This window comes from Falco rusticolus, chromosome 7 (genome assembly GCF_015220075.1).
Source record: "Falco rusticolus isolate bFalRus1 chromosome 7, bFalRus1.pri, whole genome shotgun sequence".
Taxonomy (NCBI): domain Eukaryota; kingdom Metazoa; phylum Chordata; class Aves; order Falconiformes; family Falconidae; genus Falco; species Falco rusticolus.
In genome coordinates this window covers 52247482-52352896 of record NC_051193.1, presented here as the reverse complement: position 1 = coordinate 52352896, position 105415 = coordinate 52247482, and the positions used below count along the sequence as shown (strand labels likewise).

At 46.3% G+C, this 105415-nt stretch overlaps 1 protein-coding gene across 1 annotated transcript; it reads left to right on the top strand.

Moving 5' to 3' along the window:
- The first annotated feature begins 13667 nt into the window (after nucleotides 1–13667).
- GALNT16 (polypeptide N-acetylgalactosaminyltransferase 16) lies at nucleotides 13668–90616 on the top strand. The gene is made up of 15 exons (XM_037395649.1): nucleotides 13668–14109; nucleotides 50748–50920; nucleotides 53873–53971; nucleotides 61064–61131; nucleotides 63637–63702; nucleotides 64760–64881; nucleotides 66921–67008; nucleotides 67917–68001; nucleotides 69049–69152; nucleotides 73397–73523; nucleotides 74479–74571; nucleotides 76760–76843; nucleotides 77873–78014; nucleotides 79395–79511; nucleotides 86807–90616. Exons 1-15 carry the CDS (start codon nucleotides 13909–13911, stop codon nucleotides 86942–86944), a joined length of 1707 nt encoding a protein of 568 aa, XP_037251546.1. The 5' UTR covers nucleotides 13668–13908; the 3' UTR covers nucleotides 86945–90616.
- The last annotated feature ends 14799 nt before the right edge of the window (nucleotides 90617–105415 follow it).

Below are 105415 nucleotides of genomic sequence, written 5' to 3'. Positions count from 1 at the left end.
AAAGGGCTGCTGGTCCCCAGTAGCTGAGCTCCTGCTCCTGCAGGCTGCTGGTGGTAGGGCATTGCACCTCAAGCACAGCATAGCTGGAAATGGTGTAATGGTGCTGGAAAAAATGGTTCCCAAATGCAGTTTGGTGGATGTGCAGAAATAGAGTGAGAAAGAGAGGGACATTTTTAGGGCACCAAGCTGCTGAACGGGTTTTTCAGAGCTGCAGCTGATCAGTCTTCAGAGAGGGGAGGAAAGTGCTTTTCTGAAGGTGTGTCTGTCCCAGTTCTGGATTTCTGACCTCCCTGGCATCCATAATATATGTTCTGAATCTCACTCAAAGCTGTGAACTCCTGACTTCAATAAATCCACAGCAAAGCATGACATGTGGGCTGAGGTCGAGAAATGACAAAATCATCCGAGGCACAAAATCAGAAGTACCTGCAAACCCTTCCAAATCTCAGTGTGCTGGCTGTAGCTCATTTATTGACTTCTGCTCAGTCTGGGGGCAAAAAAAAAAAGGGCACCTGGATGAATGTGCACAGTCTGCCTCAGTTCAGTCCATGGAAGGCAGTGCCAGATCACTGATTCCAGTGTTTTATTAGTGAAATAAATGTATCAAAATGAACTGCAAGTTTTGTTATTTATACTGCAGTGGCTGGTGGCCTAACTATGCATGGAAATTTGGGTGAGCCCCAATTCATGATGAATGCATGGTGACCTAATGGTCTGATGCCATCACAAATAATTTCTGTTGCAGCTGATTTAAAACAACTTCGGATTTAGATGGATATGGTGCTAGCTGCACCCCAGATAACAGCCAGATCTTCTGCCATCCTTACTCCTCTCCCATGGTACCCCAGATTTGCCTGCCCTCAGTTTTGTCCTGCCTTATCTGCAGTAGAGGCTATCCACCGTCTGTTCTCCCTCTTCTTGCTTACCATACACCTAATGTTTGCTTGCTCTGGTAATCAGACTCATTCCTCTTTCCAGCAGGCTTGTCCCAAAGCAGCCAGGGCGGTGCTGAGTGTGCCCGTAAGAGGAACAGCCTCCTGGCTTTTCCTTGCAATGCATGGGACACCTGGCTGAGGAGTTCCTGGCTTTCCCAAAAATCACCCTTCTGGTGGTCTCTTTTGGCTCCCCATGAGGCTCCAGGAGCTTGGACTTGAATTTCCAGATACACTGGATATTTTTCAATGTGATTTCCATTTGTCACTCTCAGCTTTACTGGCTCAGGTCTTTCATTTCTCACTCCTCACATCACAGAAGGCTGTCAAACTGTGATATTTAATGACAGGGCTAGTTTTCTGCTAGCAAGCAGAAAACGCTTCTCTTCCTTCACTGTTGATTACACTTTCACATTGCTGTTAGCTTTTTTTCTTGATCCAGACACTACAAAGAACCACAAAGGACGAGGCAAGAGGAGGGAGATGGGAAGAAGTGGGGTGTTTGCTTCTCCTTGCCCATTAAGGATTGGGGGTTTTTTCTTACCCCAGTGTGGTGATTGTCCTCTGTCTTGTTCTGCAAATCTCCATCCTTCTCCATCTGTTTCTTTTTAACTCAGTTCATCTTCCCCTGCTGTGTTTCACTCCCTCCTCACTGCTCTTCTGCCTCTGGTGCACATATAAGCCACTGAAGAAAACCCGTGTGTTTCTGACAGCATCTCACCTCTGCTCTGCAGGGGGATGCACAAGAGGGATTTGTCCCATAGCCGTCATATCATTTTGCACTTCACCACCATGTGAGCTGGTCACAGATTAGCAAAGGACACCTCCAGGTTCAGGTGAACACTAAGGCTGCAAGGGCAAAGGTGAGATCATGGCTGCACATCTGTACTCAATTCAGTCATGGGGCAGCATTTAAGCTGGTTTCATCTGGTGCTTTCAAATCAATTTAAGACATAGGTCAAAGCAAGAGGCTTGAACTCGCTTAAATTATCCTTGAAACTGCTGTGGGAACCACAGCACTCAGCCTAGGTCTGGAGGAACAAAGTCAGATGCCCAGAAGATGACATGGCTGCCCTGGAGCAGGTCACTGGCTGTAGGTAAGGGGCCTCCAGCAGCCATCACCAGCCTGCCCACGCTGCCCTCCAGCTCCAGTGTTCTACTTGGTGGGCCATTTGCAGTGAGGTGTCCTCAGAGACAGGCAGCTGAAGCCAGGGCATTTCTTGGTGCACCGTGCAGGTTCCATCTCCTGAAGGGCCAGCAGGACAGATAAAAACCATTTTGGGATGCTCCTGGTGGAGCACCTAGCTGGGAGCTGCAAAGAAGGCAGCCCTGACCCAGGCCAGGCTGAGAACTGCTGCCCCTGTCCTTCAAAGCAAGCCTTTGCACCATGCCGTGCAAGGCTCACCTTGCCTCAGGTGATGGAGCCCCCGGGCTGCTCGCGGGGGGCTGTTTGTGATAATGAGACAGCTTTCACCTGTAGGTGGCTGGCAGCATCCTTGCAAATAAATCCATTTTATTTATTTATATGTTTATTTATATGTATTTATATATTTATTTAAAGGGAGCATTTGCCTGTTTGAAGGCTGATGTCTTCAGTGAAAAGAAAGAGTGAGGAGGCTGAGGCTGGCCAAGGACCAAGCCTAGATTTTCAAGCTGGCTTTCACCTGCTGTATTGCAGTAATGCATGGTCCTTCCCCGATCCGTCATTGTGCAAGCTTTTCCCATCCCTTTGGATATGTAAAGAGCCATGCCTGAGAGAGTTCGTAATAAACTTGCGTATGGGATGTGATGAATAGACTAAAAGATTGGGATAGGTCTGCTATGGATGAAACACATAGCCCTCCCCAGGTACAGCTGTCTGAGCTTCTCCTTTCCAGTGAATTAAAATCCATGGGAAAGGCGCAGGTACGCTCCCAAGCCAGGGGGACTCGTGGGTGCTGACACCTCACGTTTGACCCATGGACTCCACATCCCTCACATGAAAGAAAGCTTTGACTCTTTGAAATCTCAGTTCTACCCTCACATCTGACCCCTGCTTCTGTACCGAGTGCAACCATACCCTCCTCAGTCCCAAATCCAAACCCCTGCAATGCCCTGGTGAGCTCATACCTAGCAGGCCCAGCTTTAGTGTATTAGCTCCTCTGCAAGAAAAAGAAAAGCTGGCAAAGGAGGGGAGAGTAGGTGACTTTCTGATTTGCAGATGCTTTTGTTGTAAAGCATGTCAAAAATGACAATTTACAAGGGTAGTTTCTGAGAAACAGAACAAGCCTTTCCCATGCACTGGAAACGTCCATGTTTCATTTTTTTACCATCTCTTCCCATTTTCCCTTTTTGACAAACATTGATATTTATATCCTGTAAGAATAAGCAGCAGGTTTTTCCTTACAAATACCAGAAGGGTTTGATCTCAGGCCGTTCCTTGAAAATGATTAGCTGCAGCACGCTGTGCCCCTGCTGAAAGGTATGAAATGTGGCTCCTCTCCTCGGCACCCCTGCGCAGAGCAGAGCCTAATGAAATGGGATCTTTGCTCTTGAACAACAAGCCATCTTAAATCCGGATCTTGGTCTCGCTGTGAACACTGTCAGAGAAAGAAATGCCCTGGGAAATGCTGTAAAGCCTAGATGTGGGAACTGAATTTTGAAGTTATGCTGCAAAGCTGGCTTTGGCAAGAGTGGCCTTGGGTGGGCCAGAGCTGACGCCGAGGTCTGAGCAGCCACCCATCTTGGGACAGAGCAAATCCCAAACAGAATGAGGCTGCTTGTACAACAGCCTTCAAAGATGTGATGTTTGGAGAGCAGAAGAAAGAAAATGAAAAACAAACCAGATAAAATCTATTTAAAATCTATTTTATCCTGGATTATCTTGGAGAGGTTGCAGAAGTCTCTGAAGGTTGGAAACCTGTCCCAGCAAAACTGCCCTTCAGAGACTGGCAGGGACCAGATGTCCCTATGAGACACAGCTGTCCTCCCACGAGAACCTGGTGCCTCCTTCCTTCTGTGCCTGCTGCCCCGGGAGTGCCAGGTAGGGAAAAAGCTGTCTCCCATCACTGGAGGCATAGGTACAGAGACTGCTGCCACCCAGCCAGGGCAGAAGCATGGCATGTGAGAGCCCAGTGCATGTTTGAGATGATGGGGCCTGGGCTTGCTCTGTGCTGGAGCTGGGACAGAGCCTGCCTGCTGAGCCAGCTGCTTGGAGCAGGAAAGGGCAGTATATGCTTACGCATGGTAGCATAACTGTCTGCAGGCTCAGCCTGCACAGAGCCGTACATGGGTCTTGAAAACTTGGGCTTATCAACATCGTCATTTTTGTCTACGCGGATTTCACTGTGCTAAAATAACCTGTAAGTGGTTTTCGGTATGCTATTAAGCGATACGGTGATAATTGTTGCACAGAGCCTTTTTCGTCCTCTTTTTGTGAGGAAAGGTATGTTGCAGCAGACACATTTGTAGAGGAATTGTATGTGCAAGTAGTTGTATATTTGCTAGAGATGGCACCCTCTTTGACCTTGCTGGGACCTTCAAACAGAAATGGTGAGGCTTGTGATGGCTGTCAGCTCCAGTGGGAGATATTTTCTTCATCTTCAGCCAGCACCAGAGAAAGTAATATCAGCTGCAAACTTGAGTTAGACTTGAAAGTAGCCTAAGAGTGTGAAACACATGTGCACACATGTATGTACATGTAACAATATCTCTGCAGCCGAAAAGGCTGCAGTGATGTGCTGAGCATCTCTGCAGACATGCAAGCATTCAAATGAAAGAGCACCACTTCCACTTGCAGTAGCTTAAGCAGTTTCTCTCATTTCTCAGTCCTTTTTCTGGCTGCTGTGCTCCCACAGTGACAGCGCTTCATTGCCAAGCTGTGCCTTCAGGTACTGGTGACAATTACAAGCAAAAACGAGGGGTCATTTTTTAAATAGTGAAATTTCTTACTTCGTAATTCCTATCCCCACTCCTATGTGAAAGTGGCGGAGGTCATTTTGTTCAGCACTTCCAAAGCATTCACACTTAGGGGGGAAAAAGTGTTTGTCCTAAAATATGAATATCTAAAGAATATGAATCTGACCTTCTATATCATTGTTACAAATGTAATCTATTATGCTTCTCTTTATACAGTGCATGTTATAAAAATGGCTTCGTAATGATGAAACAGCTTGCCTTTCAAGGAGGGACAAGAAGCTTGAGACTCCTCTGTTTGGGGAAGGGAAGGCTGGCTGAGAGGGAGCAGAGGCATCATGGAGGCGGTGGATAGGGTGGATAGAGAAGTGCCATGCACAAACCCCACTGTTCAGGGACGAGGGGGCACTTGGTGACATGTGTAGGAGGTTCTTCTACAACATATAAAAGATAAAGTGTTGTTGTGCAAATGGTCCTATCAAATGGTCTCCAGCAGCAGCCGCAAGAGGTGCTGGGAGAGCTCATAAACCTGGCCCCTTCTTGCAGTCCATGCCTCTGATATTCCCCTGGGATACTTGCCCCTCTTGTACGGGATGCAGTCTTGCTATTCCCTATAGTATCCGTTTATGGCAAGAGAGCCTATACATTTACATAATCACCTTCTTAACCTCTTAATAGGAACTGCTTCAACCACCTCCTGTGACTGCTGCTGGAGACCATTTGATAGGGAAAAATGAACCATTGGTTTCACTCAGTAAAGTGTAACTTTATATTCTTGCCAGCTGTGTCCTAACTGCTAAATTTTCTAGCAGTCCTTTGGGATGTTTTGTAATTGATGGCCCCTGGTGCCAGGTGTGTTCATGGAGAGGCTGTCAGCTCGGGCACGCACACTAGGGAATTTTGGAGGAAAATTCTGTCCTCAGGTTTGCACCCCTGAATCTCCTTTCATGCTGCGGGACCCAATCTGCAGATCAGGGAGCTCCGCGTGCCTGCTGCCTCAGGACTGGAAAGGGCCTGCAAGCACGGGGGTACCAAACATGGATGATGTGACAAACATGGATGATGTGAAGTCAGTTCCCTAAAGCAAATACCCTCAAATCCTCATCACCTTCAGCTGAAGCCAAGTGCTCCCAGCACCTCGCAGCATCAGTCTGCCTGGCCTGCTGCCAAGGAGGTTACATGTACCTGCGATGAGATCCCAACTGCCTTCAGCAAGGTGGTTCTTGCCAGTTTTTCTCTCGCCACCCTGACTTTGTCGTACTTCTTGTCCTTCATTAATTTTGGGTTGCGATACAGCACAGGTCAGCCTGGCTTTCTTATCCTCCCGCGCTGCCTTGGTGCTTAACCTCAACCGAGGAGAGAAACAATGAATTCTGATGCTGAGATCCTGACAAAATGAATGAGAAGGGCTGAGCCAGGAGGGGTAAGTATGCTGCACGCAGGCTGCTGACCTGCCCCACTGCTGGCAGAGGCTGGGGGCTGGAGCTGTGCGGGCGTTTCATCGACAAGTTTTGCCAGGCAGAGCTGTCACCGCTGGGGGTTTCTCATCCAAAATGGCAGATCTACATGATCCCAGTGCAAGAGGCTCCCACGCTGGATGACTTTTTAAGTCATAAGAGGTGCTCTGTTTCTGCAAAAGCTTCAAAAGAAGTCAGCGGCACGTTGGTGGAAGCTTAGCCATACCTGGATGGTTGCTTAAAGTGATCGCCACGGAAAGGGATGCTGCCAGGGTCAGGCTGTGTACCTTCTTAAATCAGAAATGGTGTCGTATTGATGGAGCTGTCTGCGTGTTGCCCCGTGGAACGCCCTGGTGTCTTCCAGATTGATGTAACCATTTGCTGGCCTGCTGCAGGTCAGCAGTTTTTATTGGTTGCAATTCCACCAGGGCTATCATTCCAGTAAATATCCTTGCCGTCCTTGAAGTCCCTCTTGCCCACCCCCCTAGGAGTAAAGATGTTCCAAGATAACGCTGATGGAAAAGGTACAAAACCGATAAAGCTTTATCACTGTGTTGATCTGCCTGGATCTTGCTCCTGGCGTTATTGGGATGCCTGATGTCCTCTGAACTCCAGCCGCTTCTCTGGCTTTTTTAGTCTCCAGTTGCCACCTAGAGATGGATCTTGATCTTGGCAGCTCACTGCAGGGGCATTGCTGAGCCTCGGCTTGACTGATCCATGGCTCCTATTTCTGGCCTCTCCTCAGCCTGGTGTTTCTCACGCTTAGTGCCAGGGCTGGAATGTTTTGGAAAGTTTTCCATTAATTATCTAGGCTATTTTGAGTGATAAAGCTTCAAAAATAAATACATTGCTGTGACTTTTAGAGAAGTTAAGCATTTTTCATTGCACTTGGCTCAAACCCAGTCTGCTGTGCAGGGTGCAATCCCCTTTTATGGGATGCATGAGAAACTGGGTAGGATATTTTTCACAGGTTTTCCCAGATTGTCGTGTTTTCACATGGAATTCCTCTGTAGTAGTAGACAGGAGTTTCATCATTTTGCCAGATGAGCATTTCAAGCTGCTTCTGCTTTGCAGCCGAGAGGACTGTTATGAGCACTAACCTGGTAGCTACATTGAGCTGTAAAAGCTTTGAATTTCTATGAGGATTAAATTGCAGTTCAGGTCACAGTCGGTGCTGTGATGGGCTGCCAATAAAGGAGAGCAAATTTTCATCAGATCGTAATAAAAAGATTTTATTGTTAATTAATTCTAAGCACCAGGAAAAGTGCTACGTGCTTTATCATAAAGGTGGGAAATAAATCCGTGTCCTAGAAAATATGCAGCAAGGAAGAGAAGCAAATGATTTGGGGTGAGAAAAGGCGGTAAGAAAAGTGGTAAGAGGGAGAGTGAAAACTTATATTAGGATTATAGAGTGAATCAGGTTGATTATAAGTGGATCTTCTAGTTAATAAGTTGTATTAATATGTAATTATTACTACTTAAATATTTGTTCTATTTCTATACTTTTGAAAGAAAGTATGATGGGTATATGAATTTACAGCATTATTTTGTTGCTGTTGATAGCTCCTGCCTGGTTCTGCCATAATTCCAGTCCCCACTAAGGCTGCATCTAGCCTTGTGGTGGCAGGCAGGTGGGTTATCTGGCTCAGAGAGGGTTAATGGCACCGTCTCCTGGGGGGAGAGGAGGTGTCCTGAATCCCTGCTAACCATCTCTGAAGATTTTCCTGGTTCCTCCACACTGTCAAAGGAGATTCAGCTTGCCACTGTTAGCCTTTCAGCAGATGGCTTTCTCTTTGAAGAGCACAAGTGCAGTGTGGAACTGTTAATTACAGCTTATTGGGAATTCTTCTCTATGCTCTCATTTTCATTAAGAAACATGCTCATGAAAATAATGGTAAGGTTACAGTGACCTTAAATAGCATTTAAGACTATGTTTGACTCTACAGTTTAAAGCAACTGAAATCCTGGTTCCCAGTTAACTATATGCTATTTGCCTTAACTTGGCCCTGAGTCACTCCCCTCCGCTACCTTACTGTTTGCACGCTGGCCAGAAACAATGACCCAGAAGGTATTTCTGTCCTGGTCAGCATGCATGCCATCCTAGGCAGTCTTTCTTCTGCTAAATGCAGGACTAATTGGCATCCACCCTCTGTACCTATTCCAATTGGGCATCAGGATATATTAAGGATGGAGCCACTCCTCAGGGGGTGATTTGTCTGTCTGGCCTTTTTACAGTGCCTGTGGCCATGGCGTTGCTGCCAAGGGGCTGGAGACTGCCCGAATGGTATCTGGCTCTAGGCAGGGCATGATCAAGGCAAGCTGTTGGACTTCTGGTGCACCTTGTAGTTTCCCAGTGGTGACTGAGGCCACGGATGTGGTGGGTGATATATGACCTGCGGCACAGCAACATGGATTTTCAGAGACCCCCACCCTCTGACCAGCGTGAGAAAGCTTCTTCAGACAAGGACAGTATTGCAGGCAGTTTAGGAATTTGGCCAGTGTAGATGAGTAATGCAGATAACACTTCTCTTTTCAACAGTCACATGGTGGAGGATGATGGCACACACTTTGCCATCTTGGTGTTATTGTATGGGTAAACATGTCTCAGACGTTTACAGGGGTACGATTCGGATCTGGATGACGAGCACAGTGAGGTGCTGTGGCCAGACCATTAGAGGGGTCTTTCATCCATTATGGATGAATCTCCTGCAGCTGGAGGGACCTAAGGCATGCGCATGTCCTTGTCCTTTTTGGCTTCAAAATATGTGATTTTCTGGATCTTGAGTCCATAGCACTTGCAGTGAGCAGGCAGGAGCCCAGCAGGGTGCATTGGCACTTTCATGCAAGGTGGAGCTCACCTCCCAGCTGGCTGCAGGCAAGCAGAGCTACATTGCCCTGAGCAAGTCCTCTCATCCCAGCAGGATAACATGGTACTGTCGTTTCTCTCTGGAGCATAACCTGCTCCAGTCCCTGAACCCTAATGCTAATTTTCTTTAACTGTTTTTAGCTAAACTCTGGATGACTTCATTCAAACTGTTTCTAGAGTCTAGACAGACCTTATGTTCGTGTTTCAGATGGCACTTCCGTGCCTGAAGGCCGCAAATAAAGCGGACCTGATTTCTCAGATCAGAGTAGTGCTAAGAAAACCCTTTCAGCATTCTCCAGATGTTTCATAGTTGAAATCTCAGCTACATTTTATGTCAGACAACTGCAAAAACATGCACTATGTCTCACCATAAGTATAAAGCAGCCACCCTTCATCTTTTCTAAGACAAATCTGGATGATGCTTGTCTTTTCCACTGCAACAAAGATCTTCTCAGTTTTATCTGGGCAATTTGGGGCCCCAGACCTGTTCTAGATGTTGTTACCAAGGCTGTCAGCCAAAGCTACAAAAATGGCTTCTCCAGAGCACTTTTTAATATTCATGGTCCTAAGAGATCTCTTTCCATTGAAGGTAATGCTGAATAGGGCCTTACAGATTATAAATAAAAGGAAGTTCTCGGACCCTACATACATGTCCTCTGTGTAGCTGGCCATATTCCTCCCTCCCCATCCTATATCCTAGATTACTCGCCAAATACTTTGTCTATGCTCATGCTAAAGAATCAGCCACCTGGATCGTCAAAGGGGTCCCTTATATTATTCCACTGTACAAAGTTTGTCACAAAATAAGAAAAGACTTACCATGTTTAACATGGAACAGCTGTAGAGGAAACTGAAAAAGAACAAGTGGTAGTAAGGCCCCAGAATTCTGTTGTGAGGTTTGCATAATTTTCATTTGTTTAGTTTATTATGTTTCTCAGGTCACTTCTCTTACAGCATTCGTTGAATTAGCTGATGCTTTTGCAGAGATCAGCGCTGAAGTATTACCACCGTTAATATTCCTCATATGTCTACGTTGCAGGTTGTGTCAAGTAGAAAACTCCATGCCAGACTGCTTCTGGTACTCTTGTTATCTCTGATGGGGCTGGCTCTAATATCTGCATGCAACATTGCAGATTACGGTATAGCTATACTTGAACAACTTTTATTGTCAGAGATCGCTGTAGAAACATCAGGTTAGAAGTGTATCTTTTTTGAAAGGGAGATGAGGTTCTAGAGCAAAGCTCTGCGGTCAGAGGTGAAATCATTGCAAATTCTGGCTGCAGAACATGGGACCTTGGGTACCAATAGCTTGGACCTGGGAGCCAGTCATCCTGCAGTGAGGTATTTGGGCCCTGAAGACGAAACATCACTGTGGAGACACTTTCAAAGCATGTGGAAGCCTGGTGCTGCAGAAGTACATGGCTTTTCTGCTGGAGCTGTGCTGAAGGTCCAGTGTCCTTCAGGTCAGCTGTCTCTAGTGCAACTTGTGTAAGTGGTCAGCAGGCCATGTTACGCAGGTGGTACAAGTAAAATCAGAGTTTCTGGGGTTTCTGTGCTGTTTTCTGAACTGCTGGCAACGCTCTGGGAATAACAGGATGCGATGGGGCCAGAATAGCAAAGAGGGCTTGGCAGCATGTTTTGCAGGCATGAGAAAGTACTGCTGCGAGCTCGGGAGCCTCCTCTCCAGGAGCACGAGCTTGTTAATGGTAAAGAGCACCCACTGGCACGTGGTCGGCTTTCAAGGCTTGTGCTTGGAAGCTTCCAGCGATGAGATGCAGGCGGCTGCCTGCTGACCTCTGTGGCAGGCAGCGCTGCCCTGCCCAGAACAGCCTCTTGCACGTGTGCACAGAGGTGAAGTGCCAACACAGCCCGAGCTCTCCACCGCCACATTCCCCTGGGCAGCGACGGCCACTTTGAAACAGTGGGACCAGATGATTGTGCTCCCTTGCTCATCTGGCAGTGCTTTGCACCCGCTTAGCATAGGGTTTGATGGCTGCTCCAGGCAGGTGGAGGCTTGGGGCCAGCCCTGAGCGTGTGAGCTGGTACTGTGGTATGGACAAGGTGCTGGGACTTACTAGCAGATGGCAAATGTTAGACTTGCAAAAGTGATAATGCCGTGAGAATATAGGGCTCCTCCGGCCCTTGTCCTGCATAGGGAATAAAGTGCAAGGTGTCTTTGCCCAGAAAGTGGTATCTGCTCTAGAAAGGAAAGAGTGCTCAAAACGGTATCTCTGGAGGTTCTGAATCTGAAGATGGGTTTCTTCTGAGCAGAAAAGAGGAGATGCTGGGCTGACCTTGCAGGGGACTCCTAGACTGTTAGAAGCTTGGCTGAGGCTGAGATGCTTATGGGGTGGGAATCATCATCAGGATGATTGGAAGTGGTGAAATGTGGTGTGGGGAGGCAATGGTGACAGTGTGGCAGCTTACAGGGTGTTCTAGCAGGGTGGGCAACCGAAGAAGAAAATGAATGGCTGCAGGGGAAAGGGGAAGCTTGGAAAGGCAGGAGAAGGCGGTCTATTTAGTTCAAGTGTTGGGACAGAGGGTTTCCTCCTGTTTCACACGCATTTCTCCATCACTGTTTGAGTGATTTGTTGTTCTATAGTGAGTCTCACAGGATGGTGAGAAGACTGACTGAGGGAACTGGAGTTGTTTAGTCCAGAGAAAAGGAGTCTCAGGGGAGACATCATTGCTCTCTACAACTACCTGAAAGGAGGCTGTAGTGAGGTGGGGGTCAGTCTCTTCTCCCAGATAACAAGGGACAGGACAAGAGGAAATGGCCTCGGGTTGCACCAGAGGGGCATTTAGATTGGATATTAGGAAAAATTTCTTTACCAAAAAGTTTGTCAAGCGTTGGAACAGGCTGCCCAGGGAAGTGGTTGAGTCACCATTCCTGGAGGCATTTAAAAGGCCTGTAGATGCAATGCTTAGGGACATGGTTTACTGGTGGACTTGGCAGCGTTAGGTTACTAATGGCTGGACTTGATCTCAAAGGTCTTTTCCAACCTGAACAAGCCTATGACTAAGAAGGAATCGAGCAAAGTCTGGTATGATCTGCAGAGTGGTGAAAGAGGAGACAGAGTATGAGACCGGCTCTGCTGTCACAGGGACATGAACACAGCTTTCTCCTGCGCCTTTCCCTTTTCTGAATCGTGGATACAGCTCCGCTGCCTCTCTTCATGTCCCTCTGGAACCCAGGCAGTTGCTGGATCCAAACCCACATAGGAGAGCAGCTGCCCTTTTCCTGTAGGACTGTGAAAGAGACTGAGAGCAGGGAGAGCCCAGCTTGCACAGGTTACTTGTACCACCGGGACAGGTGTGGGCTGGGCAGCTTGGACTGATCATGTTTTTGTTGATCCCTTGGGGGACTTTGGTTTTGCTTTGAATGTCTCAAACTTCCCCTCGCCACAGGCTATGATCAGCTGGCCTGGGAAGCTGCATGTGGTTGATGGGTTATTGGGAAAGGTACCTGGGAGGATGCAAGATGCTTTGTAACACCATTCTACATCAGGAGTGCTGTGTGCTTTGCAGGGAGTTTGGTGTGAAGCCATGCTGCAGCCCCGGGAGGTGGTGGTCCTAGCAATAGCTTTCTACCCCCAGTGCTAGCGCAGTACAGGTCTGGCAGATGAATTTTGCACTGTGCTGTGCTTGAAACAAGTGATGTGCAGGGAAACCTGAAAGGGCCGTTTAGCAGGGCAGGTTGTAATTACATTTAGAGGGATTTGGCTAGGAGGAAGGTGGGCAAAAAGTAATTTAGAAGCCCTGTTGCCATTTTCTGTACTGTAATTCAAATCCTCTAATCCCTTCATCAGGTGCCTTGGAGGCACCCGCCTGCTCTAAGCATGCATCTTCACCGGTAGAGTTTTCTCAGTAGCTCCTCTGCTCTCCCAAACCCTTAAGCCCTCGCTGCACAGCAGCTGCACTGTGCCTAGCTGCAGCTTGCTTGGTTTTACGAGCTGGCTGGTCTGTTGCCTAAGCTGCCCGCAGGGCTGGATTCCGTGAACTTTTTACCACTACAGCTTTGGCAATGCCCTGTAATGTGGGATTGTCATGGTTGCCCCTCCACTGCCAAGCGTCCCCTCCCGCTGGGCCCGAAAGACCTGGTGGCTGCACCGGTGCCCGCATATGCCCGCTGGGATGGGAGCGGGCCCTTGGGCAGCTCCGCTGCCAGCCCCAGAGCCTTGCGCCGGCGGGACGGGCTTCAGTGCGAGATGCTCCCGGCTCCAAGGAGCGGGTGCCTGGATCCCGTGTGTCAGGGGGTGCCAGGGGGCACTCGCCGGCCACCTGCCCTATGACAAAGGGCACCGTGCGGTGCTGGGGCCACCGAGGGCAGGGACGTGGGCTGGCAGCGCAGGAGGGCAGGCTGCTGTCACCCGCGCCCCAGCAGCTGCCCCGCGGGGCTGGGCCCGTGTCACCCGCTCTCCGCCGCGGGGCCCTGCCGCCACACCGGAGCGCCCGTATCTCGGGGCTGCCACCCCCCCTCTTCAGCCGGAGCGCCCAGCGCATCCTCGGCGGCGCCCACGCAGGCACCGGCCAGCGCCCAGCCACGGCCGGCCGCTCCCCGGGCCGGGGGGAGGGGGAGGTGGCGCGGAGCCCTCCGCCCCCTGCGGCGGGGCGGGGGGCCGAGGCGTTAGGACCCGGCGGCGGCTGGGCGGTGCGGGGCCGGAGCGGAGCGGGGGGAGCCGCCGCCTCTCCCCTCCTTCCTCCCGCGGCCGCCCCAGCGCGCCAGGCAGCGCTCCCAGGCTCCCCCGGGGCGCTCGGCATGAGGAGGATCAGGGCCAATGCCATCGCCATCCTGACGGTCGCCTGGATCCTGGGCACTTTCTACTACTTATGGCAGGACAGCAAGCCCCGCTCGGCGGCCGCTGGCAGGTCGGGCGGCAGCGGCGGCGGTAGCGGCGGCGGGCGGAGGGCGGCCGGCAGGCTGGAGCCGCGCCGGGAGCAGCGCACCGTGCCCCGCAGCGTGAGTGAGCCGCGCCGCCCCGCAGCGCCCTGCGGCCGGGGGTCTCGGGGAGCCGGGGGTGCTCAGCGGGCCCGGGGGCTGAGCGGGCCGGGGGGGCTCGGGGAGCCGTGAGCTGAGCGGGCCGGGGGGGCTCGGGGGGCCGGGGGGGCGCGGAGGGCTCCGCGTTGCCTCCGGGTTGCTTTGTGTTTATTTTAGCGTGCGTGCTTGTCGCCATGGCAGCCGGTACGGCCGGGGCGCGGGGTGGGCAGACCCCGGGGACGGGGTAACGCCGTGGGTAAAGTACTTGCGAGCTGCCCCCGCCGGCTCGCCCGGCTGCGCGCCTCCGGCTGCGAGCGGCTGCCCTTGGCCCGGGAAAAGGCGGGGGGGAACAGCTGGAGGGGGCTTGGCTCACCTTCAAGAGGCGCGTAGATAGACGTAACTGTACACACACACGTATGTACGATCACAGTTTTTCCCGATCAGGACGAGATAAGAGCCGTGAGCCCTCACAAGCCCTTCCTCCGCCGGCTGGGCTCTGGGCATCGCGCTGGGGAGGGCTGGGCGGCTGGTACCAGATGGGGGACCTGGGCACAGCTCCTGAGTGTTGCCTGTTTTAAGCCAGAGACGGCAGTCTGCGAGGCAGGCTCCGGCTGGGGTTTGGGCAGGTGGGAGAGGGGGGAGTCCTGGGCTCTCCTTCCTGACCTGAGGGATGGTAGCAGTGCCCTGATGCGCTACTTCAAATCTGCTCTGAAAGCCCCGCACACTGCCCTCCCTGAGTATTTGCGGGCTCAGCAGGGTGATAAAATCGAGCTCCTGGCTTAAGAATGATGAATACTTTTCTGCCCTGCCCATGAAGGAGGTTTGTCCTTCTTCAGCCTGTATAATAGCATCAGTAAAGCTCTCCCAAAGTCTAGGCAGTAGCTTCATAAAAAATAAACCAGCCCCTGGAGCAAAAGTGGCCCAGCAATACCGTTCTCAGGAGTGATCCAGCTGAAGCAGTTCGGGAACTGCACTGCGTGTCACTCTTTGGCTGCAAATCCATATACCAGCCAGTTACGCGCACATGGAAGCTAACAAAAGCAGCTGCCTGATCGGAGTCGGAGCAGGGGCTGGGTGCTGGGGCTCTCCGCTTCCTTCCTTGACTGGCACTGGGATTTTTGGCCTGTCTCTCTTTTCCCCATCTGTAAATTTGGGATAGCGAGCGTGGATGTGGGTGTTTGGAAAGCCTCGTGAATGTTTGGAAAATGCTGTTAGAGCAGCCCCAGCCTTTGGGAAGCAGGGTGGAAGCCCTTCAGCTGAGACCCTCAGCCATTGCTTGCAGCTGCTGAAACTCAAAAGTGAAAACTGAGGCTCCTGGGCAGAGCAAGGATGTTATTTGCTGCTCATTAGGGCCAGTCATCAGGTTGCTCTGCTGTGAGACCCTCTACGGAGCAGGACTGTGGAAATTAATACGGTGCTTCCTGGGGCAAGGAGTTCTGTGCGAGTGCTGTTCTTGCTGTAGCCCTTCATGCGTGCTGGGAAATGCTCTCAGGCTGGCCAGGGCCGAGTTGAACAAACAGAGGATTTAGAGCGCTGCTGCCTGTCAGATTCCACTGTAGTGGTGGGGGAAGCTGCCTCTGAGCCCCTGATTTCTTGCATGTTGTGGGAACATGCTGCTCTGGCAGTTTTCTTTCTCCATTCACCAGTTTATCCCTCCCATTTTTTTATTGCATTTACTTTACTCCCTCTCAGAGGGCTTGTGAGGTTACATGAATCCATATCGTCTGCCAAGCACCTTAAAATCCTCGGGAGAAGGATGCTGTGGCAGTGCCGCACATTGTTATATTGCTGCTGTTTGGAGGGAGGCGGTACGTGCTCGTGGCTAACCACAAAGCTGCTCGTTACAAGCTATAGCGCCGTGCAACAGCAGCTCCAAATCTGGTCCTGCTCACAGAACGACATAAAGCATCCCAGCTCTGCTCCATGCCTGAAATCCCTTAGCAGGGAAAAATGATTACCCTTTGCCTCTCCCGTCCCTCAGCGCCCCTGCCCCTGGGTAAATCCCTGCCCCCCTGGCAGGCAGCAGCTGGGACAAAGGAGAACCCTCTCCAGATGCATCTGACAGTGGGGCACGGTGGAAATACCACATCCTGACCTACCCAAATCGGCTTGCATAGAGAAGGGAAACAGGAGTTAGTGGTGTTTGGGCTTCCCCCTGTGCATGCGGAGCACTTTCCCAAGGGTTTGGTGGGTTGCTGAGGGGCAAGCTGGTAAAACATGATACCTGTGTTGCTGTAACTATGCAGTGGCATGGCTGTTGGAGAGCCTAACGGGCTTCCCTGCAATGGAAGGTGAATAATGAGCTGTCCCAGCCATGGTCTCTGCCTGTGCTGCTGGGGCAGAAGCAGGGAAGCGACTGCAGGTGTGCATGGGGCGGGAAGGTTGGCGAGGGCCTGGGGACAACACCCCTGTGCAGTGGGTGGCATCTAGCTGGGGTCCGAGCAGTTGGTCTCGTGGGCTGAGCCGACCATGTGAGCCCGCGGGGCCGGTTACAGAGGCGCTGTGGCTGAGCAAGCGGTCCTGAGCATGCATCCTTCTCCAGCTCCTGGGTGCACAGTGTGTGGGCTGCAGCACTGCCCACCGCCTTCCCCCAGCCAGCACAGAAAATGTGCCATTTCAGCCACCCCGCTGGAGAAATGATGAATCTAGAGAATCGGCTGTCCTTCTGCAGTGCAGAGCCCTCAACCTCATGAAAATGAGCTCAGGTTCATTTTCCCGGGAAGTCAGATTTCTTGACTTACTATATAGTGGCAGTCTTGCGTAAGAGGGGGCATGCTGGTGCCCCGCCTGCTCCTCGTCCCTTAGCCTTCTGCGGAGCCACTGAAACAAGCTGCCCGTCTTGATCCAGCTGTTGGTTTCCTCTGCTCTGCATGAGTGATGGTGTTGGAGTTCAAGCTGGGGCTCATCCACAAATAAGTGTGACTCATGTGACTTACGGGTCTCTGGAAAACATTTTTTTTTTTTCAGTTTTCTAAAACTGGCTGTTTTTCTGTCTGGGAAAAAGAAAAAAATCTTGGGTTTTGGGTGAGCGAGTCCAAGAGTTCTGCTTTTGCGCCTGTGCTGTGGCATTTCAAATCCTCATCAAATGGAGGTGCATTGCATGGGTCTTAAAAATTGAAGTGCTTTCTGGGCTTATGGTTTTCTTTATTCTCTCCCAATGTGAAGAATAAAAATCACCTCAGGTGAAAACTGTGGTCGATTGCAAGTTTCAGCTTGAAACTGGTTTGTTATTTGTTGACTTCATGTTTATTAACAGAACTTTAAACTTCAAACTCCTGGAGTCAGAAAGGGAAATCTTTGAACATTAAAGTTGGGGGGGGCTGTCAGAGATCAGTGTCCCAGAAATAGCTTGTACATTAATAGCGATCCTCCAGATCCCTGCTTTACATCCAGAAATCTTGGTGTGGGGGCTCTCTGTAATAACCTCTCCCCAAACAGATCCTACAAATGCTTGAAATAAAAATGCAGAAATTGGTAAAGGGCGGGGCTGACTTGGTGGCATGATGAGCCCCTCTGTGTTTCCCCTTCCACCCACCATGGAGGGTGGAAACACAAGTGAGTGCCACAGTCCTAGGAATGTGTTTTTTCTCTGGAGCACAGCATAATTTTGTATCTGTTAGGAGGAGCCCTGGGACCTCTGGCAGCTGGTTTGTGTGTTGGGTGTTTCTGGAGGATGGACATCTTCCCTGGGCTCTTTTCTGTTGTCTCCTGCTCCTTGGAAATTTCCTGGAGGCAGCAGCTGTGCAATGTGCCTTTTGAAAGGGCTTTGGCATCTTTGGAATTATTTCCACACTACATAGGGGCAGTTAATCATTCACCGCATGCTGCTTGTCTGCTTTAGCACAGCGCTGGTGGGCAGAGCCCAGGACTGTTCTCCCACCTCTAAAGATTGCAGCCTGGGAAGCTTGCCCAGCATACCTGTGTCCCACTGAAGGGAGCAAGGCCATTGCTGTCATGTGGGCAAAGCTTGTTAGTCAGAGGGGTGGCGGGTAGGTAGGTTTGAAACAGTTTTGCTGTTGGCTGACTGAGCTGAGGATGCTGCCGTTTCACAGTCAAAACCTGGATGTGAAGCTGCTTGTAGACTTCTCCAGCTTGCTGACTTCTCTGGGGTGGCAGGGAAGCAGCAATGTGCCTGAAAGATGGAGACAGAAGAGTATCATTAGTTAAATGCTCTGAATCATGTTAGGCTGGTGCCCATTTGCTCTCTGGAGCAAGTTTTTTATCTCTAATCTTTGTCCTGCCAACCTGTGACCTGTGTAGCTCCTCTGTGACCCCGCTAGACCCTGTTTGGCAGCTGAGAAAACCCTACATTGTAATAACTGGCTCTGTTGCCTGGCTCAGCTCTCCTGGCTGCCACCTGCCTCTGTGCTCATCCATGTAAAATAACCACCAAGGAGATGAGATCAAGGCATCCTTTTCCCATGTAGCAAAGGGTTTCCAAATGCTTTGCAAATGTTGGTGAACTGGTGTCACCTTCCTGTGGTGAGACAGTGAGCAGGAGACTCCTCTGGGATGCACTGCTGAGAATGGGAGGTGTCTGTAGGTGTTGAGCAAGTTGGTGAGGAAAGATGGCAATTGTTTGATTTCCCTGTCTTGTTTAGCCAGCAGATAGGCAGTGGATGGTGTTTACCTACTTCCCTGAGTAGCCAACTGGCAAGTTTAGCCACGCTTGTATTTGCCACTGTGTAAGACCACCTTGATGGATGCTCTTCAGACCCAGGTAGACTTAACTAACTTGGCCAAACAGTGCACTCTGCTGCATTTGTTTTCTGTTGCCTTTGGCTGTGGGTATCTGGATCCTGTGAAGCAGGTGCTGGCTGATGTTCACTGTTCGTGAATGTTTTTATTCCCATCCCTTCATCACATTCCTTCTGTGTGCATCATTTAGGGGATACTTTCCCTCGTAAGTGGGATAAGCTGCAGCTTTCACAGAATCATAGACTCATTTAGCTTGGAAAAGAACTTTCAGATCATCAAGTCCAACTGTTAACCCAGGACTGCCAAGTCCACCACTAAACCTTGTCCCTAAGCACTGCATCTTGGCACTTTTTAAACACCTCCAGGAATGGTGATTCCACCACCTCCCTGGGCAGCCTGTTCCAATGCTTGACCACCCTTTCAGTGAAGAAATTTTTCCTAATATCCAATGTAAACCTCCCCTGGCACAACTTGAGATGGTTTCTTCTTGTCCTGTTGCTAGTTACCTGGGAGAAGAGTAATGGATCAATAAGTAATACCATTTTTCAGGGACTTGTATACTCTGGGGCTCTGCTCTTCCGAGGTTATTTTGGTGGTGGGGACATGGTGCTTAACACTTGTGGTTTTGTGGCAGCCATTCCTGCTGTGACCAGACCCCTGCAACACTAATTTTTTTTTAATCTGTGGGATCTCTCTTATGGCATATGAGAGGCCTGTGCCAGCTCCCTGGGAAAAGATGACTTGGTAACTCTTTCTTGGGGGGTATTACTGCAAGAGGAAGATTCAATGACAGTTTGACAGCTTCATATTTTTTATTTACTGTGTTTATTTTTTAAGAATGTGGGAATGAATGCTGTTTGCCTAAATGGTAGAAAATTTTTTTATATTTAATTTTTCCCAGTGGCCCATGTGATACATTTAAAAAATAAAACAAAAAGAAGAGAAATGAGTCACAATAATAATATTCATAAAATCCAGTTGGCAGCACGGGCCTTAATTGTTAATGAAGGTGATGAGGTAGCTGCAGTGAAGTAGCTGGGGCTCAGGGAATGTTGGTGGTGGTCTGGGCAGCCTGGGACAGTGTATAGGGGGGGGGTTGTGTGTGTGAAAGTGTAATGGACCTGAAGATGATATTTTTTTACCAGAGCCTTTCCATTAAATTAGTGGGTAAGGCAGCTGCAAGTTGTAGCGAGTGGAAGCGTTCCTTCAGTGTGCAGCTGATTCCCCGGTTAGATTTGTCTTTGCATGTACAAAACTGCCCTAATATTTAAAAGCTAAAAATTTAGCGGTGTTTCTTGGAAAGAGAAGCCTTGGAGAGGCGTCTCAGGTCACTGCCGTGGTGAAACTTGGCCCAGGTGCTTCATCCCGAGGTGGGCAAGTTGGGAGTCCCTTGAAAGGCAAGGGGAGAAGATGTGGTTTTGTTTCAGTGGCACTACCCATGCTGGAGTGCTAAAAATCGACTTAATTTTTCCTGTTAGGAAAACATGCAGCGTAGCACAAAGTCAATGAAATAAGCAGAGGCGAAGGTGCTGGGAATGAAGCCCGTGGGTCAGCAGGGGACTCGGGCTTGCCTGTGTGTCATCTCCCTTCTGCAGGGAAAGCCCCAGGGCAGAGCATGGTGGGGCTCTTGCTCCTCCTCGGCTCTCCCCAGGATGCCTGCTGGTTGTTTCTGTCCCATGGCATTTCAGTGACAGTCCCAGGACCTGGTTCTCTCCTGTTCTGGTGGTGTACTCTGTTCCCTTGTGTTCCTCCAGCTCCTGTAGTAGGGCTGTAGGCTCTTTGGGGTCAGTTGTCAGTTGTCGCTGCTGTTCTGTCTGCGCAGTGCCTAGCACAGAGGCAGTGACCCACAGCATATCCTGTACTATCACATTAAGGTAAAGACATAACTGAAGTGAGACCCGTGGGCTGGGAGTCAAGCTGGCATACTGACTGAGCTGCAAACTCATCCTCTTCAGATTGCTCTGCCTCACAGGCCTTTTGGGAGGCTTAGCTTGCAAGTTGGGTAAAGGGCTGGAGCTAGGTAACAGTAGCAAAACATCTGAGTTGAGTTCACCCTTCGCATACCTTTGAACCAAGAACGCAGATCAGGGATCATCAGCTGCAGGAGGAAGACGTTAAAGGCGCAGCATGAGCTGGCTCTGTGCACTGAGCAACGGGATCTATGAGGAAAGGCTGCTCCTACCTGCTGCTGGCCTTCACTGGATTTTGGTAAGCATGTATTTTTGCAACAAATAAAAGTGATAAAGGACAGGAGGTGGGCTGTCCTCATCAAATTTCCAGGTCCCAGTTGTGCTTGTGGAGACAGTGAGATACATAGGACTACATTAACAAAAAAAAGGTGTGTGTGTGTGTGGTTAAAAAAGAAAAGTGGCCTCTGGGGCCCCGTCTTTGTAGAGAAATTACCTGTGTGGTGATGTGCTTTGAGCATGTGGGTAGTTCCTCGGTGTCGGTAGAGCCTGTGTTTTTGACAGGCAGCTGCATGCTCCCTTTGGAGCTGCCTTCTTTTGGCTACTTCAGGGCCATGGTCTCTGCAGAGACCTGGCTGAGCTCCTCCTGCAGTGGCAATGCGGGTCCTGCAGCACTGCTGGTTTCCAAGCCCTGGGCAGGGGAGCTGTTTTGGCTGGTCAGATGGTGCTTGGATGCTAGTCCTGCCATGATGGAGCTGTAGGGTTGAATTTGCAGTTCAAGCTTCAAGGCTCCACGGTCAGGCTGGGGTAGTGCTCTAACTTCTGACTCTGTTACAGCCTGGGCATGGATGACATTCAGCTAAAGCTGCAGAAAAAGCAGAAAACTTTAACCTCTTGTTTTCATTCTCCCACTTTCCAAATTTTTTGTCTTGTAAGCTGGAACGTGGTCCTTGTGAGGAGGCTTTGTTTCAAAGTAGCAGGGAGAGAGAGAGCAACTGCATTGAAACCTGCATCAGCTATTTTGTGGGGCTGAGAGGGAAAAAAAAAAAAAAGAATATTTTTCTTGCCTTTTTATTTTGAATAGGCTGAATCCTGAAACAGCCAGGGCTCAGCTGGAAAAGTGCTCCTACCCAATGAATTTGTCTTCAGAGGTTCTCTGAAAAAGTCTTCCTGCAGGACAAAATGGAAAACACAGATGCTTTCCATCTGCTCACATGCTGAGAGCCCTGGTATTTGGTGCCAGAGAGCGTCATGTTCAGTAATGCCATGCTGTACCTTTGTGCCTTTTGGTATCAAGTATGCAGTAAAAAGCCTAATAAATAAGGAAGAGCATGTAATTGCTGCAAAAAGCAGTGCAGCTCCTTGTGTTTCAGGTGAGTTAGTCTCCAAGTGTGGGAATGGGGATGCAGTGGCAGTGCAAATGGCAGCCATCACATCCACACAATGAAGTGTGCTCTTGATGTAGTTTCCCAAAGTAATTTTAAATTGTAAATGTTAACAGTAACATCAGAGTAACTAATCAGAGTTAGTAAATGTGCATGTTGCAAGCGCACACTGCAGACTCCTTGTGCTCAGTGATGTGGTCATGCTGTATTCCCAAGTGCTATAGCATGCATGTGATGTTTTATTATTTGTTTTTTCCTTTATACCTTTCTGGGAGATTTTCCAGATTGAGTTGTGTGGTAGGAATTACCAGCTATACCAGGCTGCTGATGGAGTAGGCTGTATGTGTTTCCTAACCTTCTGAGATGTCGCAGTTTGGCTGAAGTACCTGTTTTGTGCCTAAAGGTAGGGCACAGCCTCTCAAAGTGATCTCTGGGGAGGGTTGATAGGGACGGTGGCAAACAGGTTGGGTATAACCCTATCCCCAGCATAGGGACACTGAAGCTGCCACATCCACGCTGGTGCTACACCTACTTTTGTAACGCTAAGGTTCTTGGTTTTGTGTTTGGGAACAGCAGAGCTGGCTGCCCGGCAGTGCAAGGTGTAGGCTGGTGTGAGCACAGTCAATGTTTCTCCCATTGCTCGGAGTGCAATGTGATGTTTGTACTGGACTTGGGTTGGCAGCAGAAGGATGTATGCTCTGCAATGAGGTAACCCTTTCAAAAAAATCTGTTGGAGCAAGTCTGAGCGAACTTGGCAGCTGTTTGCATCCTGTCTGCGTTTGGGTGGTCTAAGTCTGGTTGTGCCATGCCCTGGAATGCTGGATTGCAGTGCTGTGCCCGCTAGCTGTGTGGCCCTGTGGGGCATTGCCAATCTGTGCTGAGAAAACTGGACCACACTGGCTGGGCACTCCCAAAGAAATTTAGGAAGGGCTGGGAAATCAGTGTTCCTTCAGGAGCAGCTGTGGATCCATTGGGTCAGGTGATGAAGAGATGCAGTCAAGTGAGATGTAGCCTTGGAGAGGCTGCCCAAGCACCTATCAAAAGCTCCCTTTGGCTGAGTGTGAAGGGGTGTTAAGGCAGCAGGTGGGCAGCTGGCTCAGGTCAGGTTCTTGAACAGAAACTGCTCTCATGCTACACATTAGGTGAGCCATGAGGAGATGGTTTACAGTGAAAGTAAGCGCTGTCCTTATGGTGCAGGTTACAGATTGAGTCACATTGGTTAGCAGGAAGAATCTGCTTATCTGCTTGCATAACTTAGCTTACACCGTTATTAAAAATAATTATTAATTGTAAATTATTTACTCATTAATTTTTTGGGGCCCACAGCCTCACCTCCAGGAAAAATGTGCTGGAGTTGAAGGGAAACATGATGGAATGATACAAAGGACCTTGTGTGGTTGGTACCACTCTGACCTTCGCTGCTCCTTGTACTTGTGAATCAAGGGGGCTGTCCGAGTGCTTCTGCCACTCCCATGGTTTTGGATGCATTGGTCTTGGCATGGCAATGCCAATGGCAGTGGAGTCCTCTTGCCCACTGCTGGCATCCTGGGGGCAGTGGGTGTCACCAGCTCTTGCCTGCACTGAGGAAATGGCAGGGACAGTGTACTGTGGGAACCTTGTTACAGGCATGTGATGTGTGCAAAGCTGAGCCCTTTAAATCTTGGTGCCCTAGTTAACAGGCATTTAGTCTTCCCAACCTGTCACAGCCCATCTTGTTTTTCCTCCTCTTTCATTTTAGTTAGAGGATTATAATTGTCCCTTTGAGCTTAAAGGGGATTGGAATGCTCTGTATCTTTCTTCTGCTTTTCCCCGATAACTCCTAAGAGATGACATAAAGAAGGGCCAGGAATGGATAAATGGGTGTTAGCATCACTACAAGCGCTGAATGAAGGGTGAGAAGACTCCCCCTAACCTGTTGTGCCTGTGTTCTTGCAGGGTCTGCACAAGATACTCTGTGACCTCTGGAGTTACAGCAGCCCCCCCACACACTGGCATCAGTCCATGGCCCCCAGTTGCCTGGTATGCAGGGGCAGGGACTTCTGGCAGTCAGTTGGGCAGGACCAGCAGCTACAGGAGGGGAGAATGCTGATGGGAACTGAGTGCATGAAGGAATCCCCTTCTTATTCTTCTGCACCTCCTGTACCTTAGGAGCGTTGTAAGGGGTTACTGTAGTTCACCAGCTCATGAGTGCACAGAAGGAACTTGCTGCTGCCAGTGGGTTGTACGATCAGGAAACCCGGTATGCAGTTCCTTCAGCTGGGCTTCAGCAGAATCCAGAATGGTAACGTCTAAACTTTAAATGAAATATCTTGAGTTTTTTTGGAGGGGGGCAATGTGGTGCTATTAACCATGCAAGAATCCTTAGAAGTTAGAAAGCAGAAACGCAGGGTAACTGAACTCCCTCATTTATGTAGCAGTGAATCTGAGAAATTAGGAAATAATGCCTTGCATGGCATTTATTAAATGTCCAGGAATTTGCTAAACTGAGTCTTGTGACAGATAGATGAAGACTAAGGAAATTTTGAGGGCTACATGACATCATCAATTTTCTTGTCTAGCTATCTGTTAATGCTTTTATAATTCCACTAGAAATACATTTCCCACTACTATATTTAACTTGCTGTCCCTGTGTGAAGCTTTAATTGTGGTCCTTACCATTCTTTGTGGCAAGGACAGCCATGAAGCCTGTTGCCAGAATGTTATTTTGAATCATTATAGGCAATTCATATCTTTCCAGTCTTAGGTGGGTGAGTTGAATTTGAATAGGAAGATATTTATATTGAGATCAGCATTTGCTCTGAGTTATTGGTTCAATAATTTTCTTCCCAAGGTAAATTCCCATTTCATTGCCCCATATCTGATAGGGGTAAATTTAGACATATTTTGGTCACTGCCTGCCAGTTGGGGACACTTTTGAGAGTCAGATGCTGCTTAGCCTGGAGTAGGCTCAGCACCCCTGCAGCGCAGGGCTCAGGTCTGCACCGGGTTGCAGTCAGGGTGACTCCAGCCATTAGCTGGGTCTGCTTGGCAAGAGCTGGGTGAGTCTTGGCAGTGTGCTGAGGGTTCAGATGCAAAAGGAATGAAGTGGAGAGAAGCTGTTCTGTATGAAAACTCAGCTGGCTCCAGCAGCTGCCAGCCTTTCCCCTGCTCTGGCTGTAACTCTGTATGGCAGGGAACTGCGTAGCCCGGCTCGCAGCCAGATGTGTATCTCCATAGCAGAGTCTGTATGTGAGGGACTTGTTTTGGGGCTCCTCTGGGATGAGAGAGTGAGGCAGGGAGACTTGTTGAGTAATAAATTGTTAGGGACTGCCAGGAGCCTGCCTGGAGTTACCAGTTGCCTTGCCATCCTTTCCTGAGGAATTTGCACATCAAAGTTACGAAGCCTGAGATCTCCCTAACATCTTGCTCCTCCCTCAGACCTCGCATACAGCCTGTGCTGCTGGGTCCCTCCTGGTTGTCTGCAGATCCCTCCTTGTAGGGTGTTTGGGTATCCAGACAGGTATCCTGCTCTTCTGTGCAAGGTGAAATGTGAACAGAAAAGATAGCCTCTGTCCTGGGGAGTTTATAACTGCTGTAGATAAGTAAGATAAAGGGTTGGTAATAGGAAGCATTGTTCCCCCCATTTCCTTCATGTAGAGCTGAGAGTAAGCCTCAGTCTCTGCTGAAAGGAAGAAAAGAAGGCGGGGGGGGGGGGGGAATGAAACTGTGTTTGTTATTCAGATCTGCTAACCTCTGGTTATTAACTCTGATTAAAATGCCAGTGAAGCCAAGACAGCTTGGGTATTAACTGTGACCAACATGAACTTAAAGAACTTGGTACTGGATTCCAGCTACTGCCCAGAGATGATTAAAACTCACTTTGTCCCGTGATAGCTGCTGTTGTAACTGGCTGTACCTCATTCTTGTTAGGGTTTTACTCTTCACCTTGGTCATTTATTTGGACCACCTCCCCTCTCCTTGTAATTCCTGCGGTCAGTGATGGGTTGGCCACCTAAAACCACTTTGGCACTTAGTGTAACCTGAGGGGGCTGGGACAGCTTGGGGGGAATAAATTTGTCTTGTGGTTGAGGGGATGTGTTGAGAAATTCTGGCCCACCTTGGTTACCCCAGTTGCCAACTCAGGTTTTGGTGTGCGTTTCTTTCTTCTGTGTGTTCATTTGGGGCATAAGCAGCATTCAAAAATAAGCCGCTGGGAGCAGGAGTGGAGAGACAGGTCAGAAAAAGCTTCTAAATGATTCCTGTGTGTGCAAATGTTAATCATTAAACCTGTTACCGCTTAACAGCATGACTTCGTCATGATAAGCTGCCCCTCCAGGCTGGACAGGAATAAGTCTCAGGGTGTTTGCTGAGCTCTGAGAGCTGGACTTCAGCCTCTCCCACCTCAGCCCTAATACGGAATGGTGTTTAAACACTCCGTAGCAGGCTGTGGTGATGGCTTGCAGGGCAGTGGGGCTCCTTGGGGCTGCTGCTGCTTCTTCAGTCTTAATTCTGCCTTCAGAGAGTTAAATTCTCAACTTAATCAGGGTAAAGTGAGGTTCCCCGTGTTATGTTGTTCTCGATGCTGAGTGACATCCGTAACCAGTGTCTGGATGCTAGTTCTGTGCTCAGACCAGTAGCCTATGTGATTTGCTCTTCTGGGGAAAAAATACACTGTAGGCTCCTTAATCATTCTCTCTGCAGAAGAAGAGCATTTTCATCTGGGAATACGCTCTTGGGGTTTGTAGTATGTACTTGGTTTTTGTCTTGCTACCAAGTTCTTTAAACAGATAGACAACAGCAACGTGAGTGCTGGCATGCTGAAATGCTTATATGCCTGTCCATGGCACGTGGCACAAGTTGTAATGGGCAATACCATCTGACCGGGCAGATGGCCTTTTTGCCACAAGTTATAAATAGTCAAATACAAGCGCAAAGAGCAGCATCTACTTTTGTAGGAGCAGAATTTTACAAGGGTGAATTCAGCCAGTTGTACTCATTTCCCTGCAAACAGGAGTCTGAATGTAGGACATCTGCTGCTACTGCACACCCCAGTTTTGTGTCAGGAGTGTTTGTGGGGCAGCAGCAGTATGTCACCTCAAGCTCCTAACAGCCACAAGCAGCTTTAAGTCCCTAGGGAAGTCTGTTCCGTTTGACATAGATTTGCTAATTGCTTCTTGAGCATCTCCGTACAGCGCTATCGGATTGGGGCAGAATTGGTTCTTCAGAATGGATCTGCACTGTAAGCAGAAATGGGCTCTTTGGAGTTACTTAACAGGGAAAAAAATGGCTGAAATAGACTGAAAACGGTGATGATCTGAAGGAAATACCTTTGCTTCTGAGAAGGATGAGTGGAAACTCCCAACTGTTTGGTAGGGCCACTCAGGCTCCCAATAGGCTGAGCTTCTGTAAGAACTATTTGCAATTCTGCTGCCAGTTCAGTACCTCCAGCATTACCAAAGCATGTATGAAAAATAACTGCATGGAAATGTCTTCGATGACATCTAGAAGGCAGCTCAGCTATCTGTCCACCGGACAGACACCAAATCTGGCAAGGAGAAAGGTATGCTGTGCTTTAGTAAGTGTTGACCTAAAAGAACTTGTCACTGCACATTTCTCAAAAAACTGATAGTTTAAAAAGAAATGCCTCTTAGCTTTTAATTAAATACATCTGGTGCATTCCTGAGAGCATGATGGTGATGGGCAATATTCTCCTTGTTTTTTTGAACTAGATTACGTGAACTTCAGGGAGCTTCCTTGGTGCTCCCCATGTGTGAAGAAGCACGAGGTGCAAGGACTTTTGTCTTTAGTGTGTGCTCCTAGTGTAGGGCAGGTGTGGAAGTATTAAAATATGTTTAAAACGTTTGAATGTTTGCTGATATGTAGGCTCTTAATGTTTTATTTCTTATCTTGTCTCTTCAGCTATTTGAGTTTATTAGGAAAGAAGGGTGGTGGTTTTTTGTATTTCCTCTTTACACACATGGTGTTGTTTGCATCAGTCACAGAAAGCAGAGGTGTTAAAATTAACTGTATCATCTAGGCAGCCTTGCTGCAGATAGTGTGGGCTGTTCCCACAGGAGGCACGCAATCTCTTCAGGCCTCTTGCTTGTTTGGGGAGGTACGGAGACCATCCGATAGCTTCCTCCTTCCCTCTGTCCTGTTAAATAGGTTGACAATGTAATATACAGGATGCATAATGCTGTGGTTTTAGTCTGTATTGAGCCAGATTGAATGCTCAGGGTCTGAAACCAGAAGGAGAGATTATTTGAGGATTCTGGGATTATAGAGCAGGATTTAATATCACTGGGCTGGAGGTGGCTGTTCCTTGCTGTAGAGGGAGCTCAGCCACAATACCTCCTTTGAAGATCTGTGGTTTGGGAGGAGGGGACTGCTGTTAGAAAGGCCTGTCTGCTGCTCCAGAGCTAATTTAAGAGCCTGCCTCCCATTCAGGTAAGGGAAATCCCATCAGTGGATTTTTTTCTGTTATGTTAAATGACCTGGCTATATGTCATGGCCTAATAGTGTTACTGCAGAGACCAGCAGATAGACAATGATTTTCCTTGGACGTTTTCTTTGCTGCATGGGAAAGGAGCTACTTCTATCTGATTCAGCTGCTAGGCAGCCAGATTTCTCTCCACTGGTCAATAAACAGAAACTGCTGTTTTATGCACCAGAAACTGGTGTACTGGCTGCTACAGTTATGACTGAGTTTGTAGTGTCAGATCAGCTGGGACTTGGATGTTGCACCAAGCCAAGGATCTATCTTCTAAAGATGTACAGGCTGAAAGTGGATCTGTATTTCTACGTTGAGCAGATTAGTAGTGACATCTGTTCTGCCCAATCGTTTCTACAGTGAAAACAGCCCACAGACAGTAAGACTGAGACACTTTGATTGGTACTTTTGGTAATAAACACTTTCTGCATTGACATGTCTGGTGCCCTTGACTCCTCAGAAACATGGTAAGTGCCTAGGCATCTTCTTTTTCAGATGAAGAGTCTGAGGGAGACTCAAAAAGGTTAAAGTCTTGATTTACACTGATTGCTCAGGCTCCATTGACTTTCTTTTTGAGCGTCTTCCCCACCGGGCATTTGACTGACATCCTCTTCCCTAGAGCTTCGGTGCATGTGCAAATAGTCATGGTGTTTGAAGCAGGGGAAAGCAATGTATTTTTATGGCCTTTAAAGGGGAGGGGAGGTGGATAAAGGAAAAGTGATGTGAATATACCCCACTAATGCACAGTGCCAGCATACTTTGTCCCCCCAGGATGACGCTTCTCCTCTTGGGGTGTCTTTGGGATGCAGCATTGAGAGTGCTCGGGTCTCAGTTTGCGCATGAGATGTCCTGCAGTGCTGCGGGGTGAAGGCTCTTGTAATGAGTGGCTCAAATGAGGCAAACAGTTAACGAGTTGTCCAGGAATGGTTCATTGGCTCCTGCCTAGCAGAAGGAAAAGTGTCACTGTGATTTGTGCTTACCTAGCTATGCAACTGAATTTTATCCTTGAACTGGGTTCCTGGTTTAGACAAAACCCCTCGAGTGAGATGCATGCCATTTGCACAGGGTTCTTAATTAGAAGAATTCATCATAAACATGGGCATCTTTCTCTCATTAATATGGCAGGGGATAGAGATTAATTACATCAGCAGGAATGTGTCTGTTGTTGTTTACTATTTCTATGAAATGTGGCAGTCCTTGGTGTCTGCAGACAGAGATGAGATTCCATATGATATTGCTGTGCTGCCACTGTTATACTTGTAATTATTTAACAAATTACTGACTTTTGAGTTGAGGTAGCTCCACAAGGCTTGCTATCTGCTGATCAGGAGATACTTAAAACTTGCATATGCAAGAATTTCTAGATCTGCAGTGATAAAGGAGGAAAATCATGGCACATTTGAATTTTTTATGGTGCCCTCTCCTAAAATATCTGTTCTCCGCTCTCATACTGCCACTAGCAAAGAAAGGGATGGAGTGGAAGAAGATAATTTACTATGATAACTTTGAAATGAATGGCTTAGTTTGGGGCACAAGTAGATCTTGCATCTCTCTTCTCTCCCCTCTGTCCTCCCTCAGCTGGCCAAGGGATGCCGTTTTGAAAGTGTCCAAAGGTGAGAAAGTCTGTTGGCTATGCGAAGCTCAAGAATCAGAGATTAAAATTGATTATCGTGTTCTTCTATGTGAAGCCTAGCTTCCAGCACCAAAGATTAATTGCTTACATTCAGGTTTTGAAGGGTCTGTATCTTTTGCAGAGAATAATGCAAGAACATCTTGCTGGCTCCAGATCATGTCAGCATTATTGGAAATGCTTGCCAGCGAGGTGCGGCAGGGCTCTCCTCTGAAGCTATGGGAACAATTAGACCACTGGAGAGTTGGTTTTGGTGGGGTTTTTTTGGCCAATAACCTCCATCCAGCTCCTCAGTGAAATTTTCTTTTAGCTGGTTTGTCTTCTTTCTCCCTCTCCAGACAGATGTCATGGTATAAACAGATTACTAAGGAGAACTGTTTCCCCCCACCTAGAAAGGAAGTGACTGAATGGAAGCTGTCACACAGAGACAAGGTTTGACTTTCTTTAACTTGGCAAAGACTTTGCTCTCACCCCAGGAGCCTTGAGGAGCAATGCCAGCGTGGAAGGCAGAGGCAGAAAGGCAAGCCCATGTAGATGGCTTACAAGAAGAATGGACAAAGTGTGTTTTGACGAGATCAGTGTTGTAGCAATTGGGTACCGTAGTGGGCCAAATCCCACTCTGGTTCTCACAGTATGTAAAAGTTGTGACTTTCAGCAGCTTCTGTCCTCTAAGCTCAAAAGCTAGGTGATCAGCGGTATGACTAGAGAGGAGGCAGTGTTTGTGTGTTTAATTAAGATCTGCTCTTCGGTGAGTGCTTTACTGCAGATGCTCTCTGCACGCTTCTTGCGCTTTTCTTTTGGGATTAAAGTGTTAAGCAATTTTCTTTATCCCCTTGTCGTTTGTGCTCTCCTGTCACGAGTTAGGGATGAAAGTGCCTCCTCTGCCAAATATAATTGATAGAAGGTCTTGCCTGGAAGATGTATTTATTTGAGTATGAGGTTTTTCAAGTTTAAGTGGACATTAAGTTGGCATTTGAAGAAATATCTCAAAATGAAGGAGGATAGAACAAGCATTTCTGCCAGCCCTTGTTCTCAAGTGTGCAGCGTCTCACTCCCGGTAGAGGAGGAGACTGCTGTGTAGTTGTTAAGATTCTTGAAGAATCTGTAGGCTATGGTGCCTTCTCTGTCCAGAAAAAAAAAATAAAATCCCAGAATAGTTTCTGTGCAGTTTCTTAAATGTCTAGCTTGCCATCTGGGGGCTCAGACATGAATGATTTTAAGATCTGTCACATGTCTGAGGACAAGAGTTACAGACCCTTAGAACAGATCAGAATTTAGTTAGAATCGGTAGGAATTTACTGACAATCCATAGCTTATTGGATTGCTCTGTGTAAAATCTCATGTAAAGCACCGAGGATTAATTGATTAAACTCTTATCTAGAAAAATTTATTTTTTAAGATGTGAGTAATGTAAAATTGCCTCACTGGCTCACAAAAGAATAAAAATAGGAATTTAAAGTGGCTGTTGCCAGGCAGAGAATACTGTTAACCTGCTTTTAATTGTAGGACAGTATTTTTCTAAAAAAAAAAAAAAAAAGTTAATCCAAGTCTTTTGTATCCTTATGGTGAGTGGAAGCAGTTAAATAAAATAAATGCTTTGGGTTTGAGATTTGCAAGGTCTTTCAGATGAAGGACTTAGGTGGACCTGGAAGTAGGTGTTTTATGAAGCTGTTTCCTGCTTTGCAGCTCTCCCTTTGAGCTGAGATGGAAAGGTGGTGTTAACCACTTCTCAAGGGCTCTGCAATACATTGCTGTGGTCTTGTGATCATCACTGATTGTGTCCTCCAAAAGATCTTGCTGGGGCCATGCAGCTGGAAGAAGAGATGGACAGCTGTGCTAGATCACTGAAAGAAGCCAGAATAATTGATTTGAGACCCTGCAGGCACTTATGACTGCACCTCTTGCTCTGTTAAGTTGTTAATCTTGCATTTTGCTCTGGGAGGTTACCATGAGCAACTATGCCATTCCTCCAGATTTTGCCAGCTGCCAGTAGGGACACTGCTTGGCAGGTCAAGAAACACAGGAGAAAGTAGTCTTACCAAGATGTCCCTCCATCTGCAAACAATGCTTGGATTTCCTTGTCCCTGGGTACTGCCTCCGTTTTGGTCTGTGAAAGAGGCAGTGTCTGAGCCAGTACAGCCCTGTACCAGCAGAAGATGGGGGCTCTGCTAGGTCATGAGAGGGCTGGGGGCAGAGGGGTCATCTTCCAGCGACTGGACTGGGAAGACTCTGAAGGATGTGAGGTGTATTTGGAAGGAGTGTAGAGGGAAACAGGAGGAATGAAAGCCAAGCTGGTCTCTGCTGGATGCTGGCTGTGGTCCCTGAGGAAAAGCATTTTTGCTCTGTTGCCACTGTTGTTTGCACTCGAGATTAAAGCGCTTGGGTGGAGGTGAAGACACCATTCTCTAATGTTTTGCTTCAGATGACTTGACTGCAAAGACAGTTCTTGTTGTTAACCTGGTATTAACGAAGGCTTATGAGAAGGATGATTACTTTTCACTTGCCTGGAAGTGGTACATGGAAATGTGCAGTGAAGGATGGACGACATGATGTCGTTATCAACTAAAAGAAGCTGAGGAGGTTCCTTTCCCTCTTGGTTTCAAACTTGTTGCTTCACACAGGTTAAAGGGGTGAATGCGTGTAGGAAAATGGAGGATGGGGATGGGTGTTCTATATATGCTTTTCTCACTTGCTGCTTCCCTCCAAAATTTATCAGTCATTTGGGAATTGGTTCTGGCATATTGCTCTTTAGGTTATAATAGAAGTCTGTTAAAGGCATACCCAATGGGTGATGAAGTACTTGTATGAGCTTTCATCTGTTAAGATATTACCAGGTTAAAAATGATAGTTTGCTGGAATGGTTGCTGCATCACCAGCTCCAGTTTAGCATTGAGTGGAGGGACTGGGTGGAAAGTTGTTACGGGACCAACTTGTTGTTTCCTTATGCTTTTTCCTCTGTCCTGCAGAGAACAGCAGCTATTTAAACATCCCTGTAGACTTTCCTAAACCGATGTTTTAGGAAACCTGAGGTGTGGCTATGTGCACAGTTTCTGAACTCAGTTGTCTGGGAGATGTGTATGTGTTTGTGTGGGTGTATACTGGCAGCCTTGAGGTTCATGTAGCAGCCCAGCTATGAGTACATGCTGTAATGATATTTTAATTGTGATAATTTCTGGAGACTTTTTTTTTTTTCAGTACAGAGGATTTTCATCATCTTTGTAGTTATATTCATGTTTTATTTGAAGTAGTAATTCAGATCTAGTGTTTCTCCTGCTGCGTTGTGTGGTACAAATGAAATAGTGACAAGCTGTTTCATCTCCTGAATAAAATCACTGGAGGTCAGAGAGAGACCTCCCTGTATCTACCAAGGGAACTGACATACCTACCTAATAAGAGATCAAACCTGATCAGTTTGGCTGGTGCACCTCTGTCCTCACCAAGCAGAGGTCCATCTTGGACGCCTTTAGTTTAAAAGCCCCAGAGCCATCCTGCAGAAAGAGCTGGTGGCTGGTGGCTCCAGGACCCAGCTGCCTGCCTTCCTCTCCAGTTCCTCTTGTCTGGGACATCCTTAAGCAGGCCTTGGGGCATCCAAGAGCTGGGGACAGGCTGGGTAAAAGTCCCCTCCTGTGTGAGGGTGGGCTTGCCCAAGATGGGATGACCCATGCATGTACCCTCTGATGAAGTCACCAGGGCAGCAGTGACTTGCAGCAGGTAGAGCTCTCTTTAGCTGGAGGTGATCTCTGAACCTTGCAGCAGAGGCTCCATCTGCAAGAACTAGTGAACCACTTTCAACTCCGTTGATTAGAACCACGATAAATGAACATTTGCTTGCGACGGCTAAGTGAAGTTGTAGTACCTCGACCCTTGAGATTTTGTTAGAGGTTTCCATGTTCCCAAGTTAATCAGCCTTCTTGAGATAAGTGTCAAGAGAAAAGAGATGCCTATGATTTTATCTCAGACCTGGCACAGTAGGATTTGAACTGTGTGACACTGGTTAATGCAGAGATATAAATTGCTATTGCATTACCTTCACCATGGTGCATGGTCTGTCAGTTGTTCAAGGCAGCTTTTTTTGAAGCGGTTTGTCACATGCTATAATTTCGCTATTGGTGAGGAAGGTCAGGAAGATCATTTACTTTCCTGCAAAGAGAAACATGATTTCTTTCCTAATCTGCGATTAAAGATCAGTGGCCTTTTGAAAGATACCTTTCTATCTTCCTTTAACAAAATCATTCATTCTGTTGTTCCGCATGACTGACAGATGTGTATCAACTCTTGGCCTTCAGCGCTGCAGTACAAACCTTTACTACCTGTGTTTAAGGACTGATCCTTCCTTTGCAGGAACAGTACCAGGCAGTTATCCTCTGTGAACTGGCATATGGAAATGGATAGCATGCATTCCTGGCAAATCAGGAGGATAGATGTGCAAAAATTGCTCTGTTTTATGATGGATATACTCTATAAAGATTTGATGCTGTGAACAGTTTTCTATTCTTTAACTTAACTGCTGGTTTCTAATGAAGAGTGTGCTGCTGTGCTCTTCTCCACCTGGTTGGGATATTGGTTGCTGAAGGGTCGGCTTTCCCAAACTACCCAAATGTACCAAGTGTTTGGCTCTTAAAGTAAAAAAAAAAAAAAAAAAAAGAAAAAGAAAGAAAGAAAAAAAAAGGCTTCTTGCAGAAGGATACCTTTCTTTCTGCTTCTGGAAGGACCCTCCCTTGGGGATCCTTGACTCTGAACGTGCCCTCAGTTAGTTACATTTGAGGGGGTAAATACCTGGCAATCAAGTTGTTTCATCTTTTTCAGATGCTTTGGAGTAGCCCATGAATGGCATGCTGAAAACCAAACTGTTGACCAATGTATGTTGATATGGCAGGTCTGGAAAAGAGTCTTGTGATAGTTTTTTCAAGGTTTCTGTAGATTACCAGGCCCTGGAAGTAGACTTCAGCACTGAAGGAAAAATTGACTTTACATTATTTGCATTGGTCTTGTAAGCTCCTTTTGGCTGAGCTGTTTAGGGCAGAAGCTGGAAGTGGATGCTCATAAACAAGCCGATGATTGTTCTGAGAAAAGTTAATGACAAGAGCTCCCCGAGAAGGTAAGGAGGCGCAGTAGCATGATACTCATCAGCGTGGGTAGGTAGCAACACTGTGCTGGTTGTAGGCATCTGAAATGGCTTTGGTGAATGCAGTGGGCAGAGTCCTGCAATCGCAGTGGGGCATGAGGCAGGAGCTGAGCATCTCCTCTCAGCACCCTGCTCCCAGGTAGCAGGCTCTGCCGTGTCCTGAGTATTAATTTCCTTCTCACATAACTGGGAACTGGCTCTGTTTGCACTGGATAAGAACCTAGCTTTAAAAAACCAAAAGCAACAAAAAACCCTAAAAATTACTGTGGTATTGCTACAGTAACAAACATCTAGAAATGCAGACAGATCTCTGTATCAATTGCAGGCTTAGGCTTTATAGCCTGTGCCCTGGTGGTTGCATATGCAATCACAGATGGAAATGATGCTGTAAAGGGAAACAGCAGTGGGTTTATGATACCTTGGGATCTTTCAAAATATGAGACCTACTGCTCCCTCTGCTTGAGGCATGCTAGGAACAGTTGCAGGCTGTTGGTGCGTATCTGTCATTGCCTGTTTGCTGCCCACCCAGGCAATGAAAGATGAGGGGCCAAATGCACTTCACAGCTGAGCAGAAATGGCTGATATGCGCTGGCATATCCTGTGTTTTGAGTTTAAGAACACCTTGACTTCTCATGGGGTTTTTGAGGGGCTCTGACTAGTTGGAGAAGACAAGTTCATTTTGCATATAGCGTACCATTTGCAGCTTCCAGCAGCACATTCAACGGCAGGCCTGGGAGAAGGCAAATGGAGGCAGCTTCTTCTCTGGCATGGTGTTTAGTTGTGTGTGCAGTGGTTCTGGGTTTTGCTCTGCTTTTTTACTTGTTTTCCATTTTCACTCTGTTACGGGCAGCGTTGATATCAGTGAAGTAGGAGGGGAGAGCTTTCCATCATCATCAGCATAGATTGGAGTTTCTGGCTGAGATGGAGCTGGTTCTTCCAAAGTACCCCTAAAACATCGGGTGTCTTCATAACTCAGATAGCCATCTTACCCTTCACAAGCATCTCCCAAGAAATATGGCAGGACTGCATAACAGGACAGGAGAAGAAGGGGAAAAAACTTCCACCAGGGCAGTTACGGAGGTGTAGGGGACCCCACTGTAATCATGAAGGCTGATGTTAGAAGAGAAAATGACCTGTCCTGAGAAGGCCTGGTTTTGAAATGGAAACAAGACCTCAAAATGTTGCCTCCTAAAAGAGGTCTTGTTTCCCTGCAGCCCTCCCTGAGGGGTGATCCTGAAAGGACCCCAGCATGTGAAAAGCTGCCTCTTGTAATGCAAGGACTCCTCTGGCTTGCTGCTGCTCTGGCTTCCCTCGGGACCATGTCGCAGGTTGATTCTTCCTGACTGTCATTTCAGGTTTCAAATTTGTTGAAGCTACTGAGTGTGCGATATCACTGGGGACTTGATCTGGATGCTTTTAGCATTCTGCTTGTTTCTGTTCTGCTTTGCATGTGATTGTAGGGAAGCAGGGGAAGAACTCCAGGGAGCTCAGTCTCCTGCGTCAGGGCACATGTTGGCATGTAATTATGTGCTGTCATGCCAATTAATGCTTGTAGTGGACATGCATGGTAGAACTAGCTTTGTGCTGGCACTTGTAGTTCAGGATTGCCCTTTGTGCTGAGCACTCAACTCCACAACTTTAAATACGCATTTTAATATTAGTTTGAGGAGGAAGGGGCAAGGAGGAGAGCTGTATAAAGTAGTATATGTATTGACAGACAGTTAAGAGCCCTTTATCAGCTCATGTTGCTTAAACATCTGTTAATTAGGGAGAAAGATTGAAACATGCTGTCCTGGCAACTGGCTGGATCCTGGGCAGTGAACATTACTCAATGGCTTGCTATGAGAACGTTACTATGAGAGCTGCTGTGCATGCTCTGGCTTTACACCCTGCAGCTGCAGAGATCTTCCTGTCTGCTGCCTTTATGCTAATAAAAAATAAGATTTGAACTGTTAAACCCATTTTATTCAGTATGACCTGCTGCTCTGAAGAGTGTTGCTTTTTATTGATGTTGGGTGTGTTGCTGGTCAGACCACCTCCAGCAGTGGCAGGGATAGACTGTCTGAAATAGGGCATGCAGGTGAATACACTGCCTGCGTGCTGTCAGTCCATAGTTTCATGCCATGTTCAGGCTCATTATATACCTTTTATATTATTCTATATATATGTATATATACACATTATATACCTTTTACATCCAACCACCTACAAAAGGAAATGTTTATTCCAGACTGTGTAATGCAGAATTACAAGCTAATTCCTCCTTCACATTCACCTTTTGTCATTTAAGGATGGGCCTCCCACATCTTGTTCCTTGTCTATAACAGTTCTTTCAAGTTTTTGGGTGGTTTGTTTCTTCTAAGTTTATTTTGTGATATCTTTGGTGCTATCTGTCCCCCACACTTGCAACCACATCTCTGCTTTTGGTTTTATGAATTTTTTTAAACCTACTTTGAACAAACCTGTCAGCACACTTCCTTTGTTCATGTTTGTTCATCTCCATGTTCCCTTCTGGAGCCAGAAATGTTAAAACTCAGCAAGAGCAAGCCAGAAATGTGAAGAATGTCTCAACATCTTTTTCTATTTGGGAGAAAATAAATTGTGTTACAGACTCCGTGTCTCTAACAAGCTGTATTACATTTAACCTTTACCTCGCCACCATAACCTTTCAGCTAGAAATTTATAAATTATTTGTCTTCTGGGTAATTAAGGCTGTTTAGAAATATATTAGTTAAAGTAGTTTCTAGACATAAGCAATTTTCCAGGGCAAATAAAGCTTTGGAAGAAGGGGAATTGCAGTGTGTTAAGCAGTTTGATTTTTCCAATAGATTGTAATAAAATTGCAAGTGCGAATGACTGGAAGGTAGTGGAAAACTGGGGCCTTGATGACTATTCTCTCTGTGTGTGTTTCTCTCTGTTTATATTTTTGTTGTGGCTGAAATCCTGTCCTGTTGATGTCACTGGGAATTTTGCCACTGGATTTCACTACTAATTTACAGCACACTCAGACTTTTACATTGTGTTCTTCAGAACACAAGCCTCTGTGCTTCATGCTGCTTTCTGCGGAGAAGAGGAAGCAGAGCTCGTCCTCGTGAGCAACCCTGTGGTTTTCATGGAGCTGTGACAGGACTGAATGTATCTAGGTTTATTCATCATTCATATTTAGGAAGGCTGGTGAAGGCCCAGGCCAGATTCTTTACCATCACAGGACCAGCATCTTTTTGGAGCTGTGTTCTCTCTTTGGTGAAATAAATGTGTGGGGTGGAAAATGCACCTGGCTGGTGCTCCTAGGCAGTAGGAGGTAGCGAGGCTGTTACATTGCCCTGAGCCATGAATGGAGGTCACTCAGTCCAACTGGTTATACTCACCTGCCATACTTTGGAAGAGGAAGATTTTTTAAAAAAGTATCCAATGGATCTTGAGATGGGAAAATTATCTTCCTTGACAGCATTGGTTATACTTGCACAACACTCCTCTGGGAAGTAAAAGGTTAGGATCACAGCCTCAGCTATCAGAAACAGACACCCACGTTTTTGTTATGACCCATGCATGAACTTTGAGTTTGAAAACTTTCTCACTGTGGAAACTGCTGAGCTGGTGGCTGGGTTGTGAGCCAGCCAGCTGTGGCGGGGGCAGGCTGTCAGGAGTGCAGTCTTTGTGTGACGTGAGGGAAGCGGGACTGGGCTGCAGGGCTCTGGCAGCTTTCTAAAAAAGAAATTTGGGAAAAAACTCACTAGTTTAATATGTGGAGGAAAATGTCAGACATATCTTTTAATAAACAGTTTAGCCAGACCAAAACCCAGCTAATTGCCCGAGGTTTCTGTAGCAGTGTTATTGCTGACCACAAACATTCAAATATTACTTGATTGGAAAATCAAGTTTTGTGTTCTTTATCTTCACCTTCTGAGTTTTGAATTTTTAGGTATCCACCTTTTTTTCTTCTGCAACTATTAGGGCAAGAAATTATCCTTTCAAAAGAAAAGCCGTGAGCTCCCCTAATATAACCCATGAGTTGCATCTTTATGAAAGGATCTCATGAGACTTGCAACAGAACTGTGAGCACTGTGACAGGAGTCAGGTGGTGGCTGTCCTTTGTACTGGATGGGAATTGATAGAGTAATGGATTTTAAAGATCCTTGCTGGTCTTTGCAATAATTGGCTTTATTTTGCTGCAGTTTGCACCTGCAGAATGAGACAAGTGGCTGTGTGAGGGACTGCAGTGCTTTGTGCAAGGGGAGAACTGTGTTCCCATGAGCAGTGGTTTTAGCCACACTTGTTCTGAGTGTAGTTTTGTGATGCCTGCTTCAATGGTTCCGCTCTTCCTTATATGCCCAGCTCTTTCCTGGCTGTCAGTGGTTAAAGGGCAGAGCAGAGAGGCTGTTGAGGAGGCATCTATTAATAATGTGATTAAAGTCTAGAATGACAGGCCTGCATAGCATAGCACAGGGGTTTTTCATATTTGACAGGCATATATGAGCCCATTGCATGATTCTTCCTTGGTATGCATCCTTGATTAAATTTGCTATTGGGGAGGTGAATTTAATGACTTTGCAAGTGGAGACCCAAGCAGGAGAAGAGCACGGCTCTGAGGGTCTTGTCAGTTCAAATGGATTGCACAGTCCTAGAATTGGAGCAATGCAGTAACTGAAAAATTGATCAGTTAAAATGGAATATCATTTGGCTCCTAAAACAAAACACCAACGACCTGATTTTCTCAAATTTTTCCACTACTAGAAGACAATGCTGCATGCTGCAGGGCTGAATTTGCGGCAGAGAACATATCTGAGTGAACAAAGCCTTGCATGGAAGAACTAATTTTTGTAATAAGTCATGGATGCAAATACACCATCACTATTGTCGCTGCAGAGAGAGTACCAGTACAGACCCTGGGGGTAGATCTTCTGGCTTCGAACCTCCAAAATACAAGTCTGCGTTGTGAGCTGAAGGTCATTCTTGAACTTCTCAAGGAAGCCAGGTCATGGTTCAATGGCAACATGAGGAGTTATGCTAAGTCACTCTGTTAAATGCCAGTTTGTTGGTTGGTTTACAGACAAGTTGCATTTTCATATTGGCCCTGCCTAACTCCCAAACAACAGGGCCTGCCAAGAGCCTTTCTGTGTGATGTTCAAAAGCTAATGTGAGGGAGAATGGTGTGGAGCATCAAGGTAAATTGTCTGACTTGTCAAGGTTGTGTCCTACCCGTGTGTTCTTTCCTGGTAAGACAAGCTCTGTGCAGGCTGTGGGGCTGTGGGCCAGCCTGCAGGAGCAGCATGGTACCCCAGCTAGCCCAAAGGCAGGAGTGTGGCTCCCTGAGGCCAGTCTGCCACTTGACTCGCTCTGCAGGATGTGCCGTGCTTCCCACCTGTGTGGTGCAGCGATCTGTGAGAGGCTGTAACAGGATCTATCTGGTCATTAACATAGGGAAAGAGGAGAGAGGTAGTGTGGAATTGGATAATATTCAGACATGACCCAGTAACAAAAACAAGTTAGGGAAAAATCTTTGCATGCTGGAAGATGGGGAGAAATTCCCATCTCCTGCTGTGGGGCTGGGTTTGTCCCTGGCAGGGGTGTGAAACGTCCCCTTGTCTTTGTGGCTTAGCTCTGCATGTGCACAGTATTTGTGCATTGTGAGTGTTGGCTAGTTGCAAACCCACGCTATTTTGTTCTTAATCTTCTAGTCTCCATTTAAAGCTCTAACTCTTGAGGGTGAATGATTTAAAAGGTACTTCAACATCCTTTCTCTAGCCTTAGCAAAAAGCCCTTACAGCATGATCTTGAAGGCAAAGAAAATGAGCTCCAAGTTTAATACAATAAAATATTGTAATGCTTTGGGTGAGCGGTGCCCACTCCTCAGTGCTAGCTGACCTCTGCTCATCTCTTAGGTAACTAGCTCACTGCTGACTACATTAGCGGCTTATGAAGTCTAAAGTTGCTTTCTCCTTATCTGTGAAAATGTCTGTGGTAGCATCTGTCACCCTAGACAGTTGTGATTAACTGGGAGGAAAAGGCTGTATGTAGGTCGCTTGAGTTCAAAGGGAATAGATTAATACCTCAGCAGGGGAGGCACATAGACATGTTGTGGCTGTGCAGACAGCGTTGGGGGGGGAGTAGGCATAGAGTGATGTGATTTATGTGGCTAATATGTTTAACGAAGACCTAGACCACCCTCATTTGAACTGTTTTATTGGCTTCATGGGTGCTACCAGGTAATCATGAAGATATCATCTGTCTTGATACAGAACGATATATGTCAGTCTGTCATGATACAGATGCTGTAAATCAGGGTTCAGGTAATGCCTAAATGGCCACTGAGTATCTAATACTTCAAAGACAAGTAACAAAGCATTGTTACTTTTTCTTCTTTAATAATTCACAATCACTTGGAAACCCGGGGATGCTCTTTACGTATTTGAATGTCTGTGAAGACTGGGATATTTCTCCAAAAGAAAAAATGCAGCTTCCTATAATGCCTTTTTTACTCTGAAGGACCTCAAAACACATTTTCACGAACTGTGTATGTATAAACTTTAGCAGAGCAATATTCTTATATATAGTAATTAACCTAGATGGCTTTTGCTAAGGAGGTTTGCTGTGTGATGCTGAACAGATGTCTGCGTGCATGTCATGTCCACGTGACCATAATTTCTCTGTACAAAGCCTTCATTCCCAGAGGTACTGTGTCCCCAGCTACCCATTGGGATATCTTCCTGACAATGCTGCTGTTCTGGTGCGGGTGCAATCATAAACTGCCTAGTCCCTTAGGTATTCAAATAGTGTACTGTCATGTCTGTCTTCTCCCTGACAGCACATGTTGTCATGGATATTTACAGATAGAGAGGCGCTTGGAAAACAAGCGCTGTTTCAGGGAAAAACAACCCCACAGACCTCACACTCCTCTCTCATGCTGATACTCTGTAGTTTTGGAGACCATCCCCTCACTATTTTTCAGGGGTTTCTCCACATTGTTTTTCTTCTGGAGAGAAACATAAAAGCATAAAGGTTTCTATCAGCAAAAATGGCAGTGTTCATTCCGTAACAGAATTTGCCAAATAGGGAATAAATGGCTTTATTCCAGAGTATGAGATAAGATTGAATGAACCTAGAAGCCAGATGTATGTGTGTCGGGACATGTGGGTGTTTATACAAAAATCAATATACGTGAATGTCACAAATATATTAAAAACAAATTATAGTATGATTTTTCACTTTTGCATAACAGACATCTGTGTGCATTAGATTTCAAACTGAGGGAAGAAATAGGCCTTGGCAACTGCTTCACCTCATCTGGGGTCTGGATTTCTGTGGTTCTGAGCAGCCTCATTTCCTCAGAGCTGTTTGTAAGAGAGTGCCCTCGGGCATCTACCTTTGAAGCCCTTTTGGCTTCCACTGCTTTGCTTTATTCAAAGCTCCTAAAAACAAAAGACTAGAAGGATGCCCCAGGGCATTGTGTCCCCTCACTCCACTTATGGGCAATATCTTCCTTCCTCTGGGCAGCTGGGCCAGAAACCTCTGTAGGATCCAGCCCTTGCTATCTGCTCAAGGTCGATTCAGGATTACATAGCTGGGTCAAAGATGGACATACTTTACAGAAGTCATCTCCTGCTATATGTGATATCTATATGCTATATCTGTCTTGGCCAGCAGAAGAGTATGATAACCAATAATATCATGCACCTGCCACATGTGAGGTTGATTGTCAATTCCAGCTTCTCAGGTAATCATTCTAAAATGAATATACATCGGGACTGTATTCAGTGGGGAATCCAAGTTGGCATGATTTATGCGAGGATTGCTAGTCTACATGGGGGTGGAGATGGGTTGGTTATTGCTGAAGCCAGTCACTGGGTGTGCAAGTGACTTGTTTGCGTGCGGTGTGATGTGTGGCAGCGAGTAACCCACACTCTTTAGGGCTGCTGTCTGCAAAATGAATGAGACTGATATGTGCAGTACTGCTGGCGCTCATGCACTATGTGTTGCTTTTGTCAGTCCTCTATTGTCAACTCATGCTGCTTTGCATACCTCTGGGACCTGGGCAGAGTGATACAGATGTGCTTCCTGGAAGCATCTCTTCCCTCCTGTAGACAAGGACGTGCAAGATCAGGGTGAAATATCACAAGAAGGATGCTTCTCCACAGAGTCACTAAAGAAATGGCTAAGTGGGATTATTAGGCAGAGGCCACATGGCTGCCTCAGAAGCAAGATTCTCAGACATGAAAGCAAGGAGCTGGAACTGTAATAGGACAGACACCACCTATGCTGAGAAGTTGCATGCAGGTAGTGGTGTGTGAAGCTATCACAGAACCACTGCTCATGATAGAGGTAGTAACTTCATTGCTTTTGGGTTCTGGTTTTTTTTGCTGCTCCCCCTGTAAACTTCCCTTGTACTCTTTTACTCTCATGTTGCATACTTTCTTCCCTGAAACTGGCCAAAAGACCAGCTTGTCAAACAGTCGTAAGTCCGCTTGAAAGTTAGCGGCCAAGCCTTGTCTATCAACACGGTGTTGTGACCTGTAAGTCAGGAACATCCTGTTTACAAACTGTTCACACTAACAACCCATGTCTGCTTGTGACAGACATCATAGGAGAACATGATGTTCACATCATCCAGTCTATAGGCAATAACATGGAAGACATTGTGCTATCTTCTGTGGCTCTTGGAGGAGGCTCTGAAAGCTGCGTCCAAAAATTGGTGAGTGCAGGGAGAACTCTGCTGTAGAAACCAAACGCAGAAAAATAATTGCTTGTCCTTTCTTGCCTTATATAGGATTTCCACCTTTTCAGGCCAGATGCTTGAGGACACTTTCCTTGTCAACAGCTCAATGTCTGACAAACTATGAGGGAAGAAGAGAAGAATGAAATAGAAAATGTTTGGTGGAATCCCATGACTTCCTAGCCATGAGGCATGGACAGAGAGAAAGGGTTTCTCAGGGCTAAAAGAGAAGAGAGCAGAGATGCAGTTTTGCAGAGCTGGCAGAGAATTGCCTCTGCATGCACAGAAGGCAGTAAGTGCCAGAAGACAGTGCAAAAGAATAGGGAAGTGGAGAGGCACTCTGGGCAAGTAGCAGTGCTGGAAAGCAAGCCCCAGCAGATTTTCTTTGCTTCTCACTCCCACCATCCTTGGCAACTACTGCTCTGTCACAAGGCCTGGAGAAACCCTGTGAGCTGGCAACCATGGCCTCTTCCCAGAAGACATTGAAAACGTCCTCTGCTTGGGTCCCACCACTGGTCTTTCTAGCCCAATTTGAACTGGCAGCAGGCCTCAAGATTGTCCAGTGTTGATGGCAGTAGGAAATCTCTTGTGACTAATTAGCTGCTGTGGCAGCTGATCAATTCAAGTAGCTTTGCTGCTTCCATTGTGTTACTGCAGTTTGTGCAAGCTACAAACAAAACATTTAAATCGGTCTCTGAGCTCCTCTGTCAGCACTTGCACTTTTTGAGGAACAGAGATGGTTCTATTTAACTGTGGTAATTTTTATTAATGTTTCATAACAGAAGTTCCATATGTGCATGGTTCCTAAACCACATTTAAAATGCTTTACACAGTTAAACAAAGTATTAATAAAATAGGCCCTGTGCTGTCAGGCATAACCTTTTCTTTTAAAGTATTTTGAGCAGTTTTTCAAAGAAGTGTATGGATTATTTCATGAGATACATAACAAGAGCCTAAACCCAACTGGAAATGCAACATACCCTCTAAAGTAAGTGCTTATGGTAACAGGCGTTCAAGAGAGGCTGTCTTGCAGGTTCAGCCCATCAAGAGTAGCTTGCTCCCTGGGAATTTCTTGGGAGCTGCTGCAGCTTTCAGTCCTGCCCTGTCTGTGCTCTGTGCCATTCATAGCCCATGCATCTGCCAACATATGGGTTACAGAGCTGAGCAGCACCTCTCTCTGTAGCATCCCCAAGCACTGCTGTGCTCCCCAGCATCTGATTGCTGCTGGTGGTGCTGCGTTATACTGTCCTCTTTGGGACTTATCTTCAGGTCGCTGGGACAGCATATGCAGCATGTGGAGTGAGCCCAGGGAGAAAAATTTCATACTATGTGGGCCCCAGCAGCTCTGCCATGGTTTACAGAGGTGACTTGGCCCTGACCTTTGCTCTGAGGGAAGAGGATTTGTTCAGCCAGCAAGGCTGTATCTCAATCCAATGGGTTGAAGCTGGCATTAAGCCAGTTCAGAGGGAAACTTCTGCTGAGAGGACTGGGGGTCATGGCAGTGGCAATATGTGAGGCTGCAGTAGTGGGACAAATCAAAGGGGAGCCTTGAGAGGGCAGGGGGAGGTTTGGTGAGGTTGTTACTCCCTGGCTTGCTTTGGGTCCTTCTTTATTTATTAGGCCTTCCTGGGCAGGTAGTTCTTCCAGGGAAAGATGCTTACTGGGGATGGCTTGTAATTGATGGTTTTCGGTACTGGGATGTGACAGAGCTGACACAATCATGAGAATGACCTTAATGCCTAAGAAAAGCCTGGCAGCCCCCTGCTCCTTTTCTTGTGCTAGCACTAAACACTTGTAAGAAAGAGTGTCCTTGCCCATGGCGGAGGGATTGAAACTAGATCTTTAAGGCCTCTTCCAACCCAAACCATTTTATGCTTCGATGATATGCAAGAGCTGCAAAGTATAAATCCTGTCATATAAAACTGCTGTTGGACTAATTTCACTGTAACTGTAAAATGACTAATTGCACTTACCTTTCAGAGTTTTGCATACCTTACTCTAGGTAATGCTTTTTCATGACCTCTGGGGTATGGTTATCCTTTCTGAATTTGGCTGAACCTGCTGTTATAAAAACTGTATCTTGGGACCCTGAAGTCCCGAGGTGCACTGGTTTCAGTGGCTGTTTGCACAATGTTGGAGCTGGTGTGCCTGTGTCTGGTGGCAGACAGTGACAACACATGGGAGTGAGTGGCACTGTCTGTGTTACAGTCTTGCTATTTCACAAGTGATCAGGCCTTGAGGAATATCACTGTGCTAGTTGAAAAATGAGGTTCTTCAGTTTTCCTAGATGTGCATGGCATTAAGTCCTTTCCCTTAATCCCTTGTTTACAAAGTTTCTTTCACTACTAAAGTGGTTTCTGGTCTCTTAAACCATGTCAAAACACAAATAAGATTGTGCTTTCAGCAGCAGAAGAGCATCTCAGTCCATTCTGTCACTGAAAGGTAAAAGGATATGTGAAAATGAGATTGTAAAATGAGATTAGATTTACAGTACTTCCTGAGATTTGAATTGTGTTGGAGGTCTCAGCAATGTTTGGGACAAACCTGAATTTGCGCAAACTAGTTTGCTAATCCCTAGTCTAGACACTCACATTTCCAGTGCCTATTCATCTTTATTTCTGCTTTCATGTTGCAAATATCCAGAGCATCAGTCAAAAGGAACATGCCAGGAACTTTTCTGCTCCTGTAACTCTCACTCCTAGTTCCAGCCTCAAACGTGGGGATACAGAGTGTGTAACTACGTAAAGAACTTAGGGGTATGAACTGTGCTGCTGATGTGGTAGAAGACTTGACTCTGCAGTCAGCTGTACATACTGTGCCTTTAATATAACCCAAAGCTCACATTTGCGTATATTGACTTCTTCCTGAATTGAGAGGTGTTAACGTGAAAGGAGAGGACAGAGGGGGTGGGCATCAGTCCACCCTCCTCAGAGAGTTTGGCAGGGAACTGACTGCTTATTTCTTAGAGAACCTATGCTGCTCCTATAAAGTATGCTTTGAATTAACGGTGATAAATGTTCTGTAGTCAAACACCTGTATTCTAGGAAAATAATCTGATAAAGCAAGTCAATCCTTAAAGGTAAGATTTATATTTGCTTTGCCAGGCTTGTTCACAGCTGTCTGGGCTCCACTCAGGATAGAGCTTGCTCTCCTCTCTTGATCTGACTTTGCTGTTGTGTGGTTTGTAAGTAGCTGTAATATCTAGGGCTTTTCTAAGGAACTGCTACCTTGCTGTTTCTGGTATGTTTTGTGTTAGCACAGACCTGGTGAACTGTAGAGGTCTGTGGTGCCCGTATTAAATTGCATTGATTGTTTTCAGACTTTTTTTAAAACGTGTGTTGAGATAATTTTGAGCTCTAATCCTGTTCTGCAACCTGTTTAACATTTTTGCTGGAATTCCTATGGATTTGACAAACCTACTGTGTCTCAGTATTCAAGGTACTTACGAAAATACTGAATAGCACTAGATCCAGAACAAACCCCCGAGACCTGCTCTCACCACAGCCCCTCTGCTCTGGCAGTAGCTTTCCAAACAGTTTCACCCATTCTGCAGTAGTTTCATCTAGACTATTATTTCTCTAGCTTGCTAATGACAAAGCCTTACCAGGCCCTATCAAAAACCTTACCAAAGTCATGTATCTATCTCCTGCTTCTCCACACCCTTAAGGCTGATAACTCCATCGCAGGAGAAAATTAGATTGGTCTGACATGATGTGGTCTTGTTGGCTCCTATTTACTACCTTGTTTTCGTGGTGCTCACAGATCAGATGTTCGATTACTTGTTCATTAGCTGTCTTTCTCAAGCTGAAGCTAGGCCCTCTGAGCTATCAACCCTGAATCCTCCCTTTTCCCTGTTTGAAGAGAGCACAGAGAGACACTGGCTGAGATAAAAATGAGAAATGTTCGTAACTGACAATTAATCCCCAGTGCTCTTTTACGACTGTTAAAATTTGATGTAGAAGTAATTTGGGAACCATAGCATCTAAAGGAATTAACCTAATATTTCAAGTTTAAATGTGCCGTGGCCCAGAGGTAACTAATGGGCCCTTCCTGTCCCTGCCCGCTCCTCATGGCCCCCCAACCCTGCCCCACCTGTGCCACAGCAGGGCCGGCCTGCAGCTCCCCACAGCCCTGCCCTGCCTGGCCACGGGCCGCGCCGAGGTGGGCCCGTACCCCATCCCGTCCACAGAGAGATGCCCGATGCCCAGGGCTGGGGCTGCCCCACTCCTGGCTGGGGCGTGCGGTGGTCTCTAGCTGCCAGGCCCTGCCCTGAGCCCTGCCACGGCAAGCCCCTGGTCCTCGCGGTGCCCTGACAAAATGGCTCCTGAAGGCTTGTTGCTGCTTCCAGCATTGTGCAAGAGGTTCCTGGCAATGCAAACCAAAACCAGCTGTTGCTTTTCCAGGGATTGGATAGACAGAGATAAGTAGCAAAGTGCAAAATATTTAAAGGAGTGTGATAAGCAGCGCTTTTGCTACAAACCAGTGTTGTTTTCTAGGGCAAGAGGAAAAAGAGAAATGGAAGCCAAGTTTGATAAAACTCCTAGTATGAATTAAAGGAGGAAAGCTTTTCAATTTTGAGAGGTACGAAAGTAATTACTTCCCTCATCATACTGAAAATCCAATTTCAAGGGTGAGTCTAGGCAGCAGGCTGTGAAACCAGCCGTGCGGATAACGGAGCTGTTGCCCTCACTCAGCGATGTGCCCGCCAGTGCTGTGGCGGTGGGCGTGGGAGGGGTGCGGGGAACCACGGCATCCCTCATGGAGGGCGGCAGGGCAGGGCGCTCGCTGCCTGGAGGGGTGGAATGGAGGCAGAATGATCTTCCGAAGTGTGCCTGTGTGGGTCCTGCGCTAGGGTAAATCCATACCTAGCAGCTTGGTTGTGCAGTGGTGGAGTAAGTTTCTTTGTGTTGAAAATAGTAGTGCCTTTTTTTTTTTCCTCTCTCCTGTGAGAAGACGTATGCCTTGTTCTTGTATGGTAAGAAAGGGAAATCTGGGCATCAGGCTCACCTTGGCTGTATCATGGGCCCAAATTTTATGGACCACCTTCTTTTTTTTTTCTCACTTCATTCATCTTCTCTCCAAATGGAACGATCCTAACCTTTAATTTCTCTTCATCCTCCAGTAGCTTCTTTCCAGAGACTGGTTTGACAAAACTTGTGCTCTGGCCATGGCTGCTGAGCTGTCACTAATTTCATATAATAGTGTTCACAAGGGTTTCAGTTTTCTCTGTGTGTACTTGATTTGCTGTATTTCCCATCTCAGTGGACCGAGTGCAGGCTTTCATTGAGCTGTCCATGGAGACACTCAGATCTGTAACCCAAGTGGTCACAGTTCATTTGAAATCCATCAGTGTGTGTGAGTAGTTCAATTAGTTTCTTGCAATGCTCATTATCTTGCACTTGTCTACACTGAATTTCATTTGCCATCATCTCATCCAACTGTCTGGTTGTCCTAGAGCTGTCTGCACTGCAGGGTAGCCCTTCCTGGAGAAAGGTGCAGAGATCTTTGTTCTTCCAAGTGCTCTCGTGCTTAAGGAGTTTGCCATGATGCTGGGTCTCTTGAGTTGTTTCCCAGCCCACTAAGATGGCTCAACCAAAATGCTGTGTGATACTGGGGACCACTCCCTGGTCTCTCGCCTTTTAAAACTCCTAAAAGGGGCCTTATAGCAGAGGGAGAAACATGGTCAAGCCTAGTATTGGAGGGTATCCAAACTGTTTTATACAGAAGGATCTCGAGGTCTGGGGATTATCCAGCACTTTGGATGAGATGTGGATGTGCCAGAATCTACCTTTTCCAGAAGTTTTGGGGAGCTCCAGCACTCCTTCATACAAGGTTGGGAGCATTTTACAGCTTCTTTGTAATTTGGTATATCATATGGCTACTATATAGATAATTTGTTAAACTACTTCTATTTTATAAACAATCCTGGTTGATTTATAAGCTGATATTTTACAGTTTCTAGGTTGTTTCCAACCAAAATCATATATCGAAGAGTTCAACATAGGCTAGAACTGTGCCTGTCCTCTCTCCTGGTGCCTCTAAGGAGTTGTCTTCAGGTGCTGGCATTGCACTGACTCCGTGGCCTAGGAAAGCTAGAGGAAAACTAGGAGAGGGATGGCCCGGGTGTTCTAGCTCTTGCATGGGACTGCAGACAGTCGCATGCAGCTTCCAACTTTATCATGGACTTCCATGACATTGGGCAAAGCTGGGCAAGGCACAGAAGGGAACCTGTTAGATCAGCTGCCTCTGTGTTCGTATGTGATAGTGATTACCAAAAGGCTGAAACTGTTTTTCCTCAAAATACTGTCTTTCAGCCACATTGGCTGGAGGGTGCTCTCAAACCTGCGTTGCCTGGAAGGGTTTCCAGATGCCTGCAGTCTTGAATGTTCTGAGTAACAAGTGCTGAAAAGCACAGGCAGAGCCAAAGTCCATCAGGAACAGCAGCTTTCATCTCGAGCTTAGTCAGGATAGCGAGGCCTGCAATTTTCCTCGGAGAGGCAGTTAAACACAGTATCTGTAAGGGTTTCCTGCTTTCCTTTCAAAGCTCTTGACTGTCCTGCCTTCCCCCACACCTGAGCCACTTCTAGATGTGTGGCAAACAACCTGCCTTTGTGTACATGTGTCTGAACTTACTATCTGTGTCTAAACATGAGTCAGCTGCCCTCCCTGATGCTCTGATGCTTGTCTCTGCTCTAGATGACAAGGGCTCCCCCAGGAGAGAACAGCCGGAGGGGTTTTGACGAAAAGGCTTACTTGTCCTCAAAGCTGCTGAAGGCCGGAGAAGACCCCTACCGCCAGCATGCTTTTAATCAGCTAGAGAGCGACAAACTCGGCAGCGATCGGCCCATTCGGGACACCAGGCACTACAGGTACTGGGCAGCCCTTGCTCCAAGCCGTGGCTGCTGCTTGGTGTGGGGAGTCCGCTGCCCTTGTGTGTTTTCTGCAATGTTGACAAAGGATGGTTTGGGTTTTTCTTTGCCAGAATCAGTCTGTTACTTCACTGTATTTCACGGTTAATCTGGAAAGCTCTCAAATGTGCGGAGACCCTTGACTAATTCAGCTCCAGCTTGTTATTTTTCTAGCATCTCTTCTTGTGGGTCCAACCATCATCTTGTTTCAGCACAGCCCCTCCACTGCAGCTCAAATTGCTCATTTAACCGTTGTTTTTTGCACAGCTCCTCTCACACTGATGGCTTCTCTCAGTGACCCTTTGTCCTGGCTGTGAAATATGTCATTGTTGCAGCCTTGCTTTACTCTAGTGTTCCTCACCTGCTGTGCTCTGGCTGTCTGAAGCTGGTTTGGTGCCTTCTTTCTAGCCTGAGCGTTATGGTTTGGATTAAGGCTGTTGGGGTGGGGATGAAGCTAGTGTGCAAATACAGTGAGTATTTTGTGGCTTGGAAAGTGCTCATCATTCTGTCCTTGTTTCACTGGGGATGAATTTATTCTACTGACTAAATTCATCCTTGAATTGCTAATAGGGCTCAGGTAACTATTCTGTAGTTTCTGGAATATGAAAATATAATGTTGTGCCTTGAAAACTGTAGGTTTCATAGTGATAGGATAGTGTAAAAACAGCCTACTTAATGAATAAAAGAACAGAAGCGAACTAGCCATTTCTGAAATGCTTGTCTGTCTGGGCTGGAACCTAGACCCTGCCTGGGGTTGCAAAGCAACATTTCACAGTTGCTGGGAATGGGAAACCGGGCATCTGACTCGATGGGATGTCAGAAGACATGGAGCTTTGTGAGCCTGCCAGCACTGACAGCCATCAGGGTGCTTTCTAAAGGCAAGCAGTTGGGACCTTGGTTGTGAGATCAGTCTTGTGCTCCTGTTCCCCAGCATAGTACTCAGGATTGGCTTGCTAGTGACTTGGAGGCAGTAGTGCCATGTCCTGCATTACTGGCAAGTCTCCCTGCCATGCAGAACTGCTGTTTTCTGTTGATCTGCTGTCATGCCTGGCTAAAACCAGGTGATGCCATCATGTTCTGGCTAAAACCAGCTCACTCCAACAGTGAATTGTTTATTTTGATCTGTGGTAGCATGCAGAGCGTGCTCTTTGTGAAAAGACTCATGCACACGCTTCAGTCTGAAGAACAACATATATGTGATTCCTTGGAAATGTGTGGCCACTTCGGCCCCAGCATTGCAAGGATTCCCTTCAGGAATGGAGAGTCCAAAGTAGTGTATAATCAGAGCAGATAAACATACTTCCATGTTCCTGCTGTTTGCAGTGGTGGCAGTTTGGCAGTGAGGGAGCTGTGTTTGAGTACCTTGTCACTAACAATATCGGAATGGTTGCTGGGATGGCAACTTAGAGTGAGGACTTATTTCAGCTGATACAAGTTAGATTGTGGTTTGAGGAAAGCATATCTTGTGTCACAAATGGACCTGGCTCCCCATTTAAGGAGCGGGTGTCAACAGGTCACTAACATGTCACTTTTTTCTTCAGACACCCAAGCAGAGCTTGGACATACTTGACTCCACATCCCACAAGCTCCTTCTGACCTAGCATGTTGCTGTGGTTTTTATTCAAAGCAAAGAGAGGGTCAACTGTCAAGCACAAACTTTGTCCTTGTCCTCTGCGATGCTGTAATAATGCTGAGATCTTGGGAAGACTTCCCCAAATAACACATACACTAACCTCTTCTGTCTTTCTACTTCCTGATGCCGTAATACATTTTATATGCATTACATCATGGAGTTATTTTGAAACAATAATAAATGTGGTATGTCTCCTGTCTGGTCTCAGGTTTTCCACTTTAGTCTTTATCAAGGTTTCTTTATATGTTTGAAAATTGCTATAAGAAGCTGCTGTCCTCTTAATAAAATATTGCAATGGAGAAGTCATAAATTAGTAGGATTGGATGTGATGATAAAACCAGTAACAATTTAGTAATAGGCACAAAAAATTAGTAAGTAAATGTGGAAGTACATGTAGCGGCTGTAAGAACTGAATTGTATTCCTTCCCAGAATGGATTCAGTCTGTGTATGGCCTTGAGTTGTTAAACACACTAGGCCACCGTTTCAGGTGTGGACTCTTCATTGGGCAGGGAATTAGTGCTGACTGACAGCTGTTTGACACTGGCTGGAAGTTAGGAGCAAGTCAGCCCCAACCTGCCATTCTTAGTATCTGCTAGAATTGGATCCAGGATTCACATCTGTGAGTTGTTCTCCTCCAAGAATCCTTGTTCTCCACAGGGTATGAGCAGCCCTTGTGCAAGCTGATCCTTGGTTCTGAGTATGAGAATGCATGTATGTACCTAACATTACAAAGTCAGATGAGAAGATGGGAGGAATCGCTTTTCATTGCCAGCTGAGGTGTTAGTGTTGAACCTCAGCAACTCTCTGATGCAGATCACAGCACTAGTTAGTGTTTTCCTGTCAGTAAAGCCCAATGCCCAAAGAATTTGAAATGCTTTATACAGTGATGCCTGGGTGTACCAGCTCCATGCACCCTTAGCATGTGCATGTCCTGTGCATGAATAAACAAGATTTTATGTGAATCACAGGCAAATCTGGGGAGTAGAGTCCATGATGCTGAAACTTTGTTCCCCATAAAACCCACATGCCCTCCTCAGCATGCAGCAGCATGAGTTTAGGTATCATGGCCTCAAAACTTTGTCTTTCAACATGCACAGTTCTTTTTAAGCCGTGCCAGCCTTGGGGCAGGGGCTGCTGAGGCTTTCCTTGCTGCAGCAAAACTGTGCTGTCTCTGATTTTGGCATGTTACTCTCTTCTCCTTTAGAAATTCTAAGTACATTGTTGCAGTGGCTGCTGCTGAGTGATGTTTGGCTTACAGTTCTGCTCTCCCATGTTGCAGGTGCACTTCTGTGCGCTATGACACAGACTTGCCAGCTACCAGCCTCATCATCACCTTCCACAATGAGGCGCGCTCTACCCTGCTCCGCACGGTGAAGAGGTGAGTTCAGCAAGGGGTGCTGGGCCCAAATGATCATGCCTGGAAGGGCACTGGTGGAGAGTTAGGCATTTCCCAGCAGTTAGACAAGCAGGGTGGCTGCGGTTCCCTAAGTGCTTGTAATCTGCCCTCAAGGTGACCCGTTAGGACAAGTCAGGGGCTTGGATTGGCAGTGTCTTCAAAGACAGAGCATGTCTGCGGTTGCCCCTGTGGGAGATACCATCAGTAGCAGGAAAGTGGGCCTGCATCTGCAGGTGGGAACAGTCTGTATGAGCTTAGTATAGAAGAGTGAGGGGAGGTCAAAGGGGACACTGTGTATTGCTAGATGCAACTGAGGGATGGGCTTGAGAAGGGTCTGTGTTCCATAAATGGGAATAAGCAGCCAGTTCCCTGCTTGTGCATGTTACAGGAGCTGGGGCTGGCTCAGTGAGGGCAGAGGACACAGCTCACAAGCCTTTCAAGCAGAAGGTGATGAACTCAGTCTTACAGAGACTTACAGAGAGCTCAGAGTCACTTGCTGGTAAACAGTTGCTGAACATGATGGCTCAACAGATCCTCCCCAGGTCTTTGCACACAGACCCTGCTGAACCTGCAGGAAACTTGCTGTCCTTAGCAGTGTCTCCTCATATCTGTGTATTAGCAGTGGACAAATCTAACCAAGTAAATAGTTGGCATAGGGCCTGTCAGCACCCCCAGGTAGGTAGAAGTATGGAGTTATCTGTACCACAAAGCAATGTTCCAGCTGCTCCTTCACTCTGCCTTCCATCACCCCCGCAGAACCCAGGAAGGCTCTTTTCCTTTTAACTTTTACACAAAAAATGCCCTTTTCCCTCTCTGACTTATCAAGTCTTTTCTCAAAGGGTCTCTGAAGCCTGCAAAGCAGGTCCAGGAACAGCTTGTGGAGGCTGAAGGAAGAGTGAATCGTTGGGGTAGAAGGTTGAGCTGATAGTATCACTAACAAGAATGTATTATTCATCATTTCCACTTCTTCCCCTGATAGATCCTGTGGGCTTAGAGAAATGTGCTTTGTGAATAAATAACAGGCTTTTTCAAGTTGGCCTCGTGGCTAGGAGGCTGGGTTTCTGTCTGCCAGGTTTGCTGCTACTCTGTTTCCAGAGACCTGAGTATATTGCATTAACTCATTTTGCTTTTTTACCTGTATAATTTCCTTTTCATTTGAACCATAAAATGAGTTCTGCAGAGCCACTGTTCAGAAAATGAGCAGATTTGTTTGGAACCATGGGGCTGCTAGGGTAACAGGAGGAGATCTCTGCCGATTACATCATAGGTCAGACAAATGGTTAGATGCTCAGAAACCATGGTGGTAGGATACTTAAGAAGATCTCAAGGCAGCTAATCAAATAGCCGGGTGCCACAATACTTGAAGAGAAGATGATATTCAGAGCAGCAGTTAATGCATAGAGAGAGAAACTGATACCCAGATCCTGTGGAGGTGGTGTGTACTGATGAGCAGATGAATTTGCCAATGCACTAACAGGCCAGGTTTGCTCAAAGCAAGGTCAGCTAGACTATGTTTCTCAGGGCTATGCCTGGTCAGTTTTTAGTGCCTCTATGGACAAAGACTCTGCAACCTCCCTGAGCATTCTCTTCTCAAGGCTAGACAACCCCAGCTCTTTCAACCTCACTTTACACATCTGGTGCTCCAATCCCTTATCTTAATGGTTATTCACTCGACCTGCTTCAGCATGTCCTGGGAAGCCCAGAACTGTACACGGCACTCAAGATGTGCTATTACCAGTATCCTAGATGTGGTGTCCTGGAGCCCAGAGCCCCCACAAAGACCATGAAAAATGGATGACCTATCTGTTCAGGTTGGTCCCTGCAATCCTGCTACCATGGGAGGAGTGCTGTTGTGAGGAACTGGCTGCACTTTGCTATGAATAGTGGGATGAATTGTTTCTTCCCAGATCTCTGACTACAGCTGGAGTCTTCGTTGCCAGATGATTTACAGCCAGTGCACGTGATTGATCTATTCCTTGCTTACATCAAATGTCAGAATGTGTCCATGATTTATCCCTTTCTGACAAGGGATCCTGAAGGCTGAATTCTTCTTGGTCTTTACAGTATTTACAGTGTCACACAACCAAGCATTGGCCAGTAGCCTTGTCTTTGAGGCACGGGAGGTCTGACAACCATACACAGAGGTGAAGGCTCAGGTCATGGCTGCACTGTTAGAAAAGGCATAGAGCTAAGGGCCACTTGCAGGTTGGCACTGGTGTTATAGAGGGAGTTGAAGATTTCACAGTGCTCTTCAAGACCTCTTCTGCAACCTGCGAGTCCTGTCTTTCAGCAAAATGCATCTGAATGTACCAGGCTGAGTTACTGCTGTGACTATAATTCTTGCTCAGTTCGTATAGTCAGTGCACTAAATACTATGTAATTACTTCACAGCACCTTGGGGTAAGTCAAGTGTTAAAGGGACAGGACTGTTCTGTTCTGTTTGGTTTATGACCTGGCGATGCATCTGCAGAGGACCACAGTGATACTAAGCAACAGGAGGCATAAAATTGCACTACCTGCTGACCAGTCAGGCTTGCAGCCTGTCATTATGTCTATATTCATAAGAACTTTCTTAAGCCAGTAGACATGATTATTTAGCTAATTAGAATTAACCATTTGAAATGTTCCTGGTGAAAGTTAAATATGATTCCACTATTATTATGGGCCTTTTCACAAGTTATGTTATCATCATTTCACTATGGGGATGCAGTAAGAGAAGTGTGGGGGTGGAAGTGGACAACTGATGGAAATGAGCAGTACTAAGAGCAAAATTTTCTGTGGCTGAAAACCTTTTTAGAGGTGAATAGAATACGTACTACCAGTTGAAATTTTCATACCTGAGATCTTTGCAAGCCTGGCTTTTGAGTGCCTGAGTTTGGGCACTCAAAAATCAGTTGTAAAACTTCGGGAGATTCTAGGAAAAGTATATGAAAAAGGTACTGGGTTTGAACTGATCTTAACTTAGAACTAGAGGGAGCCTAAATTCACTCCCCTGAGCTAGATAATGCCTTACTGTGTTATTCTGACAGCTCTGCAAGGTAACTCAGCTAAGCAGCAATGCTGGTACCAAAAGGTCTTGAGAAATGACCTCCTGCGTTACAGCTTATTTCAGGGTGATCTAAACATGGCAGCTGTAGGGGCCAGATCCTGACCTGTATACCCTTCTTGCTAAGCCCACCTGCATGTGTGGACACAGGCACTCGCACAAGCACCTCTGGCAACTCAGCGGTTGCCAGCCTCTCGCTGCTGCCCTGGGATCTCTGCTGCTTGGTGGAAGCAATGAGAATGGTGTGTTGTTGTTGCCATGTGAGGGTGGGAGAAATGTTTGTATATGAGGGAGAGGCAGAAACAGAGGAGTGACGGTGTGGATGAATAATTTCTTCCCTCTAGCGCCCTGTCTCTTGTCCCTCCTGGTTCTCAGAGGCAGCATGGGCTGCATGCCTGCCTTCTGCTGTGGGCTCCAGCCATTTTCCTACGCCGCCCTAGGTAAAGGTAACAGGCAGCTGGACCTGTTGCCCAGCCTGCAGGCTGCCAGAAGGACCAGACCAGCTCACCAATAGGTCATGCTGCCCCAGATCCTACTGGTCCTGTGCAGAGAGTCCTTCAGAAAAATTTTGTTCATTTATTTTCAGTGTAGGGGAAAGCAACTGCTTAAAAATACCCAGCAAGAGACTAAGAAGGGAAGTAGGGGGGAAAAAAGTAGGAAATGAACTATTCACCAGAACCTTTGAACATGCCAGTTCAAGTGTCTTGTTGCTGGCATCCTCAGTCCTGCAAGAGGTGTGTGTTAGTCAAGAGCTACTCGGCTGCGTGGTATCTCTTCCTCAGCAGGGCTTAGCTGACACTCTCAAACCAGTTACTTCCTTGGCATCCTGTTCTCTTTCAGATATAACTGTCACTCAGAAGTGTTTTGTGTGGTTGATGCCTCTGCCTGATTAGTCATTAAGTGATACCATCAATTCTGCTGTGGTGACCATTCTTGCAAAAGGAAAAATCAACCTCTTTGTTGTCTGGTCCCTTTCTTTCTCTTTATTTCTGATTTCAGTCAGTATTGCAGGGACTGATTGGTTTTGGTGCATATGTAAAGCTGAATAGTCAGTCTTTCTATGGATCTGAACAGCTGTCAGTGGTTTGGTGTGTATGCAGAAAGCCTGTATAAATTCTGATTAAAAGGATGCTGTTGTAATGCTAGGGCATTTGGTATAGCAACTCATTACAAGGACAATTTAAATAATGGCAAAAGAGGTGATTATTTTAGAGCAAAGGAAAAAAGATGCTCCTCAACATCTGGAGTAAACGAGATTATCTGTAAGCTGGTGAGGGATGGATGTATCAGTAGAGGAGAGAAACTAATTGACAATGCTGATGTGGTGTCATGCAAGAGCGTAAGGACACTGATACTGAAAGAAGGAAGCTGTGAGAAAAAAATCAAGGAGGTAGGGAATCCATGAGATAAGGGGAGAATAGTCTGTGTTTCTGCTGTAAAAGGCAATTGTCATTTGGGTTTTGAAATTGTAGTAATACATTTTGTGCCTAAAATTAATTGATTGTCATGCCACTCTTTGCACCTCACTGAAGGGAAATACTAGAATTACTGTGTTCCTAGTTAAAAAGGCAGGCAAGACGAAGTGCAAAAGATTAAGTACCTTTCCTAAGGATCCACAGCAAATTATTGCAGATCTGAGAGAGGAACTGGGCATTGAACAATGAGCTGTGAACTCCTTGTGGAGTGTTTTCTCTCTGCTGAGGAATTGGTGGACAGGGGAGAAAGAGACAAAAAGGCGTTTACTTTTCTTTTTTCTCAGTTATGTTGAGTTGGAAGACCTGAAAGTTGTGGAGAAAATGGGAATATTGCTAACAGTCAGGCTAAGGGGAGAAGGTGTAGAATACCATTTTACAGCCATTATACTGCAGGATGCAGCCTGTCTCGATTGGTTATGTTTTGCATTGAGTTCACACAGACAATAATTTCAGTGCAGGGAACCTTGTCTGTAAGATATGCAGATGATGGCTATGCTGGGAGAAGCTGCCCTTATAAATGCAAAGAGGAACATCCCCCACGTCCCACCCCACCATGCTAGAGGATCCAGAGAGGCATGAGCCAAGAGAAGGAAATGAGATTAAACTTTGAAAAATGCAAGCTCAGTCATCTAGGGACACATAAGCTCAAAATACAAATACTCTGAGACATCTGAAGCAGCACAAATCTGAAATAGAGTGGGATGTGATACTGAGCAGCAGAGCAGTCAGGATTTTGCTGTACGAGACAGCAGCAGACTCTCCCAAACTGAGGAAACTTTGGCTCTGTATGCAAAGCCATCAGTGTTGCTACTTGGCAGGGTGGTAATTTATTTCTTTACAGTCCCATTCCTGGGAGTATGGGATTACTCGTGTCTGTTTCCTGTATAAAACAAAACAAAAACAACAACAACAAAAAAAGCCAACAATCTTTCTCCAGAATTGCTCAAAATCAGAGGAGCAGGTGTCACTGAAATGAGATGGGTTGCTATAACTAGGAAGACAGTGTTTCCCTCTGATTTTGGTATTTAAGTTTGCATAACTGTCCTCTTCATTGGGGCGCCTAAGTGTTACTGAGCAGTCCTGTTGAAGGCAACAAGGACCTGCCTGTGTGTAGAGGCACTGGAGGAGGCTCGAAGTGGGAACATGCTGTGTGATTGTAGTAAAGTCAGGGGGTGGACTTGAAGAAGGTTGTGGAAAATTAGTTCAGGTGTTTTAAACAAATGAGAGGGACAAAGAGGTCAGAATCAAACAGCTCTGACTCCAAGGTACCAGAGTGCATTGACCTCTGAGGAGGGCAGCAGCTTTTATCCCTTGTCCTTGTGCGTGAAAGCCCCTGTGTCCTGCAGATGCAAATGCGCTGCAGTCCTGAGAGTATTGCAGGGTATAGTGCAAGCAGCCTGAGGAAGGTGAGGTGCACTCAGCAAGTGTGGGGCTGGTTTGAAAGAAGAACAGGTAACAAATTGTGCTGGTTTTGGCTGTAATACAGTTAATTTTCTTCATAGTAGCTAGTATGGGCTATATTTTGGGTTTCTGCTGAATACAGCGTTGATAACAGAGATGTTTCAGTTAGTGTTGAGCAGTGCTTACGGAGAGCTAAGGCGTTTTCTGCTTCTCACCCCACCAGCGAGTGGGCTTGGGGTGCACAAGGGCCTGGGAGGGGGCACAGCCGGGACAGCTGGCCCCAGCTGACCAGAGGGATATTCCATACCATATGGTGTCATGCCCAGCATATAAAGATGGGGGAAGAAGAAGGAAGGGGATTTCAAGTAACGGCTGCCTGTGATGGAGCCCTGCTTTTCTGGAGGTGTCTGAACACCTGTCTGCCAATGGGAAGTAATGAATGAATTCCTTGTTTTGCTTTGGTTGCCCATGTGGCTTTTGCTTTACTTCTTAGATTGTCTTTATCTCAGTCTACAAGTTTTCTCACTTTTACTCTTCCAGTTCTTTCCTCTGTTCCAGCTGGGGGGAGTGAGCGTGTGGCTGTGTGGAGCTTAGTTGTCAGCTGGGGTTAAACCACCACACAAGCAAAAGAGGAAAAAAGATTGCAAATCCAGAATGTTGCCAAAGAAAATTGCCTTCCTTCTGAAGAAGGGAATTGGCGAGAAAGCTCCAGCAGGCCTCGTCTGTGGCATTGAGACAGAGCTCTTGAAGTGGCAGCTCTTTGCTCCCCAGCAGTAATGAGCTCTACTCAGAGCCTGGCAGATGGGAATGGCGTCCTGGCTACCTCGGGGCAGGTAGCGCTCTCCTCTTTGCCTCCCTGTTTAGTCAGAGAGCATGCTGCAGCATCCTCTGCTAGCTGCCCCCAGCAGGTCCCTCAGTCAGCTTACTGGCTGTGGGTCCAGCTGACATGCCATAGCTCTCTGGGATATTCCTGCTTGCAGTTTGCCTCCTGCCAATGAACCCTGGTACAAGAGCAAGGTTACCTCTTCCATGTTACAAGGCTTTGGTATTCCTGCTGTAATGCATAGTGTAGCAGATTTGTATCAGTCCTACCGTTGTTGTTATTAATGGCAGCTCACAAACACTGTCTTTTTCCTCCCTGGCTCCCTGCAGTGTTCTGAACCGCACCCCTCCCAGCCTCATCCAGGAGATCATTTTGGTAGATGACTTCAGCTCAGATCGTAAGTATGAACCTATTTCCCTTGCACTTATTTCTTCTCTTCTTTTTTCCCCTCTTTTTGTTTGCTCTGTTCAGTCCCCCTCCTTCACAGAGATTCCCTCTTTTCTTTTTCTCTTGTATACAGACAAGGGAAGAAGTTCTTCTGTCTTTAGTTTATGTCTGCATCCGGCAGAGGCCAGAGCTTCTTCCTTTTTTTTCTTTCCATTGGGTTTTGCCTTTCTGTCAGCTTGGCAATTTTGGCCAGATTGCCGGAGATCTCTGTCTAGTTTCATTAGGCACTGTTTTGTGAGCTGTTTAGCACAGCTATGTATGTAGCAATGGTGTGCATGAACAGGGGAATTACAAATCGAGAGAGAGCAAGAGGGTGCAACGGAGCCTACGGAAGGTTGCTGCCTGGGGTCCTGCAGGCAGACTGGGGCGAGGCTGCCTGCCTGTCTCCATGTGTCTGGGATCCCAGGTGTCCCTGTGGGAGGGCATGGAAGGGGTTATTGCTTTGGCAGCACCATACTTTCTCCTGCAGTTTGGCACAACGATGGAGTATCTTCTGCATGAGTCCCACCAGACCTGCAGACTGGAGGCTACGGACTCTTTCCATCTGTACAGTTGTTTTTGCTCCTGGCTGTTGTGTAGTAATGGTGAAGTGGTGGGGACAGCAGACTTCTTGCTTCTCGCATGATGTGCGCTAGATTCAGGGGCAATCTAGTTGTGTGCCACATATCGTGATTAATAATTACTCCTTCAGGACACTTTACAGATAGCTGAGAACGCCCACTTTGGCCTGCTGAGGTATGGAAGCATTGCTCTCTTGATTTTGCAGTTAAATACTTATGTAGTTTTGGCCAAAAGAAAATAAATAAAATAAATTTAAAGGTGGATGCTGAGATTAGGGATTTATGTTTCTGAGGGCCTTGGAGTGTGATTTGGATAAAGACGGAGCTGTACCCTGCTGTTGGAGTTGGGTGTTTCTGAGCACTTCAAAAAACAATCCTAAGTGTTCCACCATTCAGCAGGTAAAAATTCAATTCTTGATGGCCAAAGTGTTCCACATCAAAAGGGATGGATTTTTGGTACCTGTCCTGCACAGGGCTCAACCAGAAACTCTTGTTTAGGTTCCTAGGTAAATAGAAAGATTATTAAAAAGCTCCATCCTATGACAGCTCTCATTTATTTTTTTTTCTGAGAGCTGGATATTTGTGGATACAGCTACTCCTCTGAGGCACCTGCATAGAGACACTTTAGCACAAGTTTGAGGTCTGATGCTTTGCTTTAATATCTGTCTTGGTTTCTCCCAAAGACACAGAGAGTCTGTCAGCTCTGGCAAGTAGTTAGAGTGATGTGCTCCACTCTTGGAGAGTGAATGACTTAATAAGGATTCTGATACCTGAAACTGTGACTTGGCCAAGATGAGTGTTTCCTTCCCATGTGGTAGATGTCCAGCAAATTCTCGATACTCTGTAATTACAAGCACCTGCCACTTCACTCGGATGATGCAGCAGCTGCCAAAGTGCCCACACAAGAGCAGTATTTCAGACTGCATACGTCCTTGAGAATGGAAATGCTTGTGCAGGAACATGCCAAGAGATGCACTTTGGCTAATGGCCTTTGTGTTCTCTCCAGAGTGCTCAGTCTGTGGGAGTATGACAGCGGGGAAAAAGGGTGGGGGGTGAGACATGAAAAGGAACATGGAATAAACATGGTAACTGGAGTGAACTTTGTGGAGCAAGGAAAAAGAGCAAGTTAGAAATTGTTATTCCTATGAAGTCTGCTAGGGCAGGAATAGAGAGTGGATAATAGACCTATAGCTCTATAATATATCTATTGTTACACTATATAGTGTACCAATAGCTCAATTGGTACAGCTGGGCTGGAGCTGATAGCTGCTTCTGTCTGTCGTCTTCCCTGGGCAGTGTAAATAGGGGATGCCATGAGCTTCTGGCAAGCTGCCAGCAAGGCCCTGGGTTAGGCATCCATGTGTTAATGTAATGGTGTCTCCAAGGAAACGAGTGACATCCCTGTGGCCTTTATTAAATAAAATCAAGCAGAAACTGCCCTGAGAACAAATGGTGGGAAACGCCCAGGGAAGCCGCTGATAGCAAACAGAGCAGACAAGATCACTTTATATGACAGGACTCTCTTTTGCTTGGCACTTCGGTGATTCGCAGCCCTGGCTCCCTGTGGTCCCTGTGTTTCATCAGTGCTTGGTGCCATGTTGCCAGCGCATGCTCCATTGTTCTTGTGAAATGCTGAGCATGGGAGGGCAAAGGCCTGGCTCCTCAGAGTATCAAGAAACACAGGCTCAGCTGTCCAAGGAGGACAGCAAGCAAGCAATGTTCTTCTGTGTACTCTTTAGGCAACAGGATTAAGGCCATCGGGCTGATTGATGTGATGTTAAGTGAAAGCAGAATTTCTCCTCCCATGGAAAAGCAGGAGAAAGTTAATTGGAGCTCTTTGTTGAAGCCAAATCATTCATGCATGTGTGCCAAATGTTTTTTTTGCCTTCCCTAAGCTGATGACTGCCAACTCCTTACCAAGATCCCAAAGGTCAAATGTCTACGAAACACCCGGCGAGAAGGTGAGTGTGGAAAACTTTGTAGGTACAAAGATTTTGCAAGTTTTTCCAGCTGGCCCTGTTTGCCTGCCAACTGCTTACAAGTTGTTTCTTAGAGTTTGGTTTTTTCAGTATAAGGGTTTGGTATCCTAGTTTGGAGGCTCTGTGAAAGGAGAACCTGGCTTATCAACTCCCAGGCTTCAGGACTCTCATTTCATACTTTAAATAATGAGAAGTTGTGTCCAGAAACCCTGGCTAGAACAAGGACCACATTTTAAAGTCTTTATGAACATAGATGCAGATGTAAGTCATATCCTTTTAATCTCAGAGTGCAAGATAACAAGCCATCTAGGAAATGTGGGAAAAGGAAAAGCAACCATATCTATCATAAAGAGATACCATTAAGTAAAGTTTTTTCTCATACAATCTCCTGTGTGCATAAATGGTAACACTGACTTTCCCAGCTCTTCTTTAGTTTGAATTTCATGTACTGGCTTATTTCTGTGCTGTCAGTGCACAGCAGGCCTGAAGCAAGGATCTGGAAGGGGAGACGGGAATCACTTAGTCCATGAAGAGCATCCCAGCTGGTGGTATGGTCTGTAGGGAAGTAAGGAGACATCTGAGAGCCAGGTTGATATCTTTGACTGCAGGGCAGAATAAAGGAAAAACGGGAATAAAGCAGCTAAGCAGTAAGAAAGGCAACAAGGGGAGTAGAACTTGGTCCTGAGAGAGGCAGCAGGGTGCTCTAATGGGAGAGACACTGAGCAGATAGCAGCAAGTTATCTGTAGGGAGGGCTGGAAGGGAAGGGGGATGTCATCACAGCATGAAACAGATGAAAGCTCAGTGGCATGGACAGAAGTAACAGGCGAGGTCATTCTTTGTGTGCTGGGAGGGCTCAGCTGACAATGTCCCCCAGGGGATGCCCTGCTAAAGCTGCTTTCTGCTCCTGGTGGAGGTGTGATACAGGAGAACCACCTGCTTTTTCCCCGTAATGGCCACACAAAGTATTTTTTCTGAAGGAGGCTCAGCTGTTTTCCTTCCTAACCTTTCTGCTCCTCTGCTGTCCTTTCATCGTTGTAGGGCTGATTCGCTCTCGGGTGCGAGGAGCTGAAGTGGCTACTGCTGACATCCTCACCTTCTTGGACAGTCACTGTGAAGTCAACAGTGAGTGGCTGCAGCCAATGCTTCAGAGAGTAAAAGAGGTGAGCACCATGTCCCCTTCTGGGATGGATGGAGCTGGCCTGTCTTGTGCTGGTGGATCCCCTGCTTTCACATGCCATCAGCAGCACCGGTGAGGAAAAAGTCTGCTCAGGTACTCCGCAGGCAAGCTGTTACAGAGAAATGTACGACCTGAGCTAGATGGGCAAGAGATCCCTGATGGGCTTCTACGTTCTCCTGCCACTGTGGCAGGGCAGGGGGTGCTGAGTGGTGGGATGCACTGGTGAATGCTTGAACCACCGACTTGTACCTCATGTCTTCTGCAAGTGCTGTGCTCCCTAGTCCCATCAACCTGTACATAGGATAGCCACTTTGGCAGCATGCACTGTGCAACTTTTCCATGGTTGCCATCTCCCTTCTTGCTTCTGGACCCTGCCCTCTGCCTTGTCACTGCCAAAATTTTCCTTCGTTGATGCTCCTGCTGAGCTGCCAACACACACCACCTGTATGCAGGTGTCTTCCTAGCACAGAGGAGCTGCTTGTGAGTGCACAGATGTCCCTTTGCTGGTTCACTTGGCAAAGGATCGATGTGAGGCTGGAAGAGTGAAAATGAGACAGGAGTGTTAGTAGCTGTCACCCTGACTGCACTGTAGGGCTGGAGGGGGAGACCTACAGCTCTGCTGTAAGAGCAGAGTGTGGAGAGGTGATGGGAGAAGTCACAGCCGTGCTTGCAAGTGGCTGGGGTTGATCCCATGGAGTAATGGGCCCCTGGAGAGTGGTGAAGGCTTTAATGCTGCCTTGTATTCATGTCTGGTTGGCTTAATATGAGGGAGCAGAAGAAGGTGAAACTTCAGAACTGATGATTTAAAAGCTCTGCTTTTTATTCCTGCTCAATAAATCCTCCATCTTGGAAGCCCATAGATGTTCACTTTACTAATGCTCTTAAGTCAAGCTGCAGCAGCAGCAGCAAAAGGTCCTTAGGCAGAAAGGACCTCAGTAGTTTCTTCAGGGAAGGATCTAAGCTGCAAAAGCTTGGGTGCTGACTCCTGTATTATTTAGTGAGAAGATTTCAAGTCAGCCTATTTCTGACCTACTTCCTATGTTTCTGATGTGCATCGTAGTTCAGATTTCAGTCTTGCCCTACCCAGTCCTAGCATTGACTGGCTGGAGCAGTGGCTGGAGCACCAGGCTGTAGGTGGGTGCTGGGGGTGCTCAGGCTGGGCAGACATGCTCTCACTGTGCAGCCATCACAGCACGAAGGGCAATAAACATGAATGAGAGCTCTCGCCTGGGATGTACTGTCCTGGCCAAGTGTGCTACAGCAGCAGGAACTGTTGCAAAGCATAAAATGAAGGTTTGATAGGAAGGCCATTGAGACTGAAGCTGTCTGATAACAAGATGTTGCTTCTGGCATTGCTGGCTGTGTTTCATCATATATTTCAGTTATCACAAGACTGTCTTTAATGCCCTGTCTTGTGATGTTGAAAAATTGTTATAATCTCAACTTCTACTTACTAAAAGGATTGCAAAGGAAACCTGTAAATATCTATACCTCTTAATGGCAATAAAGCTTGGTATTATAATATTTTTTCAGTTTACACTATGTTTTTTAAGTGTGGGGTCTTGATTCATAGCACTTGTTAGGAATATGCTTTATTAGGGGATTCATAATTTCTGGCTGATGATAATTAGTTAATTCAAGGATGGCTGAGCAGAAGGTATGCTGTCAGTAGACAGCAAAAGGAAGCACAAAACCTTTGGGACAGTGATTCATGCCCTGTGACTTGGGCAGGAAATAAAGGCCTGTTTCTTAGCAGCACCCCTGGGTGTTGGCCTCCCAAGCTCTGTTCCCCACATTCATGGCGTGCAGTTGGCTAGTACCCACCATCTCCGTGTTTGGATGCAGTGGCCAGGGTTCCCTTGCTCAGCTACCAGAACTTTACTGGAGAAGCCAAATGGAGATTTACATGTGCAACTTTCTGTTTTCTGATCTCTGGCAGCTTTGGCAACTTTCAAAAAAAGCAGAAAAGCCTGACTCCCACCCCTTCCCTCCCCCACTCCCCACTTTCTTTCTTTCTCTCAGGATTATACACGCGTGGTGAGTCCAATCATTGATGTTATCAGCCTGGATAATTTTGCCTACCTGGCAGCATCAGCAGATCTGAGGGGAGGTGGGTATAATGAATGGCTTGTGTAAGTTAGGTCTGAGGGATGGTGTGTGAAAAATAATTGATGTTCTCTTCAGCTTCCCAAGAAAACAGAGTGATGATCTTTCCTGATGGGTTTTCTGTCCTCTTTTTCCTGCAACTTGAAAAGTCAGATCTTTTGTAAATTTAAAACAAAACCCAAGTAGTGTTTTTCTCTTGAGCTTGCATTGCTCTCACAACATTTTGAAATTTCAGTTAACGGATTAAAAATATCACCATGCCCTCCCTGCACTACATGTACACTGGAATCTGACAGGCATGGCATCTGAAAAGCATTTTCACCTCTCTCCTTGCAGATGAACCCCCTGCAGCTGCTCCTGTGGTGACCCACAGTGCCTGGTGCTCTTCTCCCTCTTCTGTGGCTGGGGTTCACTACTGCACTGCTTGCCCGCCAAAGACTACTTGTTCTGAGGCTACCCTTAGCAATGGCATTTTGTTAGTGACTGTGCTGTGCTCAGCTGTCCACTACAGGCCAACTATAAGTAAATGGTAGTCTTGAAAGAGGTGATGGTGACAATGATTGCAGGCCTTTGTTCCCAGAATGCATCACATCCCACAAAGTCCTTTGATTAAAGCCTCATAACTTTGGCAGACAGGGAAGTGTAAGACAGACTGGCCAAAATGCAATTACGTCTCATATTGACAACACTTCCCTGGAGATGTGGAGTGAAATTAAGCAGAGATCTGTAATGCTAAGGGATGAGGAAGCCAAGACAGAAGCTGGTGACTTCTACATTAAGATAGATCCTTGTCATTTTGGGTAGTCTATAAGGGTGGTCAGGGAAGGAAAGTAGGGATAGCTTATGATGTAAAGGTGGAGACTATTGCTGAAGCTAGTGGAAAGACATCTGACGTGTATTTTTTCTTCTCAGGGTTTGACTGGAGCCTTCACTTTAAGTGGGAGCAGATTCCTATAGAGCAGAAGATGTCCAGAACAGATCCAACTCAGTCTATAAGGTAGCTGTATCCGATGAACTGTGTATAGCCCTCCAAATGCCTTTACTAAACCTTAACCTGTATGGCAAGGAGTGCACAAGGACTGCCACGCTGAGGACAAAAAGCCATAGTATTCACTTAATGATGATAAACTCTTCATGTTATTTTCTGAATGCATTGAGGTCTACCTACCCTAATTCTGAGAATATTACTCTCTGAATATTTTAAGAATATCAATTACATACTATCATAGGCTTGCAGGCATGCCATCTCTACAAGCCACCTCTTCTCCTTTATGTTTGTTTTTGTGATCTCCCTCACTCAACACTCTGAATGCCTCAGAAATCCCTTTGGGATTATTTAATCACCTCTATCTTCCAGGTGAAGAATTAAGGAATGAAGCAGCTAAACAGTCACCCAGCAAGTGTAAAGCAGACCTGGGAACTGAATCTTGCCTAGTAATTTGGACACAGAATTGGACACAGAATTATCCTCCCCTCCTTAAATATGTGTGTCCAAAACCAGACTTTGTTGCCTGAAGTGCCAGCCTTGCTGCGGTCTGCATGACTCTGATGAATGTAGAATGTGACAAATCCTGGTATAAAAAGTTACAGTGCTTGTCTATATAGCCAGACAGCTCCCTGTTTGTAGCATAAAAGTATCACTAAATTCCTCCTTTGTGAGTCTCTGTTTTGTACTCCAGAAGCAACCAGCTTGCTAACAGCAGAGCAGTACATGCAGCAGAGTCTCTCACACTGTGTCTAGCTGGTAAACAGTCATCAGACAGTGCCCCTGTCATTCCTTCACACTGTGCATATTTGTATCAATTAAAAAGATAGCATTACTTATGTAGTGCTTGCAGGACCATCTAACAAAAGGCAGGATGATGATCTAGCGAGGGGGATCTCAGAAGGCTGCTGCAGGTTCACATCCCAGCTCAACTATTTTTCTCTTTTAAATGAGGTATAATTTGTCAGGCCTGGACAAATTGTTCCCCCTCTGAAATGAAGATGGTGGTGTTACATACATGTGTGAATATTGTGCATGGGCTTGTGTTTTCTTTTCCAGAACCCCTGTCATAGCAGGAGGCATCTTTGTGATCAACAAGTCCTGGTTTAACCACCTGGGAAAATATGATATTCAAATGGACATCTGGGGAGGAGAAAATTTTGGTAAGTTTAGGATGTTTGAGGGGAGTGACACACTAATGCAGAACCACTCCCCAGTCTTCATTGCCTGTCTTTTGAGAGATCTGATCTGCATGTTGATATAAGGCTAAGGACATGGTCAGGTAATCCCCATGTCGGTCAGAATTTTATCACTGTCAGCTTTGTCCAAAGTAAATGGAGGCTTTTTGCGATCAGGGCTATCGCTCTCTTACAGGCATAAGCACTATTATACAGGTGCTCCAGCAGTACAAGTAAGAAAGAGGAACCTCCTGATAGTTAAATTCCTGTTTGTTTTTGGAGAATATTCCTCCGGTCCTTCACATGACAATCTGTGTTGCCCCAGCTCTGAAGTCGACAGTCACTCCTATGTTCTCTTCTTATGCCTGTTCCTCTTTCCCAGATAAGTCTGAATTACTTTCCCAGCTTGATAGGTCAGAAGGATATTTTTCTTAATAAAACAACCCTCTTTGTAAGTGGAATTTGGGTACAAAGAGTTTCAGAATGCAAACATTTAGAAGCAGACTAGGACATCATAAACATCTGAGGAATTCAGAGGCCAAGGGTAGTCTGTCCACTCAAGTGCTGTTATCTTACAGGACATGGTACTTGTACTTAATGGTGGCACAGATATTCCAGGCATCTCTCTTTGCCCTGTGTGAAGGGATGCTTCAATGTCACCAGATGTTAGTGGCGAAAGTAAGGAGAGTATTGAGAAGAGGTTCATGGACACCTCACATATTTGGCACATTTGTTTAGAAATGATGCAGGTGGAGCCAAAGAGATAAATGCCTTACTCTGTTTTGCAGTCAACCTAAATAGACTTTTCTTGGCTAGCACTGTCAAAAAAATTATTCTGTTTCTACAGCTTCCATAAATGTCACAATTTGTACATAAAACCCATTAAAGAAGAATTTATATGGTGTTTTCTAGCACCTGGAGGACCAATTAGAAAGAAAGAAACAGTCAGGAAGAGGAAACTTTTGTTTCTCTGAATACAGCAGGGACAGCTGCCTCTTTCAGAAATGCTCTCTGAAACCAGGAGATAATGTTTTTGACTGATAACAGAATATCAAGGTACCACTTTTTAAAAACAAAATATCTAATAATGAGTGCTTGTGTTCTCTGTGTTCTGAGGTCTTGCTTCAGGTTAATGATATTCATGATATTAAAAAGAGATATTTAGTGGGGCTGGCTGTGCTAGTAGCATCATCTAAGCACTGTAGGCAGAAGTAACAGGCAGCCTTTACCCAGGCATGAAGATCCCCTGTCCTGTGTCCCTCAGACTCCTCTGCACAGCCACACTCAGCTCTTTGCTGTTACCAGCCCTGCTCCAGCTGCAGAACCAGCCACTTGGCCATCCTGCCAGCCTCTGAGCTGCAACGGTGTAAAAGCTGTAAACCCCAAATACAGAGAAAGAATATTTCTTCAGGCTTTTGGTTGTTTGCTTCTGCCCACCTTGAAGCCCAGTGTTGTCATTTGGTGCATATGTTTAGCTTGATGCTAAGCAGAGCTCTCTGCTGTACGTGGCAGTAAGTCACCTGTGCACCCACAGCCATTCCTGCACACATAGCTGATCACAGCCTCCACAGAACTGTTTCATTCTCCTTCATGTTGCTCTTGTAAAGCCTGTCAGTGGCCAGGTACACGGGGCTTGCCAGTTCTGTCTTGCGTGGTTTCCCTGTAAATTTGTTGTCTCGCATCACTTGTCCCTTGTCCTGCACCTCCACTCTTCACTGAGAGAGCAAAGCTAAGTGCACAATGCTCTGTTTAATGCAGCCTGTCCCTGAGCCACATTGCCACACCACCACTACGAGCATGGCAATGGGAAGGTATTTTAAAACCAGAATGTACTACTTCTCTTTTTTAGAGCTAATTTTTTTTCAGCTCTTCAGCATAATGTGAGGCAGTAAATCAACCAGTGGCTTCTACATTGATCCTGTTGCTGTTGCATGTCAGAGGGGTAGAAACCAACCTGTATTTGACAACTAAAAATATTAATTTTCCTTGAAATATCCAGAATGGTTAATTTACCCTCTTAAAATCCAAAAACTTTTCCATACTTAATTTTAATATAGATTTTGTTATTAAGGAAAAATGTTTATAATGTTCTGAAACACTATTTTTACTACAAATTGCAATTCTGAGTGGAAAGGAACTGTTTGGATAAGGTCACCATTTGGAAGAGTGGTTCTGACTAATTTGGGTGGGTGAGATGGGACATTCCCTGCCCATTAAGGCAATTTTTAATAAACTACTTCTTTGAAACTTTTTTCCTGTGAGGAAATAGGATAAAAGAATGTATGGGAAGGGCACAGAGCCAGGCAAGCTCTACACACACAGCAGGTACATAGAAATGATCAGGCAGCAATTACCAGCTGCCTAAATATCCTTCCAGCTGGATGTGAGCTGGTAAACCCCTTTTTTTCCACTGTGACAGGGAAAAGCCACAGTGATTAAGTAATTTAAAACACATATGGACTAGGTCATGTCCTGGAAAATACACAGCAAAAAGTTCTGCTATGCTTTTCATCATAGGGTGGATGAAAGTCCTTAATAAGCTGTTTGATCTCCATTTTCTCTTCTGTGCCCAAAGCCTGCATTTTTTTGCCCCTTCTTTAAGGAATTCTGTCACTTACAAACCTGGACATGCAGTCTGTCTGTGTGCCTAAGATACCAATATGGCATGAGGAATCCTTTCCTGGGAAATGGGCATCGTTTGAAGTTACACATGCTAGATTGAGAGTTTTGGTTTTTGTTATGGGCTGGAGTGAGTCAGAACCTCATTCCAGGAGAGCAAATACCAGCAGGACACACCACCAGACAGAAACTTAAGTCTTGGCCTTTTTCTGTTGTTGTTTTTAAAGTCCTTCCTCTCTTGGAAGCTGGAACTCCCTGTTGAAAAGAGATTGAAATAAAAACCTCTAGGGAAGAGTCAGGGACAGACAAGAGCTAGTAAGAAATGCCCCAAAATACAGTCTAATAAAATGGGGGTTTACTTAGAAGCTAGATTAAATACAGCATCTTCCCCCTCCCCCAAAACACATCATTTAAACAGCCTTTCCCAGGAGCTAGAGAGGAAAGCTATGGAGAAAGATGAAGGTTGGGAAGATGTTAGTGTGTGTACATGCTTTGAAACAGCTATTAGATCTGAATACCGTTTTTTTTTTTTTAATTTCTAAACATCAGAGTCCCATGATTTAAGCATTACTGGAGGGAGATCTCAACTGAGTAAAGTTTTTGAAGTAATTAGTCTACACAATCTGAAGCCTTTTTGGTAAGGACTACCAAACTACTCAGCTAATTTTCATTTTTCTTCTTCCTTCTCTTCTCACTACCACGTGACACACAAGTGGAAAACCCCTCCTCCAGTGTGGAAGTGATTAAATTTGCGAGGACGGACCTGTAAGCTTGAGCAAGGTCATATCTCTTCCGTAATACAAATAAGTGCCTGTACATCAAAGCTTCTGTTCTTCTAATCCTTTAACAAAATGTTAAGTTAAGCTTCAGGACCAGCGGGATTTCTTCAAGTAGCAGGATTCTCTCCGTATTTTTGTAGTCACACTATTAGACTGATATCTGCTTTCAGTAGCTCCTGCAGCAGAGGCAAGTGGTGACAAACTAACCCAGTCATCCACTTTTTTTTTTTTTTTTTATTAACAGAGCTAAGCAGAACAAGAATTACAAGATATTGTAGGGTAGATAACATGGAGGTATGAGGTAGAGGACTGTGCTCTAGACATTGAGTTACTCCCTATGTCCTCATCTTGTCCTCTTCTTTCTCATTGTCTCCTAAATTCCTTTTCTTCCTCATGATTTGCTTTACACAGTAAATTCTTCTCCATTTTTTTTTTCCCATCCTTGTGTGGGGATGTAGTGTTACAGCAGTCCAAAACAAGGTGGGAGTGGGGGTGATCTCAGCGTTGCCAAATGCCATCCTGAAGGCCTGACAGCAACCACAAAGATCTGGTCAAAGGGAAAGGTGTCTCACTGAGATGCTCAGGTGACCAAAGAGAGGAGTGGGACTGGAGGAGGCTAGGAAGCCTCCAAGCCACAAGGGTTGCCTCCATTTTAACGAAGGGAGAACAGTTTTTCTGCTCTCACCATGGCATCACTCCTCCTGGTTTTGTTATTGCAGGCGATACATGTAGAGCAGAGGAGCAGAGTTTTCAGGCACACTGCTGAAGTTGCCCTTCTTGGAAATGCTTCTAATCTGCCTGCATCTGTGTGACTCTTGGGGTCTCTTCCAGAACTCTCTTTCCGAGTGTGGATGTGCGGTGGCAGCTTGGAGATTGTTCCCTGCAGTCGAGTGGGACACGTGTTCAGGAAGCGTCATCCCTATGACTTCCCTGAGGGCAATGCATTGACTTACATCAAGTAGGTGTTTGGTAGTGCCTGGTGGCAGCCAGGTCACCTTGATGTTGGGCATGTCTAAATAAGCCTGAATTCTTTGTTGTCTTTCTGCCTGATGACAGAGAACAGCTTGTGGCTGAGCATTTGTTCTCAAGGGAAGGATGAATTGCTTTTTTCTGTGAACCGAACTTGTTCCCTTCTCTGTTGTTTCTATTGGTGCATCTTCTTCTTTCTCAGTCTGCAATGGAGGCAGGGAGCAGTACCCCAGAGCGACCCTGGCCATTTGTGGATAGTGCCCTATGACATGTGCCTGTGTATCAGCAGTCCTCAGTCATCTCTGTTGTCTCTGAGCTGCTTCTGAGTCCAGAGGTCCTACTGAGCTGTATGTGCTCTGAGACAAGCCCTAAGGACAACTTCCACTGCTGGACAGATGGGAAGAAAAAAACCAGATGAGACAAAGTGCTTCACAGTGAGAGTGGTTAAGCACTGGCGCAGGGCCCCAGAGGGTGGTGAACTCTCCATCCCTGGAGATTTCAGAACTCGACCAGACAAGACCCTGAATGACATGACCTAACCTGAAGCTAGTCTGCTTTGGGCAGGAGGTTGGATCAGGTGATACCTGGAGGTGTTCGCCAAGCTGAATTATTCCATGGTGTTATGCTAATCTGGTGAAGGGGATACTGTAAAGTAGGATGATGGTGACAGTCAGTCCAGGTGTCTCTGCAGAGGGAGTAAATGTGAAAAAATCATGGTAAACTATAGCTGTTAAAATTTTAACTTCTGAACTGAACTATCCTTGCAAGGCTTTGTAGACTTTCAATCTATATCCATCCGTGTTGAACATTGTGTTTCATGTTTGAGACTGCCCCCCACTCCCCCCTGGCAGACAGGCCTTGGGTCTGCCCAGCCAGTGCCTACTTGCTGGGAGGGCAGGTTCTCCAGCAGCACTCAGCAAAGCATCTCCTCAATGCCCATGCAGGAACACCAAGCGCACAGCAGAGGTGTGGATGGATGAATACAAGCAGTACTACTATGAGGCCCGGCCATCTGCCATTGGGAAGTCATTTGGAAGGTAAGCTGCCCCCAAACCTTGGTAGGAGGGCTCTGGTGAGCCCCTTGATAGCAATAAATAGGTTTGGGATCTTCTCTGGTGCTAAGTGTGGGAAACAGAGATGCTCTGAATATAGCTGGCTTGCCAGGGATGTTGCAGCTTGAGTGTCTGGCTAACAAAGTTTGATTCTAATTCACTTTATTTTTCCCCAAGTAACCCTGCATAGATCATTTGTGAGCAGAAGGCTGAAGGGATCTGTAATGAGTCAATTACAGATTTATTAATCCATTACAGAATTAAAATCTACCATTTTAAGTGGGTAGATAAGAATATTTTCTAACACCACATGCAGCTGCTCTGAAAATGTGAACTATGCATAGCAGAGCTTGATCCAAAGTTCCTGTGTGGATACAGAATCCTGGGGCAAGCGTAGCTACCTGGCAGATGGGGCAGGTTGCACTTGGTGCACTCCCCTCCTTCCTGATGAGGAATGGGTGGTTTGCCTGGTTTGTAGGGCAGGAGAGAGCATGGCCAATAGGGAGACATCTCATTTAGAAACACAGTCTGATTGTGACTTGTCTCCAGCACCTGCTGAGCCCACTTCTGTGCAGAACTGTGCTCCTTACAGCACCTTTGCTAAAGCTGTCTCCAGTCCACGTGGGATTCACTGTTACAGGCTTAAACATTCTTTGTGACCCAGGAATCAGTGATGGACACCAGAACCTGGGATGAGGGAAGAGCTTGCTTTCTGTGCTAACAAACCCCTATGACTCCCAAATAAATGTAAAAAATCCCAGGAATGATATGTATCTGTGGATTTTATCTGCCTGTGAACAAGCAACTATTGCTGTATCAGCGTAAGGACTTGGCAAATGCAGTTGTATCTCAAATGTATAGCTATGGGCACTGGTTAATGATGCGTCTCCTGGTTATTTGATGACAAGCAGGTTTGGTCTGACCCACACACACTTTTTTTTGTTGTATATTGTGCTTTATTATCATGATGCATTACATATTTTAGTACAAATAGCTTTGCCTACTTAGTTTATCTGTCCTTGAGCTGACTGCAGCAGCTGAGCTGGGGCCAAATAGCAAGTAACCCTGCTGCTTGCAAAGGAAACCAGACCATTGCATATTGGACACAGATAAATTGCTCATGTATTTTAGGGGCAAAACCTGCAGTTCTTGTTCACCCAGACTTCCTAGCAGCTTTACTGGTAGCATTGGCTGAATAAGAGCTGGAGCAGAGCTGTAGGGTTTTATTTCAGGTAATTTCCTGACCTGTAGTAACAGCCCTGTGAACCTGCATTAAAACCAGAGTTTAGAATGCAAATGCCTTTGACGCCATCACTGTCAACTGGGCCTAAAATGGAACCTCCTTCCCCACAATTTTGATGTGAATATAGGATCTAAGTACATTCTCCTGAGGGTATGGGCAGTATGATGGCCTCTGTGGGCTGAGGGTGGCAAGGAGCATGGGTACAGTTGAAAGTGCTTCCCAACAGACCCATATAGTGTTATAGCTTGAAGAGGAGAGTCCCTAGTGTCACTGCTCAGCAGGACTCCTTGAGGTAAGTCCTCTTCTTCAGCCAGCTAAAGCCAAGCAGATCAGCAGTGGGAGGACTGCTGCAGCAGTTGCTCAGACGTTAATTTTCTCCTATACCCCTCCCATTTCCCAAAACTGCTTAAGAGCAAATAATTATGTCCTTTAGGTCTGAAACCCCACCTGAACCTAGAGCTGCTGCCATGAGCTAGAGATGCACTCTAGCACACACAGATTAACTGTTTGTATATACCCGAGCACAAACACTTTCTAGGCCTTTTCAGGAGCTGGTTGTTGTGCAGATTTCATGGTATGCCTCTACAGGGGCACCCAGAGGCAGAAACGCTTTCCTGGTCCTGCAGTAGTTTTACTGCAATGTATTATCTAACACTGTAGGACCTGGGCCCTGCCGTCATTCTGAGCCAAAGGAAGTGCAAGGTTTGCTTGCTGAAGGTGTTTGTCTTCCTTCTCTATTTCCTGCCACTTGCCTCTCTCCTCCTTTTCACCTCAGGTCACTGTTAGTGCTCTGAAACCAGCAACAGCTACGTGGGAGAATGAGTAATGGGAAAAAGTCATATAGTCTCCCTCAAACCTCCTGGCCAATCTTCACTGTTCCCCTCCCTTCTATTCACTGCCTTATCCTCAACAACCTGCCTGTGTTTCCAGTGTTGCAGACCGAGTGGAGCAGCGACGCAAACTGAACTGTAAATCCTTCCAGTGGTATCTGGAGAACGTCTACCCCGAGCTCAAGTGAGTCAGTTCTCTGCTTGTAGAAACGAAGTATCTGGGAGGTGGGTCACAATGAGAAGCCGATCCGTGGTGGCAGCGGGCAAAAGAGACTTATGCCTGGAAAAGGCTTTCCTCTGTTCTTTTTGGTGAGAAATCTCCTGTGATTTCCTGGCTTGTATCATCACACCTCTGCAAAAGGTTGTTGCTCCTGCCTCTAGGAGCCCTGTGCTCTGCCCTACACAGTTGTGCCTCAGAGATGTGCAACAGTGGTGTTTTCAGAGGTGCGGGGTGTAGACAAGTGCCAGAGCATTACATCCCTCCCAGTTATGGCTTGGTCTCTGCCTGTTGGGTGCTCTGCCTGGAGGTACTTGGGCCAAGTAGAGCTGGACAGCCCCAGTGCAGAGGTGTGGGCGTTTCAGAGAAAGCCCTGATAGATGTGAGAACCAGCTGTGCCTGTGGCTTCCCCTGCCCTGGCTCAGGGTGCAGTAGCATCATATCATTGCTCTGCTGGGAGGTAGCCTGGGTAGAGCTGTGGTGTTAGCACTTGCTAGCTAACACACCCTGGCAACACGTCTTTACATCTCAGTCAAACAAAGTCTGTAACTAACGTGGGTCAAGGCTAAAACATCCAGCTGTAGTCTGCCCTTGACAGATCTTTCCTCTGTTGCTACCAATGAGACAGTGAATATGTGCTAGCACGGGGGGGCAAACTCTGGAAAAGGGGGAGGCAGAAACAGCATATATCAGTGTGAATATGGCTTTTTACTGGCAATGATCTTTTCCAGAAGAGACATCACACTAAACTGCTTGGGGTATACCAAAAAATCCTGTTATACCTCCTGAAACAAAAGGGTACCAGCCCTCTGACCAAGTTCTCCCTTGACTTCTGCCTCCTCCAGACGTTTCCAGTGGATAGCATGATATTGTTCATTTTCTGTCAAATAAAGGGGACTGTGTTACAGTGAGGGGCCAGTTATGCCCTTGTATGTGTGAAAGTGCTTTGGACATTTCTGTCTATGAAGCACCATGCAACTGTCATTTTACTTTAAGGATTCCTGAAAAGGAGTTGATTCCAGGAATAATTAAACAAGGAGGAAAATGCCTGGAGTCTCGGGCACAGGATACCACAGGGAATACGTTGGCTGGCATGGGAAACTGTAAAGGGACAGCGAGCAATCCACCTGTCACTCAGGTAAGGCAAGCTTCAGTTCGGTGCTTTGCTCCTGCTTCTGCCCTTTTTATTACTTGAGAATGAAGAGGCATCCCTGGCCTTGGTGGGTTTGTACAGAGGTGAATGAACAAAGAATTTGGCCATGGCAATGATTTTAATGGTAAGCAGAAAAAGAAGCTATGCCCATCTCTGAGTTCTGTTGGCTCAACAGACCTAGCAGTCAGGCATAGAGTAGGAAGATTTTCATCATTCAAAAGCAACAGTAGTGCTTGAATGCTCAGGGGTGTGACTAGGCCGTGCAGTAGGTGTGCAGCCAGGGTTTGAGTCACGTAGCTGTTCCCGCTCAGATCACTGCTTGGGTGTACTCTGCTTCATTGGCCAACCCACGAGAACTGGTCCTGGGGTATGTTTGGCTAGTACCCTGGCATGTAGTTAAGAGATTTTCCCAGGATCAGAAAGGTGCCTTGGTCTGCCAGTTCAGCTGTAGCTGCGGATGGCTTGAATTGTGCTGTTTTGCAGATGCATTTCAGTATATAGCCCAAACAGAGTTTAAATAGCCAAGACCCAGCTGCAGTAATTTGGTGCAGCTCTCCTAACTGCAGCGGAGCTGTGCTAGTTTGTACCAGCTGAAGATCTGCACTCAGCCTCTTCTTTTGGTGACTGAAAGCAGCAGGGAAGCAGCCTGAGAAAGTTAAGGGTCACAGTAGGATATTTTATGCCAGAAAATACATATTCACATCTGTTAACGGTTAGAAACTAGTTTGCAGCCAGCATTCAACATGCCATTTAATCTGACTCATTGTTCCATGTCATTACTGTCTGAAATCTCTGAAACTGATTGCATTTTATATTTCTTCCTTGGGGCAAGTATAACAATAATAGTTGATAGGGTTGAGTATCCATCTAGTGAGAGGAGGGAAAAATGAAGTGGCTTGTGCTTTACGTGTGCTGGTGATACATGTGAGTCCATGAGTATGCTTGCATGTGTTTTGCTTCGCTTGACAATCTGTGGGTCCCAGATACCTATTACAGAACATGTCCACTATGTAAAATATGCAGAAGCAATTGCATGCCATGTAAATCAGGGCTTGGGGCCCCCCCTGCTCTGTATGCCTGAATCTGTAAAGCTGCAGATCAGGGAGTTGCACGGGATCCAGGGTTAATCAGACAGCTCAGATGGTCAAGGGAGACAGCTGCAGGCTTTGTAGTAGTCATGATGCACCAAGCCTGAGCATAAACTTCTGATCAGGTGAAGACTTGCTGTAGTCTTCCCAGGGAGCCTTTGGTAAAGAGCTGAAGAAAGGATACAGGTTTTTGAAATATCTGATAGAAAAAACTCTTTCTCCCTCATCTGCTCACTCTTATGATCCTAATGGAACCTTTCTTTTTCTTATGCCAAAGGAGTGGGTTTTCAGTGACCCTTTAATTAGACAGCAGGACAAGTGTCTTTCCATTACCTCCTTCTCCACTGGCTCTCAAATCACACTGGAAGCCTGCAATCAGAAAGATGGCAGACAGGTAGGTACCTGTGCACCTGTTTTTAATCCCTTCATTGCCACATACCAGTGTTCCTACGTCAGTGTAGCCTGCAGGGGAAAACCTAGTACTGTCAAAGTCCCGTCTGTATTCTGCGTCTCCTCTGGTGTGTTTCATAAGCTCGGATGTATGAAATTGCCGCGACCAAAGTGGGAAGTGCAGACCACACTAGTGTATGGGTGTCTGCTCTGCCTGGGCCCTCAGCAGCGTGGTTAGCTCTAGCTCAGTAGCACCCTGACTTTGCTCCTTGGGTACATTTATGTTCAACCAGACTGGTGCATGGGTGGAGCACAGCATCAGGGAGGGGTAGATAAGCAGCAAATGCTTTGAGATACCCAAGGGAAGGGTGGTGAGTGCTGTCTTTTGTTTACTTATTTAGAAGTGAGAGAACTGTGCTCTTTGTGCTGTCTTTGGACATGTGAAAAGACCTTTAAAACTGGGTGGGTGCAACTCATATGAGAAATACCAGCTGACATAAAGCGCTGTATGTTCTACACAAACTGCTCCCTGAGGAAAAATACACAGCAACAGTGTTCCCAACAAAATGCAGCTCTGTGACTCTTATGCTGTCTCTAAGATGGACATGCCTGATCTGTCAGGACACATAAGTCATTTTACCTTACAGCACTAGGTAAGAGATGGCCTCTGCAATGGCCCCAGTGCCCTCAAAGAGATGCGATGTGCCTTTTTATCAGAACTGGGCAAAACACAACAGGTGACAGCACAGCACTAGCAGACAGTGGACTGGGCTTGTTTCATCTCTAGTTCCTGTGCTTCCCTCTAAACCAAGAAAGAACAAGTCTTCTGTCATCTAAGGCTATGCTGTGACTCTGTGTTTTCTGGCACTTCTATTTTTTTGATAGCCCAAAGCCAGGAGACAGCTCAGCTTGCTACCAGTCATCAACCAGGATCCTCTTCTGTTGGGTACTTTTTAATGCTACATGAATCTCTGAATTTAGTTCTTCCTGAAGGAAAGCACTGAAATCCAGTCTTGTGTGTTTATGGAAAGCCTGTGTAAACTTTCCTCTGGAGGGCTGGTTAGTGCAGAAATGTCCTGAAGAGTTGTCACCATGAATATGCTGGGAAAACTCTTGAGTTCATATTAGCCTTGCAAGGATATCCTAGGTAGGCTGTGCTTGCCTGCTCCTTTTTCTTGTTAGTAATCACTCACCCCCTTGCTGTGTAATTAGGTCACTTCGCTTCCCCTTAGATGCCTTGCAGCATTTTCTTCCCTGGCAGCAGGGAGGATGCTAGCAGCTGCCAAAATCAGCTGTCTTTCACAGCCTCCCCTGTCATGGAAGGAAAAGGGTCTCCTGAAGCAGGGAGGAGTCCAAGCCCTACTAGCCAGAAGAGAGATTAATCCACGCTAACACAACCAAGCCCATTCTGCTGCTGGAACAGGATTTATTGAGCCTTGATGTGTTGATTATATATAAGCTCATTTATAAAGACATGCACGCACACTTAAGGATGTGAGCTGTTGTTTTCCATTACCTTATGTGAACAAACTGCACTTAAATCAAGGACTTGACCTAGCAGATGATTTAGCCAACTGACTGTGAGCAAGGATTTTGTTTAAGCATTTCAAATAATTAAGAGACTGATTTGAATCACAGCTGCCATTCCAAACTGCCTTGTGGCTGAAGGGATGAGGTGGGAGAAGTACATTTGAATTTTAATCTAATTTGCATTTAAATCCTCTGAAATGTTGGGGGGTTTTTTGAAGTCCTGAACTCTCTTTTCAGATTTCTAAAGCCAGTTCTACTTGCAATGCTCAAGTTTGCTGTGTTCTTGAGGAATGTTGTTATGGTCCCTTCTTTCTATAAACACACCAGTAATTGTTAATACTGATGTTGGATTTTAATTAGCTAGAAGTCAGTCATCTTTGCAAACTATGCCATTCCTTCTCCTGATATTTGGGAGGTTGAGTTTTAAGGAGATAGCCACTACTGTAGAAACTTTAAAGAGTGAAATGAAAGAGTAAAGCTGGAAAGAACAAATTCTCCCAGCTGCCCTACAACTTGCCTGTCTCCCTGTGGGTACTGACAGCCCAAAGTGCGAGTGCTGTGGGGAGAGCAGTGTTTTCAAACTACTCGTGGGTGTAGCCACTCCTCAGTTCAAGGAGGCTTCTCAGAAAGTCGGACGAGCTGAGTGGGATTGGAGGAAGCAGGGGGAGTTGAGCTACTTCAGAGAGGTGGAAGTGACAAGTGGGAGCCCCGAGTAGGTGGTCTGGGTGGAAGGGAGTCAGCCTGGGCAGCATGCATCATACCTCTTCTCCTGAGAGGAGATGGTGGCATGATGAAAGCCCAGCTTGGGACATCTCTGGTGTCACTGTCATCAGAGGTCTGTGGTGGAAGACATTTGGACTTTTCTGATCCTGGATTTCATGTCTATGAGTGATGAAAAAATAAGATTTCTGACAAAAGATGGGGCACGTGATGGCTTTTGTTTTAGTGTCACCAGATTGGATTGGTTAGATCCTTACGACAGCACCATTACAGTGCTTAAAGTTGCTTTCCACTTTCAAACATACTGAATTTGTGCCCATGCTGCACAGCTGTTGTGTATTAAGTGTGTCTACAGGGTAGATAATTTTGTATCTATATGTAATACTCTAGCAGCAGCTTTACAGTATTATGAGCTGTGTCTAGCGTATTAATTCAAAACAAGTCTAGAAGTTTGCAAGTAGGAAGATGTGAGACAATAGTAAAAATATAGATAGTTTTTGGTTCTGTCAGACCATTCTCCCATGGGTTTAAAGGAACCAGGAACAAAATCTATTTGGCACCATGATCCCATTGATCATTCAACAACAACAGCTGGCACTGCTAGCAGAAGACCAGCCAAGAGCTATTCTGCATAATCAGAACTAGATTTCAAACCAGATGGATGTTATCCATAATGTTATTTGGAGAACAGCATTTTTTAGTTGAATGCACAATAAATTATTGCCTTTAGCTTTCGTTTTGGCTCTGACTGACAGTGGGAGTGGTATTTTAATTTGTATTGTAGTGAGGACAAATAGAAGGCAAAGTGAGAGTCAGACACTAAAACAAGAGAAAGAAAATGAGAAACATTGGCACAGTATTTCCCAACAGAACAAGAAGCATGCTGAGAAATCCTATTAAACAGCCATATTTCATTAAAATGTGCTGAAGGAATGTGACCTGAGCCTGAAAATGAGGACAAGTTTTCTTGTGAGACAAAGAGTATTTGAAATCCAGTGTGCCTTTGAATGTGATTGGGAAATTTTTCCCACCTTGCTTCTCAGTGTATCATATTGCCTGAAGTGCAGACAAATGCAACTTTATATACACTATCAGAAAAGAGGAGGAATGAAAACCTGTCTGTTCTGGAAGCACTTGACTCGGCATATTCATGACAATAACTAGGTAAAACAATATGGCAGTGTGCCGTAGCTTGAAAGGAATTTTCAGGAGACAAGAGTTTCTCTCAGTTGTGATTCTTAGTTTTACAAATTTCAGTGCTCAAAGGGAGACAGTACTTGCTGAATGGTGTTGTGAGCTTTTCCACCACAGTCTGTCTGCTCATGTGTTTGAAAGTTAGTGTTTGACACCTTCAACACCAGCTACAGGCTGCCCATGGCTCTGCAAATACATTCAATTACAACTTGCAGCATCCTTGACCATTCTGGTTATCAGCTCTCCATACATATCTGTCCGAAGCATCTCAGTCCTAGTCAACAAAATCTGCTCTTCTCAGCTGTATTCCCTGAGCTTGGCCAACTCCACTACATTTTCAGTGTTACATCCTATTGTTAGGATCTTGAGATAAACCTTGAACTGATTGGATTGCTGGGGTTAAAAGAAAACTTTTGATTACCTTGAAGAATTACAGGGTAATTACTAGTGTAAACACCTTCAGCTCTTGTATATATTGGGTAGAAAAGAGCTGGCTATTTCTGACTTTTCTCTTAGTAACTGTATGTGGAGTACTTCTATCCAGCCACCTCAAAGTACTCAGCAATGATAGATAATAAAGAGGGGAAAAGAGCTTTACAAAAAAGTGGGGAGAAATTTGGTTAACATTGGGGAAGAGGATCAAGACACAACATTTTAAAGGAAATGTGCATTCTTTTTTTTTTTTTTTCCGTCTCTACTCCACGGTTGTGACCAGTACACTGTATTATCTCCATCTGCACAAGAAATAGAGACCAAGAAGGATTTTAAAGCCAAAATTTTTCAGATTGTGCAATGCTTATATCTTCGAAAAGCTTTCCTTCCAAGTACAGGCAAGTCATAAATCTGGGCGTAGGAGAGGAGAGGACTCCCTGTCATGTTTGGCTGTGTATGCAGAAGGTCTGCTGTGTTTGTTTTTCCTAAAGATGGGAATCATAATTGTCATTTAAAAGTTAGCTGTCCAGGCTCCCCTTGTGGTCTGTGGAGAAAGCTGAGCTCTCCCAGGTGCTTGTACCTTGCACCCCTCCATAAGTATGTCACCAGGTGACTGGTTTAGACCAAGTTGTCCAGCTCTGAGATGGCTGACTTTGGGAGATGAGCATCTTATCTCCTGTTCCCACCCATTCCTACTGCCCACCCTCCTCAAGGCTCGGAGATATGGTGTGTCCCTGCAGGGCTAGGTGTTGGACTGTCCTTGGTAATCCTGTGGCCTGACAGTCAGGCAGGGTGATCTTGTGAAAGGTTCAGGTGAATTCAGGGGAGTTGCTCTGGTATCTCATGGAGGGCAGCAAAAGAAAGGGTAGATCCCATCATTCCAAAAATATGATTTCCATTGAGATGAGGAGCCCTACTTCGGCTTTTATTGTCAGTGCAGTTTATAATAGCTCCGTACACGGTACCTCCCTGCAGCCTGGATGAGCCTTACATTTGACTCTTGTCACCTTCTCAGTGTTCCTTCTGCCTCTTCCCCATCCTTGCCCCACTTTCTTTTGATCATAAGGATCTGGGGTGATGAAATGCTGGGCTTTCCAGTGGTGTGGCTCACTGGGAAGCTGATTGATTTGGTGTAGTTTGTCAGCAGCAGAAAATGTGCTCTGGTAAATCTTTGCTGGTGTTCTGCTGTGTCTGTTGCTGTAGGCCCTCCCTACAGACATCACAGTGGGTACCTGCTCAGCATGGAGAGATGACATGGCAGCAGGTCTCTGATCTGGAGGAATTAACATGAGCGAGCCTCCCAGTGGTGCTAGTTTTCTCCTGAACAGCTAGGGGGGAGAAGAAAAGCAGTGTCTCTTGGTAATTGCACTGGTCCTCCATTTCAAATCTCTTAACAGCATACTCCTTTACAGCAGGGTCTGCTGGTGGGCTATGAGGTGTGTGGAAGAGACAAATGGCAGCTGTTCTGTAGCACACATGCAGGGGAAGGTGAAGTCTGGGAATTCACAAGTGCAGAGAGGCAGGGAGAGGGTGGAGGGCAAGGAAGAGTTTCCCTTTGCACAGTAGGTGTGCTTTGGAGAAAGCCAGGAGGCTCTCTGCTGGAGTGCCTTTGACCCTGGGACACAGTGGTGGGGAGACTTGTGCAGATGGCACACCAGCTAGGCACAGTATGCTGCTTTCCAGTGGAGACAACCTCCTGCTTTCCACTCCATATCTTACAGCTGCTGCTTTATGGTATTAACTCTTCCTCAGCTCTTTGTGGAGAGACTTCTGCCAGATGAGAGCCAGGTGGCTCTGAGACCTGTGTAGGCAGTGGATCACAGCAGCTGGTGAGGGCATTGCAGTGCACAGACTGCTTTATATCTTCTTCTCCATCATCACTACATTCCTCTGCCTCCTTACCTATTAAAACCAGCTTCTTCCTGCTGCTCAAACAGTGGTGCACCTTCAGTGGTATCCTGTCAGGCAGGGCGAGCAGTGCTGGCACAGTGGTCCTGCCTCTGGTTATTTAGTCTTGAAGGAATATGTGACACAGGAGCAACAGATTACTCCGGACTTTGCAACCGCCCTGCCCTCCAAGAAACATAACTAGCACACAGATCTAGAGGAGAGCTGCCAGCAATTTTTGCACAGAACTGGATATCTTAAACCACACAGCATATGACAATATTTGCTGTGTCACCCAAGGATTAAAACGTTGGTAGGTTTTGATGCTGTCCAAATATTACAGGATATTTTTTATTCCTTTTGCACATAATTTCTGCAGTAGCCTTTTGGTCCATGAGTGTGTCAAGCTGTTTCTTTTTCTTCATCGGTCTCATGGGTTAGCCAAAACATCCTCATAATATTCCTTAGCTTTTTACTGACTGAGCACCCAGACCCTAATTCTAACTGGGTCATCAGTGTGACTGAAGAGGGTGATGGGAAAGTCTCCGGGTCTGGAGCACTCCATCCAATAACTAGCTGTGCCCCACTGGAGGGAAGTGGCACAGCCTCACCTGGGAGATCCCAAGTCCACAGACCCATTTCTGCTTTTTTCTCTTCACTAGTAGCCACAATGGGCCCAGTTCTGTCCAGCAGGGATGGAAGGTACAGCCCTTTCCCAACAGATTTTACAATTCAAAGTTAGGACATATGTTTTGTTTCCCGGAAAGCAGCACAGCCAAAGTGGACCTTTAGGAAAGGGTTGTATCTGGGACCTTGTAGATATGCTCGGAGGGGAGCAGACCCGGAGGACAGCACTGCAGGAAGCAGAGCAATATGTACAGAGAAGCTATCAAATGGACACTTGCAAACTGAAATGGTGACGGGGCAGATAAGATTATGAAGAAGGACCAGCTGAGAAGGGTGCAGTGCTATGAGGAGCTTTCAGCGTAGTGCTGATAAAAGTATTGAATTTGATGAAAGAAGAGATGAGGAGATGTGGAAGAGAGATAGATATGATCTAATCAAGCAGCAAGGAGTGTGATTTTTGCTTTCTGTGGATGTATTGCTTTCCACATTGGGAGAGCTTTCAATGTTTTGCTTTATGTGGATTGGAAAGAAACCATAGAAGAGTTTCAGGTTTTGACAGTATCTGGGTGCCTAGAGAAGCAGGACAAAGAATGGCAGGGAAACTGCGAACATAATATGCTTTTGAAAATGCTACTATTTGCTGATTTTTTGTGATGTTTGCCTTCTAGATGTTCCTGAATATCTAGCCTTATAATTCAACTAAACTCAGACTCCAGGTATCGTTACTGTTAATACAAGAAACCAGTGCTTTGGAGATATTGCCCATACCCAGATTTTCAGTCTTCCCAGTTGCTGGAGTTTACTTCAGGTTTATGCTCAACGTTTCTCCTTCAGGCAGTTCCTGAAGGAGAGGCACAATTTCATGGTTAAATGGAAGTAATAGCATGTTTCTTCTTTGTCTTCTCACAGAAGTGGAAGATGAAAGGCAGTTTCATTCAACACTTCGTCAGCGGTCTCTGCCTGGAAAACCAGACCAGGAGAGTGGTGACCAACCCTTGCCAAGCAGGTGTACCTGGCCAGCAGTGGGAGCTGCTACAAGCAACATGATGGTAGCACAGAGATCTCCTTGTTTCTCTGTGCATGAGACTTTGGGAACAGAGGGGGATTGGGAAGGGAGGAATGATTTTATATGTCTGACCCTAAGTGTTTTCATTGTGCCCATCAGAAAGCCACCATTTCAGCTGAGCACTTGGTGTTTTTGAGCTTTTCAAAGAAGCTGGGGGTGAGAGGGAGATGAGGAGAGTTGTTGAAATCTTCCCATCTGTTGTCTTAAGTTCTCCTTTGTAGCTGATGTCCATGCACAGCTGCACCTAGAGAGGAGGGAGGACCCAGCCCAATACCTGGAGTGACCTGAACTGCCTTGCAGCTCTCCCCATCCATTCCTTTCTCTGCACCCAGAGTCCACGACGATGCTTGTACAAACATTGGTAGCTCTTTGGCTTTCCTGGCTTTTCCCTCTAACATCATGCATCATTTATGCATGTGTGTGTCTCGGTGAGGACTGGCCAGAAGAAGAGTCACCATGATGAGTGAAAGGGCTGGAAAGGAACTAGCAGACCCCAGGAGCAGGTTTGTAACCTCTTTGTGGTGGGCCCGTTCCTTCATCTGCCTGCAGTAGCCTCCCCACAGCCACATGGGCTGAGGTTTGCACAATGCTGACAAGAGAGCTGGAAAAGGAACAATTATGTTTTATCAGCATAAACCAGGGGTTGTTTAGGGGACTATTCCCTGCTGAATTCCTGCTTTCAGTTTTTCACAAGTGGAAGGCCAGCCCTGCCTCCACAAGTGATCCAAGCCTGCAGGCAGCGCAGCTGGACCTGGGTTCAGGGTACCACACTCCTGAAGAGCTGGTCAGAGATGGATGCCTACAGTTTGGGGTGCTGGGGAAGCTGGGACCATTCTCTGGCTGCTCTTTCTCTGGTGCTACCAGACACTGCCCACTGCATCCCACACTGAAGGTGATGCACAGAGCTGTGTGGGCAACGCACACTGACAGTGCCGCTGCACTTGTCTCAGGCCTGTGGCCGGAGCCCTCCCAGTTCCTGGCTGTGAAAGGCAGAAGGGCACAGCCCCTATGTCATTGCAGGCTTCCCGCTGCCGGCTAGGCAAGAGCACAGGCCTCTTGCTGGCTCTGCAGGCCCTTGTGAACACAGGGTGGCATGACAAGCCACCCAATCCTGCTGTCTAGTTGCTTTTTACCTGCTCTTAGAAAGAGGAGGCAAAAAGGCCTGGGACTGCTCCCATTGCAACACCCAGCTCTCCTCCCTGTAGGCACCCTGGGGAGGTTAGCTGGTGAAGCTGAAACTGCCCCCTGCACAAATGCTGTCACAGTACAGGCCTGCCCTGAGAGATTGCTCCTTTGTGTTCTGGAGATACCAAAGACAGCTCTAGCTAGCATCCCAGTCCTGCTCCCAGTTACCAGTTGGCTGTAGCTGAGTGTGGGTTTTCAGACTTGCCAGGGTAAGTTTACCTATTCAAATTAAAAAAAAAAAAAAATCCCACAACCTTACCTTTTCCTACTAGGTCTGTTAAATTCCCCTCTTGGACTGGGTTTTGTAAACCAGTCCTCTTCTCCAAGAGCCTAGCAGGGGAGCCAGATGTGGGGCCACCTTCAGGAGGCAATTGATTGCCTGGATTCTTTCTGATCTGGTGTAGAAGAAACAGGATGTTCATTTGGATTCTAACAGCTGGCTGCTTTTGATCATGTCTCTATCCCTTTTTAATTCTCTTTCCTAGCTTGGTATTAGCCCAAACAGTTGACAAAAGAACAGATACTGTTCTTCAAATGTTGCATGCACTCAGAAGTGTTTGTGTGAGAACTGGAGGATTTGTTTTCTGTCCTCGGTTCTTTATTTAAAAACTAAATCATTCATATGGCAGGAGCTCTTTTCCTGTTTCCCCCTTCACTCTGACATCAGCTCACTATCTTGACACCAATTAACCAGATGAATGACCTGCCCAATCTGTGAAAACTCAGGAGGCAATTCCCTTTGGTCCCAAGCGTACAGCATGGTGCAGCCACACTTCTGTGTGGCAACAGGGGCACTGACTCTGCAGAGATTTCTCTTTTCCTGTATAGAATTGCTTTGGGCCTGAATGACTGAGGCCAGGAAAGAGCAGAGAAGGAAAGAAAATAGTAGGAACAGAAAGAGGGCAGGAAAGACAAATCCACTGGGGGAGAGATGCCATCCTGCTAGCAATTGCTTTTCTATACAACAATATGCAGGAGATGCTGCTTCCAGAACAGCATCATTAGGCAGTGGGAGACAGGAACATTCAAGTTCTCACATACTTAGCTTGAAAAAAGTTGATGCAAAGACAGATGAAAGGCCGTTGAGCAGGTACTGTACATAAGCTCTGTATACGATGAAGTGCTGAAGGGTTATGTATTTTCATCGAAATGCATCGTAAGTGCATGATCTGAGCTTCCTCCGTTTCACTCACCAGCAGCTTAAGGGTTGCATCTAACAGCATGTTCACTCCACCACCAGGTACTGCTTCCTTCCTCCTTGCTCCCACTGTGTGCGCAGCTTTCTTGCAGTTCCTTCTTCAAAACTGTGCTAGGAGTAGGACCCAGCTCCTCTACAAACAATTCTCATGACTGCTGCAGACCACGGAAGCTTTGCTCTCCGAGCTGTGGGCCAGCCCTGGTTCAGAGGGCTCGTGTCAGCACACTGGCTACTGCCCTTGACTTTGTGTTGGCTCCAGTGCTGGAGGCACCTCCAACGCAGTGGAGGTACCTGGACTAGCTGTGCTGATCTGTGCCTCTCTTCCTACTGCTTACCGCCTGGCAGAGTGCGAGCTGGCCTCCGTTTGGGGCTGTGAGCTGGGGCAGCTGAAGACTGGACACTCTCCTTCTTCAGGTGCCCCAGCCTGGGGGAGAGAAGGGGAAAGGTAGACATATGCTAGATGTCAATAACTGAAAGTGCTCCTGGAGTTGGGGGCTACCAGAGTCCTAAGTCTGTGGTTTTGGACATGTTCTCCTGAGGTCACTTCCCCACTGCTTACTCTGCTGTCAGCTAAAGCACTGCTCACAGGACCTCCCCGTAGGCCCAGTGCTGACATCCCCCCACATCATCTTCTGGAAGCCATTGGTTTTCAATGGATTTTAGCAGTTGCTGACAGGGAGGTGCATTACAAAAGGTTTTTTTCAAGTGTGGGCAAACTAAGCTCCTCAGAACAAACAAAGTCTTGTCCAGATTCATTATTAACATACTTTCCACTTCCCCTGCACTGAAGAGAAGGAGGAACTGTGTTAATCTGCGGGTTTTTCCCCCAGGGTCCACGCAGTGCTGTGTTTTGGAACAGGACTCCAGTGGGGTTTTTGGAAGCAAACTGGCTGAGCCCTCAAATTTGGCCCAATGATTTGTGTCTTTAGCAGTCAGAAGAAGCAGCTGCTCGCCCTTGTTTCCCTGTTTACTTTAAACAGCCCCCTTGACTGTCAAGACAGAGCATTTGCATTGGTAATACCTTTCAAGAAAACTGTTACTGTATCAGATGTTTTTTCATGTGCTGTGAAATGGTGGGGGTTTATTTAAGGGGAGCTGAAACTGCTGTTGTAAGAAATAAATTTCAAAAGGTTTATTTTCCCCACTCACTTGTAAGTTGCACTTTGCCAGATGTAATTTATGTGGAGCCCAGATTTGTTTTCCCTTTTCTTGAAGAAAGCATGTGCCAGAATCTGTTTAATGCCTGGAATAAAATCCACTTTGAAACAAGTGTTTCAGCCTGGTTTTATTCCCCATTACTTCCTATCGGAAAAGAGACTCCATCCTTTCTTGCCTGTTCCCTGTCTCTGTCTTTCACTGGGTTTGTCTCCCCAAGACATACATGCCCCAGTTCTTTGCACGGGTTCCTGGGTTGCTTCTAGGGGGATACTGCAGGAGCTGGTGGAGAGATTTCTAGGATACAGTGGCATATCAGTTGAAAACGACTGAAGAATCCCTCCTCAGCTGGCTAGGTGGGAAGGCATCCTTTCTGGCCAAAGTTAAGAACAGTTAATGGACTGGCTTTTACATGCTGAAAGAAATAGCTGGGAGTGGAGGGGTTTAATTCATCCCGTTACTCTCTCCTTGATCTTTTCTTCAGGCTATTGGCCTGCCTATTCCTTACCAAGCCTCCCCCAACGGGCTGTCTTCTGCCCCTAGCTTGAGAGCAGGGAAGCATCACCACCCACAGATGTCTCCTAGCATATGTGATGCTAGGCATCAAATACTGTCACTCCCCAGGCAGGCTGGTAGGCTTTCCTAATTTCACCTTACTTAAAAAAAAAAAAAAAAAAAAAAAAAGACCAGCCAGCAATGTCAATTTGGAGGCTTTGAGTTTAAAATACAGGCTTAACTGCCTGCTAGTTCACCTATAGAGCCTTCTTCAAACTAGGCTTGCCTAGGTCTGCCTCTACCGAAAGTAGCTGTGCCAGGGTCTCCACCTAGGGAAGGAGGGGGAACTAGGGCTTCCCTGTGTTGCCTGGTCATGTATCTGATGTTCGACGGCTATGGGAACTCAATAAAAAGGAAAAGAGTTGGGGCTTTTCTCTTAGTGCTACTTCCGTAGCAGGACATCAGTTGGGCTGTGTCCCTGGAGTCCTGCCATGCAGGCGCTGAGTGATGACTGCCAAAGTGCCCTAGAAGCCAGGAGATTCTCAGGCTGTAATGATGGCTCGGAAGATTTTAATTAGTCCTGTCTAGGAAAATGAAATACTGATCTTCTGAAGAGCCAAACTGTGGGGGTTGGGGGCGGGGGGAAGGAGAAATGGGTGAGGGATGGGTTACCCTCCAAGGAGGACAGGGATAGATACGCAGTGATCTGGCACTTAAATGAGGTAGAGAAGAGTTTGGAATAGAAATACTTGCATCAGAGGGGACAAGAACCAAGTGTGGGGAAATTATAGGGGAGTAATTTCTTTGCAGAAGGTTGAAAACATGGAAGCACGCAGTTGGGTCAAATTCAGTAAATGCTTTGTCTCAAAAGGCAAATCAAGCATTGTTTGGATTTGTTGTGTTTTGTTTGTTGGTTTTTTTTTTTTCAAAGTACTCAAATAGTTCATTTTAGCACTCACAAAGCAGACTATTTTCTTAGAAACAGATATTCTCCAGGCTACATTCGGTCAGACAGGTGCTAGGCGATACCATTTTTCTGCAGTCTGTTAAAAGGGACTTGCCTGATACAGAGACCTTATGTGATTGTCTTCATTCTCAAAACCCTCTGCTGTTGGGCTGCCAGGTGTGTTGAGGTGGCTATCCCTATCCCTCTGATTGGACTTTTTCAGTGTTTTAGAAGTACGTACTAATTGCAGAAGCCCCTGGAAACCTGACTGCTGCCCTTCCCTCAGGCAAGCGTCCTAACACGCTTCTTGCATCCTTACTCTTTCGATCTGGTACTGCTTGGCCCACACAGCTGAAGAGCTCCTGATTCCCTCCCTCTTAGAGAACCTAAGATTCATTCCTTCATTTTGACTTGTGAGCATTTTAAGCACAAACGAAGAAGCCCCAGAGAACTGCAAATGCTGAAATTAGATGTTTAGATCTACCTGAAACTAAACCTGTTTTCAGGCCAGAATGAGGGAGCATTTCTGTGCTGGAAATGACACTGGGTAAGTTAGTAAGTATTCAGACCTGCCTATTTTTGAGTCAGGGATGTCCCATTTGAATGGAAATAGTGGCTTCTGCCTGACATATCAATGAAACTTGTGCTTTACGAGTCATTAAAATAGATCCCACTTCATCTGTACTGCATGGTGCAAAAAAACCCCAGAAGATAAATAATACACTTGGGACAAAATTGTGTTATAATGTGATTTTGGTGGAAACCAGCTTACGTGGTTTTGATTTCCATGGAAACTAGTACAGCAATGCTGCTTACCGCTGCCTGCACTGGGGCTGAGCCTGGCAGTAACAACAGTAGTGGTGTGTGGGTGATGAGGTGACCAGCGCCTAGAGGGATGCACAAATTCATGAGCGTGAACTGAACAAAACAGGGTCACTGACCTAAAAAGCCCCCCATGGGTCCCTCAGCACCTCCTCATCTGTCTCAAGTTTCTTTTCCCAAGGGCTCTTCTCCCTGAATTTTGTGGTCAGAGCCCAGGGCTGCTGTGCCTTCTCCCCATCTCCATCTCAGCTGATGGGTGGATCTCAGTACCACCTTCTCTGCAGCAGCCTGAGCTTCCTGCAAGCGTGCTGGCTGCTGGCTCCTAGGGTGGTTGTGAGCTCTCACAGGCTTCACCTCAGCTCTGGAGATCTCCACGTCACACCTTGGCATGTCATGTCACTGCCCCATGGGGCTGCCATGGCGTCTCCTGATGGTTATTTAGTTTTAACCTGTAGACCTGCTGCTGTCTTACGTTGGTTTCCCTTTAGCAGCTGGGTGACCAGAACTGGCCCTGCGGTATAGCTGTATTTAGGAAGAAATCACAAAGGTTTTGAAGTAGTGGGGCAGCTGCATGCAAAATAGAGAAAACAGCTTATTTGAAGAGGTGAATTGCACCAGTGTGTGTGTGAATTTCTTTACCCACCAAAACACCTTGTTTTGCAGTCCTCCCAACATATAATGGGGACAAACCAGAAATCGTGTCAATGCTGGTATATTTTGAAGGTGATGATTTGCATTTTGACCTTGCTAAAGAGAAGCAGCATTGTTCCCCATGCTGTGCCAGGCAGAAAAGCAGTGGCAGGGGAAGCGCTGAAATAGGTATGAGGGCACTCAAATGTGGCCATAGTTTCCAGAGTATAAAAAATGGGAAGGCAGCTGGTGAATGCTTTTCAGCTCACACAGGAGTAGTGCAACAGGGTAAAGAAGAAAAGGGTGTGAAAGGAGGAGGAGTCTTCCTTTGATGGCTGGAGGTGTTTCTAAGACAAGACGACTGTGGGTCAGACTCTGAGGACAGCAGAGACCTGTCTCTTGTTTCTAATCCCTGCTGCCCCCAGCCCTTCAGGGGACAGCGTGGCCTGTGCTGGGTAGCCAGCAAGGCTTGGAAGAAGTGTGAATTCCAAGCCTTGCTCCCACCAGAGGGATGCTATGTGGCTGGCAGCGGGGCTGCAGCAGAAAGTGGGGCACCAGGGTGAGTTGAGGTTGATGGCCCATCCCAGATGTTGGACCCAGTTGCACCCACCTGCTTCTCTCCTTGGATCTTTCTGAAACAGGTCTCCTGAGTCTTGTTTCTCAGGATCTCAGTGAGGATCAGACAGTCCAAGACTGGCCAGGCCTGAACTAGAAGATCTTTTCCTCCCCTCGTCCCAGTGATTCCTTCCCTTTTTAAATAAACACAGGAGCCACCAGTGCTACATCTGGAAATTCAGTGGAGAACACATAGCAGGGACAGTTAATCCTGAGTTTTACCTCATCTTACCAAGGGACAGAGGAAAAAGGATATGTTCTGCTGTCAACTGTGTTTCTCAGTGACTGCAGACCAGTCACATCAGTTCCCAGTACTCCTTTCCCTTCTCCAAACTGGGAATGGTTCCATCTGGCTGCCTCTTTAATTCAGCCACCTTAGAAAAGCACTTTCTACCAGGCAAAGAGGAACCATTTCTGTTATTGGTGTTGCCTCATAAATCTTCTCCCGCAGGTTGTTTAATTCTTTGTGGAGTCCTTCCCTTGCTCGAGCAGCCGGAGTGTGCGGCGCTGGCGGCGATGCTGCGAGATGCCAGCCCTCGCTCGGGCGCCAGCTCAGCAAGCAGCACAAGGTGCCGCTCGGGGTGGCTGCCCCGGTGCCTCAGCCCCTGTGCCCCTGCTGGGGCAGTTTGCCCCTGCTGATCTCCGTGCTGTGCTGACTGCAGCAGCGACCTGCCCTGCGGCTGCTGCGTGCCCACATCCTGCCAGCCAGGCAGGAAAGCAAAGGTGACATTCTTGCTCCATTTAGTCTGTGTGTCTTTTGCCATCATCTTCACTAACGTCTGCTTTTCTCCTTTCTGGTCTTAAAACAGACTTTATGAGTGAGGAGACAGAACAGAGAAACATTTTTCTTACCAGAAATTGATGGTAGGCTTTCCCCTCACCGCTGCATTTTTCCTTCTCTTTTTGCAGGATTGGGGGGGAGTGTTACTCACTAGCGTGTGCACTTGTCAGATTTGGGAAACAGATACAGTCTGATCATTGTTTTGGTTTGGATTAAATTTCTGATTGAGCATTTTAATGCTGTTGGCTTTAAGAAATGCAAGTGGCTGGGAGAATGGCGTGGATCAGCATTTGCTGGTTTTGTGGCAGAAGCAGCAGTAGAGATCTGCCCCAAGGCAGGTGAGACTGAGCGGGCTAGAGGGGAGCTCGGCAGTTATGCTGCCTGGCATTTCTTCAACAACAGACACAGGGAAACTAGTACTAAAACATCTAAATCTTGAAGTGGCTACAAGGAAGGAGAGAAACACCTAATTCTTGGAGCAGGTCTACCTTCTGTACTGACAGTGTTCAGGGGATGCTCTATACAGATCCTTCCTCAGTGTCCAGCATCAGCTCTCTTCCCCCTTGAAATGCCCTACCTGTCTCTGTTTAGCTGCGTTGCTGCTCAATACACTGATGTTTCTCCCCATTGAAGTCATCTTCATGACAGTTGCTGTGTTGAAGGCTTGATTGACTATGTGGGCTTTATAACATCATCTGGACTGTCTCTGCTGCTGAACATGCTGCAGGTTGGGAAGCATGTAAATGGTGTTTCAGCCACCCCAGACACAGGGGGACCACTTTGAGGCAGAAGTAATTTTTTTCTAGGTTGTTTCTCAGATTTTTGAGGGAAAATAGCAAGCTGTAGCAGAGACTTGATTCCAAATGGCTGGATTTGCTCAGCCTAGTGTCTTAGTCTTGCAGGCTGCTTATCCTTTTGGCCAACCCTGAATAGCTTTAAACCATCCCCTAGACCAGGCTTATTGGCACAGGCTAGCACAGCGCAGCCCGACTGAGGGCTGAGATAGTCCACTGCCACAGAAGAGTTCAGTCCCTTGCTTAGCAATTGCTCTTACTCCTGCCATCTCTGGGATTTTCATGTGAGCCTTCACCTCCAAGAGTCACTCAGCCTGTGAGAGCTGATGCTGCTGCAGCCGTAAATGTCTGTTGATGAAAACAGGTATTAAATATGCAGCAGATGTAGCCAAGTCCAAAAGCATACCAAGGGGTCTTCTGCTTGGCGTTAAATTACAGAGTGCAAATGTTCAGGCTGCTTCTTTCACAGCTCCTCTCAAGGCTCAGTGCAGCATGTTGTAGCGTTTTGTATTTTAACTCCCTTAAATGCTATTGTGCGAGATTTGTTGTGTGTGTTTGTTTAACTAGAGGCTACGTGTTATAATGCTGTTGACAAGGACAAGCAAATGATGTCAAAGTCCCTCTAATTATCCCAGGCTGAAGTGTCACCTCTGCTTTCTGTCTGAGTAGATGAAAGCAACGTTCAAAGAGACCCACTTAATACCGGAGCATTTTTCAAGGCAATCAACTGCTCCAAGCTCTTTCCCCCCAGGCAATCTAAATGCTAAATAGATCTTTAAAATAATTACAATATCTAAGATGAAGAGCCATTTTCCCCTGCAAACACCTGATGCTCATTAGCAATGTTTAACGTGTCACACATCACCTCTGTTCAAACATTTTTGGCAGGACTTTGTCAGGTGTCTGCAAGTGCTGAGCCTGTCTATGCTGAAGAACTTGGGGAAGCCTCCTGAGCACAAATCCTTTTTCCTGAGGGAAAAGGGGTCTGGACTTCTATGAAACTCTTCCCTTCCCCCCTCTCCCCCAGCTTAATTTGGATCTTATTAAAAATAAATATTGTCAGTGAACACCACCAACCTGGCATCAGCCTAGGTCGGGTCCACGGATCAGAGGTGAGCTTAGCCCTGAGGAGCAGGGTGGCAGACAAGCTGGCTTTAACCTGCCTTCGCAGCCTCTCTTTCCCAGGTCAGAACAGGACACAGGCAGGTCACTGGTGGCTGCCTGCAGCATCCGAGAGCCCTTGGCAGGACCCGCAGCTGCCAGCGAAGCCATAGCCCCTTTGCCCAGGAACATCCGTCGCACAGGTGGAACTATGAATCCCGCGGGGCTGCCGCAGGGCTATTCCAGGGGCTTTCCCAAGAGAAGCAGAGCCTCCTGCTAGGGGCAATCCATAGGAGGGGTCTGCTCGCTGCACCTCATATGGCTGCCAGGAATCACTCCCACCCTTGTACCAACGCAATCTATCAATGAAGGAACAGACCCTCTGGGAAACTGGGGTTGCTCAAAGTGGAGTTTTGGAAGGCATTCTTAGCTCTGCCTGCTAAACCTGCTCTGTCTTATGCCTCACCTTATAATAAAGATTAATTTGGACAAAGGATGCACGATGCTAGCCTGGTGGTTCAAGAGCTTTCTGTCTCTGGAGCAAGGCCTGGAGCCTGAGATTGCTTCAGGAATTACTTTGCATTTTTATTCTGTAACCATTTAATTTCAAGTTCATAAACAGCCTTTGGAGCAGTGCCTGGAATGCAGGCTCTTCCTGCCATGCAAATGCCCCAGCTGCTGCTAGAAAAGTGTAATTACTTTCCCCCTGGTGCAGGTCATCTTCAGATATTCCATACCAAGGGTTTCCAAAGAGCCTCACCATAAGATGTTCAGTGTTTTGCCTCTTAATCCCTCCTGCCAGCTCCAGACAAGTCTATACAGCTTAGTGAAATAGAGCAAGCAGTGGCTGTTGTTTTATTTTTACATTTATTTGCAATGGCTGGGCTCTGAAAAGGCTCACCAAATCAAGGGAAATGGAGCAACACCGTGTTTATGAGTTCCTTTAGCACTTATGCACAGAGATGGTCTGAACACAGCTGAGACTAAAACACTTCTGTAGGTGTTGGAGCAGGTCATGAATTGTTAAGTCTGAGACATACATGTTGGAGGTAAACCCAGCTTTGGACAACAGCTGAATAGAGGATTTTGGATTCCAGTGTGAGATCTAATAATTAAAATCCCACTCTTTGGATCTGAGCTTCTGGACACTATCATCCAGGGTACAGCCTGGAAGAGTTTGAAATCATCTGACTTTGAGCCCTATATTTTGGCTGGGATGCCATACATCACTCTTAATGCACGTGTCTCAAGGTTCTTATTCAAATGTCTCATTTGACTAATGTGCGCTTCATTACCGCAGGGGTTCTTTATCCTGTAATACACTGCAAACAAGGCTGAAGGTCTTGAGTCAGTGGGGTTGATGGGACCCTTTTGTGGGTTTGCATGGTAATGCTATCATCTGTGACCCCTGCGAACTCAGAGCCTCTAGGCACCATGCCCATCAGTAAAACACATTACAAAGTCTCAACGGGGTTTTTTTGGCATTGCTCAGAGGAAAAGCAAGCACTGCTGTAGAAACCTCCTCTGAACTAGGCAGCAGTAAAACCTGACCCAGAGGACTGTGAGTATATGTGAGAAGGGTTATTTGGGGGCTCTCCCTCATACCCCAGGGCCCCCACCAGATAATCTGTTCAATCACATCTTAATCTGGCCATAATCCCAGTAAACTAAGGAAAAGGAACTGGCAGGAAAAGCTTGGTGCCTGCTGTAGCCATGAGTGACCAAGCAGTTCCTGAAAGCTGTGAAAGGTTTTAAGGGGATCAATATTCTCTGTGCTCTTATTTCTAATTGAGCTTTATTGTAGGGCTCTGATTCATGTAGTTCATTAAATGGACTCAGATGGACTTTCTATAACCCAGTTTATGCTCCTACGGCACAGGATCAAAATAGCAGCAGCAAGCAATTGCCAAGGCCCCTAGAACTCATCTGGAGAAATAACTGCAGGAGTGCTAAAGCATTAGACTTCAAAGAAACACGGATGTGGCTAAATCAGTATTATTAATTGCATTTAAGTTTACAAAGAAAGTTATCTGCCATGTTAAGGGTCACTTTAAAAACCACTCAGTGCCATGAAGTAGGTATTTCAACTAATTTGTAGTACCACTTGCACTCTGGGGCAAGTATTTTCTGTGTCTTCATGGAGCCTGTGAGTAAACAGCTCCTAAACATCAACTGTGTCAGCTAGAGTTACACCATCTCCAGTTCTCTCATTCTCATGACACCTCCAAAACACCAACCTTGTGGAAACGATGAGGAAAATACTTGGGAAATGCATGAAGAAAAATGCCACCTATTGCAACTCCTTATCTACCTTAGGTCTGCACAGACAGTTTCATCTTCCCTGCAAAACATCTGTGGAAAACATTAGTCAAGTAAAAAAAAAAAAAAATCCAACACAAAACCTCAACATAGAGCACTTATGTGTATCTGATCGGATAAAAGTGCCACCTGGTCCATTAGCCTGTTTCTGTCAGTGACCCATGCCAGGTGTCTAAGGGAAGATGTAAGGACAGGGCAGTGGGAAGGTCCTACTCTCCCAAAATGCTCTCAGGGCCCTTAGTAACTCCTGATGCATTGACATCCTGAACTAGGGAGAACATCCTTGCATTTAACAACCATTGATGGGTTTTTCTTTATGGGGCTTACCTAAGTAAGTAGGAAGCAGGGTGTGTTTCAATTGTCAGAGGATCTCCTGCATTAACTAATTAGCACCACCTGTTACTAGTTGGGCTGAGTGTCAGCTTTTGATGGAAGGTAGGGCAAAAGATATCAGTTAGGTCAATGCATGTGTGAGGAGGGAAAGGAAGAATTGGACCAAAGTGCTTGGCATTAAGCTGCTCAACTGGTACTGGGCTGGGACCTGCATTTTACTTGTACGTTACTTCAGGAGCCACAAGAGAGCCTGGGTAAGTCACATGGGTTGTTTTTTCAATCTGCATTATGTGTCAACCACCTTTGAGGCTGGATCTCCATTCTCCTTGTGACTAGATTTAAGTGATATCTAACTTCTAATGACAACATCCCCGGAGGTAGTCATGAATTTTCTACAGCAATTATTTAAATGGAGAAATCAGATTTATGGAGCTTAAAATATTTTACTTGAGGTGTCTTGGGGAAAGGAGGGGATTGATAAAAATTCTACTGGCTGCTGTTCCCCCGCAGGAGGAATCTGGGTCTCCAAGTGAGATGCCTGGGCTTCCCGTACCCAGGGGGAACGGGGTCTGAGGAGTAAGGAAGGCAGGCAGAAGCTGGTGTGCTGAGCAGAGAGCTGCCTAGGTTATGCAATATGCTAACAAGACTATTAGCCCATGGAGGGAGGTGCCTGGTTTTCCTTGGGATTTTTAGATGGGAAATACTTCCTGGAGCTATGACTGACCTGATTTGGGTGCCTTTCTGCTAAGAAATAGAGCAGCACAGTTTTGTGGTTAATGTAGCCCCTGCTTTGCTCTCTTCAGACAGGCTTTGAGTTCTCTGCAATATCTGACGTGACTGTCCTCATTAAGATGAAATGCTTGGCTATTCTCGTGTGTCTCTTTCTCAAGCTTTCTAGCTGAAGTTGTTTCATTTTGTAGGAATAATGAGTGCTTTTACTTGGAGATGATAGAGGGTGCACTGTGTGATCACTGAACAATTGTGCTGTAAGCACAAAAACAACACGTTTAATTTTAGGAGTCATTAAATGATTCATTCTTGGTAAAGACTAAAGAGGTATCGTTAGCATGGTATGAAAGATTGGTAAACTTCATTAAGAGCTGCAGGTGCTGAGAATGATAACTATGTTCAATGAAAGACAAACTTAAGACAGGAAAAGCTGCAGAAAACTGCTAGGATGAGCAGGAGAAAAAGCAACTTCTTGTACAAGAAGAAACTATCAATCACAAGTTACTCAACAAAACTGAGATGGGAATGATTGCTTTTCCTGGGTGGTGAAGGGAGAAGTACTTGGAGAAAAAATACTAAAAGATGCTACTAGCACAAAGTGGATAAAAATTGAAATTAAACTTACTTGGCCCAGAATCTAGAAGGATACTAATGAGCTGAGAAGTGTGTTCTAGAAGAGTGTTACAAGCCAGGCAAGGAAAGCTGCATTCATTTGGCACTGGCTTGAGATGATGGGGATGGAGAAGAAACAATTCTGGGTTTGAGAAACGCACTTCTTGGAAGAGGAGGCTTGAATGCTGACTCTGCTTGCTACACTCTGTTTACGTCTCTTCTGCTTCTGCTTGTGCTTCTGCTCCATTCCAGTGTTACAGTGGAGTAGATGTACAAGCTAGGAATTCCCTCAAAGATCAAGTTAATGTATTAAGAGAGAAAAGACGCCTCTCTTCCCCACACACGCTTCCTTCCTGCTCAGAACCTGAGTAGGCATAAGTGAAAATGAAATGTGGAGCAAGGTCTACTTCTAGTCCTAGTGGCATTGATTTTCCTCTTTCCCCTGCAAGTACATTGCTGGATGCTGCATTAGGATGTCTTTGCCTCCCGGTGGGATTAGCGGGTGGGGTGGAGGCAGGGGCACAGGTGTGATTGCTTGTCTCTCCATTGTCATGCATGGCCTGTTTCTTACCTTCCCCTGGCCCTTTGCAGTGTCCTTGAGCTTTCCCTATTAGTACATCACTTTTTATCTCTTTTATCTCTTAAACAGATATTTTTTTTTAACCTGTTGAAGGATGGAAAGGGGCAGTGCAGGGGGCTGCATCTGGGTGGCAGGTCTGGTGACCTCTCAGGACTAAATCTCTATGACAAGGCATTATTCTCAGTGTCCCATGTGCACCTTCATCCATACAAAGAGAGCATCAGAACAAGATCAAATCTGACTGTTCTGGACCCTGTCTTTGTCAATGGGGGCTAGCTGCGCTTTCTGTAGCCTCGTGAAGACTACTGCTGTGTTGCACAAACCCACTCCCAAGCACTTGACAGCCTGTCCTATTTGCAGCAATATCCATTTGCAGCACTGTCTTACAAGGCCTGGGGAACACAGGGTTCAAATGCTTGCATGACATTGGTCAGAGTAGAGATTCAAAGCTTAGGTTTCCTCTTTTTCATGATATGGGATATTCCAGTAGTGAGTTCAATAGAATGGTGGATAATTTAGGTTGGAAGAAAGCTCCAGAAGTCACGTAGCCAAACCCTGCTCGGAGCAGGACTAACCAGATCAGGTTGCTCGGTGCTGTATCCAGTCAGTCTTGCACATCTCGAAGGATGGGTGTTCCCCACCCTCTCAGGGCAACGGGTTTGTGTTGGGAGTATGTGAAACCAAATCCCCTAGGTAACTAAGGACGTCATCATTCGAACTTTGGAGGCTGTTTCCTGCACAGTCAATGGAGCAGCTGTCTGAACAGCAATTCAACGTGCTAGATGGAAGCACTGGTGCGTTAGAGATCTGGGCTGTACAAGTGTCACATTTAGCTGGTGGTAGAATCCAGACACAGCCAAATTTTTCTCTTCTCCAGGTCTTGTTGACTTACACGGCACAAACACAAGGCTTGCAGCAGCTGCGCAGAGTTCCAGAAGCTGTGTGCATGTCCCATGCGATGGCTGAGGCTCAGGCAGCAGTGCATGCCAGCCGTCTTAGCTGGAAGGACTGTGGAGACACTGCAGGGCTTACAGCACCAGACTGACTATGGTGTGCACAGATTTGTTAACAAAACCCTTGCTAATGCTTCACCAGGGATGGCACTGAGCTGGGATAAGCAGCGTGCAAGCTTTACTTGCGTGTCATACGCACACTCAGCACAAATAGTAGGAATAAAATCTATAAATTGCAGCTATACCCAAATCTCATCCAGATAAACTGTTCATACAGCCATAGCTCAGATTACAGCATTGAGAAAACGAATTGCTAGAATCTGATGTTTTCCTGTAACAAATCCAGATAGGTCTACCTCAATTTTAATCCTTTTTGGACACATCCTAGTGAAGATGAAGCATTTATTATGGGTCAGAATAGAATGCTGCCTTGTACCACGCAAAACCAAACATCTCCGCTTGATGCATTTCAGTGGCAAATTCATTCCCCTGCTGTTTCAGTGAATGGTATGTTATATTCAGTCAACACCAAGTAACCTTACAGCAGGCAAGACACTCAGTGTAGAAAACCTGAGAGTACTGACAAATATGGCAGAGCTCTAAGACAACGTTCTATTTCAACAGATTTACTCTTGTGGTTTATGTATAGCTAGTACAACTTATTTATCCTTTTATCTTGAGACAAATACTGAAGTCGGCACTCCTAGACCTCAAGGGAAAGTGGATACCTGTAAGGTGAGTGGCTCAGATGCTCAGTGAGGCTGAAAATCTCAGACTCGGTTACTAGCCTCAGCCATAACCCATCTCCTGCTGAGGAATTGCTAAATTATGCTCCCCCACCCCCCACTCCACCCGAACTTATGATGATGGTAAGACAGAGGATTTATAATTTATTTGTTTTAATGCTCTCTAGGGTCTAGGAGACACTTAACAGTCTCATAGCAGCTGAAAAACAGGAGCTTGAAATTACTTTGTACTTGTAATCCAGCTACTCTTCATTTTTCTGTTTGTTAGCTTTCCTGATGGATTGAGTTTCTAATATAGCTGAGTTTAAGTACAATCAGGTCATTATTCAGTGTGAATTGCAAATTTATATAACTGTTCATTTACTCTAAAGCAAAGTAGCTGGAGCATTCTCTTCCTCCCTCTCAGAGTAAAGTGTCTTAAGAAGCATCTTCGCTTTCAGTGCATCACGAACTAGCACATTGCTTGGCATATGGTAATGAGATCACAACCAATAACTCTCCAACTTTCTTACCTCTTTCTAATGGAAGTGAAAAATCTAGTGGTTCTTCTAACCTAAAAAATACTATAACTGGTTAAGTCTCCTCTTGCTGTAAACAAGTTTTTCTAAAGCGCATACATTAGCTACTAACAAAGGTAACAAGGTATTCTTGGCTACTACTATTCTTTTCTTTCCTCCACTGTACGTGACAGTGGTGTTAAGCATGAGAACAGACTGATGTAACGATGGGGATGCTACTGTCCTGCTGTGCTTATGATGTATTGTTATGGATGTCGTGATTTCAGTCTATTTTAAAAGAATGTGATGATGAAAGAAACTGCAGACTGGTATTTTAATAACCTAGCTTATTTCACCTTCATAGCAGGAATACAAACTCAGTTTTGCTTTTCACAATCCCCCTTCAGCATATGGAAGGAGACTGCAAAGTGGGATTCCTCTAAAAGAGTGATCCTGTTTATTACTGTGGTGTCAAATACACTCGCTCTAATCCTACTGGGGTTCCCCCCTGCCTCAGTGCGTTACAGACTGGCAGGAGCATGCAATGGTAGATAAACTGGTCCTTACATATATAAATGACAATTTAGCTACTGTTTTCTGCAACAGCATCTACCATGCTTGACTTTGTTCTCAGCATCTCAGATACGATTATTTTTTCTTTAAAGTGATGATCTACTCTGCTTGTTGGTACCGACTGGCAGTCTGGCTCTCCCCTTCCTCACAGCACCCAGTGTCTCTTTCACAGGTTGCATGCACCCAAACCGTTCTATGATTATGCCTTTCAACAGCAATGAACTGTTAGATCAGCTCCCGCCACATCACAAAACTTCACCTTACTATTTACTTAGTGAATAGCCATGTCAATAAATGAGTTGTACGTTCTGGCCATGCCTCAACCTGAAATTAGCAGCAGGCAGTCCAGAGACTGTGCGAGGACTTGTGTATTCCGCGATTAGAAAAGATGCAGCATGGCTCGTGCCTCCACAAGCCAAGGAGAAGTCAGGCCAGCACCTCAGTTGCTCTGTACCCCTGGCAAGTGGATGAGGGCTCACGCATGTCCCTGGACTGAGGCTAGGCTTGCTTAATGGACTTGCTTTTAAAAAAAAAACCAAAAAAAACAATCAAGTGTTTCCAAGTGTGGAAATACTAGGTCTCTGGACTCCATTCTTTACCCCTGTTTTTATAATACCATACCTGTTTTATAATACTCCTGTAGAAACAGACAATATAATTTATTTTATCATTTACTTGTACACTGTACCAGGCATGACCAGCACTGCTACTTGTATCTCTCTTTTATTCAAGAGGCACCAATCTGCCACAGGCAAAGCATGCACGGGATGACAGATTCTTTCCTAACATACATCCTGCAATTATGTCACTTTTTCATGGCTTTCATTGCAAAATGCTGCTGGCCAACCTCGCTTTTAAGGCAGCTGAATTTCTGCAAATGCTTGATACCTCTCAGCAGAAACGCTGCCTTAGGCCTATAAGGACAGGTGCGACTGGAGGAAGTCCTAAACTCTGTTACCATCCTTCACTGGAAAGGAGTGAGGGAGCAAACTGGAGTAGTTTTTCACCTGGCCTGCTACAACAGACTACATCACTAGAGTGCCAGTCTACTAGCACATTACAGGTTTCAAAGTGCACATAACCCTCTTTACTGTATTTCTGAAGGTGGTGGTTAGTCGGAGACAGCTTTCCAGATTCTTCTTTCTAACCAGTTGTGCATCAGGTAGATGCTGCAGCATTTATTTTTTTTCCTTCCAGTGTATTTGGTCAGCTGCCCAGTTGAGCAACAAATCTGTTGTTTTGTGAATAGTTGATCAAGTAAAAGGCAAGTCTAAAGGAGTATGGAGAACAGCAGCTCAAGAACTATGCACCAGTTTTAACTAGTAGCTTATTTCAGGGGGAGGGAAAAAAAAAAAAAAAGACTTCTACCTGGGTGACAATGGGGAAAA

Coding starts and splice junctions, on each gene's coding strand:
- GALNT16 (XM_037395649.1), top strand. CDS start 13,909: ATGAGGAGGATCAGGGCCAATGCCATCGCCATCCTGACGGTCGCCTGG. Junction 14,110..50,747: donor AGCGCACCGTGCCCCGCAGC/GTGAGTGAGCCG, acceptor TCTCTGCTCTAG/ATGACAAGGGCTCCCCCAGG. Junction 79,512..86,806: donor ATCAGAAAGATGGCAGACAG/GTAGGTACCTGT, acceptor GTCTTCTCACAG/AAGTGGAAGATGAAAGGCAG.